This window comes from Calliphora vicina, chromosome 1 (genome assembly GCF_958450345.1).
Source record: "Calliphora vicina chromosome 1, idCalVici1.1, whole genome shotgun sequence".
Taxonomy (NCBI): domain Eukaryota; kingdom Metazoa; phylum Arthropoda; class Insecta; order Diptera; family Calliphoridae; genus Calliphora; species Calliphora vicina.
Genome location: NC_088780.1, coordinates 32475358 through 32619536, shown reverse-complemented (window position 1 = coordinate 32619536; position 144179 = coordinate 32475358). Strand labels below are relative to the sequence as shown.

Below are 144179 nucleotides of genomic sequence, written 5' to 3'. Positions count from 1 at the left end.
TTTTTTTTTAGATTTCAAAGAGTGCCGGGTGGAATATTGTGACACTAGGCCTAAATGTTAAGTGCTGAAAATTTGAGCCAAATCGGGCAACGATTTCTGGACGCGCATCGAGGTCAAAGTTCAGATATATGCAAAATTTTACTGTTAATATGGAATAAATAGGTGAAACTCGTTAACTTTCTGCATTGTTTTCTAGAAATATGTAGATTTATTTATATTAATGAATATTACATTAAAAAAAAATTTTGGAAATTAACCCTGTATCTCCTTTGGTTCAAAATGACCCAAAAACTGTATTATCGCCAAAATTAGAGAAAAATGCAAATTTTTCAGTTTTTGAAAAAATTTTGCTACTAAATAAATACTTTTGCAATTGAATGCAAAAGAATCGAAATATGTACGTAATTATCGTTGTAATCAGATATAAATGACAAAATTTGATTAAAAAATTTTAAAGTTATTACAAATTCGCCAGACCATTAACGTGTTTCAGGCCACTTGAACAAAAAATTTAGGAAAAAAATTAAGATATTTCGAGAAAAATTAAAATAAAAGCCCATTTTTACTTAAAATATGTCCTATTTACTTGTATATGAGTTTTTGTCTTCGTAGGATACCGTTAACCTATTCGCAGGTATGGCCAAAAAAAATAATTTTTTTTAACGGCTGTTTCAAAACTCCATTTTCAAATTTTTAAAAATTTTGTTAAACAAATTTCAGATTTTTTCGATCATCACATTGGGGTTTATTGAGATCAAAATAGGGAATAAAAATATGAAAAAATTATGTCAATACCTCTTACAGTTTTTCCGTACCTGCGATTTAAATTTTGCGATTTTCAAGAAAAACTAATTTTTTGTCCATATTTAGGCGAATGAGCCCAATTTCCTTACTGTTATAAATTTTAAGTAAAACTTATTCATAGTATTATAATCCTGGCAATTCTAAATATGGTCTGAAAGCTTTACTAAAATCGGAAAACGTTAACCTTTAAATCGTGAAGGTCAAAGGTCAAATTTTTCAATATTTTGAATTTCTAATGAAAAGATAGCGAAATGTTACATATTTTTGGGACGATTTTATTGCAACTTAAGGAAAATATAACATAAAGTCCAGAATTTAAAAGAACAGCACAAAAATGGAAATTAACCCTTAGCAGCACTTGGGGTCCAAATTACCCTCAACTTTTAAAATCACGAAAAACACAACCATTTGGCCCCAAGTCCTCTTAAAGGTTAAAATCCATTTTTTCACTGTTGTTGTAAATGCTAGACCCCAATATATATTTTCCTCTAGTTTCATGAAAATCGGCACAAAAATATATAACATTTCGCTATCTTTTCATTAGAAATTCCAAATATTGAAAAATTTGACCTTTGACCTTCACGATTCAAAGGTTATCGTTTTCCGATTTTAGTAAAACTTTCAGAACATATTTAGAATTACAAGGACTATAATATTATGAATAGGTTTTATTTAAAATTTATAACAGTAAGGAAATTGGACTCATTCGCCTAAATATGGACAAAAATTTAGTTTTTCTTGAAAATCGCAAAATTTAAATCGCAGGTACGGAAAAACTGTAAGAGGTATTGACATAATTTTTTCATATTTTTATTCCCTATTTTGATCTCAATAAACCCCAATGTGATGATCGCAAAAATCTGAAATTTGTTTAACAAAATTTTTAAAAATTTGAAAATGGAGTTTTGAAACAGCCGTTAAAAAAAATTATTTTTTTTGGCCATACCTGCGAATAGGTTAACGGTATCCTACGAAGACAAAAACTCATATACAAGTAAATAGGACATATTTTAAGTAAAAATGGGCTTTTATTTTAATTTTTCTCGAAATATCTTAATTTTTTTCCTAAATTTTTTGTTCAAGTGGCCTGAAACACGTTAATGGTCTGGCGAATTTGTAATAACTTTAAAATTTTTTAATCAAATTTTGTCATTTATATCTGATTACAACGATAATTACGTACATATTTCGATTCTTTTGCATTCAATTGCAAAAGTATTTATTTAGTAGCAAAATTTTTTCAAAAACTGAAAAATTTGCATTTTTCTCTAATTTTGGCGATAATACAGTTTTTGGGTCATTTTGAACCAAAGGAGATACAGGGTTAATTTCCAAAATTTTTTTTTAATGTAATATTCATTAATATAAATAAATCTACATATTTCTAGAAAACAATGCAGAAAGTTAACGAGTTTCACCTATTTATTCCATATTAACAGTAAAATTTTGCATATATCTGAACTTTGACCTCGATGCGCGTCCAGAAATCGTTGCCCGATTTGGCTCAAATTTTCAGCACTTAACATTTAGGCCTAGTGTCACAATATTCCACCCGGCACTCTTCAAAATTTTAACAAAAAATTTTTTCCATACAACTGATTGTCACTCTAATGTATATGTACAAAATTGTACTTTCCGTACAAATGAAATATGTCCATAATGAGTGAATATGGGCATTATGAAAATATCACAAATTAAAAATTCAATAACTCAAAAATAGTAGCAAAAAATAATGCGATCACACAATCTCCCATGAGGTATTGGTGAGTTCTAAGTATGTGAACAACAAAACAATTGTATTTTGATAAACGTGACGTATCCTGTAAGCAAGAACTACGTGTACTATATGTAGTACAGTAGGCATATCTGGGTTAAAATCGAGGTATAAGGAAAAAACCAGGACATCTTCGAGTTATATAATAGGTCCGACTTATTATATAACTCGAAGATGTCCTGGTTTTTTTGCAATGGATAAAAATCGGGGAAAAAATTTTTAACCTGAATTTTTTTCAACCAAAAAAAAATTGTTTTTCATAAAATTTTTTTCATAAATTAAAAAAAAATTTGTTAAAAAAAATTAGTTGAAAAAAAATGTTGGTGTATAAAAAATTTAATGACAAAATTTTTTGCTAAAAATATGTTGATAAAAAATATTTGACACCATGGAGCCAGAACAATGCGATCACTTTCATTTTAATAGTAATTTCCCACTCGCTACAATTTAGAAATATTTTTTGGAATTATTAGATAACAGAAGAGACATACATAAATAATCTAAATGAATGTATTTATAATTTATTTTTTTTGGTTAATAAAGCTCAGGTTATAACTTTTATTTGTGAACATGAAGAATAAATCGCAATAATTTATTTGATGTAAATCTTTTTAGGTAAAATTTTAGTTTTTTAATTTATTAATGAATAAAATTTTATGGCAAATTTTTTTTTTCAAATTGTCGATACATTAAAATTAGCACCATTCATATTGACTCTAATTTTTCGTGATTTTAAAAGTTGAGTGTCATTTTAACCCCATGTGCCATTAAGTTTTAATTTCCATTTTTGTGCTGTTATTATAAATAATAGACTTCATGATATATTTTTCTTCAATTTCACCAAAATCGGCCCAAAAATATATAACATTTCGCTATCTTTCCATTAGAAATTCCAAATATTGAAAAATTTAACCTTTGACTTTCACGATTTAAGGTTTAACGTTTTCCAATTTTAGTAAAACTTTCAGAGTATATTTAGAATTATCTGGACTATAATATTCTGAATAGGTTCCACTTTAAAATTCATAACAGTAAGGAAATTGAGCTCAATCGACAAAAAATTATTTTTTCTCGAAAATTTCAAAATTGAAATCGCAGGTTTTGTCATACCTTTTTCATATTTTTATTCCCTATTTTATTCTCAATAAATTCCAATGTGATAATAAAAAAATTCTGAAATTTGCTTAACAAAATTTATAAAAATTTAAAAATGGAGTTTTAAATCTTCCGTTAAAAAAAATATTTTTTTTTGGATTATCCCTGCGAATAGGTTAACGGTATCTTACGAAGACAAAAACTCATATACAAGTAAATATGGATATATTTCAAGTAGAAATGAGCTTTTATTTTAACATTTCTTAAAATATGTTAATTTTCTTCCTACATTTGTTATTCTAGTGGCCTGAAACACGTTAATGGCCTGTGGAATTTTTAATAACTTTAACATTTTTTTAAACAATTTTTGTCTTTTATATCTCATTAAAACAACAATTGCGTACACATTTCTATTATTTTAAATTAAATTGTAAAAGTAATTTTTTACTGGGAAATTTTTTGTTAAAACTGAAAAAATTTCATTTTTTTCCCTGTAAATGCATCTCAAAACTTCAGAGGGCTTGCCCAACCGATTTACCTAAAATTTGTTCAGGATGATGTTCACCAAACTGGTGGACCACCATAATATATCATATATGAAAGTTACTTGGTGGCATCTGAGAGTTTATTTCAACATACAGACGGACAAGGCTATATCGACTCTACTATCTATAACGATCCAGAATGTATATTTTTTATGGTCTCAAAAATGTAAATTGTAGAAATTGCCCTTCACCAAACATAGTTGACAGTACTTTTCTTTAGTTGGGGAGCAACCTGGCCTTCAACTGCAGTATATCAGCCATTTTCCAACCGATTTATACAAATTGTTTGAAAGTTAAAACTCATATCCTTCAAAGAAAATAAACAATTTAAAACTATGGCGTTTTCTTTCCTGACTCAAAATATTGCCAACATATTTTATACCATTTATTAACGATCACGATAGAACAAAAACAACAAGTTATACGCTTACCAAACTACATTTTGTTCAGAAAAGAACACCAAAAAGGGTAAAGGGCAGAATAAAAGCATCATTTATACCAGAAAAGAAAACGCCATTAGTGTTTAAAGAACATATTTATGATGTTTTGAAATTGTAACTTTAAGAATACCGTTATTTCACTAAAACGCAGTGATCGTTAACCTATATTGAGATCACCCACTTATTTTTTCCACTTACTTTTGTATTACTGTCTTATTTTCTGAGTTTCTATTTCTTAGACTGAATAAAGTTTTTCGTGCTGAAAAAAAACATCTTAATTTGAAGAAAGAAATCATGTCTTTCCAAAAAAATTAACCAATTTTTACTTATAACACAGCACTTAAGAATATAAATGAAAATGAAATGTTTTTGAAAAATTTGCGCAGCAAAAACAATATTTTGTTGAAAAATTATTTTTTTGCTAAAAATTGTTTTGGTGAAAACAGAATTCCCAAAAAACTACAACATTATTTTTATCATATACTAATGAAACAGCTTAAGAAGTTTTTATAATATTAAGAAAATTAGTCTCCCAATCTTAAGGATTCAGCAGAAGACAACTACAGAAAACTTTTTCAAACTTTTGTCATAAATGTACCATTGAACTGCCCTTAAAAAATAGATATGGTGTGGAGCAAATCTTTTCTTCAAGAACCGGTCTAATGCACTATGGAGTACATGTTTTAGAAATAAACAAAAAGCTACATAAAAATGGACATTTAGTCATTAACTAAAATGAAAGTTGTGAATACGATTTTATGGCTTGTTAAAACACTTGCCCGGTACTCTAAATACTAAAAGCCAAAGGTCATTAATTCGTTCACAGAAATTACAAACTTTTAATATTTCAACTTGTTGTTATATTTTAGCTAATAAAAACAAAATATTCCACACATTTTGTCTGAAGACTTTTTATTGCTACTTGATGTTAAGAAAAAAAAACTTGTTCGAAATATAAAACAAACAAATTTACACATATATTAATATATTAATGACCTTTAATATTTCGAGTAACGGGCAAGTGTTTTAGCCTGCCATAACATCCCATTCACAACTTTAATTTTAGGCAGTGAACAGCAAAGATTTTTAAAAAATATAAAATAAATTAATTCTTGAAATAACCATTATACTATATAATTCTAGTTTTTGTTTTTAATTGCTTATATGTAATTTTGAAGGGTACATATCTATCATTTATTCTCACTTGGTTATTGACATTATAGTATAAACAACAAAGTTTTTTCTTTTTGGTTCGTAAAGGTAGAATTTTTTGCCAACAATGCGTCATATGTGGGAAGTTTTGCTTTACTTCCACAGTGCAACACCATAAAAAATAACCATATACGGACACCACTACGTGATGTAAGACCCAAAAAAAAGACCCGTGTCTCCCAATTTTGTCCAAGGTCATGCACTTTTTTTATGGGCCCCAAAGATTTGGGGCCTCGGTGTCATTTTTTGCAAAAAAGTGACTATTTTCTCAGGCTCATATCTTGCAAAACAGTCCTGAATTTTAATTTACTCTCTGAAGCAATGTTGTAGCCCTTGTCATAAAGAACTAAAATTGTGAACATTTAATATCAAAACAACTTCATCTTCAAGATCAAAATCACAAGAAATTTTAAAAAAAATTAGATTTTATTACCTTTTTTCCCCTGTTTGGGTCCATAGGTAGCTCAATAAACAACTTTCTAGAACATATGAACTTCCTAGGAATGATTCTTAACACCGTATAGGTAGATGAATATAAGTTAGTAAGAAAAAAACTAAATGAATTAAGTGTTTTGGGCCATAAACTATTAAATTATTATAAAGTGAAGCATACTTTTAGGCAGCCTAAAGAAAATTTATTTCGATTTTTTTTAAAGTTTTTTGCGATTTTGATCTTGAATATGAAGTTTTTTTGTTTTTATATGTTAGCAATTTTTGTTCTTAATGATAAGGGCTACAACTTTGCCTCAGAGAGTAAATTCCGAACTGTTTGCAAGATATGAACCTGAGAAAGACAACTATCACCCAGGCCAGCCAAAAAAGTTGGAAGACCAAGAATTTCAGGTATTACTCAATGAATATTGTTGTGAAACTCAACAGAAGCTTGTAAATTCATTTGGAGCCATGCAAGCAGCAATTTAAAAATGTTTTCGAGCAGTAGGATTCATCCAATAGCAAGAAAATTGGGTTTCATACGAATTGAATTAAAAGAAGATTTTGTATGTCTGAAATTCAGTTTGAACGCTGTAACGTTCGCTAAAATAATTCCCTATTTTTTGTGGGAGCAAAGAATTCTATATATTATGAGCTGTCTTCTGTTATGAATTGAAATAAATGGAATAAAATCATAGTATTTGTGTTGAAACTTTTTTCTACAGTAACTCAATCGGAAAATCGGACAAGAATTTGGTTGCTATAAATGTGCTCTAAACATAAAAGGATGTACCAAAGAAATTGGGGTTTTCTCTTGCATTTACACTCCACATTCCTATATCTCTAAAAAATAACAAAAACTAAAATTTGAATAATTGAAACTTTTACGTAAAACCAAAATAACTCAATTTCTTTCACCAAAAAAAAATCGGACAAATTAAATTAGGTATTCAAATGTGTGATAAATATTTAGTTGCATATTCTTTGTTGTCTCGAATGACCTGTAATCGCTTTTGGATCGATTTTACAAAGTTTTGGCATACTTCCCGCAATTTTGAGGTCCATGCTTCCAATAAGGACTCTTTTATCTGGACTAACATGTTAAATTTTATTTGATGTACTCTCCTAGCTAATTCCTCCCAAAGATGCTCAATTGCATTAGAGTCTAGGCTCTGTGCAGAAGTTCCTATAAGTTTGGGACTGTTATGGATCAACCAAAGATTTGCAATACCTGATGTTAGCTTGGGATCGTAGTCTTGATAAAAAGAAAATATGTTTTCTATACCCACTTTTTCGCACCTTGCCATCGATCAAATGCAAATTGCATACTTCGTCACTCAATATGCAGCCCCAACCAATAACAAAAGCTTACTCCAAGCTTAAAAGTGAATTTTCTGTTTTTTATAATAGAATTCGTCAACAGCTTGCAGTCTAATTTTACTTCGGTCAGTGACTAAATGCTTAAATAATGGCAACTATCAATAAAAATGCGCTTTACAGTGGTTTACCAACAAATTTACTAATTTTTCCCAAAAATCTTCTATTTTGTTTATGGTTTGGGGCTGCATATTGAGTGCCGTGGTATGCAATTAGCATTTTATCGATAAGTTGACGAACATCACTGAAAACAATTTTTTTGGAATAACTTCTGAATTTGAGGGTGTTTCTGAAATTTTTAGACACAATTTGTAAAGTAATCAGCGATTCCTATAACCCACGCTAGGTCGTTTTCAAAGTTTTTTCCATCGTAGCATCGTGTTATTTTTGATATATATTTCTCATGGCCATACAGAGTTTAAAGTCCTCCAGAATTTCGAAATCAGCTTTAGTTTGGTTTTTATATAGGTTCAAAGTTCATGTTTATACCATTGTGAGGATGCTCCGTAAATTTATTAAAAAAAATTTAAAACATTTATAAACATTACCTCACTTTTGCACCTCAGTGTCAAATGACATCATCAGGTTTAAATAAAATGCTTAAGCACAAAAGGTTAACACTTAAAGTAATTTTCTTTTGTAAAACTTGTTAAAACAACATAATGTGTCATTAATTTATAGCTACTTAACACATGAACAAATTAATTTAAATGTCTTTATAAAAATAACTTTATATTCTCTTACCATATTTCCACTTCAATTATTTACGACTCTCCAAAGCATAATTAGTGCAAATAGCACAAAGTTTAATGAAAACTAAAACGGACTCTAGACAACTCAGTAGCCTTATTATGAATAAAAAGTATAATGAGGTATGAATATTAAATGCGCTAAAATATATGACAATGACCCCCGGCAGTTCTTGGTGGCTGTCCCGAACTTGTAAATTCTTAGGCATGGCGACAATTTAGGCCATTTTCAACACCAAACATTTCTGATCAACAAAGAACATTTCTGAAAAATTTTCCCTATCGTATCTTCACCAGAAAGATGGACAGGCAGACGGACATCCTAGAATGTCTTACAGTTTTATATGGAGAGTGGGTATACAAGTTATTTTGTTTTGATATAGTTAAAGGGATCAAAATAACCCTCAATTTGACTGTGTTTTTCGTAATTTTATAAGTTTAGGGTCATTTGGACCCAAAGTGTTTTTAAGGGTCCATTTTTGCACTGTTATTGTAATTCTATGACGTTAGGACGTAAGTATATTTTTTCGCAACTTTCATTAAAATCGCCAAAAAAAAAATTATAATATTTCGCTATCATTCATTTAAAAATTCCAAATATTGCAATATTTTACCATTGACCATCACGATTTAAGAGTTAACGTTGTCCGCTTTTAGTAAACCTTTCAGAGTAGATTTAGAATTATCTAGACTATAATATTCTGTATAGGTTTTACTTAAAATTAAGAACAGTAAGGAAATTGCTATCATTCGCCAAAATATGGCCAACAAATTAGTTTTTCCCGAAAATGGAAAAAATTAAATTGCAGGCACAGAAAAAATGTAAGGGGTATTGACATCTTTTTTCCATATTTTTATTCGCTATTATATTCTCAATAAATTTCAATGTGATGATTAACAAATTCTGAAATTTGTTTAACAAAATTTTGAAGAACTTGAAAATGGAGTTTTAAAACTGCAGTTACGAAAATTTTTTTGTCATACCTGCGAATAGGTTAACGATATCCAACGAAGACAAAAACTCATATACAAGTAACTATAGATATATTTTAAGTAAAAATTTGCTTTTATTTTAACTTTTCTCAAAAAATGTTGATTTTGTTCCTACATTTCTTGTCCTAGTGGCCTGAGACACGGGACATTTTTAATAACTTTAATATTAATATTATAAATGTTTTCACGAATTGGCCGCACGCCAATTTTTAACCGATCGAACTCTAACTTTTGTCAATTTTTTTGTATCCTAACCTCACACAAAACTGCCCTTCGTTTTTGAAAAACTTGAGTTTTAAATTTGTCCATACCTTTCGGAATTTGATTTATTTTTTTATAAAAATTTCAAATTTGGGCAACATGCTCTAAAATCCCAAAATTGGTATCAGACAACTGAAAGCAGCTTTGGAAACCTTGATGTGTTTCCTATTTATCGCCCGCAATTCCAAAGTATTTAGGAATTGCTGGATTTTCTTTGACCTTTTGGCAAAGGTTACTTACACTTTGTTATTTAGAATGATAAATTTAAAAAAACTTTGAAAATTTCATTGAGTTTTGGTAATAAATAAAGATTTTTTAATGTGCTGTTTTTCTATAGCGAACGAGTACTTTGAGTGGAAATTTAACGTGTGTTTTGTTATTGTAACAAAAACAAAATACATGTAAAACGTCCACTCAAAACGCTCATTCGCTATAGAAAAACAACACATAAATTTGTATGAACATTTTAATAGGATTGGAAATAAATATTAGGAACAATTTGATCCACATTTATTCCGAACTAATTTAATGGTTAAGTCAATGTCCCAATTAGCTTCAAAAATATGCCACTTAAAAACTCCATACTTCAATATTTTCTTCAAGACGAGCGCTTTGCAAAAATATAAAAATCTTTGAAATCAGATTGAAAAAAAAATGGCACGTGTTTAAAAATATTACATGTCGAAGGTACCCTATTTTGAACTTAAACTCGAATGCTCCTTGGCTACGCCCATTTTAAATTTTATCCTGATCGGAGAAGCCGTTTATATGTTATATAGATTTATTTCCAAAAAAATTTGATTCTGCCCCACTGTGGCATGGAAGGCAACCATTTAATATGTTAAGATTAAAGAAAACAGAAAAGTTAACTTGCAACTTGCTCTTTGAAAATTTAATAAGAACTAATGTTATCATTAATGTAATACCAGTATAGGCTGACACCTATACTTCTATTTAAATAATAAAGTAAATAATTTTTGTGAATACTACAAAGAAACATAATAATTTTACCAAATGTTTGTTTTAAATCTTTGACAAACCTATATTTTGCACAAAATTTAGTAAAAATTAAATTTTATTTCTTACCCAAAAATAAATAAATTTTTTACTACAGTTTTTTACAATCTAAACTAAAGCATTCATAGATAAAATTATATTTTACTAAGAAAAATCTCTGCATAAATTCATTTTTTATGCTAATCAGATAAACAAACCTTGATGAATGGAAATAAAAACAAACAAAAAAAAACCTAAAATGAAGTTGATGTGATGATCTAACAACTTTTGGAAGTTTTCCCAACTGCTGACAGCAAATTTGTAACACATCGTTGATTATTCACTGGTTAATTTTTACGAGTCTCTGCTGCTAGGTTTTCTTTTAGCAGCAAATATACAATTTACTTAACTCTTAGTTAGTAAAAGTTGTAAATCTTTGCTGTTTTATTTTTTATGTGAAAAAAAATGATTTTCTAGTTTTGGTGGCAGGGTTTGGCACTGCTGCCATTAATAACTTTTAAAGTTGGCAATAAATTGAATTTGTATTTATACCCTACATCACCATAGTGTGTTTGTGAGTTTGTGCTGATGTTTGCAATGCCCAAAAATACTAGTCCAACACCATAGTGCTCTTAAGGGTTAATTTCCATGTTTGTGCTGTTATTGTAAATACTAGACTTTGTGTTATATTTTTCTTAAGTTTGATCAAAATCGGCCCAAATATATATAAATATTTCGCTATCTTTCCATTAGAAATTCCAAATATTAAAATATTTGACCTTTGACCTTCACGATTTAATGGTTAACGTTTTCCGATTTTAGGAAAACCTTCAGACTATATTTAAAATAACCTGGACTATAATATTCTGCACAGATTTTATTTAAAATTAATAACAGTAAGGAAATTGGGCTCATTCGCCAAAATATGGCCAAAAAATTAGTTTTTCTCGAAAATCGCAAAATTTATATCGCAGGTACGGACAAACTATTCTCTATTATGTTGTCAATAAATCCACATGTGATGATCAAAAAATTCTGAAATTAGTTTATCAAAATTTTTAAAAATTTGAAATTGGGGTTTATAAACTGCCTTTAAAAAATATATTTTTTTTGGTTGTACCTGTGAATAGGTTAACTCTATCCTATGAAGATAAAAACTCATATACAAGTAAATATGGATATATTTTAAGTAAGAATAAACATTTGTTTTAATATTTCTCAAAATATGTTAATTTTGTTCCTACATTTCTTGTTCTAGTGGCCAGAGACACATTAACGGCCTAGGGAATTTTTAATAACTTTAACATTTTTTAACTAATTTTTGTCTTTTATATCTCATTAAAACGACATTTTCGTACGCATTTCAATTCTTTTATTTTAAATTGCAAAAGTAATTAGTTAATGGCAAAATTTTTACAAAAACTGAAAAAATTACATCTTTTCCCCTTGTAGATGCTCCTCAAAAATAAATCGAAAGTCGGCACGGGTTGCCCTTCTTAGAACAAGCTACAAATTTTGTTGATGGTATTTTAGGTCATTACGAAAGTTTTCAGGGGGTACCTTTTCAACATTTCAAAAAATTTAATTCTAAGGGACACTCAGCTATTCATGAACAGCTACCAATAATAAACAAACATCGCTCATGGGAAGATATCACAGCAACGTATAACCGAGTCGCAGAAGAAACATTGTGTATAGCGCATCCACAAAGCACAGCTTGGATATCAGACAACAATTGGAACCTGGTTTCTCAAAGAAGTAGACTCATTTCCTTAGTGTAGGATATTATATTGTCGGGATTAAACGACTATACATTCTTACTTGTTTTTATACGTCTTTTGTATTGTATAGCTGATTTTAGGGTTATTTTACTTCAAACGTATTGAAATATATTCCAATTTTATACTCCTTTTGATGCTATCAAAAGAATTAAATTTAAATGCGTCTTTGTATTGGATTACAAAATACATACATATATCTACAAAAAATTGTGTTGTAAATTTTCAAAGGATGCGTGAGTATTTTGTTACATTTATACATATGTGTATGTATGTTTTTTAAAGACTTTTTTGTATAAATACGCAGTTACATTTAATGTTGTTAATAAATAATTTTCATAAATCTAAATTCAACATAAACTAACAATACCATATGTAGCAAAAACTTCCATTACGTAGTAATGCTTAAAAATGATAATCTAATGTTTTTTCGATAGTCAATCAATTAACTCAAAACCATAATGTCGTTGTATGCAAGTTCTTACAACAAATGATTACAATTTTATCAATATTAGGGTTGTCATTCGAATAAAAATTATTCGAATAATCATGGAAAATTAATAACATTTATCAATTTAGATTAAAACAAGTAAGAAAGTATGGTCGGTCAAGCCCCACCATATAATACCATACACCAAGTAAATGAGTAAAAATATTTTTCTTTTAAAATATCAATAATTTATATTCGTGAGTGATTTTCTGAAGTGGGACTTATATGGGAGCTATGACCAATTATGGACCGATCACCATAAAATTAGGTCGTGTGATTTATGTCTATATGAAAGTTATTTATATTGAATTTTGTGTATATACCAACATTTTTAAGTGATTTAAGCACGTTAAAGTGATTTTCGGAAGCGGGTCTATATGGGAGCTATGACTAATTATAGACCGATCGTAACAAAATTTGGTGACATGAATTTTGTATATATAAAACTTATTTGGAGCGAAATGACCGATGACCGATAAAGTCCAATTTCGAGAGGACATTTGTATGGGGGCTAGGTGAAATAATGGACCGATTTCAGCCAGTTTCAACAGGCTTCGTCCTTGGGCCGAAAAAATTATATGTACCAAATTTTATCGCAATACCTTCAAAATTGCGACCTGTACTCTGCGCAGGTTTACATGGACAGCCAGCCAGCCAACCAACCAGCCAGCCAGCCAGCCAGCCAGCCAGCCAGCCATCCATCCAGACGGACATCGTTTAATCGACTCAGAAAGTGATTCTTAGTCGATCGGTATACTTTAAGGTGGGTGTTAGACCAATATTTTTGGGCGTTACACACATCTGCACAAACGCATAATAAACAATTATGGAGAGGGAAAGAATTAAGCTTTCATACGATGTACGCAGAAAATGTATATTCCAAGAAATTAAGGACTGAGATCGAAAAAATCTTAACATATATAAATGTAAATAAAACAAGTAAGAGTGCTATATTCGGCTGTGCCGAATCTTATATACCCTTCACCAAATTATACTTCAAAATTTTAAATATTTTTAGGTAAACAAAATTTAATTTTTTTTCCAGTTGTTTTTGGAATTTTTTGAAAAAAAAAATTTTTCGATTGTTATTTTAAATTTAATTATTTTTATTTTTTAAATTTAAAATTTTTTTTTTTTAAATTTAAAAAAAATTTTTTTTTTTAAATATAAAAAAATTTTTTTTTTTTAAATTTTAAAATTTTTTTTTTTGTTTTTTAAATTTTTTTTTTTTTTTTAAAAAAATTCGGGTTCAAAATTTTTTTCCCGATTTTGACCCATTGTAGGTCCAACTTACTATGGTCTTATATACGTCGTTGCAAATGTCTTTGAAATATCTATCATTAGATATCCATATTGTCTATATTAATGTCTTAGTAATCCAGATATAGGTAAAAAATAGGTCAAAAATAGAGGTTGTCTTGGTTTTTTCCTCATATCTCAGCCATTTGTGGACCGATTTTGCTGATTTTAAATAGCAAAATTCTCGAAAGCATGTCTGACCGAATTATTGAAGATTTGGATCCCGAAGATATCTGGGGTCTTCAGAAAACTGATTTCAACAGACAGACAGACAGACGGACAGACAGACAGACAGACAGACAGACAGACAGACAGACAGACAGACAGACAGACAGACAGACAGACAGACAGACAGACAGACAGACAGACAGACAGACAGACAGACAGACAGACAGACAGACAGACAGACAGACAGACAGACAGACGGACATGGCTTAATCGACTCCGCTATCTATAAGGATCCAGAATATATATACTTTATAGGGTCGGAAATGAAAAATGTAGAAATTACAAACGGAATGACAAACTTATATATACCCTTCTCACGAAGCTGAAGGGTATAAAAAACTCTAAACTTACAGTTTTGATTTTTATTTTATTTGATTGAAATTATTATTACAATTTATAAAAAATATTATTTTTATAGTTTTAATCAATAGCGATGAATTTATGAACCTTTTCCGAAAAAACATTAAGGTTTTTATTGAGCTTTTGTCACTTTGTTCGAACAGGTTGTCCATCTCCGTATAAAATCAACCACACTTTTGGACACATTTTTAGTGCTTTTCAATTCTCTTTTAACAAGAGCCCAATATCTCTCCACTGGCCTCAGCTCCAGGCAGTTTGGAGGAATTGCCTCTCTTGATATAAATACCACATTATTGTTCTTGTACCACTAAAGACCTTTCTTATTATTTTTGCCAAATCAGGCCAAAAATAAGTGGACACATTAAGAAGTCTTATGAATTGAAGCAAACATTCCTTGATGTAAATTTCGGTATTTATAGAGCCCTTTGAAATAAATGTTTGGCTTTTTTGCCGCAACTGCATATTGCTTGCCATACCAAGAACTTTTTAGGAAATTTTGTCTGCTTTTGGGTCCTAAACTTTTCTTCAACATTCCCTCGAGCATCTGTAACATAAAAAATTTACCCAGAAGCTGCGAAAAATTTTCCATACGTACATTTCGTCATCGATTATGCAGCAGGTATATTTTTTGTATACGATTTTACTTCAAGTTCCGAGCTCTGTCTTTAAATTGTTACCAGAGTTCCTGTCAGGAACTTTTTGAGCCTTGTATGCTTTTAAACCTGCATTGCCTTTAACTTTTCGTACCAAATAGTCCGAGTACTGACCTAACCGGACTGCTTGTCTACCGGAGGTGTTGAGAATTTTTGAAAATGCTTTCTATTTGTTTGGCTTTAGAAACATCATGTGGACCATTCTCTCTACCTGAACCAGGTTTTATATCAACGGACAAGTTCTCCCGGTGCTGTTTAATAACATTAGAAACAGTTTCATAGCAGACCTTTGATTGTTTGGCCAACTTTTTGTAGGACCATGTTTGGTTTTGTTGAAAATATTTAAAAATTTTAGTACGCACTTTTTTCTGGTCACTCATTTTAAGCTACGTTTCCGTATACACCGTAATCGGAAAGTAGGTTGTTTTCGGTTTCGAAATTATTTTAATTATTTTTTTATTTCAAATTTAAAGCAAATCAAAATGAATAAAAACATAAATTTTCTTTATTGGAAGAGGAAAAAATAATAGATTTTGTCGAAAATAATGAAATTCTATTTAATTTACAATTGACAACTTAAAAAATAATTTCGTTTCTGTTTTATGCCGCAACGCACCCAACTGAAACGACAACGATTTTCAGTTTCAGGTTTCGTTATCGGCGCCGATTACGGTGTATGCGGAAACCCAGCTTTAATCAGGTTAACAACAAATGAACATAATTGAAATTAAACATAATAACTGATATGCTTTACAAAGGTAATCAAAACAAAAATCAAATAATACTTGGGTTAAAAGTTTTAACAAAAAACGTGTGTTAAGAATTTTACGATCTCAGTCCTTATACCACACCTTTTGTTTAATAAAATCATCTATTGTATAGATAAAATTTAATTGTATAACTACAAAATCCTTAAACACTCATCGTTACGTAAGAGTGTTTTAATATTTAATTACATATCACGTTTATGTCGCACATAACATTTTTATAAACACCATCAAAACAGGTAACCTCCACATTTTTTTCCACTCCTCTCTATGATAAAAATTGTCTCAATAAAATGTAATTTGATTTTGTCATTCCGTTTGTTACATATCGAAGTAATCATCTCCGAACCACAAAAGACTTAAAATTTCGGATTTTTTTTTAAATTTTTAGCTTTTTTTTTGTAACCTTTATACAAATATAAATTTACTCAAAATATTGGCCATTCTTAGCTTTTAGCTTTTCCCATCTTTCTGGCAACATATGCATTCCGAGCTTAAAGAACTACTCATCTTTTGAGGCTAATAACGAATCAAGCCAATATTTAATACTGTGTTTCAAAGTGAAGCGTATCCCAGAGAGAGCGTTCTGCATCTATCGAAATAAATAGTAGTTTGGCGGGACCGTATATTCTGGTAGTTTTTCAGCCAATGCTCTCTTCAAACGAATAAGTTGCGCTTGGCACAGGTACCCCGTGACAGTCTGGTCAGATTTATGCAGCTAATAACACAGTGCAACAGTGAAAAAAACACACGATCATGACTATATAGGTTCGACTCTACTACCAAAGGGTAGTAAAACCCTATACTTAGTTTGTCCATTTTGGTGACAGAATTTTTTTTGTTGGGCCCCCAAAGTTTCTGAAAATCAGTTGGGCCTCTAAAAAAGGTGTCATCAGTTTTCGGTTAACAGCTAATTTAGACTTTGTGATACGGCTTAATTTTATATGGCAATAATATAGCTAAGATTCCGCCAAATAAATTTTGTTACAATTTTTTTCCAAAACATACTTCTTTTTTTTACTTTTTTTAGAATAACTTCCAGGGTCTCTTAATTTTTCACTAACAATATTAAGCAAAGTTGTAGCTACGGTAAAGTTGAACAACTCTTGAGAACATATCAATGCATTCTGAACGTGTCTAGTCACTCTAAATAGCACATAAAGATCACTTTGTACCTTAACAATTTTCGTTTTTACTATTTTTTTACGCTAAAACAAAGATTTTTTGTTAAAATAGTATGATCAAGTCCACACTTCTATGTTGTGCTGTATTAGGAGTGGATCCTCAATGTCACACATTTAAAAAAAAACCATTTATGATCCGAATGAGCTGAAATTTAAAATGTAGATAGTCCTTGAGAAGGTGTACAAAAATATGCTTTTATCTCTTTTAGTTCCAGAGATATTTAAGTTTAATTTTTTTTAAATTTTGCTGGATCTTTTTTTTGTATTTTATATGTGATTGACCTACGAAAGGTCGAAATTTGGTTTTTATATACGACGTATATTTGCGATAAAATTCTAAAGAAAACAAAATAAACCTAATAACAATTATTTCGTCTCTATAAAAAGTTACACGCATCCAAAGTTGAAGCATCTTTTTATATATCTCAACTTTGTATGCGAATGTTTTTTAAGTTTTTTCCCAAAAAAGTCCCCATATTTTTTCTTTTATAAAAAACTAATTTTCTTCGTGGCTATATACATTTTTTTATGATCTGGAAAGAGAACTTACCCCCCCAGCCCTATCCAAACTTGGCCAATTTTGAAACAAAATTTTAGGTTGGAGTAAAAAATTCTAAAAACCCAAAGCACTGAGGATCGGAAAGCTCGTCATATTTGTATAGCCCTATATGTTGTTCATATACATACAAAACGTTTTTACTATCATACTGTAAATAACGTCAAAGTGGGCTATTTTATAAAAAAAAAATAACTTTTTGGAACACATTTTTCCCGTTTTAGGAATTTCGATGTTTGAAAACAAAGAATGGCAACGTTAGTGATGCCATTGCCTTAAGAACATTTAGATCTATATTACTTCCAAATTTTATTGTGATGTCTGTAAGTGTTCTAATTTTACATTAATTCAAAGTTTTTATTTTTCTTGATGGAAAATCACCATTTTATAATAACGTTAGTTTTTAAGGTAAATACGTCCGAAAAAACACAAATATTATTAATTTCACTAAAATGTCAATCTCAAAGTCATAAGGTTTCCATCGATATAAAAAACTTATATTTCCGCTTCAGAAGCTCCACAAACCTTGCCGACCTTCAAAAAGTTTGATGTTTTTTCATATCTTGCATCAAGTCGGTCTAGCGTGATCAAGATTCGATAAAGTGATGCGCCCGTATCATACCGATAATGATTTGCCCATTCTTTGTTATTCCAGCACAGTAGAGAAGTATACACTCGAGCATACATTTTTAACAAAAAAATTTTGTTTTGGAGTCAAAAAATAGTAAAAAACTAAAATTTTTAAGCTACAAAGTGATTTTTGACAGCTATTTAGAATGCCTAGATATGTTCGGATTGCATTGATATGTTCACAAGAGTTATTCAGATTTACCGTAGCTACAACTTTGCAAAATATTGTTATTGAAAAATTAGGAGTCCCTGGAAGTTATTCTAAAAAAAGTAAAAAAAAAATGTTTCTTCCTATATTTTTTCAACAAAAGTGCACGAAAAAGCTATTTTTTTGAAAACAAATTTTAACAAAATTTATTTGGCGGACTCTTAGCTATATTATTGCCATATAAAGTTAAGCCGTATCACAAAGTCTGAATTAGCTGTTAACCAAAAACTGATGACACCTTTTTTAGAGGCCCAATTGATTTTTAGAAACTTTGGGGGCCCATAAAAAAAAATCGATCACCAAAATGGACAAACTGAGTATAGGGTTTTACTACCCTTTGGTAGTAGATTCGAACCTATACTGTCATGATCTTGTGTTTTTCCAAAAGTCTTCATTTGTTGCATAGTGTATGGGATAGGAATATTTCTCTCCCATCAAACACAGAGCATTACATTAACTCCATAGATGTTTGGTTTTTGTATCGATTCAGCTGGTTGGCCGGGCTAAACACACGATCTTTTATGCTTCGGGTTATCGTAATGGATACAGTTTTCATTGCCAGTAGTGATTCGTTGCAAAATGATTTTATTTTATAGCGTTCAAGCATCATTTCGGACATACAAGATCGTCTTTCAAGGTCTCTCGGCATCAATTCGAATGGTACTAAATTTATCTGCATTTGTATGAATTCTGCTGCTCACAACCGTTTTGAAATTGTACTTGAGTTGCTCCCATTGATTTTTTAAAATCTTGTTAAGTTTGACATTGGGTCAAAGTTTTAATTTGTTGATCGAAGGGAGCATTATTATACTAAATGAAAAAGGAATTATAGTTACGTGTTAGATATTTGCTTTTATTTCCTAAAATATCGTTACAACAACTCTTATTTATTTAATTTTTGCAAAATTTCTATATTATTCTTTCAACAATTTTAATCAAATAATTCACATGCTTATTTTACAGTCATAAAATGTGTAAAGAAGAAAAAAAAACAATTCCATTTAACTTTACATCCTTGTCACATTTATATGCAACACAAGGATACACAATTTGTCATACTTACTATAAAATTGTTTAGTAAAATGGAAATTATTATCCACAAAAAAACAAACATTATTTCACAAGCGCCTATTAAAGTTAAAATGTTTTATAATTTGTTTTAATGTTTATTATTTAACAAATAAAAAGCTGGAATGTATTTAACTATCAAACAATGAGTCATTTTTCGAAAACGGATATGTATGACGGATATTAAATGTAATCAAAAGAGATATTTAATTTGACATATTAAAAATAAAATAATAAAATAAATTAAATTTAAGTTGTGCTTAAATTTAATTTGGTGTCAGCCGTCAACATCATATATTTAACTTATTCCTGCTTGACTAACATTTCCTAATCTCATAAAAACTTTTAATTTGTGCATTTGATTATTTGCTGATGTGATTTATATAATTTTTGTCTCATCTGCCTTTAGTCTAAGGCTGCTCCCATTGTAAATAAATTGTATTCCAATTTCTTTAAACTTCCACCTAAAGACCATTCATTATTCTATTCACTCGAATTTCCACATTTTCTCTACTCCTCTTTCTACAACATGCTAAAAACTTTTATCAATAAAAACTAATGACTTTGTCTTGAAACCAAATATTTATTCTAATTTTCTTGCTACAACTTTTACTTTTGACTTAAAGCCATTAAATAAAATTTTATTGTTGTACATTGTTTTTCAACTTTAACACATTTTTCCAAAAAAATATTACCATCATACCACTTAACGAGTCTACTCCCACTTACAAATACCTTGCAAAACCAAAAGACAAGAACAGCTTCTTTATCGTGTTGTTAAACCAAAATACATTTTTATTTCCTTTTATTAAGTCAACGTTATTTGCCAATGGCTTACAATTATTTTTATGGCGAAACATTGCCAAATAAACTGTGTACAAATTACTCGTGCAGTTGTTTAAATATATGAAAAAGAACACAGCAACCTCATTTTTTGCAGTAAAATTTTGTTAAATGCTAATGACTTGTTGTCTTTAATAAACATCAAGGTGAATAGCTAGTTAAATAATTTGGCTAAATATTTTGCTTATTAAAGTAGAACATTGTATAAAAGTTTGTTTATACGTGAAAGTAACAAAATAGTTCATAAAATTGAGATGACTAGAAATATAGTTGAGTATGGGAAAGTTTTGGAAATGTTAAGGAATATTTTAAGACAAATCCTTAAAAACTTAACATAAATTAATACACCAGCCAAAAAATCAAGCACTTTTTGTGAATACCAGTTTCATCATATCAAACGGGGCAGGAAAAAGTTTTCTGAGTATAAGACGGTAGTCTGAGTATAAGACGGTAGTCTGAGTATAAGACGGTAGTTTGAATTTAAGACGATAGTCTGAGTATAAGACGATAGTCCCAATATAAGACGATAGTCCGAGTATAAGTCGGTAGACTGAGTATAAGACGGTAATCTGAGTATAAGACGATAGTCTGAGTATAAGATGGTAGTCTGAGTATAAGACGGTAGTCTGTGTATAAGATGGTAGTCGGTGTATAAGATGGTAGTCTGTGTATAAGACAATAGTCTGAGTATAAGACGGTAGCTTGAGTAGAAGACGGTAGTCTGTGTGTATAAGACATTAGTCTGTGTATAAGACGGTAGTCTGTGTATAATATTGTAGTCTGTGTATAAAATGGTAGTCTGTGTATAAGACAATAGTCTGAGTATAAGACGGTAGCTTGAGTAGAAGACGGTAGTCTGTGTATAAGATGGTAGTCTGTGTATAAGACGATAGTCTGAGTATAAGACGATAGTCTCACTATAAGACGGTAGTCTGAGTATAAGACGGTAGTCTGTGTGTAAGACTTTAGTCTGTGTATAAGACGGTAAACTGAGTATAAGATGGTAGTATGTGTATAAGACGGTAGCCTGTGTATAAGTCGATAGTCTGAGTATAAGTCGGTAGACTGAGTATAAGACGGTAATCTGAGTATAAGACGATAGTCTGTGTATAAGATGGTTGTCTGTGTATAAAATGGTAGTCTGTCTATAAGACGATAGTCCGAGTATAAGTCGGTAGACTGAGTATAAGACGGTAATCTGAGTATAAGACGATAGTCTGAGTATAAGTCGGTAGACTGAGTAAAAGACGGTAATCTGAGTATAAGACGATAGTCTGAGTATAAGATGGTAGTCTGAGTATAACACGGTAGTCTGTGTATAAGATGGTAGTCTGTGTATAAAATGGTAGTCTGTGTATAATACGATAGTCTGAGTATAAGACGGTAGCCTATGTATAAGACGGTAGTCTGTGTATAAGACGGTAGTCTGTGTATAAGATGGTAGTCTGTGTATAAGACTGTAGTCTGAGTATAAGACGGTAGTCTGAGTATAAGACGATAGTCTGAGTATAAGACGGTAGTCTGAGTATAAGACGGTAGTCTGTGTGTATGACTGTAGTCTGTGTATAAGACAGTAGTCTGTGTATAAGATGGTAGTATGTGTATAAGACGATAGTCTGTGTATAAGACGATAGTCTGTGTATAAGACGATAGTCTTAAGACTGTAGTCTGAGTATAAGACGGTAGTCTGAGTATAAGACGATAGTCTGAGTATAAGACGGTAACCTGAGTATAAGACGGTAGCCTGTGTATAAGACGTTAACCTGAGTATAAGACGGTAAACTGAGTATAAGATGGTAGTTTGTGTATAAGATGGTAGTCTGAGTATAAGACGATAGTCTGAGTATAAGACGGTAGTCTGAGTATAAGATGGTAGTCTGAGTATAAGACGGTAGTCTGAGTATAAGACGGTAGTCTGAGTATAAGACTGTAGTCTGAGTATAAGATGGTAGTCTGAGTATAAGACGGTAGCCTGAGTATAAGACGGTAGTCTGAGTATAAGATGGTAGTCTGAGTATAAGATGGTAGTCTGAGTATAAGAAGGTTGTCTGAGCATAAGACGGTAATCTCAGTATAAGACGGTAGTCTGAGTATTAGACGGTAATCTGTATATAAGATGGTAGTCTGTGTATAAGACGGTAGTCTGTGTATAAGACGATAGTCTGTGTATAAGACTATAGTATGAGTATAAGACGATAGTCTGTGTATAAGACGATAGTCTGTGTATAAGAAATTTCTGTCAGTCCCAAAACCAACGACGCAAAGTGGCGCCCGTAGAACAAGTGAGGTTTCAAAAATCAAAAGTTCCATGTGCCCCTAAAAAATATTGAATAAACCTATTTTATAGGACACTGTCCAATGATTTCAGATTTTTAGTTCAGATGATATGTTGACTGATTTTCAGTGTTCAAAAAAACATACCAATTTTAAGTTATTTAGTCCGCTTTCAGATACAGTATCTCAAAAAATAGATATATTTATTAAGAAAAGAATAGAAAAATTTATACTGGTTGCTTTTTGGTTGTCTAGGTAAATCGATAATCAGTTTTTACGATATTTCTCAACTTTGATGGAAGATAAAAAAAGCAATAAATTTCTATATTTTCCATTATATTTATAATATGTTGTTTGATTACTCCTTTACTTAATGTAAAAATTTCTAGCTGGTCGTCATTGTTCTATTCTTTATCTAGAGGTAAACTTTTGAAAAAAATTTAATCTTTTACAGAAAATTTAAAAAAAAAAATTTTTTAAAAAAATGAAAAATTTAAAATAAAATATTTTTTTTAATCTTTTCTTAAAAAATATGGAAAAGCCCGACCATATAATACCCTGAACTAAGTAAAAGAGCAAAAACATTTTTCTTTTAAAATTTCAATAATTTATAGTTTTGAGTGATTTTCGAAAGTAGGCCTTATATGGGGGATATGACCAATTATGGACTGATCACCATGAAGCGATTTATGCACGTTAAAGTGATTTTCGGTAGCGGGTCTATATGGGAGCTATGACTAATTATGGACCGATCGCAACAAAATTTGGGGACATGAATTTTTTATAACTTATTTGGAGCGCAATTTGTGGAGATATATTTATAAATTAAACATTTATGAATGATAAAGTCCAATTTCGGAAGGACATTTGTATGGGGGCCAGGTGATATAATGGACCGATTTCAGTCAGTTTCAATAGGCTTGGTCCTTGAGCCGAAAAAATAATATGTACCAAATTTGATCGAAATATCTTCAAAATTGCGACCTGTACTCTGCGCACAAGGTTTACGTGGCCAGCCAGCCAGCCGACCAGACGGACGGACGGACATCGTTTAATCAACTCAGAAAGTGATTCTAAATCAGCGAGCTGCAGTGAGCTCTCAAATGAGCTCTCTTGTTTTTATTTTCACATGTACGCAAGCACACACATTGTATAAAAACAGTCAGTCTCGTATGAGCATTGATTGAAGCAGGTTGTGTTACGCTTTTGTGTTTGTTTATTTCATTATTTCAGCTATTTGTTTTTGCCAGAGAATAATTCTCATACACTACAATATCTAAAAACTGTAGTGGTGTGAGTTTGCATTTCGCTGTTCTAAATCGATCGGTATACTTTAAGGTGGGTGTTAGACTAAGATTTTTGGGAGTTACAAACATCTGCACAAACGCATAATACCCTCCCCACTATGGTGGTGTAGGGTATAAAAATTCTAAAATATCTCTATTGTTTCAAAAGTTTCAGAGTTTTGGCCAATGAAAAAAGATCCTGAACCACTGTGCGACGTCACAATTATGTTGTTTAAAACAACTTTCTTCTCTTTTAATAGATTAACTTTTTACGTAAAACGCACAATTAAAATAATATATTCCCCATATTTTTTTGTTTATAAAATTTGTCCATAAATAAAACTTAATTGCATAACTACAAAAGCCATACGCATGCACCATTACGTATGAGTGTTTTTAATATTTAATTAAATATCACGTATACGTCCCACTCGACATTTTTAATATTGGATTAATTTATAAATTTAAAACTAAAATAAAATTAAACTTAAGAGGAATTATAGTTATTGTTTAAATATATAAATATTAGAAAATTTAATACATTTATAATGAAATCATTATTCATGATTTAATTTGTATTTAAAGAGATGTGTATGGATAACATTTAAGTAATTATTTAACTGGGGTTTACTCCAATGGTATTTTTCTTTATTCAATATTTAATGCTTAATTTTAATGTATAAAAATACTAAATATTTGTGTGTATTTCTATTTGCTTCAGAGGATGCAAGAGAAAATCTATTTAATTTCATTTACCCCAGTATCATTCATTAAGCTCAATCCCTGTTGAACAAAGTTAATTAGTATTTATACTAATATAAACACAGAATTTAGTATATACTTAGTTGGGTATGTGTATTAGAAAAATGCCTTAATAAAATATTAAGATATTAGAATAATCAATTTGAACTTCACACTCAACTAAATAGAAATGTTATGTATTTTAAGCCAAAGTTTATAGGAAATTTATATTTCTTAAACTATTTTGTAATATTTAAGCAAATGAAAATCACACAAAATATTAAAGAGCCTAATGTACAGCATTTAAAATTATTTGTTTATATTTCTAATGAAAAATAGCTTATAAAAATTCGTTCTTAAATAAAACACTAACTGACTCATTGTTCAATTTTCATTACACAAGTTTTAAGTACTTTTAAACACAAATCTGCAAAGAATTAAGTGTGCTACGAAAACAAATATTTAAGTGAAAATTTAACACTTTTCATTAATTGCTTTTAGTTTATTGCTCTTTTACATGCTTCATTGTGCAAAAGTTTTTTTTCTTTTTTTGCCAAATCTTGATAAAATATTTTCAAAGCACAACGTTTTCCAAGGAGTGGAAAATCTAAGTAATATGCTTTAACTTTTTAACTTAATTAGAATGGCCTTGAAAGCAATTATTTGCAACAAAAATTATTTTCAAATAAACTTTTAAAAACTTTCTTATGTTTGCTTCTTATAGCTTAAAAAAAGCAAATAAAATATTTACAATTTAGTTCTGTGTTTCTTTAAGCCATGCAGACTTATTGGCGCTCTCAAAATATTCTCAAAAAACATAATGAATTATCTTGCTACTGGAAATTGTCTAAGAAATTTAGTTTGAACATAAATTAAGTTTTAATTTTTGGCCATAACACAAATTAAAGCTTAAACAAGTAAGAAAGTATGGTCGGTCAAGCCCGACCATATAATACCCTACTCTAAGTAAAAGAGCAAAAAAAATGTTTCTTTTAAAATTTCAATAATTTATATTTTTGAGTGATTTTCGGAAGTGGGGTTATATGGGGGCTATGACCAATTATGGACCGATCACCATGAATTTAGTTCGAGTGATTTGTGTCTATATTAAAGTTAACTATATTGAACTTTGTGTGTTTACCAACATTTTTAAGCGATTTATGCACGTTAAAGTGATTTTCGGAAGCGGGTCTATATGGGAGCTATGACTAATTATGGACGGATCGTAACAAAATTTGGTGACATGAATTTTGTATATATAAAACTTATTTGGAGCGAAATTTGTGTAGATACATAGATAAATTAGACATTTATGACCGATAAAGTCCAATTTCGAGGGAACTTTGTATGGGGGCTAGGTGAAATAATGGACCGATTTCAGCCAGTTTCAATAGGCTTGGTCCTTGGGCCGAAAAAGTAATATGTACCAAATTTTATCGAAATATCTTCAAAATTGCGACCTGTACTCTGCGCACAAGGTTTACATGGACAGCCATCGACTCAGAAAGTGATCGAGTCAGAAAGTGATTCTAAGTCGATCGGTATACTTTAAGGTGGGTATAAAAAGGCATGGCCAAGGAAGTATTATTAGCAAAGTTCGTCCTTACATGTACATTTATTAATTTTAGATAGAAAATTAAGGCTGTGAAAAAGGGAAAAAATCTAAATATTCAGCTGCTTTAAAGATAAAGAAAATAAGCATTATTACTAACGACCTGTAATTAGAATAATGTTCTAGAAACATAAAAATAGCAAATAAAATCTTACTAAATTATATATGAAAACAAGGCAGCTAAATAATTGGATAATTAAAGGTGTTTACTTTGTTTCATAAAAAAGGCAAAGTTTTGCTTTATTCTAAGTATAAAGGAAAAACTGTGAGAAAAACTTTATTTAAATATTATGAAAATTATATGGCTGAGATATTTTTATAAAGTATTTGCTCAAGGTAGAAAAATAGCATAGAGAAATGAGATGAAATTTAATTTATACATAGTACTACTACTGTTTAGTAGTATTTCTTTTAATATGTTAAGAAACCAGAGACTGGTAATAATTCCTCTACTCAAACAAGTGTTACATATTAAAACGTAGTTGTAGTTATAGAAATTAAATTTCTTATAAACAATATAAAAATATAAATAAATCTAAATATTTGTCGAAGACCCACAGCCTCAGAATTGAGTGAATTCTTTGTTTTTTTTTTTGAGATCATAAAAATCATTATATTCCGAATTAAATCTTCTTTTTCCGAAACTTCAAACCGAAACTTTTAAATTTTAATCGATGGATAGATTTTAGGATTTTCATAAAAAAAATTAAATAATTGTTGGTGTTTACTCACTTTTTAATCTTAATGTATGTATATTTTGGGTCCTCATAGGATTCTAAGACGATCTAGCTATGCTCGTCCATCTGTTTGTCTGTTTAAAACTCGATATGGCCCAAACGAGAAGAGCTTTTGATAAATAAAAATGGACAATTCTGGCCCACAATTTCACCTAGCAACATACAAATTTCCCCCTCGAAATACTGTTTTAGTTAGCATAAATATGTTGATTATTCGGCAATGGTGATACCGCTTAACAATGTATGGCAAAAATATAGCTAAGAGTTCACCAAACAAATTTTGTTTAGATTTTCTAAAAAATTTCTTTTTCGTGTCCTTTTGTTTGAAAAAAAAAACAAAGATTTTTTTGTTAAAAAAATATGATGTACTGCAATAGCAAAGAATGGGGAAATCTGTATCAGTATGATCGGGGCCCATCACGTTACCCAATATTGATCACGCAAGACCGTATTGATGCAATATATGAAAAAACGTAAATTTTTTTAAAGGTGGCAAAGTTTTTAGAGCTTCAGAAGAGTTAATATTACCTTTTTATATAAATATTTTCCATTGTTGAAAATCTTAAGACTTGAAGATTAATATTTTAGTAAAATAACACTGTGTGTAGTTTTGTAAATCATGGAAATATAAACATATATGGAAAAAAAAGACCAGTGGCTCCCACTTTTGCGGAAAGTCATGCACTTTTTTATGGGCCTACAAAGATTTGAGGCCTCGCACAGTGTGAGATTTTGACATTCTAACTTATCAAAATTCATAACTCAATAATAAATAAAGGTACAGTCACGCATTTTGGTACAAGTAATATATGACTAACTTCACAACTTCTGTAGAAAAATGGGCAGAATTGGACAACTGCCACTCCCACTGCCCATATAAAAAAATTGTACATTATAATCATAAAAATCAAGAAAGAAAGTATAGTCTGGCAAGCCCGAATGATTATAAACAGCTTTATTTTGATATGAAACTTATTTGTATTGAATCTTATTTTCTTATTTTCGAGAATGGTGCTTATATGGGAGCTATGACTAATTGTGGACCGATCGTCACAAAATTTGGTGGGATCATCTGCGAATATATAAAACTTAATATATTTATGAGACTGTAACTATTTTCAGATAGGGCATTTGTATGGGGGCTAGGAGAAATAATGAACCGATTCTATCCAAATTCAATAGGCTTAGTTCTTGGGGCAATATACAAATTCTTGCCTAATTTTGTCGAATTATCTTTAAAATTGCGACCTGTAGTCAAAAATTTGTTGTCGCGAAATACCTGAACCCATGATCAGTTTTTGGATCGGCAATTGTGGAGAGGCAAGTCTGTTCAGACTTTTTTGATTGATTCTGTAAGAAGACAGATAAGGTTATCTAATGTAAATAATGTAACTACTTTTCCTTACTTTCCTTTATTATTTTATGTCCAATTAAAAAATACAAAATTTCAAAATAAGTTCAAAAAAGAGATATATTTTAAAACCTTCAAACTTTTTTTCTGCTCACGTGTTTTACGATTTATTATTTTTTTAATAAATAATATATGAAACTACAAACTAGCAAAAATTTCATAAAGATATTGCATTTTAAAAAAAAGTTACAAACATTTATAGTTGAGCTACGCGCCTTGACTTGTTTATGTCTTACAAAAGTCTCCAATTACAACGAAGTTTAATGTGCTGTTACTTTATAAAACTGCACATTTTTTATCTTCAAATGCAATTCTTTGTAGTTTGGAATGTTATCTATCAATTCTAGTTAAAATTCTTTTAAAAAAAAGCAAACAAAAAATTGTATTTAGATAAGCTAAATTGTTAAAACCTCACACTGTGCCTCGGTGTCATTTTTGCAAAAAAAAACCTTAGGAATTGAAGATATAACCATATACGGACACCACAATGTGACAACAGACCAAAAAAGAAGACCCGTGTCTCCCAGTTTTGCCCAAAGTCATGCACCTCTTTTTATGGGCCCCCAATGAATTGGGCCTCGGTGTAATTTTTGCAAAAAAAATTATAATTTTCTCAGGCTCATATCTTGCAAGTCGTACGGAGGTTAGATTTGCTCTCTTTGGCAAAGTTGTAGCTCTTCTCATAAAATCAAAAAAACTCCATCTTCAAGAAAAATCGATTTTTTACCTTTTTTTCTTTGTTCAGGTCCATAGCTATCAAACCGTTAAAAATTCAAGAAAACAATAAACTACAAAAATGTACCTAAGATCTCAATAAACAACCTTCTAGAAAATATGAACTTCTAAGGCATGATTCTTAACACCATTTAAGTGAAAAATTTTCCGAAAATTTGTTTAATTTCATTTGCTTTTTTCTTTACTTCAACATTGATATTAGAGATTTCAATCGGACTGAATTTTGAAAATCCCGGGGTTCGGGGTTTGATAAAGAACCCCGAAATCCGGGGACATTAAGTTCTCTTTCCAGATCATATAAAAGTTTAAAATATTTTTCTATAAATGAAATAATATATGGACTTTTTTGGTAAAAAACTTAAATTTAAAACATGTAAAAAGATATTTGAACTGTGGCACGTTAAAAAATGCTCTAGGAGATAAAAAATGATCATAGTAAGGTCCCTTGCCTCAAATGCCATTCATAATTTCAGTTTGAATGAGGCCTTCACACGAATGGCACTTAGGAAATATCGACTAGAAGTAGTTTCCATTAAACAGGTGTCAAAGTTTTTGTAATCAAGCAAATCTAACGAAACAAAATTGATTCTACAGCTGAAGGTAAGTGTAATACGTAAAATCAAAATCTGAATGTAAATTTCTAAATAGTAAATTGTTAGAAAGTGATATATAAGGATTATTTTTTATTTTTAATTTGTTAGACAAAATTGATGCGATTGAGTGGAATTTTGTTTTCCTGCTTTTTCCTGCTCTCTAACCTATTGGAGGTAATAAGTCTAAGTATTATTCAACAAATAAAATAAAATTTAGCTGCAAGTATAAAATTAAATTTTTTGGTAGCTACTTTGCAAAAATACTTACTAGAGGGTTTACGGCGCATTCTTTTTGCTTGTAAGGTGGTACGCTTTAATGTACATGAAATAACATAAAATACAACATCACATTTATTTATAGAAAAATACAGTAAACTCTCGAAAGCGTGAACTAAGGTAGAGCTAACCAAATATGTATGCATGTATTTGTTGAATGCACTCTAACATCGCCATATTTCACTTCACCATTGTAAATTTGTTAATTTTTAATAAATTTTCAATTATATACCCTAATAATATCAAAACAAAAACTTTTAATCAATTAGAAAAGTTAAAAAAAATTTTCTTCCTATATTTTTTCAAAAAAAAGAACACGAAAAAAAACAATTTTTTCGAAAAAAAAAACTGTAAACAAAATTTGTTTGGTGGAATCTTAGCTATATTGTATTAGCTGTTGGCCAAAAACAGGTGACATCTATTTTTGAGGGCCCACTGATTTTTACAATCTTTGAAGGCCCATACAAAAAAATTGGTCACCAAATTGGACAAACTAAGGGTTTTACTACCCTTTGGTAGTACAGTCGAGCCTTAACTGTCATGACCGTGTGTTTTTTGTACTGTATTATTAGTCATAGCTCCAATATGAGGCCCTCTTCCGAAAACCATTCACGAAAATAAATTATTGAAATTTTGTAAGAAAAAGTCCGCTATACTTTCTTAATTGTTACAAATCGTTTTGTGTTACTAGGGTGAATCTCATTTCTGACAAACATTTAAAAAAAAAATAGTTTCTGCAGAACATATTTATAATGTTTGTAATTTTAACTTTAAGAATATGATAATTTCATTAAAATGAAAAGCTTTAAGTATTTTCGTAGTCAAGAACTCTAACTAAACAGAATTGCTACATGAAAATCCCTGCATCATTTTATTGTTAACTTTTGTATCACTGTGAAATTTAAATAATTTTCAGAACTTTGTTTTTAGCCAGTAAACCAATTTGTTTTTTTTTTTTTTAATTTTTGCTATTGCAAAATATTAAATTGATACCACTGAATTCTTTTTTCTATTACTATATATTTTAAAAATTACTAACCTATCAGCTGTCATATAGTCTTGTTAGTATTCAAGTTAATTATTATACCTTCTATGAACAAAATAAATTTTTTTAAAAATAACGATGTGCCACATGCTTCGGTTTTTATATAAACGTCTATCAGAAAATTTCAAGTTTACTACATCAAGGTTTGACCTTTATCTTGAAATACTTAACCGCAAATAAAGAGAATTTTAAAATTACAAAAAAATCAAACAAACTCATATGTCAAAAACAATATTACTTTTCATATGAAATAAATAATAACAAACCCTCATCCATCTATAGATGACAACTACTTAGTTAGGTAACAGAGTCTTTTGTCAAAAATCTAATTCATGCAAGTGTATTGCCTGCCATGTACTTTATATGTTGTGAAAGGAGCGAATTTTTTTTAATTGTTTTCATTGACATTTTTCTCTCCTTCCCTTCTATGTATTTATTCTATACCCTTATCTTGTTTAAAGTGGAAAAAAACAAACATACATATGACGCATGGACTAATAATGTTCGGGAAACGTTCCTTAGCAAAATGTGTATAAACATTTAAGTTGTATAAAATTGTTTGAAAAACAAACCGCTTCAACGTCAACAGCAGAAGTTTGAATATCGGGGCCTGATTTAGCTGGAAGTGTTGCATCGTCAAAATAAGAGGCTTCCGCCATTGATCCTGATTTCACGGTATAATATGAAAGCAAATACCTTGGCAGATTATTTGCCGCAATACTGGCACAATAAATGCCTACGTATACTGCGAAAAGTTCTTAAAGATATTACTAATACCATTCATTAAAAAATATACATTTTCCACAATATTATTGGTAGCAGCACATTTTGATATCGTGCGACTGTACTTATTGGCCTTGAACTAGATCATATACACCTGATACTAGAGACCGTATTAAGTAGAACTGCATTTTAAATTTTAGTTGTCTAATATTTTCTAATTCTAAAAACACTTCAAAGTTTTAAGGACATAAATATTTCTAAAAATATATTCAAATATTTCTACACATCAGTTTTTATCAATATCTATGGGTATCAAATGAAAGAGGACAATCTCTGGCAGGAAGAATATTTTGTTTTAATTTTTTAGGATGAACAATTTTAAATAATGTCCTTTCTCCTGTTCTTTCATATCCCTGAGAATTTGCAATATATTTGTTTATATATTGGATGTATGACTTCAAAATGCGGGCTTTACAATAGAAGACGTATCTTTTGAACGCGGTTTTAGTTTTTAATAATTTATATGTAATTTTTAAGGGTACATATCTGACATTTCTTCCCACCTAGTTATTCAACATTATAGTGAAAACAACAAAATTGTTTTTTGCTTCAAAAATGTAGAATTTTGTGCCAACAAAGCGTCATATGTGGGAAGTTTTGCTTTACTTATTTAACTTAAAAAAAGTGCCGCTGAAGCACTCCGATTGCTCACGGAAGCTTATAGAGAATTTGTTCCATCTGTTTCAATGTGCGTGAGATGGTTTGTGCGGTTCAAAAGTGATGATTTTGACACGGAAGACAAAAAACACCCATGCAAGCCAACAAGGTTCGAAGGCTTAGTATTGGGGGCATTACTCCCTGAATATTTCTGTTTGCAAAATCATTGGAAACTACTTAAGCAGCAATTTCAAAATGTTTGCAGCAGCAGGATTCATCCAAAAAAAACGAAATTGAGTACCATACGAATTAAAGCCGAGAGACCTTGAAAGACGATTTTGCATGTCCGAAATGATGTGTGAACGCTGTAAAAAAAAAAAACATTTTTGCACCGAATCATTATTTGCGATGAAAAATGGATCCATTATGTTATTAACATTCATAAAAATGTTGTTAGGTAGGCAAACATACTTTCTTATGAATTTCTATGTTAGGAAAATTATCTGCGAGTTGTTAAGTTTTCCCTAATTAATTTGCCAAGTAAAAAACATAAGGTAGACATGTTATATATCAATGGATAGGGGATTTCGTCTATTTGTCAAGAATATATATAGAATTTGACAACTAAAAAAAATACTTTTTGGAAAAATATGACAAAAAATTATTTTTATTGAGTTTTTCAAATTAAAATTAAATTTTTATTTATGAATATTTTTTAATGAAATTTTACAGTTATATACATATGTATGCATATTTTTCTACTAAAAATGATGTTTCGGAATGGAATTTCGGAACGCATACCCTCTAATTTTTTTATATATATAAAACTATAGTTAAATATGAAAGTTTTTGTTTAACAAAATTTTTAAAAATTTGAAATTGGAGTTTTGAAACTGCCGTTAAAAAAAATAATTCTGTTTGGTCATACCTGGGAATAGGTTAACGGTATTCTACGAAGACAAAAACTCAGGTACAAGTAAATATGTATATATTTTAAGTAAAAATAAGCTCTTATTTTAATATTTCTCAAAATATGTTAATTTTGTTCCTACGTTTCTTGTTCTAGTGGCCTGAGACACGTTAATGGCCTGGCGATTTTTTAATAACTTTAAAATTTTTTAACCAATTTTTGTATTTTATGTCTTATTAGAACGAAAATTACGTACACATATCGATTCTTTTAAATTAAATTGCAAAAGTAATTATTTAATGGCAAAATTTTTACAAAAACTGAAAAAATTGCATTTTTCCCCTTGTAAATGCATCACAAAACTAAATCGCAAGTCGGCACGGGTTACAATCATGATAGAAAGACAAAATTTCATATTTAACTATAGTTTTATATATTTCGGGTATGCGTTCCGAAATTCAAAAAAAAAAGTTTATGACACTCTAAAGAACATATTTAGGGGGCTACAAATTTGTTTATTAAATTAGTTAAGACTTCAATTAAAATATTGTTTACAAAATAAGCATTCATTTGTACTTTATTTATTTTTTTTTTTAAATTAATTTTCGAGAATTGCAGCCATGTTTAAGGGTATTTTCCTATAAACGCACTTTAATTTATGGGCCACTGTAGCATTATTAATAATGTGAGGATGAACCTTTGTTATCGATTGTTTCAAAAATGCGGTCTGGCATTGATTCCACTAATTTTTTAAGCAGATCGGAATCAATTTCCTCCCAGACTTGTTTAATTTTTAGTTTCAGCTCTGTCACAGTCATTATGCATAAGCTTTACGGGCCATGTATCCCCACAAGTTTTTCATTGGGTTTAAGTCCGGACTACAAGCCGGCCAGTCCAACATAGGAATGCTATGTTCATTAAATCAAGATTTCAATTGCTTAGAAACATGGCTTGCAGCATCATCTTGTTGGAATTTGCAATCTTCATTTATTTTTTCCTTATAAATCGCACTATTCATTTTTGTCGGAACAAAACATATTTTCGACTTGCCAACTGCAGAATACGCTGCCCAAAACCATAACACTGCCACCACCGAAATTACGTTTTGACATCCGAACATCGTTTGATCTCAAATCGTGCAAATAGCATGAGTATGAGTCAGGACAGTCTAAATTAAATTTTTGTTCATCATAGACGATTTTCTTTATGGTGCCTTTTTAGCATTGGTTTGGCTTTTTCCATTTTATGTTTTCATCACTTAGTAAAATGTGTACAAAGTGTTTGGTCACTGGAAGATTAAATTTATTTTTTATTTGTGTGGAATTCAATTTGTTGCGGGTTGCTTCTTGTTTTATTAGATTAAGTTGCCTTCTTTTTAGTTTTGTATTTCCGTTTGTAGGTTTGCGAACTCCATAATTTTGACCTTTCTTCAAGAAATTTCTCACTACACTTTCCGATCGAACGATCGATTTTACGTCCAATTTCTCTATTGGAACATCCTTGGTCGTGAACAAATTTAATTTAAATCTTTTCTTGATCGGACAAAAAAGTTCCCTTGGGCATCTTTAAAGTGATGAAATTTAGTGATTCAAATAGAAAAAGTTGCAGTAAATTGAGATGTTATTATTAGAAACTTACCTTTGCACTATAGGTTAAACGGTTACCAAAACTGTGCTAAAGTCCAATTTTTCAAATGCAAATATTGCACTTTTTTAATGCCATTTTGTAACCAATACTCCAAGTTAACTAAATCAGCTTTTTGTTTTTGCTAAATATTAAATTCCATTTGACAGCACGCAGTCAAAGTCATTGCATCGTAATACTTAATAAATTTTGTTGAAAAGCCTGTATGCTTTCAAATTTTCAATTGCATGTTTAAATAATTTCGAGAGTTATAAACAAGAAAGTGAAAATGGAGAACAATAAACTAAGTAAGTAAGTAATGTTTTTTGTTAAAAAATGTGATAAAATTGTTTAATTTGCTTGAAATAAATCTACTTTTTTAACATAACCTTAAAAGTGCTGCGATTGTTTTCAAAATGTAACTTCATGGAAGCTTTTAAAATTTCGGCAAAGTTCGGCAGATTAAATGAAATCAGAAATGAATATATTGAAATGTTATAAACCAATTTTAATTTACATATGGTAGCCATTTTTAGCAGTTTTCGAATAATACTATCTTTTTTAGGTTATTGTTTGAAATTTGGCTTAACGAAAATTCAAAAAAAGAACAATTTTATGCTGTTTTCAAACATGTAGTAGACAAAATTGAAGTAAACATATTTTCAGATGAAGAGGAGAAGCATATAACGAAAACAATAAATTTGTTATACCCTACACCACCATAGTGGGAGGGTATAATGCGTTTGTATAAGATGTTTGTATGTCCAAGAATATTAGTCTAACACCCACCTTAATATGGTACATACAATTTTTTTTCGGCCCAAGGACGAAGCCTATTTAATTTGGGTGAAATCGGTCCATTATACCACCTAGCCCCATACAAATTTCATCCCGTAATTGGACTTTATCGGTCATTAATGTTTAATTTATATAGGTATCTACACAAATTTTGCTCCAAATAAGTTTTATATATAAGAATTCATGTCAGCTAATTTTATGATGATCGGTCCTTAATTAGTCATAGCTCCAATATAATACCCGCTTCCGAAAATAACTTTAACGTGCATAAATCTCTTAAAAATTTTGGTATACACATAAAATTCAATAGAAAATTCAATTCTCATAAAGAAAATAATCACACGACCTAATTCATGACGATCGGTCCATAATTGGTATAGCTCCCATATAACCCACTTCCGAAAATCACTCACGAATATAAATTATTAAAATTTTAAAAGCAAATGAGACCGTTACTAAAGTTTCTTTGCAATTTATTTTACTTCATATTGCTGAAAAATTTTTGAGATGCAAAAAGACGCTGTAATGGAAGCAGAGAAGACATATTTTTTAAGCTCCGAATTAATATTAAGCTGTACCTCAGATCCATTAATTTCCACATCATTTTTAGATAGGCGCTTAGAAAACCGGAAACGTTCCACACTTCTACCAGAAGTAAGTAATTCAACTGTTATGTTGCAGTGAACCCATGGAAGAATTTCACTTTAGCCACCAAGACAATGAAATTAATGAAAGCGAAGAGAACCTTTTTGATTTAAATTTACAAAATGAATTAGATTTATGCAATTACTAAAAGTTTTAGTATAATTAAAATAAATTAATGTATTAAGTTTGCATTAATAATTGTAAATGTGTTAATTTTTGGTCGTTAGTGGGTTAAATTCCATTTTTTTAATAGAATTATTCTTACTTATGAAATTCTTTAAGGTTTTGGTTTGAATACCATGATTTTGTAGACGTTATTAATTTAGCACAGAAAAAGTAGTCATTTAACCTATAATGCTTTGGTTGAAAAAAAACAAAAATTGATATTTTATTTTTGGTAACTTTTTTAAAAACAAATTTCACGTCTGCGTTTATACGAATCTTCCACTTGAACATAAGAACATTTGATCGCATAATTTCGGCTGTGCCGAATCTTATATACCCTTCACCAAATTATACTTTAAAATAATTTTTTTTAAATATTTTTAGGTGAACAAAATTTATTTTTTTTTTTTAATGTTTTTAAACATTTTTTTTTTCGAAATTGTTTTTTAATTTGTTTAAACAAATTTTTTTTTTTAAATTTTTTTTTAAATTTTTTTTAAAATTTTTTTTTTTGGAAAAAAAAGTTTATGACAAAAAAAATTGTTTGATGAAAAAAAAATTCGGGTCAAAAAATATTTTTCCCGATTTTGACCCATTGTAAGTCCAACTGACTATAGCCTTATCTAGATCGTTGCAATGGACTTTGAAATATCTATCATTAGATATCCATATTGTCTATATTAATGACTTAGTAATCCAGATATAGATCAAAAATAGGTAAAAAATCGAGGTTGTCCCGGTTTTTTGCTCATATCTCCGTTATTTATGGACCGATTTTGCTGATTTTAAATAGCAAACTTCTCGAAATCATGTCTGACAGAATTATTGAAGATTTGGATCCCGAAGATATCTGGGGTCTTCAGAAAATTGGTTTCAGCAGACAGACAGACGGACATGGCTTAATCGACTCCGCTATCTATAAGGATCCAGAATATATATACTTTATAGGGTCGGCAATGAAAAATGTAGAAATTACAAACGGAATGACAAACTTATATGTACCCTTCTCACGAAGGTGAAGGGTATAAAAACTTAATTACTTTCAAAAAGTACCGTTAAGTTGTATCTCATTAAAAAAGTTAAATTTTGCTTTTGGATGAGAACAACAAAGATATAACAAAAATACAGTAAAAAATTAAGTGCGTTTATAGGAATATGCACCAGTGTATTTTGATATCGACAATGCGATTTGAGAATTTTTGCCCTAAAGTTGAATTTTACATAAAAATAGGCATTATTTGGATATAACTGGTCCCCTCGGAATCAAACCTTTTAAATTTTTTTCATTGAAAATATTTCACGTGATGTTAGATAGTTAGAAATTTTTTAGATAACTTAAAATGAAAAAAGTATTTTTTTCCAAAAACTAGCGAACAATCGCCTTTTTTTAATTTTTTAAATTAAAATGCATGTTACTTTGAAGTCAGTCATGATTTTTAAACAATTATTTTTTTGTTTGATATACACATTTGTCGTTAGTTTAATAAAATAAAAATGGAGAAAATCAGGAAATAGTTGGACCTCGCTATTATCAAAAAACTGGAGTAGGGTCGGTAAAAGTGTTGAAAATTTATATTTAAAATTCTAATATCTCCTAAGTTATTAGAGATAGTTGATAGCTAGATTTTTTATAGTGCGAAGAAATAGGATTGTTTAAAAAATGTAACATTCCCGAGGTGTCTTGCTTTGGGGACCCCAGGCCGCGCCCCTGGTGGACCCACGAAATCCAAAATCAAAACATAAACTCGACAGCACTTATTCGTACAAGAGAAAAATCTAATAATTTGAATACCCTAGTAATATGTTACAAGGATGAGAAAATATATCTGTTTGGTCAAAATGTCAAATTTTTACCCCCTCCAACTCACGGACTTCTTGACTGATCTTGTGGAAAAGATGGTGCAAATATTTATTCATTTGTTTCCCACTCGACATTCCAACTAAAGTATCATTAGTTGGACAAAATTATTTCCAAAAACATTATTTTATATCTAACTAGTTGACCGCCCGGCTTCACCCGGTAGCTATTTACTAATGTTAGTTCTTCAAGTTTCTCCAACCTACTTACACCTGCCTGTTTTTATTTATTTGCAAATAAAATATTTAAATTTGTACTGCATACTTTAGGGAGCTTTTTAATTACTGTTGACTGGACTCAAAAAAAAATTCCGTATTTTACCCGGAATTTTTGAATTTTTTTTCTTTACAAACCATCTCCTGAAAATTTCGAATCGAATAAAAAAAAATCAGCCAAATCGCTCCATCCGTTCTCACGTGATGGCTATATTTGACTATATTTGAAAATAAAATTAGTATTTTGAACATGAAAATGGTGGGAAAAGAATTTTATTGAAACAAAATCAAATAAAAGTACTTCAGAGAGAATAGCAGAAATGAATTTATTACTTGGGTTTCAAACAGAATCTTGTGGGTTCTCTTTTGTGTGGTTGGAAGGATATATTATTTATTTTCGAGATATATAGGGTATATAAAAATCTAGTGGATCTATATGATTTTATATAAAATATTACTTACTACGATACCTTAAAACTTTTAAATACAAAAAATTAAAATCCAATATATAAAAATTAAAAACCAATTTTTCTGTTAAATTAAACTTGCTGACATTCAGCTCATTACCATTTCTCTTAAATCAAACAAACAAATATTTATTAACCCACCACATAACTAGTTATAGCATTACTTTCACTGCTATAAAATGGTATTGTATTAAAACCAAGAGAAAAAGAGCACAAAAGAACTAACAGCATTCACAACAGGTTGTAAAAGAGAGTTGTGAAGCAAGAGAGTAATAGTAAAGAATTGTTTAGGTAGCAGTGTAACAAATCGAATGATTTTTGTTCAGCATTCAGTTATTGAAAGAATGTTGTGGCAGTCGGTACGAATATACTTTCGCAACGGTTGAAATAAATATTAAAAAATAAAAAAAATAAATTTAAACTGAAAGTGAAATTTTAGTAAAATACTAAGGATTAAAGTTAAATGCAACAATTTAAAGAGAAAATTAAAAGAGTTTAAAGGAAAAATATTTAAATTTATGGAATTTAAACCCAAAGTGAAAAAAGAAGTAAGAGAAATTTAAAACTAAATATCTAATGAAGGCAAAACAAAGTGCTAAGGTACAAAATGTGGTAATATAAAAATTAAAAAAAAAAATATTAAAATTCAAAAAATAGAAAATATTGAAAGAATGAGTGACAAACCTGTGAGTTTAATAATATATTACATTTATCTATTTATAATATAATATATTGTAATTTATATGATAAATATTACTGAAATTATCCAAAAATTTTATGAAAAATAATAATAATCAAAAATAGTATAAAAAACAATAAATAAATAGTGATAACTACAATTTCATTTACTAAAATATTTAAGTAAAAATAACAAACAGTTTAAAAAAATTCACAAATTCATATTTATCATGAAGTGGCTCAATTTAGTTATGACCATAACAGCTCAAATTTCCAAAAACAAATAATAATTTACTTAGTTTATGCAAAAATTCCAAATATTAATAATTATTATGCAACATAAAAACTTGACAAAATAAAATTATACAGTGTTAAGAGGAAAATTATAAATTAAACTGCTGAAATAACTAAATCTAGGCAGTATGGCTGATTGTGTATAACTCTATTTTTGAACTTTTTAAAATACCAAAAAACTGCAAATAAAAATATTCACTTTTAGAGAATCCAAATATAATTATTTTTAAAAACAAAACAAATATAAATAATTTCAAAAATACATGAAAACAAGCTAGAAAGGATAGTCGGTCAAACCCGATCATATAACTCACTACACACAGTAAAACATTTGAGTGATTTTCGGAAGTCGGCCTTATATGGAAGCTATGACCAACTATGGAAAGATCGTCTTCAAATTATTAGGTGTATGGCTTAAAAATGCTGGATATTTTCAAATGTTTAGCTTTTATTTTGAAGCATTTATATAATAAAAGTTTATTCAAAGTATTGGCCATTGTTAGCTTTGACCATTTCCCATCTTTCCGACCCAAAAAAACTGCTCATCTTTTGAGGCCAAGAACGAATAAAGCCAAGTTCGAGTACTCTATTCCAAAGTAAAGCGCATCCCAGAGAAAGCGTTCTGCTTCCATCAAAACAAATAGTAGTCGGACGTGGCTCGGCCTGGAAAATAAGGCGGGTGAGGCAAAATTTTCCAACCACTTCATTCTAAATACTTTTTAACAGGTAATGCAACATGTGGCCGAGCGCTGTCATTATGGAATATTACGGTTTCATGCCTGGCCGCATTTTCTTGGAGTTTTTCTGTCAATACTCCCTTCAAACGAATCAGTTGCATTCGGTACAGTTTCCCAGTGATGCACAGTGGTTTAAAAACTTTTTTTTGGAAATAATTCAGTATCTTGGGAACTATTGGAGATATTGTTACAAAATTTCACATGGTTTGAGCTGAGGTGTTTTTGAGTTAATTTACGTTTGTTCAGCTTCCTAGCGCTAATGGGGGCCAGTATGTAGCCCCTCAAAGTTGGTCACCTCGGGTCTCAAATTTTTAAAAAAAATCGCCAAAAATCCATTTATGATCCGAATGAGCTGAAATTTTAAATACAAATAGTCCTTGAGAATACGCTTACAAGTGTAGGTTATCTCTGTTAGTTGAAGAGATATTCAGGTTTATTGATTTATTTTTTTAAGTTTGCTCGAACTTTTTATGGTTTTTTAGATATGGCGGGCCTACGGAGGGTCGACATTTATTTTTAAAATATCAGCTATACTGGTGCTAAAATTGTAAAAAAATAAAAGCAAGTTGCTAGCAGTTATCTCTTCTCGATAAAAAGTTATACGCACTTAAATTTGGAACTTGTAAAAAGGGCAATATTTTTTAAGTTTTTTCCCAAAAAAGCACATATATTTTTTCGTTTGTATAAAAAAAATTTCTTCGGGACTATATAGAATTTTTATATGATCCGGAAAGATAACTCAATGCAAAAGCGTGCAAAGAAAAATTTGGCTCAATTAAGCGGACATATCACCCCACAGTCCTATCCAAAATTGACCAATTTAAAAAAAAAAAATTCGGTATGAGTAAAAAATTCTAAAAAGGCAAAGCAATGTTCCACTAAAAAGCTCCATATTTGTATAAACCCATATGTTTCTTAAAAACGTACTAAGTATTTTTACTATCACACGGTAAATAACGTCTTAGTAGGCACTTTTCTAAAAAAAAACAGTTTTCGGAACACATTTTGCCCGTTTTAGGAATTTCCGTATTTGAAAATAAAAACTTTCAAAAATTCTAATGCCATTGATTTCAGAACATTTGAGCCTATATTGGTTCCAAATTTTGTTATGATATCTTTAATTGTTAAAATTTTACATTAATTAAAATTTTACAATTTTATTAGTGGAAAATCATCATATGAAATTTTTTTTAGTTTTTAATGTAAATGAAGTCCCAAAATTATATAAAATTATTTAATTTTACTAAAATATCAATCCTCAAGTCATAGTGTTTTCAACAATATTAAACACTTATATTAAAAGCCTTTATTTACTCCTCAGAAGTTCCACAAACCTTGCCCCATTTGACAAGTTTGTACGTATTTTCAAAGATTCGATCTTTTACGCTTTGGGTTATTGTGATGGATCCACTTTTCTTCTAAAGTAATGCTTCGGTGCAAACCAATTTCCCTGCTTTTGTATATTTCCCAATTTCCCTGCTTTTGTATAAATCCTGCTGGTAGCAAATGTTTTAGAATCGCTACTTGAATAGTTCTCAATGATTTTGCAAGCTTTTGTTGAGCTTTACAACAATCTTCATGTACAAGGTGGCGTAAAAGTAATCCTCCAACAATTTTTGAAGTCCAAGAATTGGAGACATTAATACAAGGTGGCGCAAAAGTAATTTTCCTATGAGAAAATGCTATAAATTTTGCGAGGCCCCTAATGTCAGTTCTGTTTTGATATTTGTGTATTAAACACATGCGAAATACACGTTAATAAACAATGTTACGCTACACTGCTCCACTACACAAATTTCAAAACAGAACTGACATTAGGGGCCTCGCAAAATTTATAGCATTTTCTGATAGGAAAATTACTTTTGCGCCGCCTTGTATTAATGTCTCCAATTCTTGGACTTCAAAAATTGTTGGTTGGCCTAGGCGATCTCTATCTTCCGTGTCAAAATCACCACTTCTAAACGGCACAAACCAACCCTGGTACATTGAAACAGATGAGACATATAATCCATAAGCTTTTTTCCAAATTAATGAAATAAAGCAAAACTTGCCGCATATGACGCTTTATTGGCACAAAACTCTACATTTTCGCAGCAAAAAAAACTCTGGTGTTGACACTATAATGTACAATAACTAATTGAGAATAATTTCAAAAGATATGCCTTCTATTGTAAATCCCGTATTTGTAATTCATACACCCAATAGAATTCTTCATTGGGCCGAAAATAATACATGTGCCAATTATATACAGAGATTTCGTTGCATAAAATCAAAATTTTCTGGCGGTATTTTCATCAAAATCAAAATTTTAATGAAACTGTTTCTATATTTTTCAAACTTTGACAGTCCTGTAAGTCGATATACATCATCAGTCAGCCCTAGCACCTACACTCAGTTCAATAGCGTGCAAATCGTTTCCTGTAGCACCGTGTAATTTTATAGCCCATTTTCTCAATCTCTGTTTATCGTTTTTGTATATGTTAAAACGATAAGAAAAATAACCAGTGAGTGAGAAAATGGAGATTTGAATATCTTTTTTTAATCCCAAGTGACACACAAATGTGCTTTAAAATTGAGAATTTAAATCAAGCTGATTAAAATAAAAATTAATACAAAAAAAATATCAAATTTAATAACTAAATAAAACATGGTGAAAAAAAAGCTAAAATAATATTTTCAAAACCCATTAATACAAAAATATCCAAATGTTAACAAACATAACAAAAAATAATTAAAATATTAAAAAACACCAAAACACAAAAAAAAAATTTTAAATTTTTTCAAATAAATACAAAAAGAAATTATTTTGATTTCATATTTAATTCTCACTTGTCACTATTTAATTGTGTATGAGTGTTTTGTATGTGTCTGTGTCAGCGAGTACAATTGAAACATCATTTTATTATTGTGCAACAATTAAAAACTATAAAAATAAACGCAAGAAATTGACCAAGACGTTGCCTGCGCAAACATGTCTGAAAATGTCGACACGGAATTACTGGTGAATTGCACCATTTTGGCGGTGAAACGTTTTGAGCTGACATCGATTGTGAACACAAGTCAATTGAATAATTTAAATCGTTCGGATATAATTGGTCTGCTGTCGGGCATTATTGAGAACAAGGAAAATTTGGAGAACATTAATGATGCAAAGTAAGTAGAAGAAGAATTAACAATTTTTAATTTTAAAAGTGATAATTTAAACGATAATCATGTTGTTGCAGCAATATTCAATAGTTATAAAGGATAAATACATAGACCACAACTAAGTAGGTAACTGAGAGCCAAAATCCCAAGTCTGTTGACAAAAACCTAATTCATGAGAATGTATTGCATGTATTTTGTTTTTGTATTACCCGTATGTATGAAAAGAGTGTAATTTTTAACTCTCTCCTTCCGTTCTATGCGTTTATTGTATGGAAAAATATATGAGGGTGAGAAAAAAACACATAAATATTTTTAATGACACAAAGTAGAGTTCACAAAGTAGAGTTCTATAGAACGTGTATGTTAATAAGAAATGTACCAACAAATATAATTTTTCATAATAGAAATTTTCAAAAAGTACCAAAGAAAACTCCAATACTTTTTAAGAGCAAACATACATTATTGAAGAAAGAACTTAATAAACCTCTGCTTTAACTAAATATATGGTAAAGTTACGATTCACATGATTGTAGCAATCATATATATGATTACAGTAAATAAGTACCTATATGTTTGTGACAACCATTTTTATGATGAAGTATTTTCCATATTATTTTGTTCTCGGCTAATGGATAACATAATCTGAGAACATCATATTATGATTTAATGATTCATCATGAACATTATTGCCATCATCATATATTTATGTACTACAACCATATATATGATAATGATAATCATGTGAATGATAAATTTACCATATTATGGTTACCGCAATCATATTAATGATAATTACAGTGACCATAATATTGTTAAATAACTTATAAAAATTTTGAAAAGATTATGGTAGACATGTACAACTATATTTTGTCCATGTGTACAGACATTTGTATAGCTTAGAAATAATTATTACGGAAATTTACCAAAATTTACCGATTTTTTTTAAATTTTGCTGTTTTTTAATAGATCGCATGCGCGCCAGACAGCACTTTTTCATACTTTCAAAGAAATGGCTTAAATTATTCGCAAATGTATGGTTTTTTTTGATTTGGGTATTATTTCGCATAAAGACAGTTTCGTTAGAAATGACAGCTCAGAGTCGGAAGGGCCGTACAAAATTTAATTTCTTCAATAAAAGTTGTGATTAGAAAACGTCGTAAAATAACAGTAAATCTATTTCCATTATTTCACAAAAATTTTAATTTTTTTTTTTATTAAAAAAAAAAATTTTATGGCAAAATTTTTTTAAATTATTTTTCCTATTTATTAGTGAAAAAAATTGTATGACAATAAAAATTTTTTTGGATGAAAAAAAAAATCGGGCTTAAAAATATTGTTCTCGATTTTGATCCATTGTAGGTCCTAATTTCATGGTGATCGGTCCACTTCCGAAAATCACTCACGAATATAAATTATTGAAATTTTAAAAGGAAAATGTTTTTGCACATTTACTTGGTGTAGGGTATTGACCGACCATACTTTCTTAATTATTTTTATTATCATTCCGTTTGTAATTTCTACATTTTTCATTTGCGACCTTACAAAGTATTTATATTCGGGATCGCTATAGATATCGGAATCGATTTAGCGATATTAATTTTCAAATCTGAATATCTCGTTAACTATAAGGGATTAATTATATTAAAATAAATGTTTTTTGTAGCTCTCTTTTTAGGAGGACATTTTTACGGAGGTTAGGTAAAATCATGAACCGATTATAACCAAAATTAAGAAAGTTTGTTCTGTTGGGTCCAAAAATTGATATGGATCAAATTACACTGGAACATGTCTAAAATAGCGACCTGTACCTTGATTAACAATTTTACATGGACAGACAGACAGATATATGGTGAGGGACACACTGGCGGATGGACAAAGCTTTTTCAACCCAAAAAATTATTTAGTAAATACAAATAAACATACCAAGTTTCTTAACAATCATATCATTTTTGCATAAGTTATAGAATTTTTACAATTAAGGATATATGGCAGAACAAATAGTCCTTGCTGCTATCACAATAAAAATTAACAGCAAAATTTTAAGATTAGTGCGTATTCTATATAATTATGTAGCAGTATTAAAAATTATATTTTTGGCATTTGCGCCGTGTCCCTATGTCTGCATAATAAGTTCTTTAGGAAGCCTGTTTGTGGCATATTTTTCTCGGTGAATTTTTGTCTTAACATATATGGGAAAAAAGTAGATAAAATTTGTAATTTGTAACTGTTATGTCGTAGTTTGATTGATGAGTCTTTAACAACTTTTTTTGGAAATGTGTAAATACTTTTGAGGGACAAACAATTTGTCTAAGTTATTATGAAGGCTGATGTATAGACTTCTTTTGTGATTTTCAACAATAACCCACAAAATATATTTATAAAAATACAATTAACTAACTTAATCTATACTCTTTAAGGATTGAAATATTTATTTATAAATAAAAAAAAAATTATAAATTGTTTTATTTTGAGGCTTAGACATGTTAATTTGTTTTAATACATATAATTATGTGCGTAAATATTTTCCACCAATTGTTTGATTTATTTTTAATGAGAATCAACCCTAGTTTGAAAACTAGATTGTCCTTATAAAGACGATTTTTCATTATTGTTAACTGCATTAAATATCAAGTAATCGAAAATTGCCCCCCACAGGACGTATGATTATTATGAGTCAATTAAATATCAAGTATACGCACAATAGGTCAACATTATTTCAAGCGCTTTTTATATTAATCATTATTAGCATAATTGTACAAATTAAACAAGTAAGAAAGTATGGTCGGTCATGCCCGACCATATAATACCCTACACTAAGTAAAAGAGCAAAAACATTTTTCTTTTAAAAATACAATAATTTATATTTTTGAGTGATTTTCTGAAGTGGGCCTTATATGGGGGCTATGACTAATTATGGACCGATCACCATGAAATTAGGTTGTGTGATTTACGTCTATATGAAAGTTTACTATGTTGAATTTTGTGAGTATACCAACATTTTTAAGCGATTTATGCACGTTAAAGTGATTTTCGGAAGTGGGTCTATATGGGATCTATGACTAATTATGGACCCATCGTAACAAAATTTGGTGAAATGAATTTTGTATATACAAAACTTATTTGGAGCGCAATTTGTGGAGATCCATTTATAAATTAAACATTTATGACCGATAAAGTTCAATTTCGGGAGGACATTTGTATGGGGGCTAGGTGAAATAATGGACCGATTTCAGCCATTTTCAATAGGTTTCGTCCCTGAGCCGAAAAAGTAATATGTACCAAATTTCATTGAAATATCTTCAAAATTGCGACCTGTACTCTGCGCACAAGGTTTACATGGACAGCCAGCCAGCCAGCCGACCAGACGGACGGACGGAGGGACGGAGGGACGGACATCGTTTAATCGACTCAGAAAGTGATTCTAAGTCGATCGGTATACTAATATTTTTGGGCGTTACAAACATCTGCACAAACGCATTATACCCTCCCCACTATGGTGGTGTAGGGTATAACAAACCCAATAACAGCAAAATATTTTGAAAAGATTGGTAAAATTCTATTTTTGCAATTTAAAACTTTATATTCGCTGTTTCAAAATGCAATAAACATATGGTAAAACTTATGAATTTGAGTAGAAAATTGTCCAGCTTTATTTGCCAAATTTTTGATCAATACATTTTAGTTTATACAAAAAACACATGTAATTCCGTAAGTACTAAATGGAATATATTATTTGTGTTTATTTGCCTCTTTTATTATTCTATACAATTTATAGATCAAAATAAAGTCTATACGATTTTTGGAACATTAATTGCATCAATAGGACATTCAATAATACAATTGTGGTGATAAAAATCAATCATAGGAATCTGCTTGGATTTGCGTAATATAAATACGAATAAGTAAGAAAGCATAGTTGGTCAAGCCCTACCATATAACCCACATCTTCCATTAAAATTTCAATAATTTTTTTTTCTTAATTGATTTGCGAAAGTGCTCCTTATATAGGAGCTATGACCAAGCCAGACGGTGAGTCTGATTGGTCATAGTTCCTATATACTTTAGGGTGGATGTTGGATTAATATTCTTGGACGTCACAAAAGCAATGTACACTTCCCAGCCTGGTGTAGGGTATAATAAATTAAATATTCCTTTTATTATCATGTTTGGTTTTTCTAATGGTTATTTGACATACAAATTACATATGTATACTTAAGATAATATTTGATAATTGTTGCCAATTGTTGCCAATTTACGACAATAATCAATATGTATAGGCTGTAAAATGTTTTTTCTTATGTAAATAAATAAAAATTGTTATTATTGTTGATTAGATCTGACTAATAAATAGATAGATATTAAAACATAACTAAAAATGTTTTTCCAATAAGGACTATGGAGAATTTGGTTGAAAATATTTTCAAAAATTTGTTTATTATGACACGAACACCATTTTGCTATTGTATATACTGATAAAACAGTGATACAAACATGACAATAAAAGAAATATTTACATTATTCGTATTTATATTAAGCAAATGCAAATAGATTCCTATGATTGGCTTTTATCGCCACAATTGTATTATTTGTATGTCGTATTGATACAATAAATATTCCAAGAATCGTCTAGACAGTGTTTTCATTTACCTTTATATCATCTATATAATTGTATAGAATATCAAATGAGATAAACACGAATAATATATTCCATTTAATAGGCACGTATGTATGTAAGTATATGTTTTTTATAATAATTTTTTGAAATAAACTAAAATGAATTGATCAAAAGCTACTTATAGTATAACTTTTATATCTAAAATTATTATTAAATGAAAAATAAATACTTAATTTAATAGTTTATTTACTTTAAAACCTTAAAAACCAAATGTTTACTTCATTATAGAACAGTGAACTCAAAATTTAAAATTTATAATATGGAACCTTACTAATATCGATGAGTATAAAACGAGCTTGAAGTTATAAAAAAGAAAGTCTTTAAATGATGGCCAATTCTACGTATACTTAATATTTAATATGACACATAATAATCATATGCTGGGGGGTACTTTTGGTTACTGGTTACTAATATTTTATTGTTAAAGAAAAACAAAAAATAACGTTAAAGTTAAAGTTAACAATTCAAGTACTGATAATGTTAAAAAACATTCTAAAACAAAGTCCATTATTAAATTTTCATCAGAATTCAAGTACATTATAAAAAAAGATGTTAGACAAAGACGTCCAACGATGTATAACAAAACGCAAGTTTTCAATATTTTGTGTTTATCATTAGATGTATTAAATATTTTGCAACACTCACGTACACGGTTAGATATTCTAAGATCATGACCTTCGTCTATTTCAACGTAATCTTTATAAATCTCATCCTCAATATCACTTTTGGCCACCGTTTCAAAATCACATTCGCCATCACTTTCAACATCACTTTCATCTAAGTTAATATTTTGATTATTAATTGTCATGTTTAGACCCTAAAATTTCTGTTTCGAAATCAATTCTAAAATTATTCAGCCTTTTTTTACTAAAAAAACAAATATTTTATTCCGTACTTTTTATTTTCATTGGTTCAAGTCCTAAATTAAATATTTTGAAAGACTTGTTTTTAGAATTGTGACTTCTTGCAGTAATATTTATAGAAGCAGCAATCGGACCACTCATCTACAGTGCTCAAAAGACTGCCTTGAACTTTAGTTATTTGTCGAATTTCAGAAACAATACAATTTTTGTAAGTCATTATTACTTATTTAAATTTGGAATTATGAAAAATTTTAAGCAATTTAATAAATTTAATTATATGTACATGTACATTTATTTCTTTTTTTCGATTATTCTACATAAAATTGATTAAATTATTCGTTATTCGCAAATGGTAATTTTTAAATTGTTCGAATAATTATTCGTAAGAAATTATTCAATTAATCGAACGATCATTACTCGAATGAATACCCTACTAGATATTCAGTGCAGATAACAATAATGAAAAATTTTCTTTGTAAGGACAATGTGGTTTCCAAAGAAATCAAACGATTGGTTGAAAATATTTACACTCACAAACATATAAAGGGTATTTTTTAAGTTCGATAGAAGTTACGAAAAGGTTAATTATCGAACAAACTTTCATACTGCGCTCAGTATAATCTGTAAAAGCATTAGCTCGTAATCCTTATTTTTGAAGACATAATGTCCGATGAAGCCATCATGATCACTGGTCCACGAGAAATGTGGTTTCAACAAGATGACGTTACATACCATACGTTGACCCAACCATCATTTTATTGACATCATATAACTGATTTCAAGAAATGCAAGATCGCGAGATTTGACACCACTCGATTGTTTCCTGTGAGGCCACGTAAAGTCACTGGTTGATGCTGTTACACCAGAAACAATTGAAGACTTAGGCAAATATTGTACGTGACATATGTCCATTACTGCTTGCAAAATTGATCAAAATGGAACACCAACAATGCGCTTTGTCAAGACTAAAAACGATGTAATGGTCTTTCGAATAAAACAATTTATTGTATAAAATTTACATTTTACCAATTTCAAGTTCTATCTGGCTTAAAAAAACAAGCATTCTAATAACTCAAGCTAAAAATTTATTCATTCTACTTTATAACTAAATTATTCAATGGTGAAAATGTATAGATTATGTTGTTTAAATAAATTTTTATAAATAGATTTTACCAGTTATTTATTAAAATAACAAAACAAATATATATTTCAGCCTTCAGTATAATTTACACAAATAGATTGTCTCTCAAAATTATTTACAAATTTCCAAAAAGTCGTTAAAGACTCATCAATCAAAAAACATCATAAACGTTACTAATTACATATTTTATATCCTTTTTTCGCATCTGTGTTGAGAAATTATCCCTGTGCAAAAATGCTGTTCAAAATACTAGTCAGAACTTGCCAAAATTGGTAGTTGAAATAAGATTTAGGATAATTATCAGCTTATGCATATTTAATTTCGAAAATAATTTTTTCTGTTAAAATCCCAAACGAATTTAATAACATTATATTGGGTGTAAAACTTAAACATGCGGTATTTTTAGAATAGAATATTACGATTTCATTTCTGTCCTCATATTATGGGCGTTTTTCGGCCAATGCTTCGTAATATAATGTGAAATATTTAAGAATATTTTTGGAAGTCATAAAAGTATAATTTGGTTAATAAAATTTCAAATTCTTAAAATATTTCAATGCCCACAGTATGCAATGTATTTGCATAAATAAAATTTACAAATTTAAATTTATATATTGTAATATATGTACATTATAAAAAGATACAAGTGACCTTTAAAAGTACACATACATTTTTTTAATATAAAAAAAACTTTTGAATGTATTAAAACATCAATCAAAAATAAAATAAAAAAAAATTCTACGAAAAAGGAAATTAAATGGAAAATTCTAATCACCAGATAAAATCATATACAAACATAATCAATAAATTTGCCATATTTATTTTATAAAATAATTTAGAAACTCATTTCTCAACAATATGAATGAAAATATTAGCACACACATATGTATACACATTAGGGTGGCCTTTATGTTGTGCTTTTTCAAGGTCTAAAATGGTTCTCTCTCATCTAAAAAGCAAGTGTAGAAAATGTTTGTTGAATCGGAAATATTTTCCAAAAAATAGTATGTGAATTCCAGGGGTCTTGAATTCACATACTAAAGAATTAACTTCAAGACTGTTACTTTAAAATTACAATTCTAACGCACTATTTTACAAACACAAAACCGAAACATGTATATTTTGCACAAACGAATAATATTGTTACATTTTTAGCTTCTAAAAACAGTGATTTCCTTTAAATAAACCGGATACTCTTGATTAAAAATAACAGCAGTTTAATAGTTTAAAATTTGTAACAACTCTTTATTTATTTAAATTTATACAACAACAGTTTAAATAGTCACTGAGTGTTACACACTTAAATTACACACTTTATAATGTAGTGCTTAATTGATAATGCAGTTGATGTTTACTCTAACAGCATTATGATAAAGTTACTAGCGACTGCAACCTCTGTCACTATTTATAGACAGTGACATCTTTCATATAGCTTCTACATTTATCTTAACGGACAAATCTAGTATATTCGAATTCTAGAGCTTTCGATGTTAATGTTAGCAGCTTAAGCCATATTTACAAACAATGCTAATAACTGCATGCTATCAGCTTTATTGATTAGTAAAGCTTCTACTGATGAACATGTTTACAAACTTGATGAATGTTGCAGCCAGTCGTTACAGTCCGTTAAATGCGAATCGCTAATGCAAATTCGTAACAATATATTTTTTTAAGTTTTTCTACATTTAATTTTTGGTGGTCGAAATTAAAACTGAAGAAAAGATATTTGAAAAATTCGGTATTGAATCTAATAAATCTTATTTTTGCAGAAATTATGGAATACAATGGATTCCACTGTGCAACAAATGAAGACTTTTGGAAAAACTCACGGTCATGACAGTATAGGTTCGACTCTACTACTAAAGGATAGTAAAACCCTATACCCATATTTTTTTAAAATAGTATGATCAATTCCACACTTCAATGTTGCGCTGTATTATTTACTCGGCTGAGGTGTTATCGAGTTTATTTACAGTGGGGAGAAGCGTCTCGTTACTTACAAAACCACATACACTCAGGTCTCGTTTTATGCGGATTTTTTTTATGCGGATTCAAATTTATGCGGTTAATAAATTAATGATTTTTTTTTTTAATTTTAACTGATTTTAAAATTTTAGATGTTTTTTTTTTAAATTCTAGTGATGAAAATGATATTTTACAATATGATGATATGATTATATCATCTAGTAATGAAAGTGACGTTGAACCAATTCCTAAACTATGCCGACAATTATTCAGTCATTCAGATTGATCATACATATTTAAAGAATTTCCTTAAAAAATATTTTAGCTTATTTTTTTGGTCATTTTCTGTTTTTTCTGTTATTAATGAATTGATATTATATTTTTGTTTATTTTTTTTAAAGGGTTTTTGTTTTTACTGTTTAAGTAAATGAAATAAATATATTTTTGTTGATTTTTTTATGCGACTTTGCTTTGGATTTGTAATTAAAATTTGAATTTATGCGGTTTTTCAGAATTTTGGAACGAATCATTAGTTTTTATATGAAGCTAGAGTATCGTTTTATGCGAATTCAATTTATGCGATTTTTTTTGGAACGCATCTATCGCATAAAACGAGACCTGAGTGTATTTGAATTAGAAAAATGGTTAAAACAATGGAAAATTAAAGTCAACGAGCAAAAATGTACACACATTACATTTACATTGCGTAGAGAATCATGCCCCCCTATTCATATCAATAACTAAACAATAATTCAACAATCGGAAGTGAAATACCTCGGAATACATCTCGATCGTCGCCTTACATGGAAAAGTCATATAGATGCAAAGTTGACTCAAATGAAATTGAAATCAATTCAAATTAATTGGCTTATTGGAAGAAACTCCACGCTTAGTTTAGATTGTAAACTTCTACTTTATAACATGATCATAAAACCGATATGGTGTTATGGCATACAGTTATGGAGCACGGCCTCAGCGTCAAATGTAGAAAAGATCCAAAGACGCCAAAACAAGTTTCTAAGAATGATCACAGTTGCCACCTGGTATATCAAAAACGCGAATATACACAAAGATCTAAACGTGCCCATTGTAAAAACTCAAATCTCGAAAAACGTACAAAAATATTTAAAAAAAACTTGAAGTTCACCCAAACTCGCTGGCCCACAACATATTAGATAACCGTGGCCACACTCGATTAAGAAGGAGGGACACAGCAGACCTAATCTAGAAGGAAGAATGCCAATTTAACCAAAACAACCATGAACACAAAATTTTTTCGTCCGGCACTGGCTGGACTAATTAAATAATAATATTAGATATAAGATTTGAACCACTTATTGTTAGTTCATTAAATAATGAAGATACAATAAATAAATGATGAAAAAAAAAAAAAAAAGATTTACAGTGGGGGCCCTTAAAGTCTCACATTTTTAAAAAAATCCGCAAAAATACATTTATGATCCGAATAAATTAAAATGTAGATAGCCCTTGAGAAGATCTACAATAAATATGCTTATCTTTGTAGATTATCTCTTTTAGTTCAAGAGATATTTTGGTTTAAATTTGTTTTTAAATTTGCTCGATCTTTTTTTCGTTGTTTAGATATGACGGACCTACGGAGGGTCGAACAATTTTTTTCAAATATCACGTATATTTGCTATAAACTTCCGAAGAAAATAATGAAATTTTGATAGCAGTTACCTCGTTCCTAACAGTTACATGCATCCAAAGTTGAAGTATCTTTTTACATGTTTCAATTTTGGATGCGTATATTTTTTAAGTTTTTTTTTTCTTCGGGACTATATACAATTATTATATGATCTGAAAAGAGAACATAATGCAAAAGCGTGGAAAGTAAAATTTGGCTCACTTAAGTGGACATAGTGAACCCAGGACCTATTCAAACTTGGATAATTTTGAAACAAAATATAAGTTTTGAGTAAAAAATTCTAAAAACGCAAAGCACCACGTTTTTACTATCACACTGTAAATAAAGTCAAGGTGGGCATTTTTTTTAAAAAAAAACTCAGGTTTTGGATTACTTTTCCCCGTTTTAGGAATTTCGGTATTTGGAAACAGAAAATGGCAACAATTGTTATGCCATTGACTTAAGGATATTTAAGCCCATATTAGTTCCAAATTTTGTTACGATATCTTTAACAGTTAAAATTTTACATCAATTCAATTTTTTTTATTTTTCTTTTGGTAAATTACCATATTATATTTTTTTTTAGTTTTTAAGTAAGGTAAATAAATGACTTCCAAAAAAATTATAAAATTTTTTCATTTCACTAAAATATTAATCTTCAAGTGCTACGGTTTTCACAAATACCAAACTCTTATATAAAAAGCTTATATTTACTATTCAGTAGTCCCACAAACCATGCCCCCTTTCAAAAATGTTAAAGTTTTCTCATCTATTGCATCAAGACGGCCTTGCGTGATCATGATTGGGTAATGTTAAGTTCTCGGATCATACTGATAATGATTTTACCATTCTTCGCTATTGCTTCACAATAGAGAAGTGTACACTTGATCATACTTATTTAACAAAAAAAATCATTGTTTTCGTGTCAAAAAATAGTAAAAAAAAACTAAAATTGTTAAGGTACAAAGTGAACTTTATGAGTTATTTAGAGTGTCTAAACAAGTTCAGATTACACTGATATGTTCACAAGAGTTGTTCAGCTTTACCGTAGCTACAACTTTGCAAAATATAGTTAGTGAAAAAATAGGAGTCCACGTTAGTTATTCTAAAAAAAGTAATTGAAAAAAATGTCCTTCCTATATTATTTTCAAAAAAGGACACGAAATATATATTTATTTGACTTAGCTATATTATTGCCATATATAGGCAGTAGGGCGATCGAATCTTCGACATTTTTTAGAAACCGGTTTTCGCTTTCTTCGAAAAATTGCAAATTAATATAAACAGGTTTCGGTTTCGGGTTTTTATAATAACCGTTTAACCGGTATTTTTGGCAAAATATTTCGAAAAAATTGTTTATTTATTAAAATAATAGTGATTAAAACAATTTTGATTACTTCTTTTAACATTCGCAAGGTCTTCGGTTCAAATTTGACCCATTTTGAAATTAATATTTAATTTTTTTCTTAAAGTGAGTGGTTGATATTTGTGATATTTTATGAATTTTATTTAATTTCAAATGTCAACAACTACAATAGGTTTTTAGAAAAACAAATTGGCAAAAAAAATATCTATAAACTTGTTTGGACTTAAGGTCTTTAGGTCATATTTGACGTGGAGCAAAAATCTTGAATTTATGTTACGCACAATTAAGCTAAATATTTTCAGAGCTTTGGTAGCACTGCAATATATCTTTGGTAGCTCTAATATGTATCTGTCTCTTTTCATTATACTTGCTGAACATTATACTCTAATGAAAACTGGGATTCTGCTATGTTTTTCTTATCCTTCATAAAGACTTCGGGTAAAATTTTTTTTTTTATATTTTATAATTAAAATTTTATTTTTTCTAAAAGTGAGTGGTTGATATTTTTGATATGTTATGACCAGGGAAACCAAAATATGCAAATGCATGTTTTTTCTGGTGAGTCTAATGGGCACATGGATAAGATATTTACACGTTTCAGAAATATTTAAGAATTTTGGCATCGATTTGTTAGTGCATATTTTTGCATATTTTACCCTTAAATGCATATTTTTGAATATATTTGTTTTAAGAGCATATTTATGTCATATTTTTGCGTTTTTAGAGCATATTTTACTGTTTAATAGCATATTTTGACGAAAAACTTATTTTTCGTTGTGTTACAGGTTTTTACTTTCTTTGTTTAAAATTCAAAATTGAAAAATAGATGGTTTTTTTTTTGTAATATAAAATAAGCACTATTTTAATAATAGCGCCATCTAAACATCAAATTTTAGTTCTAATTCAAACTTATCCGTTCTTTAATATTAAGAGAATTACAATAATTTGCATGGTTTTCATCGTTCGTGTGAACGTATAAGGGACTCCTACAAAGACTTAAACAAGATTATTTTAAATGTGAAAAGGTATTTTTCAAAGCCCCAAATAGGATTGATACATTAAAAGAAATGTATCCTGCTCTAGAATTGCCACTAGAACCTGTTGTAACTCGGGAACATGGCTTTCAGCTGTTAATTATTATGCCAACAATTTTGAAAAAATTTGTGAAGTTATCAATGCTTTAAATGCTGAGGAGTCTCAGTTTATTAACATTGCTAAAGATGCTTTAGATACACCTACAATAAAAAATAACTTAATTTTTATAACGTCAAATTTTATGTTTAACACATGTTTAACAATAATCACAATTCATTGAATGATTAGAAGTTTCATTAAAACATTTATAATTCTTTTACAGCTCTGTTATGTATGTATTTGCAAAATATTTTATATATTAAAAAAAAAACATAAAAATAAACGAAACCAAGTATTTTTAGATTTATTGAAATATTGGCAAAACAAAATAAATAAATGAAAGGAAACATGTTTGGTTTCTATCATGATCTCTAGTTTGCATATCAAGTAACGTCAAACGAAGGAAAATAATTAAAATCAAAATTAAATGTCTAAAAAAAACAAATTTCTATTATTTATAAGAACATAAAATATTATTATAATGTACTTAAATGCTTTTTCTCCTAAATAAACTTTATTTCTTAAATTAAACAGCACCTTTAAATGACCACTAAAACTTTTATTAAATATTTTTAATATTTTTAACTTTATTTATGTCCACCCACTGTTCCATAAACTGTCTAGTTTTATGAGAAAAAAAATAAAAACATTGAATAAAACATGACCATCCAGCTGTGCCACTGTTTTATGATGTTCATCATCACTTGACATGAACTTTTGCACGTTACCTTTCCCATTCTTTTAAATTTTTATTTATGGACTTTTTCCATCCAAACTATGTCTATGAAAAATCTTTTTTTTTTGTTTGGTCAACACCTCTAGCAAATATTTTATGTTACAACATGTGGCATATTGAATTTATAATGGCCCCAGAGTATGTTAAATCTTCATCACTATAAATAATGTTATGGCAAAAGTTTTCTATGTGGTATTTTAAATATTTTTCTGCCTGTACTTGGGTAAATAAGGGGATGAATTGTGCAAATATTTTTTATAAAAATATTAGAGTAGAAAAACATAAACACTGGAGAAAGCATACAAATATGTTAAGCAGTAGTACAAAGATAAATTTTTAGAAATCATTTACTAGGACCTTAAACATATGAGTACTTCTGCACTCGTAGCTTGTTACAAGTATTTTTACATTAAATTTTGAAAAACAATTGAGTTAATTGCAGTTTTTGTATTTAAATTAAATAATGGGGGTTTTCAACTTTTGAAACCGATGTCTTTCGATCGGTATGAAATTTGCACCTGTTTGGCCAAAATGTGTAACTCAGAGAGTTCTTGACCGATCTTGTTGAAAAACTATATGTAAACTTCTATCTAAAAGGACTAACCTTCGTGCAAATTTCATCCTGATCGGAATACATCGGTTTCAAAAGTTTTGTCATGATGAAAAAAATATATAAAAATTAATGTATGTCTGTTTGTTCCGATCATCTCCACCGATCATCTTGAAATTTGTACTATATGTTCCTCTATATGTGGAAACAATAATAAGCTAGTGTTTGTTTTGAAACCTCAAGTGGCTGTGGCACTTCCCATACAAAGTAAGTAGTTATTTTCGAATATCTGCAGAACTATAATTGAGACAAATGTGTTCTAGATTTGCGTGCGTACCTGCCTCGAGGGCCTAATTGCACGGTGCTCCCAACACCAGATATAAGTCAATGCGTCTATCATCGTCATTGCATGACTTAATATACACTCAATTTGCAACATTGAATGCACGCATCAATAAACAAGCACCTTGCTCGGACTATCTAATACCTGCCATCTCATAGCTCAGCTAGTCAATAATATAAGAGACAATTGCCAGATTTAAACGATGCACGCTCTGGTTAATACCAGCGACCATCAAACTTTAACTCCAAGCCGCTATTGTGCAGACGCGCCACTAACAACGACCTGAATCCAAGCTACAGCCCATGTACCACGTACGCACAATCCAACACAATTCCCAAATCAAGCCAACCAAGATGACCATATTGTTCTCAGCAACATCACCTAGTAGGTTGATTGTCCGAAATTTGACATACAGTCAAACATCAACCAATAGTCAACCTATACCCGCTAACCGAACCAATGATCCTACAAGACCGGAGTCCTGGGACCATAGGACCCCCATGGCACTAGAAAAGACTTTAGTCAGCTGCGAATTTAAAAGAATTAAATTCTTGCCTGCAATGAGGTACGTGCACCTCGGAGTCCCGGTATTTACCCTTGAAACACAAAATCAAGCAGATGAGTATCACCGAGATGTCCAAACATGTCCCAAGGGGGGCAATAATTGAGACAGTCTTCAAACTTTATACACTTTATCACTGCATGAAGTTTAACCAAAAATGGGTCGGATGAGAACAGGGCGAGTGGCGCCTCCAACACAAAGTTAACAGTTGTTTCACAATATCTGGAGAACTATTGGGTGTCTGACTACAAAACGCGAGATTTTTTAAAATTTTTAGGTTTTATTTTTAAACATTTGTACAATGTAAATTAACTCAAAGTATTGGCCATTGTTAGCTATGACATTTTTCCATATCTTTCTGGCAACATTGACATTTAGAGGCAAAATAACTGCTCATCTTTTGAAGCTTGTAATGAATTCAAGACCATATCAGTTACTCTCTTCCAAAGTGAAGCGTATCTTAGGGATAGTGTTCTGCATGGTCTGGACTATAAAGTGGGTGAGGCAAAACTTCCCAACCTATTCATTCTAAATACATTTTAACAGCTATTGCAAAATGAGACCTCATATCTTAATTTCATCGGCCAAAAGCCCAACTTTTTGTTAACTCTGATTTAAAATTTTTTAATGCCATTCAATAGTAAACACCTTTAAACTAAGGTAACCAAAAAAATTGATAAAAACATTGTCAATTGTGTGCGTGGCATGTTGCTAAAGTCAAATATTTTATGTCATTTTATAAAAAATGTGATTTTTGTAAATTTGATCAGAAGTAAATTATCATTACTCGCAAACTATTATCGATAATTGGACGATTTTTTCTTCGTTATGTTGGTAGGATAATAGTCTTTAGGAATTGATATTATCTGTCACTGTACCGTTTGCACCTGCTGTGTTATTACATTTTTTCTCAGATACTATTATTTAGTCAAATTTGAATTTCAGTGGAATAAAAGTGCTTAGGGTCAAAAGGGGTTAAACAAATTTTACTACCAGGAGCCCATATATACTTGTTGGCCTGCATTGAAAATGACTCAAATCGGTCCATTATTTCACCTAGCACCCATACAAATGTTCTCCTGAAATTATACTTTGTCGGTCGTAAATGGTTAATTTATATAGGTATCTACCAGGGTATTCAATCAATTAACCGTTAATCGGTTAACCGATTAATTTTGGTCGGTTAACTGTTCGAATAATTTAAAATTGACGATTTTCAAATAACAAATAATCCGATTAATTTGTGTCGATTAACCGAAATTCCTTTATTTTATGCGTTTTATATATAAATATAGTTTTAAACACACAAATTGTATTTCTTAACTCGTGAACATTACCTTCTAGCAATAGTTTTTTGAAGTAGATTACGAAAACCAAAACTAAGGAATTTGGAAATGACCTTTGTTCTAGAATGTTCTATGATGAACTTCGTCCTAATGAGTCGGAGAACGACATGATAAGAGACGAAAATGGAGACATTACTGAATAGAGTATTTTATAAAAACTTATCGAAATTATTAAAAGAATTCAAAATCTAAAACGGAATCAAATGGTGTAATGGAGGATTTTATATCCTTAGAGATATTGGATATTCTTTATAATTTTTATTTTTTTAAAAAAAAAAAAAAAAGAAGAGTAACACTCAGGCAATTATCATGCCTTACTTTCGATTTCTCCAACATCTACAATCAGCGAGAGAGTTTTTTCCAAGTCGAATTTTATTAAAACTAAAGAAAAATATTTATTTTTTGGTTGAATTGTTTATTTTGTATGTTTTTGTTCTTTTTATTAATAAAATACTTAAATAAAAACAAAATTCGTTGTATTCTTTTCAGTTTAAAATTAAAATATAAATTATTCGGTTAATCGAACAATTTAAAATTAACCGATTAAATATAAACCCCGATTAATTATTTGCTCAATTAACCGATTAAACCAGAAACCCGATTAATTGAATACCCTAGTAACTACACAAATTTAGCTCCAAATAAGTTTTATATAAACCGAATTAATGTCACCTAATTTAATGATGATAGGTCCATAATTAATCATAGTTCCCATATAAGGCCCGCTTCCAAAAATCACTTTAACGAGCATAAATCTCTTAAAAATGTTTGTATAAACACAAAATTCAACACAAGTAATTTCCACATAGACATAAAACACACACAGAGAAAACAGATTCGTGATAGCAACCGAATTTGTTGCCAATCGAATGATTCGGTTGCACACATAGAATTTTTCAATTCTATCAACTGAAAGTCAGTTGATAAAGAAGAATTTCGGTTGAAGCTACCAAACTTTTGTTATGCCTTCTAAAATATTGTAGCCACAACTGTAAAATTCGGTTACTAAGGTAGAATCATTCGATTGGTAACAAATTCGGTTGCTATTACGAATCTGTTTTCTCTGTGCACGACCTAATTTCATGGCGATAAGTCCATAATTAGTCATTGCTCCAATAAATCATTCCGAAAATCATTCATGAAAATAAATTATAGTGTAGGGTATTGTATGGTCGAGCTTGGCCGAACATACTTACTTACTTACTTGTTTTTATCCTCTCACAATTTTTTTATAAGTAAAGTGGATGCAAAAAATAAAAAAATCCGCATTTTCATACTAAATGCTATAAAAATTCAAGAAGTTATCTGTCCATCAAAACAAAAATTTCTAAAATATCTTTATCGGTTCAAAAGCTACAGAGTTTTGGCCGATGAAAAACGATAATGAGCCACTGTACGCCGAAGCTCTCGTTATGGTCAATAGAGATCATTACCGTACCATGATCAATAATTTTTTTTACTTAAACATTTTAATAACATTTTTTGGCCTCCTACGTCATTCGATTTGACACCTCTCGATTACTTGCTGTATGCCCACGTAAATTCACTAGTTCATGCTGATAAATCTGCAACATTTGAAGCCTTAGAGTCCTACATTGTTTGTGTCAATGCTCAAAAAAGTTTCCAAAATTGGACGTCCAGAATGCACTTTGATCTTTCGAAATTTTTTTTATTTTTTTAATAAAATTTACTTTTTTGAGTTATTTTTTACAATTTCTAGTTCTAGTTTAGCCCATTCGGCCTATGAAATTCGAAGTAAGATATTTTGACGGATATAAATTAAAACAAAGTCGAGCAATAAGAAAACAATTTTTGTCAAATTGAAATTGGAAAATAAATTAGAATACATTGTTTAAGCGTTATGTTTTCCTGAGCTATTCATGACCCCCGCCCCCTTAAATCTTTATATGAACCCCTAGATGGCCGCGAACCCCCATTTAAGAATCATTGCTCTAAAAGTTATATGATATTGCTAAAATCAGCATTTGGTTTTTAGAATACGGAGACAAATTTTATAATTTGTTAGCATCGAAAATTGCCAAATTCAAAATAAGGGCCTAATGTACATACATTTTCAGTATCATATCAATAATCATTTATATAAACATTATGAAAACCTTACAAAATCGTAAATTAAATACTTCACTTCAAATCTAGAAATCAATATCTAACAGGACGTATAATTATTAAAACAAAATATAAATCATACGCCACATACAAACATGCTGTATTCTATTTCTCTAGTTTTTTTTTATTTTTTCCTTTCCAAGTAAAATTATAATTTTCCATAGAAATGTAGACCAGATATTAACATATTGAAAAACAATTTTGCATACTTATCATTAAAAATGATTTGTTGGAGATTGCTAAGAAATGTCATAATTTTAAATGAAATAGAATTATAAATGCAACTGAAATTGAGAACAAAACCAAAGCAAATGATAAGAAAAACTGCACATGACTTGGTCACAACAAAATGCTTGTCTAAACATGTCATTCATTTAGAAGAACTGTTTTCAACACCCAGGGTATTCAACCACAAATTGTGTATAACCATAATTGAATTTGTTAGCTAAGGCAAACTAGCAGTTTAAAATTGTGTGAGATACAAATTATGCTGGTTGGGCAAAAGTGAACAACATGATAAATGTTGCTGAAGACAAATTGACGAAAATTAAATTAAAATGTTTGAACTGTAAATCAAAGAGAAAAATGAATCATGTTTCTTTCATTTTACTCTTTTAATGATTCGAACATCTATTTTAATTAATGCCATCCCATCCTTTACATTTTACAAATTATGTACCAGAGATTGAATTTTAATTTAGTCTACAAAAGGTTTTTTCAAATTTACCCTTTTTCCAAAATGATTAATATCCCAGCAACTTTATATTGGAGTTAATGACCGTTTGTAATTAGTTTTTTTTTTTTTTTTAATTTACATTACATTTTACTTAACAAATAATTGACATCTTTGTTGAATGTTTTCTAAAATTCTAAATCTTGAATTAATAATGATGTGAATGTAGAATAAGAACAAGATAAAATGTTTTATGTATAATCGACTGTGATTAAAACCCTACACCTAAAACTAAAATTACGCTTATATTTAAATTGAAATGTAGATTCAGCTGAGTATTACATTGATAAAAATAGGCTTTCTAAAAAGCTTTAGTTAGCAGACAAAAGGCTCCAAGTTCCAGCACATACTTACACACTACTAAAGGGTGTTTTTTCAAGCCTGAAAAAAAAAATAACATAAAAAATTAAATTTTAATCCAAAAAAATTTTGATTTGAAACAGCAATTCATGTAATTAACATTTGAAAATTATTTTAGACATATGGCCACCACAGCCGCTTTTGATAAAGCGCATTCCTGACGTCCAATTTTGAACCAATTTTTCGCGCACTGATGGTCGTATGTTAAGAATAACACTAACAATGTTGGCTTCCAAGGCATCAATTGTTGCTAGTTTATCAGCATAAACAGTGACATCGTTGCCCCACATGAAATAATCGAGAAATATCAAATCGCACGACCTTGGTGTCTAATTCACATGTGCATTTTTCGAAATCAAGTTATGACCTAATTTTGATTTAAATAAATCGATGGTTGCGTTCGCCGTATTGCACGTAGCAACATCGTGTCCTGTTCCATCTCACCGGCTCAATATCATCCATATTGTGATGCAGTTTTTGTTTCCAGTCGGGGTATGCTTAGTCTGTCCAGGTTCTTCAAAGGTCTGCTTCCTTAGAAATCTTTACCACAGAGCTGTCTTGGATCTTTGGAATAACTATGTTTGTTAATGAGCGAAGCTTCTAATAGAGAATTCGACGAGATAAAAGCTTCGGCTCTCGATCGGCTAACGACTAATTATTCGTAAATACAGCTTATAGATGCAATCCGAGGAGATAAATTCTTCAGCTCTCGTCGGCTAACCACAACTTATTGGCTAAGACTAGCTAATGAGTATAATCCGACGAGATAATTGCTTCGGGTCTCGGTCGGCTAACTACGGTATTAGTACGAACTAAGAATTTAGATCTCGTTGTTACCCGGGCGCAAATTATAAGTCGATCAGGACTTCGATTCTAGCCTCCCTCTTCATGTTTTTCTTAGATGTCTTATTTTAGAATTCATATAAACTGTTTGGGAATTATTGACAACAATATACTAATATATCGAGGGACTATATTCAAAACCCACTATCTTTCGTTTTCACGAAAATGATTTTTTGATCGTAAAATATTCATTAAAACAGCCCTCATCTATGGTGTGAATTTCATAACAAAAATATTATTTTTTAACCTTTTTAATTGCATTTTTGTTATATCTCTATCTTATACAATTAATTTTTTCCAAATGCAAAACCCTTTATCTTTTCAAATAATAAATTTTCCAAAAAATTTTTGGAATAGTTTTTCAATTATTTTTTTCTTACTATTTTTTTTATGCTGAACATGAATTTTACATTTTTCAATAATTTATCAAAATAGCGAATGCCGATTTTGAATTGAATTACCATGAAAATATTTTACCTTTTTGTTTTTAGAAATAATGGCATAATAAACATAAAAAAGGAAAAAAAAATATTTTTTGTATAACCTTTTTTTTAATATTGTTTAGTGTTAATTTTTTATCTTATGTTGTATTATTAGCCGTTATCTTAAATAAATCACGTTAAAAACTGACAGATTGCATAAATGAAATCAAAATATTGTAGAATACCAAATTTTAACCCTCCGTTACTCGCAACTGATCTGGTTGATACAGGCAAAAATTTTTGTATTGTCAATTTTTTTAATCACCGTAAATTTTGAGCTATTTTTGTATAAAATAATATTTTACTGCAATTTTTTTTGTATTACTCTTTTAAATACATTGCATTTAATATTGTTTTTATGTTTTCGAGATAAGAGGTGGAGAGATTATTTTCAAACGCGTCTTTTTTATTGATATCAATTTGATACATTGCGACTAGTCTCGATTGAAAATGATTGCGACTAACGGAGGGTTAATAACTCAAGTAATAGACCAAAAAAACGTTTTTTTTTTGGCTCTCCTGAAAACTTGTGTTTTTTTGTAGGATATATTGTGGATATGCCGCAATTTTGTTTGAAAATGAGCCTCAATGCTAAACATAATTTTGCGATAAAACAGTTGTCTATAAGTTAAGCGAATTGATGATGGATTTTTAAAGTAAATTTTGATAATTGGTAGCGTTATTCAAGCGTCCATCTAGTCATAATGATTTACCAGAGTTTACTGATCATAAATGTCAAAAACTGAGCGCAGTATGACATTTCGTTTTACATTTAACCCTTTCGTAAGTTCTATGGGGCTTAAAAAACATCCTTTATAAGGCCTACCTTGGAAAGATAAAAGGATAGTTGGTGTAGTGTATCTGATATATATAGAGTTCAGGGACCTTCTGAAACGGCAAATTGGAATGTGAATTGTATTGTTTTTTTGAGTTTCAAATTTTGGACATGAGTGTAATTCCTACAGACAGAAAGACAGTCATAGCTAAAGCTACCTAGAATTTTATTAGGACTCAGATCATAGATAGCTTAATAAAATTGTATACAGTTAATGCAGGGATGTTTCTAAGTTTATTGGCATTTACAAAATTGATAAAATAAATGTTTATATGAATTTACATACATATGTATATGAAAAAACGTACTTATAATAACGCTTTTATTTATAACTCCTGAACTAATCGAGTCGCCATTAAAATTATTTTGCACGAATATAATAGAGAGTTTAGGTGTCCTCATACCATATTCTTTTTGAATTTTTAACACTGCGATTATTGACATTTTTTACATTGAAATATATACTCCCGAAATTGACCTTTAACCTTTTGGAAGTAAACAGTTTTATTCACACCATTTTAAGGACAATATCTTTGCCCTTAAAATGGAATCGAACTTTAAGCAGTTTCAATGTTATTATGTGTATATAATTTTAAACAATTTTAAAAAATTTTTCAATTTTCAAATCGCAATATTTTTGAAAAGTCATTGATTTGAGAACCCCTTTGGAACCGGAATATGTGTGGTAAATTTCATTAAAATCGAAGATGTCAAATCCGAAAATAGCAATTTTCTGTCCGTTTTGATATGGATTCTCCCTTTAGCTATTGAATAAATAGTCTAAACAACAAAGTTTTTTTTGCTTCGAAAATGTCGAATTCTATGCCGGCAAAGCGTCATATGCGGGAAGTTTTGCTTCACTTTTCAACTTGAAAAAAAGTGCCGCTGAAACACACCAATTTCTCACCGAAGCTTTTGTTAAAAGGTATCAATGGTTTAAATGTGAGAGAGATCGTTTGTGCGGTTCAGAAGTCGTGATTTTGACACCGAGATCGACCAGGCCAACCAAAACAGTTTGGAGACCTAGAATTGGAGGATTACTCCATGAAGATTTTTTTAAAATTCAACAAGAGCTTGCTAAATCATTGGGAGTTACTCAACCAGTTATTTCAAAACATATGCAAGCAGCAGGATTCATCTAAAAGCACGGAACCTGGGTACCATACGAATTGAAGCCGAGAGACCTTGAAAGATGATTTTGTATGTTCGAAATGAGGTTTGATCAATCATTACTTGCGATGAAAAATGAATAGATTATGATAACCCGAATTATAGGAGATCGTACGTGAAGCCCAACCAACCGAATTGACACCAAAGCCATGACTCTAAGTTAATGCTCTGTATTTGGTGGGACCAAAAAAGGGTCCTATCTATTATGATATGCTGAAATTTTACCAGATCCGAAATTGGTTTTATTCGTTCTTGGATACTTAGAATAAATTTATATTGTACAAATGTTTCAAAATAAAAGCTAAAAATTTATGTTTAAGTAAATGAAATAAATATATTTTTGATGATTTTTTTATGCGATTTTGTTTTGGTTTTTTAATTCAAATTTGAATTTATGCGGTTTTTCAGAATTTTGGAACGAATCATTAGTTTTTATATGAAGCTAGAGTATTGTTTTATGCGAATTCAATTTATGCGATTTTTTTTGGAATGCATCTATCGCATAAAACGAGACCTGAGTGTATATTATTCTCTTATGGAGAAAAAATATATTCGGGCTTGTATATATTCGGTATATATTTCTGAAAGAAAACCTAATTTACAATATCTTAAATGTGTTTAAAATAAAAATTGTCCCATTCTAGGAGCTTACCTCGGCTCTATACAAACATGTAAAAATTTTAAGAAAAATTTCAGATAAAAAATGTTAACTAAAGTTTATTTTTCTAGGAAGAAACGAGTTAATCTATTTAAAAAAAATAAAAAAAAGTTGAACTGTTGGGCTTGATCGCCTATACTTCCTTACTTACCTTTAATACCCTACACTGAGTATATGTATGGGAGACTTGATGTCAAGTGACAAAACTTTTAAAACCGATGTCTTCCGATTCAGACACAGTTTTTCAACAAGATTTGTCAAGAACGGTCTGAGTTAGAGGGGGTCAAAATTTTACAGGTGTTTTTCTCATCCATGTAACGTCTCACCTATAGTTTTCAGCAAAGTTTTTCCCAAATAGTATAGATAGTTACTTCTTCAATCTCTCGAAAAAAATTTCCATTTTTGACTTGTTTTTTCACAAATGAAACTTAGGTATTTTCCCTTAAGAGCTTTTTGGTCGTTTGGTGAGATTTCTATCCAAATATTTTGTTATAATTCAAGAAATAAAATTTTTAACTTTTATTTGCAAAATTAAAAACTTTTTTAAAAAAAGGACCTACAGGCCGGTATAACGAATCTCACTTTAACGAAAATCCGATTTAACGCACGGTCAAAATTAGTAACATTGACTACCTTATATAATGAACGTTTCAAAAATTTTATGCTCGATATAACGAATGATGAGAAAAAACAAACAAAAAACGACCACATTTTTAAAATTGACAACCTTATATAGAGAATATTTCGAAAATTAAACGCTCAATATAATGAACAGAAAGTATAAATAACAAAAGTAATAAAGAATGTGAAAATAAGAAAATAAGTCGTTACAGTGCCGTTTTCAATGGTTACTCTCTTTATTAATTGATGCTGCCATTTTTTCTATAGTTGTTTTAATTGCTTGTTTTCACAATATCGAATGAAAGATTTCGTTCGAATTCTAAGCGAAAGACAACTGATTCACATAAACATGAAGTTAGGGAATCCAAAATCAGCTTTCTTTCGCTTAGAATGGGAATGAAATCTTTCATTCGATATTGTGAAACAGGCTATAATTCACGTGAATTAAGTATGGGAAACCGTAGAAGAATTTCATTGAAAGAAAAACTAAAAATTTGGATGAATGAATGAAATATGGAATAACAAAATTATCAACATGTATTTTGAAGAAAATAAAAACAAACATTTTATCGTGACTAAGTGTTGCCTGTAAATTATCTTTACATAAATTAAGTGGAATCTGGAATCTTCAAAATCTGTAATTTTAAATGTTTGTCCCTGAGTTTAATTTTCTGCAGGTTGAATCATTTTCAGAATCGAAATCCTTTACAATGAAGGCTTTATTAATCATGGATAATACACCAAGCCATCCTCCAGAAGAACAATTAGTAAAAACTACTAAAAATATACAAATTTGGACGATATTCATACCTCCTAATGTCACACCGCTCATCCAACCTAGGGATCAAAACGACATACGTTTAGTTAAATTCCAATATAGAAAAGGTTGTCCAAAATTAATAAAAAAACATCTCTATATAACGAATTCTTCAATTTAACGAATGGGCCTGATAACATATCGTTCGTTATACCGGGATTTGCCTGTATTTTTATTTTTTCTCAAAAGAAAGCTTAGGTATTTTCCTTTAAAAGTTTTTTGGTTGCTTAGTGGGATGCGAGTGGGATATCCATCAAAATAAATGTTTTGTAACTAAATATTTTTTTTTTTGATATTTTTATAGCTTCCGTATAAGGCTCACTACCGAAAATCAATTTAACAAGCATTGAATTTTTATCCAATTCTAATGATATTTTTAGTATTTTCTTTCCTAGTAAATATCACAAGTTAAGAAACCCATATAGGTTTCACATCATTACCAAAAATCTTGAAAACTAGCATTATTTTTGAAACTGTGTAAATAGTGTAACTGGAATTGACATTCGTTAGAACATTTGCTTTTCTTTTTCCAAGTATTTTTTCACATTAAAAGATATTAAATTGTATATTGTATAATATTTCTCATTTGGGGATATTAGAAAGATGTTAACGTAAATGAATACTATGTAAAGACATTAAAAACTAAACTGTAAATAAAATATATTTGGCAGAGCAGACTTTCAAGTGAGCTACATAATGTTGATATGGGAATATATTTTAATATTAAGCAAATAACAGTGGCTCATGAAGGTATTATTTAGTAGTGTGAATATTTACAATTTCTCAGTGGTCCAGTTTTAAATTTGATATCTTTCCAAAAATATGCTGAAACTTTCAAATTTATTCATGAATGCTGAACATTTTTTTATGCTTCATCTTTTTAGTTATAACAAACAAAGTAACCAACTTAAATTAACCCCCACATATCTACCCAATCATGTTGGTGGATGGTTGGTCACTATTATCAGCGCGTGATCTTTGTACAAAGGTCACATTTCAAAAAACAACAAGAACAACTAAAACAACCAAAAAGACTAACAACCAAAATATAAGCAAAAAAAAGTCTTGATTTATTTGATGACATTTCAAACACATTCCTTTGAAATTCATACTCTAGGGACCCAACGACAACACACGTTGTCGTGGTACTATTTGACATTTTATGTCAAATCTTGTTAATCAATGTCATTTATTTTTTCTTTATAAAACCTCCCTGGATACCAATGGCACAACAAAAAAAAAGTTATCAACATAAATGTTTTTCTTTCGAGATACACGTAAAACAAAATAGCATTCATTGCCAACACTTGCAAACAATTTGCCACCCATTGTGTTGTTTACTGATTTAGAACAAGACAACAAAAAAAACCAACAACGTGAAACATAAGTAGCATTTTTGGGGACTTTTTTGTGTATTTTTTTCTTTAAACTTACACATTTAACATATTTGAGGCCTGTATTTTAACTAAAAACATTCAATTGCTGCTGTTCTTTTAAGGGCCTATTAAAATAGATGAGAAAGATGAAACGATTTTGTGCAGATAGTGGCAAGAAACAAATTTATGTAATCAGTTGAGAAATCAAGCAGAAAATGTAATTCTACAGAATTTGGCGAAAATTTATGTTGTCATTAAACTAAATCTTTAAGTCTTCAAGGAAAGTGAAAAAATGTTTTTATTCAAAAGCTGAAATTTTGGTTTTTTACATAAAAGTTGTAGTTTACTATCTATATGAGTAGTAAGGAGTGCCCACGAAATAAATCAGAATAAAATTGAAACTAATAAATAAATTGTTTTATATTTATTATATTAATAAATCCCTAAAATTTTATTTGCTAAAAGATACCACCATAGTGAGTAGGGTATAATGCGTTTAAGCTGGTGTCTATAAAACGCAAAAATATTAGTCTATTGGGAGTGTTACTTAAAAAATGCGGGACGTTTAGTTTTTATTTTGAAACATTTCTAAAATATAAATTTTTTCAAAGTATTGGCCATTGTTAGCTATGAACTTTTCTCATATTTCTGTCAACATATGGATTACGCAACAAATCAATCCAACTTCGAATACTCCATGAAGTGAAGTGAATCTATGAGGGATCGTCCTGCATCGATCGGACTATAAGGCTTTTAACATGTATTGCAACATGTGGCCTAGTTTTGTCGTGATGGAATATTATGGTTTCATATCTGACGGCTTATTCTTGGCATTTTTCGGCCAATGCTCTCTTCAAATAAATCAGTTGCGTTCGGTACAGGTTTCTGAGATTGTCTGGCCAGCTTTCAGCAGGTCATAATATATAGGATCCTTTTGGTTCCACCAAATACATAGCATTACCTTAGCGCTATGGATATTTGGCTTTGGTGTCGATTCGGTTGGTTTGCCGGGCTTCACAAACGACCTCTTGCACTTTGAGTTATCGTAAAGGATCCAGTTTTCATTACAAGTAATGATTCAGTGCAAAACTAATTTTCTTTTATAGCGTTCAAGCATAATTTCGGACATGCAAATCGTCTTTCAATGTATCTCGGCTTCAATTCGTGTGATACCCAATCTCCCTGCTTTTGGATGAATCCTGCTACTTGCAAACATTTTGAAATTGCTAACTGAGTAGCTCCCATTCATGATTTTGCAAACCTTGGTTGAGTGTGACAATAATCCTCATGGACTAGTGCCTCCAATTCTTTATATTCAAACTTTTTTGACTGGCCTGGACGATCTTTGTCTACCGTATCAAAATCATCACTTCTGAACCGCACAAACCATCTCTGGAAAGTGAGCAATTTCTTTCTGTAAGCATTTTTTTTATATTAAAGAAGTAAAGTATAACTTCCCGCATATGACACTTTGTTGGCACAAAATTCGACATTTTAGAAGCAAAACAAAACTATGTTGTTTGCACTATAATGTTCAATAACTAAGTGAAAATAAATAACAGATATGCACAATTCAAAATTACATATAATTTATTAAACACGACTCAGAATCACTTTCTAAGTCGATTAATTACTCAATTTAAAGATTTGGTAGCATCTTCAGTAAATTGTTTAATTAAAGATACAGAATTGAAGCACAGAATACAATTTTGAGCTAAGACATTTAAAATTCTACAAATTTTATCTATAGGTCTCTTGCTAAGTTATTTGGAAAGTTTCTGGAAGTTATATTACCAGATCATAGAGATCTATGAAATTGTTTAAAAAATATCAGCAATTTTTCAGTTTTTGTTTATGTTTAATTTCATCACAATTTTTATTATTATAGGACAATTATGAATGGTCTTGTTATTGTCTAAGGGGGACCTTGTATGGATGTTTTGGATAAATGTTGACAGATTTTTGCCATAATTTACAGTATATTTTCAGAGTACTTAAAACAAATTTGTGCAAAATTTTATGATAACTGCCGCATAATCAACATGTTTATGATTAATCACACTGTATTCCGGGGGACATTTGTATTGGTGCTATATGAAATCATGGACCGATTTTTCAATACTAAACAAACCTTATCAACAGAGATTATTTTTGAAAATTTTCATCCAGGTAACACCTTATGTTTGGGTAGTATCGTGTTTTAAACAGTTTATATTTTCCACTATATAGTTGTTTAAGTAATCATAACACAGCAGGACATCGTTGCGTATACTTTATATTTTTTGTATGATTTAAATAAAAAATAATCATACGCACTGTTGGTTTCATAAACATTAACATAAATGGGAATGTGCCATTATAACACTGCACTGTGGTTCAAAATTGAAATATAGCTAAATTATTTGTTAGATTTTTGTATACATTTGTTTCTCTGAATCCAAAAATTATGTTAGAAAAGCTTTGTATTACGGATTTTTCAAGTTTCAATGGAGGAAAGATACACCAAATTAAAAAAAAAATTTGCCACCAAAATCTTGGAATAGAAGAATTTTGTCAAAAACTAATTTAAAATATAGTAATATCATGAAGTTCATTTAAATTTTCCACCAAGTCTTTTCCATTAAAATTGGAAATAAAATTGGAGATTTTTGTCACGGCACATTGCATAGAAATTGCGTTAAAAGATAAGCATAGTAATTAGTCGGATCTAGACGGTCTTTATTTTAGGCAAGCTATAAAGAAAATATCATTTTAAATAATGTTTATATTTTCCACCATTTAGTTGCTTAAGTAACCATAACATACCAGGACATCGATGCGTATACATTATATTTTATGTATTATTTAAATAAAAAAATAATCATACGTACTGTTGGCTGCATAGACAGGAACATAAATGTTGGAAAAAACACTAAAGGAAAAGGGAAACACAAACAGACAACAGACAACAGACGATCAATACAACCGATCCCATGCCACTACAACACTCTCAGTAAAATACACAGTGCAACATGAAAAAATAACCATATAAGGACACCACTACGTGAAAAAAAAAAACAAAAAATAAGACCCGTGTCAACCAGTTTTGCCCAAAGTCATGCACTTTTTTATGGACCCCCAGAAAATTTATAATTTTCTCCGGCTCATATCTTGCAAACAGTTCGGAATTTTGATTAACTCTCTGGGGCAAAGTTGTAGCCCTTGTCATAAAGAACAAAAGTTGTGAACATATAAAATCAAAAAAACTTCATCCTCAAGATCAAAATCAAAATCGCAAATAACCTCAAAATAATCAAAATAAATTTTTTAAAGCTGCCTAAAAGTATGCTTTAGTTTATAATAATTTAATAGTTTATAGCCAAAAACCATAGAGAACATAGAGCGGAAACTCGAAAAAAAACTCAAACAAAAAAATTACTCAAAACAGTTACACATACGAGTGTTGTTTTTGTTTTCACATAGTTTTTTTTGCTAATACATTCTCAACACTTAGGTTTTTGACAAGTGAGTTAGGTCTTTGACAGGAGAGTTTCCGCTCTATGTGTTTTCTCTATGCCCAAAATACTTAATTCCTTTAGTTTTTTCTTACTAACTAATATTGACTTAACTAAACTGTGTTAATAATCATTCCTAGGAAGTTCATATGTTCTAGAAAGATGTTTATTAAGATCTTAGGCACATTTTTGGTTGATTGTTTCCATGAATTTTGAACGGTTTGGTACCTATTTACCTGAGCAGGGGAAAAGGTAAAAAAATAAATTTTTTTATATTTTCTTGAAGATTAAGTTTTTTTCAAAATTTTTGTTCTTTATAACAAGACCTACAACTTTTCCTCAGAGAGTAAAACAAAATTCCGAACTGTTTCCAAGATATGAGGCTGAGAAAATTATCACTTTTTTTGCAAAAATTACACCGAGGCCCCAAATCTTTGGAGGCCCATAAAAAGTGCATGATTTTAGAAAAAACTGGGAGCAACGGGTTTTTTTATTGGTCTTTTATCACATAGTGGTGTCCGTATATGGTGATATTTCCATAACTTAAAAAATTACACACAGTGATACAAAAAAATTATTCACTTAGTAAATAAATACAAGAGCTATTTCAAGTTCAATCAGAAGTTAGTCGGTATTATCAACGCCCTTATTTGTTAAAAAATATTTTTATTATTTACTATACTTTTCATATGATACTAAACTGCAATACCGTTTCTTTGTAATACATATAAATAACATTAATAAATAGGATTTGATGATCCTTTGATGCAGATCATCTACTTTACATTTATTTGGCAACATCGACAACTGTTTTGAGTCTCATCCATTTGGATCCATCCAATTGTTTTTCAGAATTTTTTAATTGTATTTCCGAAATTTCTACTTTTATTTCTGAATTTTCTATTTGTATTTTAGTTTAGTTTTAATTTATACTTAAAAATTTTCTAATAGTATTTCAGAATTTTTCAATTTGAAATGGAAAATTCTGAAATACATTTGGAAATGATGTACATAGTTATAAAAATAAATGTAACTGTTTGGGTTGTCAACTTTTTTTCTCAAGTTTCTTAAACTTTTCTACACATTCTTAAATTTTTGTAAATTTCATTGTTAGCTGCTGCCATGAACACGTACTGCCACAAACATTCTTTTTTGTGGGATTTACTAAAAAAATTTACAAACTGTAACGTTACATGTTTATTAATTAGAAAAAAGTATTTGATTAGATTTGTTTTGGTATTTTCAACATTTTTTGATGTGCTGAAAACACAACCAAACAATTTGTATTTATTTGTCAACCACATTAACAATAAGGGACTTTTTAACAAATAAACAAGAACTTTTAAGTAAAACCCCAGAATTTTTAAACAAATGTGATAAAAAAACCACAAATGGTAGACATTTTTCAATGTTGTGTTATTTTTAAGCAAATAGCTAACACAGGTCATTAATTCAAATTAAAAATTTGTGTTTTTTTTTGTGGGTGCTGCCAGCTATTTGCCTGCAAATGTTTTAAAAGTTTTGTGATAATCCTAGTAACTATAGAAAACGTTTCTTCAATTTAAATGTAATGACAACATGACAAGGAATTTTAAGTTAACTCAACTATAATCATTTTTCTATTTCGCTTTAAATAAACATTGAAGGCATACAAATCCAATGATAATTATATTGTGATAACTTAAAACAATAATTTTGAAAACACCGTACGACAAATAGAGAAAAAATTCGTTAGACACGAACCGGATGATATACGTCTGAAACTATAAATTTAATGGAGAAAAACTTTGTTTTTAGTTTTTCATTTCGTGATCCTGTGTCCATTCTTAAGGACTTCAAAGTTTCAAAGAAGTACATTTTTCAAAAAATATTTAAAAATACTCCTGCTAATCCAATAATGACAAATTGTATGTCAAAAGAACAAGAAGAGTAGAAAAATATTTTGTGTTATCTTTATTTTATCCTGTAAGGATCAAAAGATGTCAAAAATGTCCTTTAAAATGTTTATCCTTTTATATCCTTTAAGATCGCCAATAAATTCCTTTTAAAAAAATAGTGCGTTATAGACCCAAATATTCTATACTAAATGTCAAAATTTCATCCTTTATACATATAAAGGTCAAATTAAAATATAAAAAAAAAATCTACTAGTATACAAAAAAGTTTTATTTAGAAAAGTGCTTGTTTAAAAATTACACCACCATAGTGGGGGAGGTATAATAGGTTAGGGCTGGTGTTTGCAAAATACAAAAATAATGTCCCAACACCCACCTTAGAGTATACCAATCTGCTCAGGATCACTTTCTGAGTCGACTAAGCGATGTCCGTTCGTCTGTCCGTCCATCAATTTAAACCTTGTACTCAAACTACAGGTCTCAGGTTTAAAGAAAATTCAACAAAATTTTGCACAAACTTTTATATTGCCCCAAGGACAAACGCTATTGAATTTGGTTAGAATCAACCCATTATTTATCCTAGCCCCCATACAATTGGTCTATTTGAAAATAGTTAAGCTCTCATAAATATCTTAATTATAAACATATTCCAACCAAATTCAGCACAATTAAGTTTTACGTAAGCCGAACTCTCACGATCAAATTTCGTGACGATGGTCAACAATATTTCATAGCTCCCATATAAGCAACATTCTCGAAAATGTCATTAATATACATAAATCTCTGAAATATGTCAGTATCCAAACAAAATTCATCACAAATATGTTTCATACATTCGCAATTCATCCCACCAAATTTTGTGACGATTGGTCCATAATTAGTCATAACTGCCATATAAGGCCCACTAACGAAAATGTTGGTATTCAAATAAGATTCAACAGAAATAAGTTTCATATCAAAAGAAAACTCTTTATTATCATATACCCGGTGTAGGGTATCATAAGGTCGGGCTTGCCCTACTATAAAATTTTACTTGTTTATTAAAAAGTCTTCTACGTTGCTTTTCACAACGGATTTTGTTATATTTTTTTCGAATGAAATATTAAAATAAAATATAAAAATTCAAATTTAAAATATTTTGTAACACTTAAGTAGTTAAGATAGAAGGATGAAATTTTGGCATGTGGTATTCAATATTTGGATCTTTAACACACTATTTTTTTTTTTAAAAATTATTGCAAATCTAAAAAAATATTCAAGGATAAAAATTTGAAAGGATATTTTTGACCATCTTTTGATCCTTACAGGATAAAACCAAAATAATACGAAATATTCTACAACTCTTCTTGATCATTTGCCACTTAATTTGACATAGTAGGATGATCAGAAGTATTTTAAAACATTTTTTTAAAAATGTACTCCTCTGTACTAAAAGGAAACAGGATCACGAAATGAAAAACTGAAAAAGCAGTTTTTCTCCATTTAATTTATTGTTTCATTGTTTCAGGCGGTTCTTATCTAATATTGAGTGTCGTACATTCTAATAATAACAAATAATATCACTACGATCTATAAATACAAGGGAGTGTCAATAAGTCCGTGACTTTTTGAATGAAACACAGGTTTTTGGATAAAAAATCATTTTATTTTACAACATTGTCTCCTTTGAGCTCTACACACTATGACCAATGTTTATCCAATTTTTTTATACCTTCCAAAAATTAAGATTTGTCGAGGTCCTCAAAATAGGTATTTGTTTGTTAGATGATTTCATCTTTGGAAATTTCTTTCTGCCTAAACTAGAAATAGTCACTCGGAGCTAAATCCGGTCAAGGTTCACACCGAAAAATCTTCTTTTATGATTGCTGTTTGGTCTCTGGTGTGTTGTGATATATCTGCGGACAGTTTTCTCATACCGAAGTGATCATTCAAAATTTAAACGAGATGCCTATGGCTTCCGCAATTTTTAGCATTTTCAATTTCCGATCGGCCAACACCATATCGAGATTTTTTCAATTGTTTTGGGTGTAAAGACCTCAATTGGGCGTCCAGAACGTTCGACAACTTCCGTTCTTGAAAGCAATTGTTTACCAAACCAATTGTTTACCATTGAAATTGATGGCGTAGAGTTCACATACACTGGTGCATATTCCTATAAACGCACTTAATTTTTTTCAGTATTTTTGTTATATCTTTGTTGTTCTCATCCAAAAGCAAAATTTAAGTTTTTTAATGAGAGACAACTTAACGGTACTTTTTGAAATTGAACAAGTTTTATTTCTTATTCTTGTTGTTTGCCTTAATTATGCGATCAAGTGTTCTTGGTGCTTTTTTAAGTGGAAGATTCGTATAAACGCAGACGTGAAATTTGTTTTTAAAAAAGTTACCAAAAATAAAATATTATCAATTTTAGTTTTTTTTTTCAACCAAAGCACAGTGGACGGTGCTGTATGGAGTCTGCGGCCAAAAATACTTCCAGTGTAGGTATCAACTTGTAATTTCGGTCACGCCTTATAAATATGTCAGAACTATTTAATGATAAAATGGGAGTGGTTGATGACTCATACCCTCCCCCTACCATACCTTAGCATCCAAATTCACCCCAACGCGCAGTGCGAGGTTATGACATTCTAGTTAATCAAAATTCCATATCTCGGTAATAAATAATAGTAGATTTATAATTTTTGGTACAATATATAATAAGGATATTACACACATTTTTTTCAAAAATGGGCGTAATTGGACAACTGCCACACCCACTCCCCATATAAGTGAAACTATAAACTTTTTAAAATTGATAAAAAATTAAAAATCAATAAGAAATCTTACTAAAAAAATTGCAAACTAAATCTGGGCGTGGTCCGCTCGCTCATGTGAGTTTAATAAAATCGACTCCTTTTAGGCAAGCCAATCAGAATATGTATTTTGAACTTTTGTTTTTATACGATTGCATTTTTGCCAAAATTTTGAAATTTTTTTGCAATTATAATTTAAGCGTGTTTGTAAATTACTTTCTTTAAATATGTAGCCCTCATTTTTAATATAGTTTTTCACGACATCCTTCACTTTTCGAGCTTTTTCAGCATTCTAAGCACCAAATATCAAAAATATGTGAGCGCGAAAGTTTGCAATTATAAGATGTAAAGTAAAAATATTAAAAGTCCGAGGAAAAGAAAAAAACAAACACAATTCTTTACATACATAACAATAACAAAGCAACGCGAACATAAACTAATAAAACACCTCACAAAAATTCAAAGTTGGACATCAAAAACAACGAGGCCGCTTTGGTGTATGGGAGATAAATCAAAGAGATGCAAAAGGATGCTCCTGAAATTTCCAATTTTAGAATCTTGGAATATTAACTAATAAACCAGAAAAAATCCCATTGGAGACTTCAGGGGGAAACACAACTAAAACTCTAGTTTAAATTGAAATATATGGACGAACGAACACTAAAATTGACACTGGGCAAATACTAATTTTATAAAAAATACACAAGAAGCTAAACACATTGAAATTATATTAAAATTAAGTTAATATCTTCCAATTCAATATTCATTTTGATTTAAAAAAAAAAAAAAACATTTTTTTATATGGTTTTTATTAATTTATTTTGCAAAAACCAACTGTCAACATGCTCTCACTTTTGAAGCTATTCTTGAAGAGTATAGTTGGAATAAAACAAAAACAACTATAAATATTAAAACCTTCTTTTTATAAGAAATAGTGATGACACATTTGGTGACAAACTTTTCACTTTGTTTTTTATTTTTGGCCTATGGGATCGACCAGTGTGCGAAGGTACGTTTCTAATAGTAACATCTCAATTTACTGCAACTTTTTCTATTTGAATCAATAAATTTCATCACTTTTAAAAATGACCAAAGGGAACTTTTTTGTCCGATCAAGAAAAGATTCAAATTAAATTTTTTCACGACCAAGGATGTTCCAATAAAGAAATTGGACGTAAAATCGATCGTTCGGAAAGTGTCTTGCGAAAGGTCAAAATTATGGAGTTCGCAAACCTACAAAGGGAAATTCAAAACTAACAAGAAGACAACTTAATCTAATAAAACAAGAAGCAACCCGCAACAAATTGAATTCAACACAAATAAATAATAAATTGAATCTTCCAGTGACTTTCAAACACGTTGCACACATTTTACGAAACGATGAAAACATAAAATGGAAAAAGCCGAAATGTAAATCAATGCTAAAAAAGCACCATAAAGAAAATCGTCTAAAATTCGCAAGAAAATATATGAAATGGACAGATGTGTGGAAAAAAGTAATTTTCTCTGACGACAAAAAAATTTAATTTAGACGGTCCTAACTCATACTTATGCTATTGGCACGATTTGAGATCAAACGGTGTTCGGATGTCAAAATGTAATTTCGGTGGTGGCAGTGTTATGGTTTGGGCAGCGTTTTTCTTTAATTTGTTCCAATTTATAACGAACTGTTGGAAGATGCTCTTTTCTCATTTATGAATGAAACAATTGATGAAGATTGCATATTCCAACAAGATAATGCTGCAAACAATGTTTCTAATCAATCGAAATCTTAGTTTAATGAACATAGCATTCCTCTGTTGGATTGGCCGGCTTAAACCCAATGGAGAACTTGTGGGGATATATGGCCCGTAAAGTTTATGCAAATAATGCCCAGAATGAAAGCATAATTACTGTGACAGAGCTGAAACTAAGAATTAAACAAGTCTGGGAGGACATTGATTCCAATCTGCTTAAAAAATTAGTGTAATCAATGCCAGATCGTATTTCTGAAACAATCCATAACAAAGGATCATCCACACATTATTATTAATAATGCTACAGTGGCCCATAAATTAAAGTGAGTTACTAGGAAAATACCCTTAAAAATGGCTGTTAATCTCGAAAATTAAGGAAAAAAAATAAATAAAGTACAAATGAGTTTTTTTTTGTAAACAATATTTTAAGTGAAGTCTTAGCTAATTTAATAAACAAATTTGTAGCCCCCGAAATATGTTCATGTTTAATTTTAACAATCTTTTTAAAAAAAAGTAGTGTGCGTATATAGGAATATGCACCAGTGTAGTATTTATCAGGCTTCAAAAAATAATGCTTAATGAGAACAGAAAATTCAGTATTTTTTTATTTTCTCCTCAAGTCGCGCCGTAGTCAGCTATAAATGCACAGTTGGTGAACTGAAAAAAAAACGTGGAAATAAATCTGTAACTTCTAAACGAATAGCCCGATTTTAATAGAATTTCTCATGGATATAGAGGAAGTGTTTTAAGTTTATGTATTGAATTTGGACTTATAACACCAAGGGGATGCCGAGCCACAATGCCCCAAAATGGGGCACCTCGGGTATATCAAAATTTAAAAATGATGCCAAATTTTTGTACCTTTATCTGCTTTTTTTGCTAATAACGGATCCAATTCTTTCCTGATTTTCTGGAAACATTTTTTTTGATAGAATCCACATATATAACAAATTTTCAAATCAGATAGCAAACAAAAATTTGGTATCATCATTTTGATATACCCCATATGGCCCAATTTGGGACATTGTGGCTCGGCATCCCCTTGATGTTATTAGCCCAAATTCAAAATTTAAACTTATCAATACCTTCTCTATAGCAATGGGAAATTTTATTAAAATCGTTAAATTCGTTTAGAAGTTAAAGATTGATTTCCACTTTTTTTTCATTTCCCCCACTGTGTAATGGCTGTTAAGTATAATTTAAATGACACAGCTTTTTTGACTGGAGTCAACTGACAGATGAAGTAATTGACCCGCCCTCGTAGTTTGGCATCAATTATCTGTTGTTAAAAAATAGTTTTAGTTACTTATAACCAGTGCAATATATACAACACATATTAATATAAAGGAATTCTGAAAATAAAAGATATTTTAATAAGTTGTAGATAATATGATACTAAGAATATCGTTTTAAAATAGTATCTGTTTTAATATATTTCAAAGAAAAATTAAAACTTTTTAGTTATTATTACATTAAGCAAAAAATCATTATTAAAGTAGTTTCTTTACAACGTTTTTTAAGTATTTACATCATTATAGTTTTATTCTTAAGAGCAAAACTGAAAAGTTAGTTACAGCTTAACTATTTTCTACACAGCATTAAAAAAATACACTAAGTATGTTGTAAAAAGTTGTCCTGGCAAACTTATAACACTGTCAAGATAAATACAATAGACCATAAATTATTTAACTTTATTTTTATCCTGTTTATTTTTAGAGAAGGCAGACATCAGTTGTTGGCTTATTTCAGTCAAGTAATTGATCAAATTGTAAGTAAAGGAAATGATGATAGAAAATGTTGCAATCCACTTAAGTTTAAATGATGGAATTATAGCACATTTTTCTTATTAAAGCAGAACAGAGGATATGCCCGTTCATGGTTCTTAGTAGTTCAGTAACATGTGTTAGGAAAAACTGAATTTGTTCATTGTTTACTCACTTCTATGCAAAAGTGTAAACAATTATTATCTACACAGATGATAATAATTGCGTAAATTATCAGTTTTTGTTTAACGTAGGCATAGTATATGAATGCTTAAAATTGCAATATTATCAGCAAATGTTGCTGTATGAGTTCAATTGCTGGTTGGAATATCCGAAGTTTATATCAACTAGTTATAAAAAGGATCCCAGGATGCTATCTAAACATAAAAGTTCCCTTCTTTAATCTCAATTTATTCACCCTGAACCAATGTTTTATCAAATGCTTGGAAAACATATATGACAAAGTTATCATGGTAACCTTCCATTCTAGAGGATAATATTCAAATAGCTAAAACAAAGTAGAAATAAATCTGTAACATCTAAAAAGATATTAGAATTTTATATGGCTATAGATAAGGTGTAGTTGAATTTAAGATTTTTATTTACATTTTAAGACAAGTGTTAAATGGAAAATTAAATATTTAGAATGCTTGTTCTTGATCCGATTTGGCTACCGCGCTGGCTAGAATTTCGAATAATAAAAATTTAAACAATTTCTAGCATATTCAAAAATACTTCACCGTACAAGAAACCACTATGGTTAAGGAGCATGAAAATGTTAACCCGCTAGCTCTTAACTGTATATCGTTACATATACATAATCTCATCATAGGACACTGCTACACGTAAAATATATATTGACAGCAATCTAGTCTTGCGATATTAATTGAATATTTTGAAATCCAGATCGTGATCCAAATATCACAATATACAGTGGTTGACAAAACAATGGAAACTTTTACAAATATTCCATATTCCATTTAAAATATTTTTAAAAAAAAAAATATTTTTTTTTAGTATTTTACTTGTATAGTTTTATTTATATAAATTAACTGAAAAACAAACAACATAATTAATTATATTCTGAAAAAAGGGAAAAAAAATTAAAAATATTCACTATTTCGCTACTGACAAAACAATGGAAACTTTTAAACTTCTGCAAGAAAGAAGTGTAGAATGAAAATAATATTTAAAAGAACGATGTAAAAAGCATCCTGTTTACAGTTATTTTATTTTATTTTATTTTATTTTATTTTTAAAGTCTGGTAATTTTTCACAATTTATTTTTCTAAGTTTTTCGCATAATTATTTTTTCAAAGTTAACAAGATAATTTAACAACGAGAGAGTTCAAGAAATTCCCAAAAATAACTCCTCGAGAGGTTGTTAATAGCCTAAAATTAGAAATAAGTACATTAGTCGCAGGGCAAATGAGGCTGATCTTGGTTGCTATCGTTCTGTGAAAAAAACACTCATTTCTAAAAAGAACCGTTCTGCTCGTCTACACGCAGAAAAAAAATATAATTGGGCATGGTTACTATAACCATTTAAATAGTGTTACAAGATTTTTAACAATATTATAGTCACAGTAACCATTTACATGATTGTGGTTCATTTACGATTCACATGATTGTATCTACCATATATATGGTTACAGTAAACAAATATATGTTTGTGGCAACCTCTCGATCGGGACATTCGGCAGCGATTGGATTCTAGTCTTTCGATATGCTGTTGGGGTGTCTCTGCAGCTCTCTATGAAGATGCACTCTTAAAGGAATGGACCAAGCTTTATTTTGAGCAACAAAAAAAAGAGACGATTTTGAAAAAAATTTAGATTTTGCCAAAAAAAAAAACAAACAAAAATTTTATGTCTTGAGTTACAAAATATTTATCTTGATAGACACCTGACTCGCATCCAACTAATCGACCAAAAACCTTTCTTTTGAGCAAAAAAAAAAATAAAAAAAAGTCAACAAAAATTTCATGTTTTGAGTTACAAAACATTTATTTTGATAAATTTCCAACTCGTATCCCATTAAGCGACCTAAAAGGTATTCAAGGAAAAGCTTTCTTTTGAGCAAAAAATAAATAAAGAAGGGTCCTTTTTGAAAAAAAATAAGAAAAATTGTATGTCTTGAGCTACAAAATATTTATTTTAATAGATATCCCACTCACATACCACTAAGCCACCAAGAGATTCTTCAAGATTCTTTTTTGAGAAAAAAAAATGAAAAAAGGGCCCATTTTGGAAAAAAAAATTAAATTTTTAAAAAAAAAGTAAAAAAACCGATTTTTCTTCGAAATCTCGGTTTTTTGCGAACCGGTTAATTTAAAATGTTGATTTTCGGTTAACCGGTTTATTCGGTTTTTACCACTCGGTTAACCGGTTTATCCGGTTTTTATCACTCGGTTAACCGGTTTTTAAATTATTGGTCTGCTTTGAAACCTAAACTGCTAATTAATAATATTAATTATACTGCTAATTAAGATTAATATTTTTAAGAATTACAATGATTCTAAATAGTAGATGACGATGAGTTTACTTAAAAACTTTTTCAGAATAAATTGCACATAATGAAACTATTAAAAATTAAATTCCGCATAATTATAGAAGTTAAGCTAAATCTTAGTAATGATTCATTATAAACTTAGTGATGATTTTAAGTTGAATTTGATGTACATACCTTCTTTCTATAAATTTGTTTTGTTCATAAAATTTTATTTTATTAATCATTTCGTTAGCTTAGTGTACAAAGACATTTTCAGAAATATTATGAAAGACAAAAAATGTTCTAAAATCCATGATTTAAAATATTTTTGAAATCTGATATTGGAGTTTTATTACTTACATATTTGGTATGATTTATAATGACAAATAATCACAGTTAAGAAGAAGTGCGTTTGCATCTTATATTTCCTTTTTGGGACTTGTAACTTTTTTTGTTTCATATCAGAAAGTCGAGATGATAATAAATTTCAAAATTATCAAATATTTAATTAATAAATTGATTTACATTTTTTGGTTGAAATTTAATGAATAAACCAGTAATCAAAACAAGTATTATATAGTTAGTAACAAATTTATACTCAATTCCATTTGACTGAGCTAAATATTTTGAAATGTTTACAAAATAAAATGGACTTAGTACTTTTGTATATTTATAGTTATTTAATGTTAACCATTCCTGAGTACTAAAAACTACAAATTTTAAAGCTGTGTATACTTTATAGGACATTTTATGTTTTCTACGCATATATGACGGTAACAGGTTTAACCGGTTTTTTCGATGTCGATTAACCGAAAAACCAGTTTTCTAAAAAAGGCCAATTTTCGGTTAACCGACAAACCGGTTTTTTAAAAAGTTGTTTTTTTATAAACACTCTTGGTTAGTTAAGCAACTAATTCCTAAATTATGGATCCAAAAATAAACGATTTTCAATATAAAATTCAAAAAATAATAACTTTTTACAGTTTTTTGGGCGAAAAGGTGTCTTAATTCTTTTTTATTAAAAACAAAAAAATTCTTTAAGCACATATACCAATTTTGTGGTTTTCTGTAAGTTATCTTTACGAAAAAGATTTTGATATAAAAACCATGTCCTGTTTTTCGAATATGTCGCTCCTACACCCTTCAGAATATGACCTATTTTTTATCAAAATATCAATTTTGGGACACATGCTCTAAAATCCTAAAGCTGGTATCAGAAAACGGAATGCAGCTTTGGAAATCTTTATGTATTTTCTATTCATTTCCAAAGTATTTTCCCAGCCCCAAGAAAATGTGGACCCTATGGGCAAAATTGTTAAAAATACCATTTTTGGAATTTTCTCTCCAATTTTTAGGAATTGCGGAATTCTCTTTGACCTTTTGACTAGGTTTTTTACACTTTGTTATTTGATAAATGCCAAATTTAAAAAACATTGAAAATTTCATTGAGTTTTGTTAATAAAGATTTTATTATAAATTTATTGAGTTTCTAAAACTAAAATTTGTATCAACATTTGAATAGGATTGCAAATATTAAGAGGAATTTGATCCACATTTATTCCGAACTAATTATGTTTCTTTAGACAAGTTAATTTTTGTTCCTATAAAAAAAAATTATCTCAATTAGATTCAAAAATATGCCACTTTAAAAATCAGTCCTTCACCAATATTCCACTTTTTCATATTTTTATACCCTTCACCATGAGTGGCAAGGGTATATATAAGTTTGCCATTCCGTTTGTAATTCCTACATTTTTCATTTGCTATCCCACAAAGTATATATATTCTGGATCGTTATAGAAAGCAAAGTCGATATAGCCATATCTGTCTGTCCGTCTGTTTGTTGAAATCAACTTTCCGTAGCCCCCAAATCACTTACATACATGATTCATAAAACAATATGTCGGGAATTCTTTCGGCTCGGTTGCTATTTAAAATCGACCCACAAATGGCTGAGATATAAGGAAAAAACCGGACAACCCGATTTTTGCCATATTTTTTATCTAGATCTGGATTACTAAGTCATTAATATAAACAACGACCTATAATGAGTCAAAATCGGGAAAAATATTTTTTAACCCGAATTTTTTTTTCATTAACAAAATTTTTTTTTGTCTTTATCCAAAAATTTTTTTTTTTAAAAACTAAAGAGAAAAATTTTTTAAAAAAATTTAAAAATCATTTTGGAAAAAAAAATTAAAAACAATTTACAAAAAAAAAAAATTAAAAATAATTAATTTTGTTTAAATAAAAATATTTAGAAAAAATGTTTTTAAGTATAATTTGGTGATATATAAGATATAGCTCTCTTACTTGTTGTTTTTCTTTTAATAAATGTTTTTAATATTTTTTTCAACAACAAGTCAATGATTCTGACTTAGTCACATTACAAAAAAAAGATTACCTATGGCCCATTTGGTTTTTTAGACTTCACTAAATTATACTTCAAAATACAAATTTAAAATATTTTTAGGTAAACAAAATTTATTGTTTTCCAAAGTTGTTTTTTTAATTTTTTTTTAATTTTTTTTTTCGAATTATTTTAATTTTTTAAATTTAAAATTTTTTTTTTAAAAAATTTAAAAAAATTTTTTTAAAAATTTAAAATTTTTTTTTTAAAAATTTAAAAAAAATGTTAGTTTTTTAAAAATTTGTTTAGTGAAAAAAAGCCATTGTAGGTCCAACTTACTGTGGTATTATATACATACGTCGTTGCAAAGGTCTTTGAAATATCTATCATTATATATCCATATTGTATATATTAATGATTTAGTAATCCAGATATATGTGGGTCAAAAATAGGTCAAAAATCGAGGTTGTCCTGGATTTTTCCTCATATCTTAGCCATTTGTGGACCGATTTTGCTGATTTTAAATAGGATTTGGATCCTGAAGATATCTGGGGTCTTCAGAAAATTGATTCCAACAGACATGGCTTAATCGACTCCGCTATCTATAAGGATCCAGAATGTATATACTTTATAGGATCGGAAAATTATATTGTGGAAATTACAAACGGAATGACAAACTTAAATATACCCTTCTCACGAAGGCGAAGGGTATAAAAACAAAAAAGGGGCAAAGTGGTATATGGAAAAATAAAATTATTTGATGTCGATCCGAATTCAATACTCTTTTTTATATATATGGAATCTAGTAGAAGAAATATACAGAAACACTTCCTTAAACCTATATTTTATCTCTTAAAGATTATGAAATATTCGCCTTTAAAAATTAAAATAAAATTGGTATACCCTTCACCATTCATGGCAAGTTTGTCATTCAAACACATACGAAAATAAATACGATGCTTTAGATTTCAATCAACTTCAAAATCTATCTTGGATATTTGTTATTATTCGTTTATATAACATGTTTTTTAGTATCTGCCACCGCGTGGTTTTCATGCTGAGCTCCAGCACGTCTTTAAATTTTGTTAGAATTTTTGATTTTCTTCTGGTTAAATTCCTTTTTGATAGTATTAACATGTAAATATTTATAAAACACTCAGATTTTGGTATGTAAATATATGTTGTATTCATTTCAATATGAAACGTGTGTGTTTATTTAAGAAAACCTTTAAGCTTATTATAATATGTATTAAATTTAGAAATGTATCTTTGATATGTTATCATAGTCAAGCTTAAAGGTTTTACGCAGTAAGTTATCAAATATTTTTGTCTTGTTTAAATTTTATTTCTAAAATAGAAATATATACATCCCTATACTTATACAAGTGTATTTGTCATTTAACTTTCAGTTAAAAAAAAAACTCTTTTGCATTATATTTTCCAAAAAAAGAAAAGTTTATCCCTTTTTTGTTAAAACTCTTAAAGACTGACAAGAAAGAAACCAGCATGTGTATTTTTCATTATTCCATTTAAAATCAATAAGTTTTCTGTATTTATAAATATAAATGGCTTAGACAATTTCCAGAAATTAGAAAAAATAAAACATTATTTATTTTAAAAGTCATAAGTACATTGCTTCAAGTGGTTCGTTTTTGAATAAAACTATTGCTAAGAAAACTCAAACAAATTGTAAAAACATTATTTTGTTTCCAATTGTTCAAGATGTTAGTAACTTTGTTTCTATGTTTAGTATAATTGTTAATTTGTATACTGATACGTATGATTAATATACATTTATTTATATGAATTAATTAATACTCATACGTAACCATATGTTTGATTGGTTTCCATAACAATAACTTAAGGACATCTAATTAGGTAATTAATTCATTAATAAAATTTATTTATGGAAAGTCTTATTGTCATATACTAAGTATGGAGCTTAAGAAAGTCAAAACTTCTTTAAGCTTATTAAAGAAACTTTTCTTAATATTTTCAATAAACTCACGAAAAACTTATACAATATAAAACCTTGCAAGCGGTTACATTTTGTTGCAAGCATACACATGTTTCTATATAAACTCACACATGTCTGTCACTACTTAAAAGATTTATTTTTAGGAAAAAAAAACAAACAAACTTTTCAAAAGCCATTATTAGAAAAGTTTTTTCAACATCAACAGACAGCAGATATTTTTATTGAGTTAATTTATGATTTATGTTCATTCAACTGTACCACACTACACTTGACTACACCACAGTAACCAGAACCCTAGAAGTAGCGACATACATATTCACTCCTACTTTCATGTGGTTTTAATGTTAGGTTTTCATTAATAAAAATTTTGTTTTGATTTCTATTTTATTTTAGGAATTTACTCGTTCAGTTCTCATACTAAATAACAAAACAAAAATCTCTTAACAATAGAAAATTTTCGGTTTCTTTTTTTCTTTTAGAAAAAAAAAAAAAATGTTTCTAACAAATAATAACAATAACCATAATACAATACTATATTGATTTACGCACATATAAGAACATATGTATATATACATTAGAATTGCCCTTACAATTCATATATTGTATATATTTAATCATTTTTAATGTATAGGTCTAACATTATTGAAAATGTTAACCCCAGATAAGAAAAATGTAAATTTAAGACGTCAACAAATAAAGACAAAAAGTTGGTACCGCATCTTTATTACTTAATGAAATAACAATGAGTATTTCAAATCAATCTAGTGCCCGACAAAAATTTTGTATCTATTGTTGTTCTGATTAAATTGGCATTCTTCCTTTTAATACCCTTCACCATGAGTTGATCGTTTTAGATAGCGGAGTCGATATAACCGTGTCCTCCTGTCCGTCTGTATGTATGGCATTTTTTGAATGGATTTTTGAAATTTATTTTCATTTGGAATATTTAGTGTAAAGTTAGCTTTTCAAAAAGTATAAATTCCTAATACATCTTATTAGAAATTTTTTATATAACTTAAAAATTAAAAAGTACTTTTTATCCAAAAACTAGTGAAAAATCGGATTTTTTAAAATTTATAAATTCAAATGCATATAACTTTGGGGTCAGTCACGATTTTTAAACAATTATTTTTTTTGTTTGACATACGTCAAGTGAACCAACTTTTAAAATCGATGTCTTCCGATCGGGATGAAATTTGCACCAAGGTTAGATCTATTGGATAGTAATTCAGATACAATTTTTCAACAAGATCGAAATTTTGGCCATACATGTGATTTTTCTCATCCATGTAACTTATTACCTATTGTTCTTAGCAAAATGTGTCCCAAATAGTTTAGATAGCTATTTCTTCATTCTTTCGAAAAAAAATATTTAAAAGAAAAAAATTTTAATATTTTTTTCGGAAATCAAAAACTTTTCTGACTTTTTTTCCAAATGGGCCTTTTTTTCTTAAAATAAAGCTTAGATATTTTCCTTGTGGACCTATTTAGTCGCTTAGTGGGATGCAAGTTCGATATCTATCAAAAAAAAAGTTTTGTAACTCAAAAATGCAATTTTTTACTTTTTTGACAAAATCAAAAACTTTGTTGACTTTTTTTTCGAATTTAATTTTTTAATTTTTTTTTTTCTTAAAATAAAGCTTAGATATTTTCCTTGAAGACCTATTTAGTCGCTTAGTGGGATGCGATTGGGATATATAGCAAAATAAATGTTTTGTAACTCAAGATATACAATTTTTGATTTTTTTTTGCAAAATCGAATTTTTCAATTCGATGTCTTGAGTTACAAAATATTTATTTTGATAGATATCGAACTCGCATCCCACTAAGAGACCAAAAAGCTCTTAAAGGAATGGACCTAAGCTTTCATTTGAGCAAAACAAAAAATTTTACATTGAATTACTATCCAATAGATCTAACCTTGGTGCAAATTTCATCCCGATCGAAGACATCGATTTTAAAATCACTTGACGTGAAATCCCCCATATACATTTGTTGTTAGTTCAATAAAAGAAAATTTGAGAATATCGGGAATTATTGTTATCAAATAATTAGAGAAGGATAGATCAAAATGTTGAATACTTTAGAGATAAAAAATTTAAAAGATAATTGATAGCTACGATGAGATTTTTTATAGTCATCGAGAAGATTCAGCATATGTAATTTTTTTGACATCTGAAGCCAAACTAAGAAATAGGATCGTTTTAAAAATTGAACATACCCGAGGTGTTTTCTAGTGGGCCCATGCGGCCAAAATTCAAAACTCGACAACACTTCTTCTTTTCGCATGTCAAATTTCACTCAAATCAGGGTTCAGAAGTTACAGATTTATTTCCCTAACTTCTTCGAAAAAGAACTTCTTCCATTTTTTTTAGCTCAGAAAAGTAAGCAGCATTTTATAATGACATTATTGGCTTTTTAACGAAAATGGGACTCTGAAGCTACAAGGCTAATTAGTGGAGATTGTTTATGGACAGCTCAAAGCCATGTTTAAAATGTGTATTTACAAGATATTGATAACAAGCTGTTTCTATTGGTCATTCTACGAAATTAAAGGAGCAGCATCAAAACTCCGATCACTAATGAATTATATGTGTTGAAAATGGGTTATTTTTTTGTTAGGTCAACAAAGTGGGTGCACTCAAAATATTTGCGTTTCATCTGCTTTTGGGAATGGAATGAATCATTGGACCATGAAATACTGGCCTCTGAGCGAAACCTTGACGGTTGGAAAACATTTTATAAACCTGTCTACAGTTTTCATAGATACGATCATTTTGCCTCCATTACACATTAAATTGGGACTTATGAAGCAGTAAATATATGAAGGGATTAGATAAAACTGGTATATGTTTTGCCTTTTTTTAAGAAAGTTTCCATGTTTGAGTACCAAAAAACTTGTAAGACTTTTAATGCAAGACAACGACTTCAATACATTAACTGCTTTAGAAGCAGCGGCTTGTTGCCATTGTGAAAAATTCTTAGAAAGCTGAAAATTACCACAAATTAGATATAAACCCTTGGCTTTAAAAATCTTGGATGTAATATCAGCATAAAAGTACATGTAATATCCGCATAAAAGTACGGGATTTTCCTAAGGACCTCTGCTATTTCTGGATCATTCTGCATTTGGTTTTTAGATGATAACGTTTAATGTAATTTACATTTCTTATGAGCCATCCTAATCCACATTTGTTTATGTTGGTCTTTGCTGGCAATGAACCAATAAAATTAATAATGCTAATATAATAATAAAATCAACTAGAACAAAAAATTACTTTTTTTTTTTTTGTTTATGTTTGTGTAAAAAAGTAATAAATATACAATATTGTTGAAAATACATACTAAACTGAAATTGAAAATGAAACAAAAACAAAAACAATCACAATTTATCCCAAAATAACAAGAATATATTCCATACATGAGAATAAATGCAAAAACACATAATGACTTTTAAACGAAATTTAAATGAATTTTATACTAAAATAATATATGTAAAGATAGTCGTCCTTGTTAAGATGTTGATATATGTAAAACATTATGCAAAATCGTTAAAGATAAGACATACATATGTATATGCCTCAAGCATATACTTGATTACTAATAAACATCTTTATGATTGCAGAAGTCAAATTAATGGTAACAATAAAATAATACATCGGCGACAGTCATATTAATGAAAAAATGCATGTGATCTCATTCATATTTTCTTTATGGTTCCCCCCACATTCAGTTAGAACAGTCGTTAATTGAAAAGAATGAATGCAAACCATGATGACAATCATTACAAGAAACGAAGCTCACTATGTTGGGAAAATATATATTTTTTTAAAGGTTTTTCTCATTTTTATAACAGGTATTTCTACCGATTTGACTGTTTTTCAATAGCAATGATAAATTTGTTGTGTATTTTAAACGTGAGCGTATTTTACACAAACAGATAGGTGGTAAGATGTGCAAAGAGATGAACATAGCTAAATAGTCTTAAAGTTGCTTACAGATCATGCAGCTCATGAGAATAAAATCGCATACAGTAAACATAATATATTAAAAAAGATATGAAAGAGTATAGGATGAAAAAGAAGTATAAATCAAAGAGATGAAAGTAAAAGAGAAGTAAACGTATTTAAGAATCTGGGCCCAGCCTGAGACATTTCGGTAGATCTATAAACGCGTTCAGCCGCTCCAGGGCAATCATTTAATGATCCAAAAGATCATTGAAGAACGAGCAACCTAAAGTTCGCACTCGCTTTATCTCCAGTGCAGAGAGATGAACACGTTCATAAACGATTAGTTATAGTTTGTTCCACCTTATTATGGCAACTTCTACGAAAATCATCGTAAGGTCAACACATGTCAACACTAAGTCACTGAGCTGTATACAATGTATTCGTAAACTATATGTAGTTCACACTGAATCAAATGAAAGGCAATAGTACCCTTGTAATAGCGCATGCAAATTTGATCAAGCGCATTAGTAAGTGCTTGATAGCATCTATTATAATAATAATTATAAGAAGTGTTATTGGTCACAAGACCCTTTCGAATGGTGAGCGAATTATGACACTGTTGAGTGCATTGGACCTGAAGTGGCGCACTTCACGCTTTTGGCTCTACTACAAACATATGTAAAGTGCATTCATGACCTTCCATGTCCACGACTATATATTGAAGATCCAGCATAATCTCCAGTCCAGAATGATACCTAGGTATCTAGAGTTCTCTGATACCCATTGAAGAGTGGTAAATGACATTTTGGAAACCTTTTACTTCCTCGAAAACAATAAAATTTCCGTACTTTCACGATGAATAATGGAACCTCTCTTTACGCTGTTTGATTAAATGACTCTGGGACATAGTGTCAAAATATACGCCAGACATTTATACAGCTACATCGTCAAAAAGGGTATATGTATTCATATTAATACTCAAACATGAAAAGGTTTCTCTTTTTAGCTGTCGCAAAAACTGTTGAGGCTCTTCTCCTCATCCAGCTGACCCATCTCATTCCTGCATGGATTCAGTAAAATTTCCAGCACCATTACAGCATTAAACACCATTGCTACTTTAACCTCATGGGGCTTAAACTTTGACATGATGGTAATAGAGCTGTCAAAGAACTGATACACTTTCTTCCACGTCCTACTCTTCCAGAATATCCTACAGTTCACAATGCCTGTCGTCTGTCATTCGCATAGTTTAGAGACGAACACTCATAATTCAAGGAGTTCCTCAGGAAGAGGTAATATAGTATGCGAATGCGAATATTATGGAGACGGGCCAAAACATTGATGATTAATGCTGTCTGGTGAATGGTTATCTCGCAGAAATACACAACTTCTTCGTTATGGTGTCGTAGTCGATACAGCTCAAATTCTGTATGTGAACCACCGCTTTTCCTCCTTAACTATTGTCATTACAATCATGCTGAAATTGTAAATTTGACATAAGGTTTGCAAAGCGCTAGCTGGCAGCACTTGGGGATGTATAAAGAAATCTTGTTGGCTACCTTAAAGATGATTTGTTGGTTAGTGGCAAAATACACTGCACCAGTAGGCTCACCTTCATTGAGTCATACCCTGTGGAAAAATATTCAAAACTGCCAAAATGCTTCCTTAAGGACTATCTCGGGATATATCCAAATAACAGGAATTTCTTTTAGATACATACAACTTGATTATTACAAAGTTTCATTCATTGAAATCTGTCATCATTTGTAAAACTTTGTACGAATTTGAAAGCCAATGTCACACCTTATATTCAAGCAGGGTGTTCACAAAATTAGCTTAAAGCCTATGTTCTCCCCTACGATTCGTTCATACATCATTTTACAATCGATCCAGTAGCTTAGAAGATTTTTGATCGACCCCAATGTGTGTTCATTTCATAACTAAACTCTAAACGTCTAAACTATAGAGAATAAACATAAAGCGGAAACTCTCCTGTCAAAAACCTAACTCAGTTGTCAGAAACCTAAGTGGTGAGAATGTATTAAGAGAAAAAACTATGTGAAAGCAAAAACAACACTCGTATGTGTGATTATTTTGAGTAATTTTCTTGTTTGAGTTTTTTTCTAGTTTCCGCTCTATGTTTTTCTATTAAATTAAGTTCGTCCCTTTTTTAAATTGGTGTGAAATTAGCTGCATAGCAGAGCTTTTGTGAAGCTTTTGTTTGACAAATTATATTGATATATCGAGTTTTTCATTCTCTGTAAGATTTTTCAAAATAAAATATAACCACGCAGCCTACAGTGCACTCTAATAATACCCTACCATCCTAATAAACCATTGAACAAGAATGATTATTTTATATTAACATACAAAGACTTTGTTGTTGCCCAAACTAATACTTAAATACATCTAAAAGGGTGTTTTTTAAGACAGATTGAACTTGAAATTGTAAAAAATAACAACAAAAAAGCCAATTCTGATCAAACAATTTTTATTATTCGATAGATTAATACATGGCATGAACATTTGGAAATTATTTCGGGCATATGGCCACCGGACGGTTAATGTTGGGCCAATTTTTCAAGAATCGCTGGTCGTATTTCACTAATAACACCTGACTTCCAAGACGTCAACTGTCGCTGGTTTATCAGCATAAACCAGTTACATCCCATGGCCCCTCAGGCAATAATCGAGAGGTGTCAAATCGCACGACCTTGGAGGCTAATTCAAACGTCCATTTCTCAAAATCAAGTTATTGCCAAATTTTTATTTCAATAAGTCTAAGGTTGAGGCCGCCATATGACATGTAGCGCCATCCTGTTGAAACTACATCTCGTCCGAATCAATGTCATCAATATTTTTAAACAAAAGATCATTGATCATGGAGCGTTAACGATCTCCATTGACCGTAACGAAAGCGCTGGCTTTATTTTTGAAGAAATAGATCCGATGGTGCCACCAGCATGTAAACCGCATCAAACGGTGCATTTTTCTGGATATAATTGAGACTATAGTGTGTGTTCTGTTTTGGTCTCTCATATGAGGCAATTCTATTAATTAACAAACCCGTTAAGCTAAAAATGAACCTCATCGACGAACCAATATCGTCTATAAGTTGCGCGAAACCATGACTGATTTTCAAAGTAAATTTGGATAATTTGGTCGTTCTTCAAGCCTTAATATATTCATGATGCTTTCCCAGATTATACTGATCATAACTTGTCAAAAAGTGAGCTCCGTATTACAGTTCGTTTGACAGTTTACTTTTGCATTAGTTCTATGGGGCTTAAAATAACACCCTAAACAAACCATATGAGTACAAAGGGAAATTAATCTGTTAAGAACATTGTCTTCCTTTGTCCATTTATTATAATATAAAATAAAAACAACTACAACTACAACAACTACATAAATAAAGGATTTTTTGCCATTGTCCAAAGTATTATCTCCCCCATCCCCCATCATACTCAACATAAAAAAGCACATTCTGGGCAATGAAATGGAAATAATATAAACAGAATATATAACAGAAAAAAAACTAAAAAAACAAAATCTACCCAAACTTTAATCTGCTTTAGTTAGGTTGCTATGGCGTTAAAAAGAAACTTGTAGTAAATAGTACATGTTTTAAATTTAAAACGAAAAATTGGAAAACGGAAACAAAAGCAAAAACCAATAACCATTATGGTATTAATGGCATTATTTGCCATAAAAGATGGCCTAGATAAATGTATGTTAATAAAAGTTTGTTTATTTTTGTATTTTTATTATTTTGAAACCCAACAATACACGCTTTAAAATCATGACTGCCTTTTTACCAAAATTTACATAGTTATATAGATATTATTGTTTTCTTTACATTTAATACAAGTGCTTTAAAATACAATTCTTAGATTCCTTTTGGTATTAAAAAAAAAATCAAGCGATTGACTATAAATATTACAGCCAATAAAATGATGTTAAACGTGCCATTCAATAAAATAATAAAAAAAGAACGTTAAAGTTTAAACAAAATCAAAGAATATTTTCAACACGTTTCAATTAGGATATTCAAGGCTGATAAAAATAATGAAAAACTAAACATACACTGTGTGTAATTTTTTGTGTCATGAAAATATTACCATATACGGACACCACTACGTGATAAAAGACCAAAAAAAAGACCCTTGTCTCACAGTTTTTCCCAAAGTCATGCACTTTTTTCTATGGGCCCCCAAAGATTTGGGGCATCGATGTCATTTTTGGAAAAAAGTGATGATTTTCTCAGGCTCATATCTAACAAACAGTTCGGAATTTTGATTTACTCTCTCAAGCAAAGTTGTAGCCCTTGTCATAAAGAACAAAAGCTGTGAACATATAAAATCAAAAAAACTTTATCTTCAAGATCAAAATCGCAATAAACTTTAATAAATTCGAAATAATTTTTTTTTAAGCTGCCTAAAACTATGCTTTAGTTTATAATAATTTAATAGTTTATGGCCCAAAACACTTAATTCCTTTAGTTTTTTCTTACTAACGGTCTTAAGAATCATTCCTAGGAAGTGCATATGTTCTAGAAAGTTGTTTATTGAGATCTTAGGTACATTTTTGTAGTTGATTGTTTCCTTGAATTTTGAACGGTTTGCCACCTATGGATAGGGGAAAAAAGGTAAAAGAAATCTAATATTTAAAGTTTTTTGCGATTTTGATTTTATATGTTCACAGTTTTTGTTCTTTATGACAAGTGCTACAACTTTACCTCAGAGAGTAAATCAAAATTCCGAACTATTTGCAAGATATGAGCCTGAGAAAATGATCACTTGTTTGCAAAAATGACACCGAGGGCCCAAAACTTTGGCGTCCCATAAAAAAGTGAATGACTTTGAGCAAAACTGGGAGACTTTTTTTTGGTCTTTTATCACGTAGTGCTGTCCGTATATGGTTATTTTTTCGTATTGCACTGTTATATTAAGAATGTTTAATTTGAAAGTCTCAACTAAAATTTACTTTTAAGGTTTAACCATTTTATATCTTACCACACTTAATGGCTTTTTGCTGCTTACAGTTAACACCCCTACACACTAAATTGCCACTTGCACCCAAAATAAAATATTTTACTGTAAACGCATACCATATAAATGGTTGGCTTCTAGCTCACGTAAAACACCAACTAATGGTTGTAATTGTACACATTAGGACTTCTAACGAATATTAACGCCTCGCTAATGTTTTTGCTTTTTTTTTGTTCACTCAACATTCAACGCGCATTTAAAGAACAATCAAAGTTACCAAAATTTCCTTTAAACACAATTTGAATGGTAATTACAGTGGCTCTAGCTACCTATATAAGTTTCTCCCATCCAGAACAAAAATTGAAAGAAAACAATATACGAAATCCCAGCAACTGGAGTGTTGTAGAGTATTTGATAGTGTTAGGTTAAAGTTGCCAGGAGTTGAAATAGGAATTTTTCTTTGTGGTATTTATATTGAAGGGGAATTATTTTGTTAATGTTGAACTAAATCCTGTATAAATATTGTGAATGGTGTTTAGGCAGAAAATTCTTCAACAAATGAATTTAAATCGATTGTCGAGAGATTTACAAAAAATACTCTAATTCACCATAAATATAGTGAGAATTACAGAAACTATATTGGTGTAAAAAGTAGAATATTAATATCTCAGGTCAACAGAAAACAAATGCTTCACTAACCACTATATAGATTTGATACATCATGGCAAAAATGGTTTGTACTAAAATTAAGAATTTTTTTAGATGTTTCTCCGCATAATTTATGATAACTTAAAAAGGGATAGTCCAATATTATTGAAGTAAACTCAGAAAAGTTCAAATTTACACAACCTTCAATCTGTTTATATATTGCGTTATTGTAACAAAAATTTTAACAGTAAATGTACACTGAAAGTACACGCTTGTACACACATACAATTTTCTGAAAATAAGCGAATTCACTTAATTGTGAATAACTTCTAAAACAATCCATCGATTTTTATGATCAATATCTCATTTTGTTCCTATTACATGTGGCTTTACGATAAAGTAATAAATCTAAATAATTTCTGTCGTTTTCGATTTTTCATGATTTTTTTAAAACAAAATAATTGGATATTTTTGTATAAAAAATATATTTTTTGCTTAAATTTGTTATTATAACTCCGATACTACTGAGCCGATTAAAACTCAATATATATGTGAAAATTTGTATATAGCAGGGGGAAAAATATTTCAACATTCAATTAATCGAAAGAAGAACATTAACTACTCAATTTTATGTATATCAAACAAAAAAGTAAAATTTTGGTTAAATGAGCGAATTCACTTAATTGTGAATAAATTCGATAAATATCAATCGATTTTTATCTTCGATATCTCATTTTGTTTCTATTAAATGCGGCTTTTCGACAAAGTAATAAACTTGAACAAGTTCTGCCGTTTTCGATTTTTCATGAGTTTTTAAAACACAAACATTTGCTATTTCCACGTAAAAAATATAATTGTTGCTTAAATTTGTTATTATAACTACGAAACTACTGAGCCGATTAAAACGCAATATATAAACCGATTAAAGGCTATATAAATTTTAACTTTTCTGAGTTTACTTGAATAATATCGGACTAACTCTTTTTGAGTTATCATAAATTATGTGGAGAAACATCATAAAAAATTCACAATTTTAGATAAAAAAAAAATCAAAAAAACTTCTCCATAGAATTTAAAATGTGTACCATATTTGTACTACTGGAACCACAGTACATCAAAATTGTGTAGTGGTTTAAAAGCCATTCATTTTTTTACGATTTTGTTGCCCGTTATACGTTTTAAATTAGTTTATTTTATTCAATATTAGTATTGTTACGTTTTTTACCTTTTAAAAACGGTGGTTTATTTCCTTTAAATAAATTACATACTTTTGATTGCAAATAAAAGCAGTTTAGTAGTTTAAAATTCTGACAACTCTTTATTTATTAAAATTTACACAACAACAGTTTACATAGTCACTATGTATTTTTATACAAATACACATTTATAATTCACAATAATACATACACTTAAATTACACACTTTATAATGTACAAGAATGCAGTTGATGTTAACTCTAAAAGTGCCTATGATGAAGTAATCCCCGACTGCAACTGCTGCCACTATTTATACACAGCACCATCTTCCTTCCAGTAGCTTCATGAATTATCTTAACGGACAAAACTAGAATACTTTATTTCTGGAGTATTCAGCAGTTTCATTGCTATCAACATTGTTGATAAGTGAAAGCTTCTAGTGATGTTTGCAAGCAGTCGTTACAGACCGTTAAATTCAAATTGAAAGTGCAATTTCGTAACACTGTCCCTCACTTAAGTCTCTTCGTCCCGAATAGGTACAGATTCACCTTTCCCCTAGGCAGCTAATCGTTCTAGCAGTACGACCTTCATTTTAGATTACGAATGAAGCGGAGTTGTTCTGGTTTTTCCTTGAATACGTTGGCTTCAATATTTCTACCCCGATCAGAGTGCAGCTCCAGTGGAATACCATAGCGAAACTCCCAGTTGTTCACAAATACGCTTATAACAGTTTTAGCTTCCTAATTGGATATGGCATATACCTCTGGCCACTTGCTAAAATAATCCATCACAGCTAGTACGTAACGGTATTCGGTATCACTGAAAGGGAAAGGATCTGCTATATCCATTGCAATCCTTTCGACTGATGCACCAGAGTTGTACTGCTGAAGTTCTACACCACTTCTTTTTATTGGGCCCTTGGCTACTATGCATTGTAGACAATTGGCTACCCAATCGGCTACTACTGGCTGACAATCCACCCAATAAAAACGTAGTTTTAACTTTTCTAGGGTTTTGGTTATACCAACATGATCACCACTGAGAATATCATAGAACTCTTTCATTACTTCGTTTATTTTAGAGGACGATACCACAATTATATTTCCCATATGATGTCCATTTTTTTTTCTTCATTTCTTTGTACTACAGACCAATCTTCACTTGACTCTAGGTTTGTAACACGGCATCCGCATTGCCGTGTTACAAACCCTTCTGCTACTCGATGCTAAAGTCATAGCCCTGAAGCCAATCCATCCAACGAGCCAGTTGTCCTTCAGCTTGTTTAAATTTTATCAACCACCTGCGAGCAGAATGATCAGTTCTCAGTTGGAAGTGTTGACCATACAGATACTTGTGGTAATGCTTCACACAATCTAATACTACCAAAATTTCTCGTCGCATTACGCAGAAGTTTCTTTCAGGCTTCGAAAGTATTTTGTTTTTTGTATTGTCCAGCTAGAGAATAAGTTTATTGTAGAGAAATATTGGGAGTTGCACATATATTTTACATCCCTAGGGGTGACTCCTGAGTAGTTACGAGACTCAAACTTTTGTCACATTTTTACACCCTACACCACCATAGTGGGGAGGGTATATTGGGTTATTGTGCTGATGTTTGTAACGTGCCAAAATATATTCCCAATACCTTAAAGTATACCAATCTGCTCAGGATCACTTTCTGAGTAGATAATTAAATATGATTAGAATCGGTCTATTATTTCTCCTAGCCCCATACGATTGCCCTATTTGAAAATAGTTAAGATCTCTTAAATATCTTAGTTATAGAGATATCCAACCCAAATTCAGCAAGAATAAGTTTTATATAAGCCGAACTTGCCTCATCAAATCGGTCATCAATTAGTCATAGCTGCCATATAGACCCGCTTCCGATAATCACTTTAACTAGCATAAATCACTTAAAAGTCTTGGTACTCCAATAAAATTCAACACAAATAATTTGTATATATACAAAACTTATGACACTAAATTTTATAACGATCGGTTCATAATTAGTCATAGCTCCCATATAATGTCCACTTCCGAAAATAATTTTAATGAGTTTAGATTTCTTAAAAATGTTGGTATTCAAATAAAATTCAACACGAATAGGTTTCATATATACAGAAGTCATGGCACCTAATTTTATTGCGATTAGTCCGTAATTAGATTGATGTAGGGTATCATATGGTCGGGCTTGACCGACTATACTTTCTTACTTGTTTTTATCTTAACTTCACATGAAATTGAAAAAATAGATGTTGTATTAGAATTTCATAATCATTTTCAATATTTTTGAAGGTTGTCTTACATTTAGATCCTTAACTCTGGTGCTACTGATTCGATTTTGATGATTTTCAATTCCCAAAAACTATAAACATTTTGATATAAATTTTATTAATTTCGCTTATTTGTTTTGGACGAGAGAGTATTTTACACAGACAGAAGGACATAGCTCAATCGACATAGAATTTCATAATCATTCGCAGCTTTTGGCGGTGGAGGGTATACAAAAATTGAAAATAAAAATTTTCGAATTGAGATATGTCAAGCCATGATAAGTTGACGATGTTAGAAAATGTTTCTATTTTTTTAACCTTTACTCATAAAATACAAAAACTTCTTTTAATTGGGTTTTTTCAACATCTATTTTTTGTAACTTTGCCTCAAAACTAGAAAATTCAACAAAAAAAAAGCAACCTATAAATGACTGAGAAAATTTTCAGATATTTGAAGTATCGAAAATCGACAAAGTCCAATCGACCGCTGATAGCAATTTTCATAATAAATCTACAATTCGAAGGTGTTCCTGAGTGGGAGACACATAATTATTTCAATAACTTATTTAAAATTCTGATGGCAACCTTTAAATGCCCAACACTAACTCTGTCATACCCACACACTTTAGTATTAATGAGTCCTTTTGTAATTTCATTCAACGAAATACAAGCGATTGCCATTTGTAAACAGCAAAATAACAGTGATTGTTGTTTACGATTATTTCCTAGTGAAAGTGGACAACAATAGCAATTGAAACAACAGCAGCAACAGCAATAACAACAACGAGAGAACATTAAAATAAGCCAAAGCAACAAAACAATAGAAATAAAAATACAGCAACAAAAAAAACAAAGAGGCCACTAATCAGAAATTATTTCTCTGCCACTAAACGGAAGTGTTATTTTTATTGTTGTAAGGCAAAAGAGAAAACAAACAAAAAATAATATACATAGATTCCATTAAACAACATGCAATAAAAATACAGAAAACACAGAAAACTAAAACGGAATCAAAGTAAAATGCAAATGGCATGAAACACAATAGCACAATTCACCATGGTTGAAAAATTCAAATTTTAAGGGACAAATTTAAGGATTCAGAAATCATGTTTACAGTATTATAACTACAAAATTTCATAGTTTTGTCCGGCTATATTTGAAATTGATACCACAGTGCAATACCATGATATTTTATGAAACAATGCTTTTCATGTATAGAAAAGTAGAGAATTTATACAAAGATACATACATACATACATAGATACGTTATTTAATGTAATTAATGTAAATTTATTTTAATTGCATTTGATTGTAATAACACAAGTTGGTTATTTAAAATTAGAGAATTTTTAAACAAAAATTTAATTCAAGTATGGCATGCAATGACATGCATTAACAATTTTTTAATTAGCGAAAAACATGAAAATTATTTGTAAGATAACGTTTTATTTGAAGTTTTAATCCAATTAGCAATGTTTAAAAACTAATTTTATGTACTATATTCGGTTATGCCGAATCTAATATTCCCATCACCAATGTATACCTTAAGATAAATATTAAAACCTGATTTTGGATAAAAAAAATTGGTGAAAAAATTTGTCGTGGAAAAAAATTCTTATGAATAAAACAATTTTAAGTCAAAATTTATTTTTAATTTTTTTTTTTTTTGAAAACGAGATATCCGCTTTTTTTTTGCTTTCTGCCATTACTTTTAAAATTGCAATAATTTATTTTCGTAAATGATTTTCAGAAGAGGGCCTTGTATGGGAACAACCGATCGACATGAAATCAGAACGCGTGATTTACGTCTATATGAAAGTTAATTCTGTTGAATTTTATGTATATACCAACATTTTTAAGAGATTTATGCTCGATAAAGGGATTTTCGGAATCGGGCTTTATATGGGAACTATGACTAATTATGGACCGATCATCATAAAATTACTTGATATGAATTCTGTATAAATAAAACTTTTTTGGAGCAAAATTTATGTAGATACCTATATGAGGAGCCGCAGAACAAAAGGTACTATTTCGCTTTTTTCAGAAATTGGTTTTTTAGTATTTTTATAATATTTGTGTTGAAATCTTCTAGAAACAATCAAGTTAGCAACATTTTTTAAATTTAAAAATGTTTGCTTAACAAAACGTACAACACTAGTATAAAACGAAAAATAAAATTATTTAATTTCAATATGGCAAATCCTGCGTGACGAACGTATCATTCGTAATTGATCGCAAAGTTTTGTGACGCACGTTACAAAAAATGGAAGTAACATTAAAAGTTGAAGGGTTATTTCGAAATCTTAGCGAATTTTGCATAATAAAGCATACAAAATCTTATTCCTAAAACAAAGATGAATGAAAGAGAATTCTAATATAACTTATTTGCATGAACAAACATTTGCCGTTTTCATAAAAAGCCGAGAACATTTTGGGGTGCACGCTCGTTACAAATTACCCAGCTGCTTGAAAATTATATCCTTTTCCGTGAGAAGTTGTGAAAAATTCCATTCAAAATTAAATTACCCAAAATTCATTTGTATTTAAATTGAATGGTCAAAAATATAGCTGTCAATCGAACCATCTTGTTAACACTTAAATAATGATAAAAACACATTAAAAAATTAAATTTTTGGTCAGAAATATGAGTGATCACATATCGAGCTCCTTTTCTTGATTAAAAGCTTATTGGCTAAGTTATCAGCAAATTTAGATATTTTTAGTTTTTATATAAAAAAAATAGATTTTTGTTCAGAAATATGAGTGATCTCAGATCGAGCTCCTTTTCTTGATTAAACGCTTATTGGCCAAGTTATTAGCGAATTTAGAGTTTATATATAAAAAATCGATTTTTTGACAGAAATATGACTGATCACAGATCGAGCTCCCTTTCTTGATTAACCGCTTATTGGCCAAGTTATTAGCGAATTTAGATATTTTGAGTTTTTATATAAAAAATCGATTTTTGTCAAAAATATGAGTGATCACAGATCGAGCTCCTGTTCTTGATTAAAAGCTTATTGTTATTAGCGAATTTAGATATTTTGAGCTTTTATATAAAAAATCGATTTTTGTTCAGAAATATGAGTGATCACAGATCGAGCTCCTTATTTTAAGTTTTTATATAAAAAATAGGTTTTATTCATGCATTTATCACGAGTTTGGGGAATACTAACGTTGGCTGCTGATCTAATGCATTTGATCAAAACAGCAGATTGTTGATTGAGGTTTAGGGTAATTTTGGCTTTTAACCACCATAGTGGGGAGGGTATAATGCGTTTGTGCAGATATTAGTATAGCACCCACCTTAAAGTACACCGTTCGACTTATAATCACTTTCTGAGTCGATTAAAGGATGTCTGTTCATATAAACCTTGTGCGCAAAGTACAGGTCACAATTTTGAAGATATTTCGATCAAATTTGGTACATATTATTCGGCCCAAGGACCAAGCCTATTGAAACTGGCTGAAATCGGTACATTATTTCAATTAGCCCCCATACAAATGTCCTTCCGAAATTGGACTTTATCGGTCATAAATGTTTAATTTATATATGTATCTCCACAAATTCCTGTTCAAATATGTTTTATATATACAAAATTCATGTCACCAATTTTTGTTACGATCGGTCCATAATTAGTCATAGCTCCCATATAGACCCGCTTCCGAAAATCACTTTAACGTGCATAAATCGCATAAAAATTTTGGTATACACACAAAATTCAACATAAATAACTTTCATATAGACATAAATCGCACGACCTAATTTCATGGTGATGGGTTCATAATTGATCATAGCTCCCATATAAGCCCCACTTCCGAAAATCACTCAAAAATATAAATTATTGAAATTTTTAAAGAAAAATGTTTTTGCTATTTTAGTGCTGGGTATTTTATTCGATTTGACATTTTCAGGAGATGGTTTGTAAAGAAAAAAAATTCAAAAATTCTGAGATTTTAATTTTTAATATATTGCCTTCTTGTCACTTCTTACTTTTCATAATAAGAGACATTTTTTGGAGAAACTTGAAGAACTAACATTTGTAAATAACTACCGGGCGAAGCCGGGACGGTCATCTAGTAAAATATAAAAACAAGTAAGTATACCCTACACCGAGATGATGATTACAAACAATTTTCATATAAAATTTATATGGGAGCTATCTAATTATGGAACAATTGTCACAAAATTTGATAGTGAAAGCTCGGCTTATATCAAACTTTTGTGCTGAATTTGGTTTGGATATCTATATAACTTAGACATTCTCATAAATGTATAAGTTTAACTATTTTCAGATAAGGCAATTGTATGGGGGCTAGGAGAAATAATTTACCGATTCCAACCAAATTCAATAGGCTTTGTTCTTTTGTCGAATTATCTTTCAAATTGCGACCTTTAGAACATATCTTAATCGACTCAGAAAGTGATACTGAGCAGATTGGGACTATATATTTGCACGTTACAGACATCAGAACTAATCCAAAATACCCTCCCCACTGTGATGGTGTAGTGTTTAACAAGACATATACAGCCCAATTATAAATAAAAATTCCCCGGGAGTTTTTTCCCTTTTCTCATTTTTCCTAATCAAATTCAATGGGAAAATACTCCCGGGGAACAAACTCCCGTGGAATTTTTTATTCATAATTGGGCTGGTAAAGTATTTGTTTGCGACGAATTCATTCTGTACTCAGCTTAACTTATACTTATTGTAGGATAACCCCCATTAACACGAAGCCTGGTTAAGCGTTAACAAGCAGTTATACTGTCGGTTAAAATTATTTTTGTATGAAAACTGTCAGTATAACTATTAGTTAACACATAACCAGACTTCGTGTTACTGGGGGTAAGTAATTAAAACTACAGAGATTTGGCAATTCCTTAAAATGAAATCTCTTTAAATCTGGCGCGGATCCAGAGGGGGTGAATTGGAAATTTTCCCCCCCAAAACCGAAAAGTTTTCATATAAAAAAAGGAATATAAAGAAAAATGTAGAACAAATTTTAATTTTTTTCGCACTTGCTTTAAATGGAAGTTATTTAAAAAAAAAACACACACACATTTTCTAAAATGGTTGTTGATGATGTGAATTTTAAACAGCCGTAAGGTATGCTTTATTATTCGTATTTAACTTTTCCTTTATTCTCCAGCTAAGCGGAAATGTAGATTAAATAATAAATAGTCGTATTATTACTTCTAAATTTACGTATATTATGAGAATAATACCCAACAGAAATTGTAGATAAGTAAATTTAGTTGAGAATTGTTCAACAAAAATTTAAAATCCTTAGCTAATTTAGTATGTATTAGAAAATCTGGAATTTAGATTTATATTGGTTTCAAAATTTCACTAATATTAGTATTTCTTACTTAACGAAATCATCAAAGTATAAAAATAGTTTTCAATTTTAAATAAAACTAACTTAAGTACATTTTGCATTCCAAATGTCATGTCATAAATATAATTGTAAAAAAAAATGCTGAAAAAAAAACTTTTTCATTTTACATTTCATATCATAAAATGCAAAAAAAATAGCGTTTATTTACGGCAAGCTAAAGAAAAACTCACAACTATTTACAGGAATAATAGTTGGTTGGTATTTATATTCAGAACTCACTACCGCTAGAACTTGTACATAAATAAACAAAAGTTATTCCTTCCACCATGCACCAGCATGCTATGTGGTTTACATTAACATCCAAAAAAAACAAAAAAAACCAACAACATTAAACGATACGGATCACTGGAATATAAATTACACACATACATAAGTTTTCTCCCAGGATACGAAAAATTTTGCTGGAAAACTTTCTCATTTTCTTTACAAAACAGTTACGAGGGCATAAAATAACTAGTAAAAGTTTTATATTCAGCTATGCCGAATCTTGGATACTCACCATCAATAGAGGAGTATAAAATATAGGGGTTACATTACAAACCGATCCTCGCAAAAGTTGGTAGAAAGGTTTAGGTTCATATGAAACATGTTTATGTCCAATGTTCATCACGATATTAATTACACTGTCCAACAGCATTTTTGGAACAGACTAGCGACCCTATAATTCTGAAAGGGCATGTTGAGTCCAGCTGGTCTGAATTTTTTTTTTACAGTGGGTCAAAGTTTTAATTTTTTGATCGAAGGTAGCATTATACTAACTGAAAAAAATGTTGTATGTTAATATCTGAGAGAATTCTTATTGTCAGAGTTATATTGTGGAATTTTATGGGGATCATTTTTGTGGAAGATCTTAACCCCCTATCTCCTCTCTTTAAGGGTCAATTTGACCCCATTTTTGAGAAAATCGAAAAAAGTCCTTTCAAAAAGGACATTTAAGGATTAAAATATTCTACAAAATTTTTTGCCGTAAAATTTCATTGGGGGTCACCAAAGACACAAAAGTTGTAAATAGAGTCCTTTACGCTTAATTATCAAAATTACACGCCATATCGGGTCTCACATTTTTTATAAATATCTCCAAAAATCCAAGTATGATCCAAATGAGCTGAAATTTAAAATGTAAATAGTCCATAAGGAGATCTACAAAATATATTTAAGTTATCTCTTTTAGTTCAAACAGCTAGCTGCTTTTGTTTGGGCCCTATCGTGTTTTCAACATTCAGACAGAAGGCCGGACATAGCTAGATCAACTTAAAATCTTATAAGGACCCATAATATATATACTTATGTGGGTTTGCGATAAATATATTGATGTGTTACAAACGGAATGACAAAATCATTATACCCCCATCTTTTCTGATGGTGGGTATAAAAACTACACAGTGTACGAACGTTTGTATATGAGAAAGTTTCTGTACATGCAAATTGTCCGCTAAAAATTTACATAAATTTTAACAGAAAAACTATTCAGGCAAATTGTTTTCCATCCTTTCCACATATTTGCTATTAAACTAAATTATTGCAACACATGTTGAAGAACTCGTAAAAAACTCACAACATTGCGGAGATGTTTCCATACAAGGAGCAAGGACCAGACAAAATAAAATGCAAAAGTTTGGCTTAACTGACAATAGACAGCAAAGGTTTTGGTAAAATATGAAAAATAAATGCAAAAACTAAAGCAAATAATAATAAAGCTAGTCCATACCATATACTCCATCAGATTTTAATATAGTACAAGATATGTGGATGCAAAATAACAAAAATGTTACACCAAAAATATGCAAGGGTTCTCATAGTTCGGAAATACTTTTTATACCCTACACCACCATAGTGGGGAGGGTATTATGCGTTTGTGCAAATGTTTGTAACGCCCAAAAATATTAGTATACCGATCGACTTAGAATCACTTTCTGAGTTGAATAAACGATGTCTGTCCGTCCGTCTGGTTGGCTGGCTGTCCATGTAAACCTTGTGCGCAGAATACAGGTCGCAATTTTGAAGATATTTCGATCAAATTTGGTACATATTATTTTTTCGGCCCAAGGACCAATCCTATTGAAACTGGCTGAAATCAGTCCATTATTTCACCTAGCCCCCATACAAATGTCCTTCCGAATTGGACATTTATTTATAGCGGTCATAAATGTTTAATTGTAAATGTATCTCCACAAATTTTGCTCCAAATGAGTTTTATATTGAAATGAAATTCATGTCACCAAATTTTGTTACGATCGGTCCATAATTAGTCATAGCTGCCATATAGATCCGCTTCCAAAAATCACTTTAACGTACATAAATCTCTTAAAAATGTTGGTATTCACACAAAATTCACCACAACTAAATTTCATAAAGACATAGATCACACGACCTAATTTCATGGTGATCGGTCCATAATTGGTCATAGCTCCCATATAAGGCCCACTTCCGAAAATCACTGAAAAATATATGTTATTGAAATTTTAAAAGAAAAATGTTTTTGCTCATTTACTTGGTGTAGGGTATTATATGGTCGAGCTTGACCGACCATAATTTCTTACTTGTTTTTGCTTCGAAAATGTCAAATTTTATATTAACAAAGCGTCATATGCGGGATGTTTTGCTTTACTTCTTTAATTTGAAAAGAAAGTGTCACTGAAGTACCCCGATTGCTCGCCGTAGCTTATGGTGAATGAGTTCCATCGGTTTCAACATGCTAAAGATGGTTTGTGCGGTTCAGAAATGCTGATTTTAATACAGAAGACAAAGATCGTCCAGATTAGTCAAAAAAAGATTAAATGTCACGAATTGGAGACATTACTCCATGAAGATCGTTTTAAAACTCAAAAAGAGCTTGCAGTATTCATCCAAAAGCAGGGAAATTGGGTACCATACGAATTCATGCCGAGATACCTTGAAAGACGATTTTGTATGTTTGAAATGCAACTGAATGCTATAAAAGAAAATCATATTAGCTTCCAATCATTACTTGCAATTAAAAATGGATCAATTACAATAACCCGAAGCGTAAGCGATCGTATGTGAAGCACGGCCAACCAGCCGAATCAACACCAAGGCTAAATATGGCACTATGGTATTTGGTGGGAGCAAAAGGGTCCTATCTATTATGAGCTGCTGAAATCTTTCCAGATCATCAGAGGGAACCTTTACCAAAGGCAATTGATTTGTTTGAAGCGAGCATTGGCCGAAAAACTTCCAGAAAATGCGGCCAGACATAAAACCCTAATATTCCATCATGACAATGCTCGGCCACATGTTGCAATACCCGTTAAAATGTATTTAGTATGAAGTGGTTGGGAAGTTTTGCTTCATCCGCTTTATAGTTTAGATCGTTCCCCGTCTAACTACTGTTTGTTTCGATCGATGCAGAACGCTCTCTCTCTCTCTGGGATACACTTCAATTTGAAATAGAGTATTCGATATTGGTTTGATTCGTTCTTGGCCTCAAAAGATGAGCTGTTCATTTGTCTCGGAATCCATAGGTTGACAGAAATATGGAAAAAGTTCATCATAGCTAACAATGACCAATATCTTATCTATATAAATAAAAATCAAATCGTTCGTTGGTAATTGCATCAGTTGAGAACGGCATTTTTTTTTTTAAATGTTGGTCATAGTCCAACTTTGGATAATTTTTTGTTTAAATGTTCATAGTAATCCAATTTAAATTTTTACAGAATTAAAATTTGTCCACGTGATCTGTGATCACTCATATTTCAGACCAAAATTCGATTACTTATATAAAAACTCACAATATCTAAAATCGTTAGTATCTTGGCCAATAAGCATTTAATCAAGAAAAGGAGCTCGATATGTGATCACTCATATTTCTGAACAGAAATCGATTTTTTATATTAAAACTCACAATATCAAAAATCGTTAGTAAGATGGCCAATAAGCGTTTAATCAAGAAAAGGAGCTCAATCTGTGATCGATTTTTTATATAAAAACTCAAGATATCTAAATTCGTTAATAACTTGGCCAATAAGCGTTTAATCAAGAAAAGGAGGTCGATCAGTGATCACTCATATCTGTTGTTGCAAGACTTAAGGTAGGGTCACAGATGACAAATATTTGACGAAAAATACGTAACCACTAAATAAAATACATTTGAATGCTTTTATTTATTTCAAAAACTCATTTTACTTAGGATGATTCAAAACAAAAAATTTAGTTTTATTTTATTTGATGCTGTTTGATCTTACAAGACACTTGTAAGAGTAAACACGTCAAACAAATTTGTACTAAAAAAGTGGTTACGCCTTTTTGAGCAAATATTTGCCATGATGCGATGATCACTTTATCGAAATAATTCAGTTAAACAAGTTAAAATTTAAGACGAGTCTATAGATGACTCTATAGTTCAATCTTTTGTGGATTTTATAGAACTCTATGGTCAGCTATATAGATAATTCTTAATAATCGAATAAATAGACGACTCTATAGGCAACTCCATATTCGACTCTATAATCAACTCTATAGTCGAATAGTCGAATCTATATTATACTCTATAGTCGACTCTATAGTTTAATCTATAGACTCCATAATCGAATCTAGACGATAGATGACTCTATATTCGACTCTATAATCTAATTTATAGACTCAATTATCCAATCTATAGTTGACTCTATAGTCAGCTCTATATCACCTAAATTGACGACTCTCTAGACAACTCCATAGTAGACTCTATTATCTATACTCGAGTCTATAATTAACTTCAGAGTCCGCTATATAAACGATCCTATAGGCTAGTCTAGAGAATAGATTACTCTTTATTCGACTCCATAATCGCCTCTATATTCGACTCTGTAGTTGACCCGATAGTCGAATCTATAATTGACTCTATAGTTTTCTGTAGAACCGACTCAATAGTCGAATATTCTGGATCATTATAGATAGCCGAGTCGATATAGCCATGACTATGTGTCCGTTTGTCCGTCAGTATATTGAAATTACCTTTCGAAGTCCTCAAATAACTTACATACTTGATTAATAGTCTAAATTAGGTTGCTATTTAATATCGTGAAAATCGGTCCATAAATGGCAGCGATATAGACATTAAATCCCGACTACCTCTATTTTTTCACAATTTATTGTTTTTTTTGCAAAATTATGTTCACCTAAATTCTTACACTTTAAATTGTTTTTAATATCACTGTGCACGAAATTGACATTTTTTTCTGTCAAGAAGGGCACCAGTGGCTTTAACTAATTCGGATACGCTGAATTCAGTACCGCTATTTCGAAAATTTTGTTGGCCAAAATAAATAATTTTTTAGAAATTTTTGGTTTTGGAAACGGTATTAATAAATGCATATACGCTATTAGTTCTTTTTGTACATATAGAAAATGAAGTTCCAAATAAAACAAGCCCTAAATGATTAAAATCTGTCCACAACTTTAAATTTTATTCACAAAAAATAAATGCAGTGTTCTTTTATGTTTAGTACTGCAAAACGACAATGCAAAACGGCAAGATTCTGTAAATTTTTAGTTTGTTGTTGATTTTGAATTAATAAATTTGACTAGTGGTAATGATCAAATATATATATTATATATCAACGTATAGGAAATTGTTTCTTCTTTTCAAAACTGTGTACAATTTTTAAGAATTAAAAAATTTATAGAAGACTTTTTGCAAAAATATGGGAAAAAAATGTTAAAATTTTATTAGGGGATATTTGTTTTATCTTTTGTTTATAAAATCAAAAGTTTTGGACAGATTAATCACAAACAGCGTAGATTTATTTTTCAATTTTTCATGCCGTTTTAAAAAACAAAAGTTTCGCAATTTTGCTAAAAATTCGAAGTAACCGAATTAGTTTAACCCACCGAGTGCCCCGCTTGACAGTTTTTTCAACTGGCTTTGATATAATATTCCGAAATTCTTCTCCCTAATTGACAAGGTAATTCAATACTATGTCATCCAATTGGAATTCTATCAGCACTCTTCAAAAAACAGAAAGTAAAAAAGAGTAACTACAATCCCACACAGAGAAAACAGATTCGTAATAGCAATCGAATTTGTTGCCAATCGAATGATTCGGTTGCACACATAGAATTTTTCGATTCTATCAACAGAAAATCAGTGGATAAAGAAGAATTTCGATTGAAGCAACCAAACTTTTGTTACCACTTTTAAAATTTTGTAGCCACAACTGTAAAATTCGGTCACTAAGGCAGAACCATTCGATTGGCAACAAATGAAATGTTCAACTTTTCTTAAGACAAAGAAAACAGGCAGTAGAATTTCACATCCAGATGTCTCTAATGTGTTTAAAAATAATTTGAACATGATACAAATGAATTTGACAACAATTCTAATTCTCTAGACAAAATATTTTTGCAAAATTTATTAAGACATTACCAAGCTGTGATGATGCAATATCCATCAGAGAAGTAAACTATTTTATAAAGAAAAAAACAAAAGAAAAGTGTAAGAATAATTAAACTGTTGGACATAAGAATGCTTCATAAAGAAACAGAAATAACTCAAACAAAAAATTCAAATTGAAGAAGAATGTAAAATTAACGAGCTTAAAAAGAAATCTTGAAACAATAAATTATTCAGGATAAGAAATGGCAAAGAAGAAAATAAAATGAATGAAAGGAGTTATTATGTATTCAAGTGCTCTTAACATCACTGGCCTTTTCAAAACTTTATAAAAGTATAAATGCATAATAGCATAAAACTTTAACACTTACTACAAAATTATATCTTTAATCCATTTGTCTTATATTCATTTTAAAGAAAAATAAGTTTTCTTTGAAATAGCACAAAATTAAAGGCCCATATATCTCAAATGCAGAACTTTTAGACAATTTTGGGAGCATCGAAAACTATTGCTCCGATTTCAAAACGAGCGAACTAATGGAACTAATAGTAGAGGAGGGTAAAGGTTTAAAGAAAATTAAATTTGTGACCACCTCGTTAGAATGGGAGGTAAGATACAAGGTCTCAAAGTTAGGAAAACTTTTTAAAGCTTGTAACATGTAAAAATATGGACAGAAATTCCTGTTTATTTCACCAAGTTATATCTTCCATCGGTTTCAACATGCGAGATATGGTTTTTACGGTTCAGAATAGGTTATTTTGACAATAAAGACATTACTCCATAAAAACTGTTGTAAAACTCAACAAGAGCTTGCAAAATTATTGAGATCTGCTCAAGCAGCTATTTCAAAATGTTTCCGAGTAGCTGGATTCATCCAAAAGCAGGAAAATTGGGTACCATATGAATTGAAGTCGAAAGACCTTTAAAGACGATTTTGCATGTCCGAAATTATGCTTGAACACTATAAAAGAAAATCATTTTTGCACCGAATCATTACTTGATATGAAAAATGGTTCCAGTATGAAATCCCGAAGCGTAATCAGCAGAATAGACGCCAAAGCCAAATATCCAACACGCAAAGGTAATGCTCTGGTGGAACCAAATTTGGGTGTATGACTTAAAAATGCGGGATTTTTCATATTTTTAGCTTCTATTTTGAAACATTTGTACAATATAAATTTATTCAAAGTATTGGCAATTTTTAGATATGAAATTTTCCCATCTTTCAGCCAACATATGGATTCCAATCCAAAATAACTGCTCATCTTTTGAGACAAAGAACGAATCAAGCTAATATCGTATACTCCATTTCAAAGTGAAGCGTATCCCAGAGAAAGCATTCTGCATTGATCGAAACAAATAATAGTCGGACGGGGCACGGCCAGGACTATAAAGCGGGTAAGGCAAAACTTGCCAATCACTTCATTCTAATTAGTTTTTAACAGGTATTGCAACATGTGACCGAGTCACTGTGGTTCCAAATCAAAATCTAGGTGGACAAAATTATGAAAATCGGTATTTTCAGAATTTGGAAAAACTAAGTTTTTTCGGAAGCTGACAATTTGCTCTCCTCCAATACAAATGGGTTTTTCAATTGAACATTTCGTTTTCTCGACAGAAGCGCCAGAAGTTCAACAAATTTTGAACCATATTTTCGTTAATTTTTTTTAATATTTTACTGCTTTACTGAATTAGATATATCTCAATGGTTTTGCCATATAGAAATTCAGACTTAAAAACATAGATAAACATTAATATAGGCTTTTATTAAATGTATATCTTATATTTATGGGCCTCTCCATTTTCCTGTTATAGTCCTTTAAACTTGGTTCTCAAATATACTTAAATTTTTTTTTTCTAAGAATGTTATATAGCTTGCCAAAAAAAGACCGTAGAAGCCCGTCCAATGACTATATACATCATTTAAAGAAACATCTGGGGAATGTCTTTGTAATAAAATTGTAGCCGCCAGCACCCGCCGAAATACTTTTTTTTAATTTTTACGGATTGGAATTTTTAGAAATATTTCTTTATTTATTATTGATTTTTATATATCTAGACCCTACTGTAACTTGAAATATAGTAAATACAGATCTTTTTAAAAATTTAGTTTCAGAAAGACATGAAAACGTATTTTTTTAATTTTTTATTAATGTTTTTTATATGTATATCTAGACCCTACTGTAACTTGAAAAAAAGTTTATATTGATCTTTTAAAGTTTTTTTTTGGAATCGGAGATACCAATTCTATATAAAAAGAGCGCCAAATAATTTTGTCCACCTAGATTTTGAACCACAGTGCGAGTGTTGCCATAATGGAATATTACGTTTTCATGTCTGGCCGCATATTCCGGGCGTTTTTCGGCAAATGTTTGCTTCAAACGAATCAGTTGCATTCGGTACAAGTTCCCTGATCAGATTTCAACAGCTCATACAGATCATTACCTTATGGTCATGGATATTTGGCTTTGTTGTCGATTCGGCGGATTGGCCGGGCTTCACATACGATCTCTTACGCTTCGGGCTATCATAATGGATACATTTTTTATCGCAAGTAATGATACGGTGCAAAAGTGGTTCACATACAAAATTGACCTTCAAATCCTCTCGGCTTCAATTCGTATGATACTCAATGTCCCTGATTTTGGTCGAATCTTGCTGCTTAAAAACATTTTGAAATTGCTGATTGAGTAGCTCCCAATAATTTTTCAAGCTCTTGTTGAGGTTTACAACAACCTTCATTTAGTAATGCCTCCCATTCTTGGCCTTCACAATTTTTTGGCTGGCCTGAGCGATTTTTGTCTTCCATATCAAAATCACCACTTCTTTTTTTTCTAGTTCAAGAAATAAAGCAAAACTTCCCGCATATGACGATTCGTTGGTACAAAATTCGTTTACACTATAATGTTCAATAACTAAGTGAGAATAAATGACAGATATGTAACCTTCAAAGTGACATATACGATACGATATCTGTTGTAAATCCTTCATTTTTATATTGAAGGACTGTTCTGCACTCTTCATCGACATCTCTCAAGCGTTTGATAAGGTATGGCATGCTGTTTTAATATACAAATTGAGTCAAAATTTACCGGCAAACACACATAAGCTGTTGGAAAGCTATTTAACTGGTCGAACATTTAACCATTAACCATTAGAAAAATGGTTAAAACAATGGAAAATTAAAGTCAACGAGCAAAAATGTACACACATTACATTTACATTGCGTAGAGAATCATGCCCCCCTATTCATATCAATAACCAAACAATAATTCAACAATCGGAAGTGAAATACCTCGGAATACATCTCGATCGTCGCCTTACATGGAAAAGTCATATAGATGCAAAGTTGACTCAAACGAAATTGAAATCAATTCAAATTAATTGGCTTATTGGCAGAAACTCCACGCTTAATTTAGATTGTAAACTTCTACTTTATAACATGATCATAAAACCGATATCTCAGCGTCAAATGTAGAAAAGATCCAAAGACGCCAAAACAAGTTTCTAAGAATGATCACAGTTGCCCCCTGGTATATCAAAAACGCGAATATACACAAAGATCTAAACGTGCCCATTGTAAAAACTGAAATCTCGAAAAACGTACATAAATATTTAAAAAAACTTGAAGTTCACCCAAACCCGCTGGCCCGCAACATATTAGATAACCGTGGCCACATTCGATTAAGAAGGAGGGATACAGCAGACCTAATCTAGAAGGAAGAATGCCAATTTAACCAAAACAACCATGAACACAAAATTTTTTCGTCCGGCACTGGCTGGACTAATTAAATAATAATATTAGATATAAGATTTGAACCACTTATTGTTAGTTCATTAAATAATGAAGATACAATAAATAAATGATGAAAAAAAAAATATTGAAGGACTTGACCGACTATACATTGTTATTTGTTTTTGTATACCCACCATAAAAAATGATGAGGGGTACAATGATTTTGTCATTCCGTTTGTAATACATCAAAATATTTGTCACATACCCACATTAGTATAAACATTCTGGGTCCTCATAAGATTCTAAGACGATCTAGCTATATCCCTCTGTCTGTCTGTTGAAATTATGATATTGCCCAAATTAAAGGAGCTAGCTATCTGAAATTTCCCATAAATACTATCATTTTATTAGATATGGAAAATGGGCAATATCGGTCCATGATTTCACCTAGCTCCCATACAAATGTCCCCCGAAATATGGTTTGATCAGTCATAAATATGTTGATTATGCGGCAATAATTTTATATAATCCGAAATTATATTGTAAAGTAGTATGGCGAATATCGGGCAACATTTGTTCCTAGGCCACCCTCAGAAAATGACTTGAACATTCATAATGGAATAGGTTATTTACAAAACCAGACAAGCAACAAATTACTGATTTTGATTAAATCAAAGAAAACTTCTAGCAACTTAAAAATTACTTTTACAAAATGTATATTTTTTCCTAGGAAAGTTATCCATTTGTTTACTGATTGATTGACTGGTTTTTTAAATAAACGATTCAATCGTCTTATAATTATAATAAACTAGTTGATCGCCCCGGCTTCGCCCGGTAGCATTTACTAATGTTAGTTCTTCACGTTTCTCCTACCCACGCACACCAGCCTGTTTTTATTTATTTGCAAATAAAATATCTAAATTTGTACTGCATACTTTAGGGAGCTTTTTTATTACAGTTGACTGGACTCACAAAAAAAAGAATTTGCGAGTTTTACCCGGAATTTTTGAATTTTTTTCTTTACAAACCATCTTCTGAAAATTTCGAATCGAATAAAAAAAAAATCAGCCAAATCGCTCCAGCCGTTCTCACGTGATGACATTACATACATGGACCATTTCATTTTTATATATATAGATATCATGATAAAACTGGACATAAACAAGTTTTATAAGAACCTAAATCTTTCTATCAACATTTGTAGGTATCGGTCTATAATTAACTCTACTCCCCATAGAACCCCTATATCAGACAAATATTTTATTGACAATAAATTAATTATATTAACATAAATTTAATGTTTTAAGAAATGAATCACTCTATCAAATTCTTTACAGTTCGGACCATAACTGATTCAAGTCCCTATAGAAAGCCAAAACTACATATTTGAAATATCGTTCTTGTCATAAGAAACTCATTTTTAAAAATGATGGTGAAACAACAAGAAACTTAACTATGCATTGCATAGTTAAGTTCTTCAAAATTAATATTCACTAGTACTATGGATTTCTTCAACTTAAGCTGCCGATACAATTTTTCTATGTAAAACTTCTGTATAATTTATAATATTTCCTTGTATTTTCTTAAAATTAAACCAAAGTAAAACATTTATTTAATTAAAAATTTGTGTTTTTCATTTCGTTTGAAACCAACATAAAGGAAGGGTTTACTATTACTCCTAAAAGTAAACGAATAATTAACATTACCTCAAGATAAACAAAGGCAGCCTTGGTTTGTTTAAAATAATATGAAATAATTTAACAAAAAAGTTATTATGTACTCAAACAGACAATTTATCAAGACTGCTATACTGTAAGAATTCTTCTTATTATAATCTTTTTAAGAATTTTTTTGTTTTCTTTTCTTTTTGCAGAGACTTTCTTACCGAATGCCTTTTTCCCTCGCCCACACGCCCCTATGAATTGCCTTGGGAACAGAAGACTATTTGGGCCATCATATTTGGTGTTATGCTGTTTGTGGCAATAGCGGGAAATTCCATTGTTCTGTGGATTGTGACAGGTAAGAATGTTAAAAATGAAAAGATATCAGCAACAATATTAATGAAATTAACAATAGCATTGTGTAGGTAAATTAATTTAAATTAAAGTATCAAGGCATGAGATAAATGTTGAAGAGAAAGTCAGAGAAATAAGCTGAAATATAAAAGAGAACAAACAACCCAGCAAAAACATTCATTACTAAGTAATGAGTTAAAACATTAGCTTTTTAAATAATTATTTAAACACCGCTTCTAAGACTGGATACAAGTAACAGCTTAAATAACTCATTGATCATAAGTACATAGAAAAGCCATTGCGCAGTGGGGAAGAATCACAATTTTTTGGAAATAAATCTGGCATCTAAACGGCTGGTCCGATCGGGATAAAATTTGATGTAAGCCTAGCCAAGGAGCATTCGAGTTTAAGTTATTAAAATGGGCCTCACAAATTCTTCTGGGACGGCGCTATGGGGTTCAAAGTAGGGTACCTTCGACATGTAAAATTTTTAAACACGTGCCACTATTTTTGTGCGATTTCAAAGATTTTATATTTTTGGAAGCGGCTAGATTTTGAAACATGCTTGCGTGTGCTATAATTTCCGAGTTATAGACATTTCAAAATTGAAATTTAAAAATTTTTCCATACCTTGGTCCACTTTTTTGAATATATAGGGCGTACTTTTGGACCGAATGGACTCGATTGGTTTTTTAGTTAGTTTAACAACTAAAAAACCATTAATATACAAAAGATTTCAAAGCAATGTCAATTATGGATCCAAAAATAAACGATTTTCAATATAAATATTCCAAAAAATTGACTTAACCCTTTTTTATTAAAAAAATAACTTTCTGTAAGAACATATAACAATTTTAAGTTTTTCTGTAAGTTATCTTTATGGAAAAAATTTTGGTATAAAAACTATGAGCTATTTTTTGAATATGTCGCCCCTACGCCCTTCTTAATTTGACCTATTTGTTATCAAATTTTAAATTTTGGGCCAAATGTTCTAAAATTTTAAAATCTGGGATCAGAAAACGGAAAGCAGCTCTGGAAACCATGATGTATTCCCTATTTATCCACAAAATATTTTCCCAGCCCCGAAGAAAATGTGGACTCTATGGGCAAAATTGTAAAAAATACCATTATTGGAATTTTCGCTCCAATTTTTTGGAATTATGGGATTCCATTTGAACTTTTGCCAAGTTTTTTTCTACTTTGTTATTAAGAATGACAAATTTAAAAAACGTTGAAAATTTCACTGAGTTTTGTTAATAAATAAAAATTTTATAACATATTTCAATTTATTGAGTTTCAAAAACTAAAATTTGTATCAAAATTTTAATAGGATTGCAAATCTAAGGAATAATTTGATCCACATTTATTGCGAACTATTTTTTATACCCTACACCACCATAGTGGGAGGGTATTATGCGTTTGTGCAGATGTTTGTAACGCCCAAAAATATTAGTCGAACACCCACCTTAAAGTATACCGATCGACTTAGAATCACTTTTTGAGTCGATTAAACGATGTCCGTCCGTCTGGTTGGCTGGCTGTCCATGTAAACCTTGTGCGCAGAGTGCAGTTTGTAATTTTGATGATATTTCGATCAAATTTGGACCAAGCCTATTGAAACTGGTTGAAATCGGTCCATTATTACACCTAGCCCCCATACAAATGTCCCTTTGAAATTGGAATTTATCGGTCATAAATGTTTAATTTATTAATGTATCTCCACAAAATGCGCTCCAAATAAGTTTTATATATACAAAATTCATGTCACCAAATTTTGTTAGGATCGGTCCATAATTAGCCATCGCTCCCATATAGACCGGCTTCCGAAAACCACTTTAACGTGCCTAAATCGCTTCAAAATGTTGGTATACTCACAAAATTCAACATATTAAACATTCATATAGTCATGAATCACATTTCATGGTGATCGGTCCATAATTGGTCATAGCCCCCATAAAGGCCCACTTCAGAAAATCACTCAAAAATATAAATTATTGAAGTTTTAAAAGAAAAATGTCGGGCTTGACCGACCATACTTTCTTACATGTTTTGTTTTAGATAAGTTAATTTTTCTCAATTAGATTAAAAAATATGCCACTTTAAAACTCAGTCCTTCAAAAATATTTATCCCGATCGAACCAGCCCACGTGGTTCCAAATCAAAATCTAGTTGGACAAAATTATTTGGCGATCTTTTTATATAGAATTGGTATCTCCGATTCCAAAAAAAATCTTTAAAAGATCAATATAAACTTTTTTTCAAGTTACAGTAGGGTCTAGATATACATATAAAAAACATTAATAAAAAATAAAAAAAAATACGTTTTCATGTCTTTCTGAAACTAAATTTTTAAAAAGATATGTATTTACTACATTTCAAGTTACAGTAGGGTCTAGATATATAAAAATCAATAATAAATAAATAAATAAAGAAATATTTCTAAAAATTCCAATCCGTAAAAATTTAAAAAAATTATTTCGGCGGGCTACAATTTTTTTACAAAGACATTCCCCAGAAGTTTCTTTAAATGATATATATAGTCATTGGACGGGCTTCGGCGGTCTTTTTTTTGGCAAAAATATCAGTATATTTGAGAACCAAGTTTAAAGGACTATAACATGAAAATGGAGAGGCCCATAAATATAAGATATACATTTAATAAAAGCCTATATCAATGTTTATTTATATTTTGAAGTATGAATTTCTATATGGTAAAACCATTGAGATATATCTAATTTAGTAAAGTAGTAAAATATTAGAAAAAATTAACGAAAATATGATTCAAAATTTGTTGAACTTCTGGCGCTTCTGTCGAGAAAACGAAATGTCCAATTGAAAAACCCGTTTGTATTGGAGGAGAGCAGATTGTCAGCTTCCGAAAAAACTTAGTTTTTTCGAATTCTGAAGATACCGATTTTCATAATTTTGTCCACCTAGATTTTGATTTGGAACCACAGTGCAGCCGTTTAGAAATGCCAGATTTATCGACCTATAGAACTCGCCATTGACGGTGATGACCTGGCCAAAGTAGTTCTCAAATAAATATGTACCGATGATGCCGCTAGCCCAAAATCCACACCAAACAGTGACTTTTTAGTTATGCATTGGATGCTTTTCGATGTCATTTGGATTGGTATAGTCCCAAAGTCGACAATTTTGTTTGTAATCGTACCCATTCATCCAGAAATGGTCCTCATCGCTGTAGATTATTGTTTGATGAAAATTAGGGTCAGTTTCCAACTGATCCAGGGCCCATCCACATAACACAAGTCCTTGTCTATGTTCGTTTACCTTCAGCTCCTGGCTCAGTAGAATTTTGTAGGCCAAAGTCATGACGCAAAATTCGTCAAGTTATGATCGGCGGAAGTACGAGTTCTTGTGATGCGAAATACACAGCCTCGGATTCTCCTGCTAACTCTCACGGACAGCGGCGATGTTTTCTGAAAATCTTGCGTTTCCTCGTCGTACGAATGTTGGTTCAATGTTTACTGAACCTGAGGTCTCAAATTTATCCACCACACTGCGAATAGTCCTCTCAGTATAACGATTATTATATAACGAAATATTGCCGGAGCAGAACACCCATTTTGATAGAACAATTTTAAAATTTGCACATGTTGTTGAGCTCTATATCCATCCAGGGAGATTTGACAAAAAAAAAACTTAATAAATGACAGCCAACTCGACAGATGTAACTACAACAATATATCCGCTATCAACTGTCAAAACTCGGAAGTCCCTATCCTTTAGATCAGATAATAAATACATCATTACTTGACTACTTCTTAGTAACCGTATATTATTCAGTGATTGAATTCTTTACCAAGTTTTTGCTAGGATGTTCCAAGAATAGGATGTGAAGTTTACAATTTAAAGTTTAATTTAAATAACAGAATCGTAAACTAAATATTTATATATTATAATACATAATAGCCTCAATATTTTCCTTAATTAAAAATAAACCAAAAATATTAATACATTAGTACCCATTAGTAGTATATTTACACAAACTCATAATCATTTTGAAAACTTTTCTAACCACAATTTCCATTTACAAAACTTATTCAATAAATGTTTGCAACATTTGCATAATAATAAACTTTTCGATTTATGTATTTTAGTGGCAAAACCAATTCAAACGAAATTTCTACACAAATACATATGAATTTTCTCTCAAACATGAATTTTGTTATAAATTTTGAAATATTGATTTTAATGCATGTCACTGGCACATGCCACATGCACATTACACGTGAAGACTTACATTAATATTAAATTATTGAATTTATTTTGTTGTTTCTTTTTGCAAACTATTGAAAACATTATGCAAGAGTTCTCCGAAAAGCTGTTTAAAGCACTTTGTTACTTCTCATCATAGAACAATTGCTGTGTAACTGAGGTTTTTGAAACATTATTGATGATTAAAAAAATATATATTTAAATAAAAGCAGGTTTTACATAGAATTCAAATTTATAAGAAAACAATTTCTCTTTCAGAGACAAAGTTCAATAATTTGAATACATCTTTTAAAGCATTTCTAGCTATTGTAACATTTTTAAATGTTGTGCAAACCATAAAAATTGTGGAAATTTTTTTTAAAATTCCATTAAACATAAATACTACATGTGCACTTGAAATCAGTTCTGTTCTTATTGCTTCATGTTTCAGAACTGACATACATATTATAGATGACATCAATTACTCTGTGTGTAATTTTTTGAGTCATGGAAATATAACCATATACGGACTCCTCTACGTAATAAAAGACCAAAAAAAAGACCCGTGTCTCCCAGCTTTTCCCAAAGTCATGCACTTTTTTGTATGGACCCCCAAAGATTTGGGGCCTCGGTGTTATTTTTGCAAAAAAAAGTGATCATTTTCTCAGGCTCATATCTTGCAAACAGTTTGGAATTTTAATTTACTCTCTGAAGCAAATTTGTAGCCCTTGTCATAAAGAAAAAAAATTGTGAACATATAAAACCAAAAAAGTCATCTTCAAAATCGCAAATAACTTTAAAAAATTCTAAATAAATTAAGGAATAAATTTTTTTTAAAAGCTGCATAAAAGTATGCTTTAGTTTATAATAATTTAATAGTTTATGGACCAAAACACTTACCCTAGGGGAAAAGGAACTAACACCAAACTTATCACGTGACAGTTCCAAAGTGGTAGGGACCGGTTCCAGTTCTAACACTTTATATGAAGTGGACCTATCACTTTAACATGGGGATGTCCTAGGAAGGGGTTAATTGACACCTTTTTGACACTTTGTGACAGGTCTCTGAACTTACCTAAATGAACGTATTTAATTTCGGTTAATACAAGACCTGTCTCATATATTGTCCCAGGTGAACAAGTCGCTGAACTAAGCTAAGCGCACTTATTCAATGTCGGTTCGACGTATTTTAATAATATTTGGTAAAAAAGTTCAAACTATTTTAATCCTATTTGGTGACCAGTTTCATAATAAACTGAACCAGTTCATTTGCGCTCATTATGTGACCTCACAATGGGCCGAAAAGATGTGATTTCACCACTTTCTAGACCAACATCATGCCATATAAAGAGATTGAACATAACACCCACAAAACCCAATCACAGGACTAATTTTGTGTCAGTTACCTTTCCTCAGTGGTATACTTCAAACTTCAAACTCTTTAACACTAGTTAAGTGATATGTCTTGTTTTCAGCTATCATAATTCGTTCCTTTTTGTAATAATTTTGTATTCACTGGTCACAGGACATGTGCTTTTAGAACAATTGGCACAAATTTCCCGCAGGGTAATTCCTTTAATTCTTATTAACTTGTATTGACCTACCTAAACGGTATTAAGAATCATTCCTAGGAAGTTCATATGTTCTAGAAAGTTGTTTATTGAGATCTTAGGTAAATTTTTGTAGTTGATTGTTGCCTTGAATTTTGAAGGGTTTGCTACCTATGGATCTGAACAGGGGAAAAAAGGTAAAAAAAATCAATTTTTTTATTATATATTTTCACAATTTTTATTCTTTATGATAAGGGCTAGAACTTTGTCTCAGAGAGTAAATCAAAATTCCAAACTGTTTGCAGGATATGAGCCTGAGAAAATTATAATATTTTGGCAAAAATTACACCGAGAACCCAAATCTTTGGGGGCCCATAAAACAAAGTGCATGACTTTGGGCAAAACTAGGAGACACTGGTATTTTTGGGTCTTTTAACACGTAGTGGTATCCTTATATGGTTATTTTTTTCGTGTTGCACTGTGTTATTGTACCAGCTGTAAAGATAAATTTTTATTTTGTACCACACAAGCAAATTGATTGACGTAATAGATTATTTTTGAGCAATATGTATTTTAAATTATATAAAAATCTGTAACATCAATACGAATACATCGTTGTCTTTTATGCTTCTCTGCTAGACCTGTGTTCCTAAAATTTAAATCATAACAAATATCTCTACAAATGCTTGGATATATGGTGATATTTTTTGAGGGGACTCATAAGCAAGTTTATTTCACCAGACAGACGGATGGATGGACTTCGTTAAATTAATTCACCTATCAAATATACACTTATAAATTACAAAGGGAGTACAAAATATACCCCTGGTGGTAATAAAGACGTGTGTTAAGTGTTACACATATAAACAGAATAAAACTTCTTATTACTTTTCCCAATGTTTTTCAGTTTTCCACAACCCACAACCCACTGTAAATAATAATAAAAGTGTGCTGAATATGAATTCATTAAAATTTAATGGACCAGATAAGCAAACACTTTCATGCTCAGCTCACACTTACACTAAAGTGTATTTATAACCATTAAGGTTGTCCCTTTTCTATGGGGGAAAACAATTTGTATGTCTAAGTTGTCAATTAATATTAAAGTTTGTATTACATATTACTATAACATAGGTCATAATGTTGTAGAGGATCGAAGTTTTCTTTAATTTATTCCATGGGTAATATACATACATACTCTTCAATACATATACAGTGCTCTTACCGATTATCACTAATTTTTGGGATAATGAAATTCTGCCGAATGATCTTGCTGGACAGGTGATTGTTAAAATCCTTCCTACTCTGCGGAGAGAACAGTCAGGCTTCTGAGCTGGTAAATCACTTGAGAGCAAAGGCGGTCCCTCAAAACTTATACACCTAATCAAAAGCCTTGATAGTAACGCCACTTACCGAATCCTGCATGATAAATAACTGTGCAACAAAATCGCGGTAAAAACCGGAGTACGTCAATGCTGTGTACTATCACCATTGCTATTCATTTGCGTTCTCGACTTAGTGATGAAAAAGACTATTAACGCGAAAAGAGGTACAATATGATATTTGCAGGATAAACTAGAATATCTCGATTATGCTAAGAATATTTGGCTTTTAAGTCACTCATATTCAGATAAAGAATCAAAATTGACATTGGTTAGGAAATGGCATACTCTGTGGGACTTAAGATAAACATCTCTAAAACCAAAACAATGAGAACTAATTGAGGAACTCAATAAATATGTAATATGTAATAAATTTTTTATTTATTAACAAAACTCAATGAAATTGTTAACGTTTTTTTAAAATCGTTATTCTAAATAACAAGGTGTAAAAAAACTTGTCAAAGGGAATCCCTCAATTCCTAAAAATTGGAGCGAAAATCCCAAAAATGGTATTTTTAAATTTTTAACTAAATCTTTAACTCCACATTTTCTTCGTTTCTGGGAAAATACTTTGGGGATAAATAGGGAACACACCAAGGTTTCCAAAACTACTTCCCGTTTTCCGATCCCAGCCTTGGGATTTTAGAACATGTGGCACAAATTTGAAATTTTTATAAAAAAAATAGGTCAAATTCCGAAGTCTGTAGCTCGGGCGATTTTTATATGTTCTCCGTAAAGATAATTATTCACCTTTTCGCCCAAAATACCACAAAAATATAAAATTTTTTGGAATTTTTAAGACCCATATTAGATATTGCTCTGAAATATTTTGTACATTATTGGTACATTTAGTTGTCTAACTACCAAAAAAAAATAAAGTCCATTCTGTCCAAAAGTACGACCTACATTTAACTGTTTTTTAAATGTATGGCAATATTCTAAAAATTTCAATTTTGAAATGTTTATAACTAGGAAATTATAAGAGATAAATAGCAGACGCAGGCATGTTTTTCCAAGACCTAGCGATTTCCAAATATATATAAATCTTTGAAATCGTAAGGGAAACAAAAATGGCACATATTTAAAAATTTTACATGTCCAAGGTACCCAACTTTGAGCCCCCATAGCGCCTTCCCTGGAGAATTTGTAGGATATAACTTAAAATCGAATACTCCTTGTCCACGCCCACTTCAAACATCGGATCCCCATCGGGCTAGCTGTTTTGAAATGCCCGATTTATTACCAAAAAATATTGATTCTGCTTCACTGTGAGGCTGTTACTTCTACTTATCAACAATGTTAATAACACGCTGTTACATTAACTGTTAACATATACATTAAAGCTGTAAAAGCTCTAGAAATACAACATTCTAGTTTTGTGCGTTAGATAATTCATGAAACAACTATAAGATAGCACTGTTTATATAAATAGTACAGCTAGTTGCAGTTAGTTAGTATATCAAAGGCACTGTTATACTTAATATCAACTGTATTACCAGTGTGTTTTTAAAGAGTGTAATATAAGTGTGTGTATTAAAAGAGAGTGGTTGTGTAAATTTAAATAAATAAAGAGTTGTTAACACACCAGTGATCGCTTTTATTTGCAATAAAGAGAATACGGTTTATTTAAAGGAAATAAACCACCGTTTTTAAAAGGTAAAAACGTAACAATAAGCTGAGATACAACATTTTGGTGTCATATCCACAAAATGAATCTGTAAACAATTTGCATAAATTTTAAAATACATCATAGTCGTTTGATATAAAATTAACAAATCTGAAAAGACAACAGCGGCTAAATATAAATCAGAATGTTATCTTAATATGAACCAAACTTTCATTAGTAGATAACAAAGACAACTTATTTACAGTGTCCACCCTAATGTACATACAAATTTAATGCTGGCCCTTGGTTGAATGATGATGGTGATGATGCTCAAGTATATTCATATTTCTTGGCATTATATGTTGTAATACATATCGGGTGAATTTTTCGAGGAGGTTTTTTTTTCAATGTCGTAATAAACATCTAACTATAACTCACATAAACTCCTAAGTAAATAGCTATTTAAATAATGAGTGAATTAACAAATTGTTTACCACTTAAATAAATTTAGTTTTAAATTTATATATCTTCCAAAAAAATCACCCGCTCTTTTAACTACTCATGCATCATTATTATGCGAATATTTATTTAATTTGTATTTTCATATGCTTGCTTTATTTTTTCAACAATAAGTTCATTTTTTCATTAATAAGTTCATTAATTGTTGTAATAACCTTTATTTGTGTTTGCATTTTATTCACAACCGATACATTGTTAAAGAATATCCAATTGTTTGGCTGTAAAAACTTTTTCTGCCTTTTTTATGTTTTTTACCCACCACCAAAACGATGGGGGTATATTGATTTTATCATTTCGTTTGTAACACATTGACATATTAGTCGTAGAACCAAAAATTATATATATTAGAAACATGATAGCTCCCAAACCAAAGGAACTAGCTGGCACAAATACTCTCTGTTGATAAGGTATTAAAATGGGCAATATCGGTAAATTTCATCTAGTTTATTATGCGGCAATCCTGATAAAATTTTGCACAAATTAGTTCTAAGTATTCTTAAATTATAATCGGGCAACATTTTTCCCTAGTCCTCACACTAGATCCGACTGACTTAAATGTCCTTTTTGAAAGGATTTTTTTTTAATTTTCTCGAAACATATTCAAGGTACTGACCATGAAATTTCCCATCTTTCCGGCAAAATATGGTTGCCGCACCAAAACATACATATTCTAACGCTTTTCATTAAAATCTAAATATTCATAAAAAGTGGACTTAGCAGTTTTGCTTACTAAAGCAGCATCTTTAAAATACTATTATTGTTTTTTTAATACCTTAATTAAATATTTAATTTTTTTTATTTCATAGTAGTAAATTGAATTCCTTATAATAATGCAAGCAATTTGCATTAATAAAAAAAATAGTTCTTCACTAACAGAGAAAGCAAATATTTCTTTATAATCCAAATACTCATTGCAATGGCATCATTTTAATTGGAAAATCTACATTATTTTTGGTGCTCTTTTCTCTGCAGTCACATAAAGTTATGTCAAGTTAAAGATATGAAATACGAAGCTTCATAAATAAAACAGAAGATATTGAAAAATGTCCATGAACATTAGTAAATAGGGACAGAAGTTAAGGATGGATAAGAACATTTCAGCACAACATTCACTACAATACTACTTTAAAAGGACATGAAAGAATGTTGGTTTGCTAAAGAAAAAAAAAACAATAATAATTTACAAACACTACAGTTTTTGTCGTTCTTTTATTCTTTCTTGTTTATTTCTTTAAACCAAATTAAATTTTCTTTTATTTTATTTTCAAATCATGCTAAAATTTAATTTATTTTTCAATTTTCTTTGTTTCTTTTAAGGTCATCGTAGTATGCGAACGGCCACAAATTATTTTCTGCTAAATCTGAGTATTGCTGATTTGCTAATGTCTTCATTGAATTGCATGTTCAATTTTATATTCATGCTGAATTCGGACTGGCCATTTGGTACGATTTATTGTACCATTAATAATTTTATGGCAAATGTAACGGTATCAACATCCGTTTTCACCTTGGTGGCCATATCGTTTGATAGGTAAGTTCTAACACACGCACCCACGCCACACTCTCTCATTTAAACAAAAATATCCTTACAGGAAGTGGAAACGGATGTAAAGAACGTTTGGTCGAATATTTATTCTATATTATACTCTAAATTATGTTCATTTGCACTTGTATTACCAGCCTTAATGTATTATTTATGAAGTTACACATTTAAATTTATGTATTTTTGGTGTTAATTTAACATACATAAATAATATTTCCTTGCAGATACATTGCCATTGTTCATCCTTTAAAGCGTAGAACATCCAGGCGTAAGGTTCGCATTATTTTGGCTTTAATTTGGCTGTTGAGTTGTATTTTATCGGCACCCTGTCTGCTGTATTCGAATACCATGACAAAAAGGTAATTTTAAAGCTCAAATTTCATTATTAAAATAGAATTATTTGTTTTTATTATTATTGAAGCCCAAGAAAACAAGCCAGCAGAAATAGATGTTTTATTTATGGTTTGAATAGATATAATGTAATTTTTATTATACATACTTAAGTATATTTAAAACGCATTAGAATGTACATATATGGAGTAATATTAGTATAAAAATAATCACTTGTATATCTAAATCCTGTATTTAGAGTTGAGGCCATAAAAACAGCATTAAAATAAAATATTTGAATGCTGTTATGTTTATTAAGGTTCGTATAATAAATTTAACGGCTGTACTAAAACAAAGGGCATACTTTTAGGCATCATTGAAATTTATGTTGCCTAAGATTTAGATTTCGAATGGCTAAAAAGGATTTTCAACAATTAAAAACAAGAAAGTATGGTCGGTCAAGCCCGAAGATATAATACCCTAGACTGAGTAAATGAAAAAAAAAACTGGTTTCTTTTAAAATTTCAATAATTTATTTTCGTGAGTAATTTTTGGAAGTGAGCCTTATATGGAAGCTATGAACAATTATAGACCCATTGCCATGAATTTAGGTCATGTGATTTTTGACTACATATATGAAACTTATTTGTGTTGAATTATATGTGGAAACCAACATTTTTAAGAGATTTTTGCTGATTAAAGTGATTTTCTAAACTGAGGCTTACTGGGAGATTTGACTAATTACACAGTGCAACAGTGCAGAAAATATACGGTCATGACATTATAAGTTCGACTCTACTACCAAAGGGTAGTAAAACTCTATACTCAGTTTGGACATTTTGGTGACCAATTTTTTTTAATGGGCCTCCAAAGACTCTGAATATAAATGAGCCCTCAAAAAAAGGTGTTATTAGTTTTTGGCCAACAGCTAATTCAGACTTGGAGATACCGCTTAACTATATATGGCAATAATATAGCTAAGAGTCCACCAAATGACTTTTGTTTAAATTTTTTGCCAAAAATATAGCTTTTTCGTGTACTTTTTTTGGGAAAAAAATATAGGGAGAACAATTTTTTTTAGAATAACTTTTAGGGACTACTAATCTTTCATTAACAATATTTAGGAAAGTTGTAAGTACGATAAAGCTGAACAACTCTTGTGAACATATCAATGCAATCAGAACGTCTCTAGGCGCTCTAAATACCTCACAAAGATCACTCCTCACTCCACCTCCCTTTAAAGATTTTATAGTTGCTTCCATTACCTTTTTGGACGGCTTGGTCCACTTACACTTAAAATCGGGCATGTCCTGGCATACCTTTCCTGTGTTCTTTAATTCTTTTTGTACCATAGCTCAAAACTTTTCCACAGGCCGATGTTCTGGCCGTGTTACAAAATTGACATTATTGTTTGAATACCACTCAATGGCCTTTTTTCTATATTGGCATGATGACAAATCGGGCCAAAAATATGAAGGCACTCTGTGCTGTTTTAAGAAAGTTAAAAGCCGTTTTTCTAGACACTCCGTAATATATATTTCTGTGTTTATTGTGCCTGATGTTATAAATGATTGGCTTCATTTGCCACAACTGCAAATGGCTTGCCACACAAGAAACTTCTTGTGAATTTTGTTTGTACCTCGTCCATCAGTCGCATACAAATCTTGACCCGGATGTTCTGAAAAATCTGCCAGTACATAAGTTTCATCATCCATCACACAACAGGTGTATTTTTTTATAAAATTTGACTTAAATTTTTTCGATCGTTCTTTTGCTTTTAAATTCTTTAACGCATTGCGATCTGGAACTTTATGAACTTTATACGACTTCAACCCAGCACTACTTTCGGCTCTGCGCACAAAACAATCAGAGCATTTAACTTTACGAGCTGCATTTCTGATAGAAGTGTTCGGCGCTCTGAGAAAGAGTTGTTCGACTTTTTTTGCCTTACCAATTAGGCCTTAGTTAGACCAGGTTTTCTATCAATGTTCAAGTCTTCCTTATACTGTTTAATGGCCTTGGAAATGATGTGACGATGAACCTTCAGATCTTATGATACTTCTGAGGCCAAGAACGAATCAAGCAAATATCTGAAGGAAGCATATCCCAGAAAGAGATTTCTGCATCGATAAAAACTAATAATGGTCAAACGTTACACGATCTGGACTATATAGCAAATGAGAAAGAACTTCCCGAACACTTCATTTTAAATAGTGTTTAACATACATACATTTCAACCAGTGGCCGAGCGTTGTCATGATTTAATATTACGGTATCAGTTGATTTCTGTACAGGTTTCATGTGATGGTCTGGCCAAATTTCAGCAACACATATTAGATAGGACCCTTTTGCTCCCACCAAATTCAGAGCATTACCTTAGCGCCATAGAAATTTGTCTTTGGTGTCGATTCGGCTGGTTGCCCGGGCTTCACGTACGATATCTTATGCTTCGGGTTATTGTAATGGATTAATTTTTCATCGCAATTAATGATTCGGTGCAAAACTTATTTTCTTTTATAGCTTTCAAGCAGCTTTTCGGACATGCAATGTCCACCTTCAAGGTCTCTCGTCTTCAATTCCTATGGTACCCAATTGTTCAGCTTTTGGATGAATCCTGTTGCTCTCAAATCTTTTGAAATTACTGCTTGAGTAGCTCCCAATGATTTTGCAAAACTTTTGTTGAGTTTGACAATAATCTTCATGGAGTATACCTCCAATTCTTGATCCTCAAACATTTTTGACTGGGCGATATTTGTCTTCCATGTCAAAATCACCACTTCTGAACCGCACAAACCATTCCTCGCACATTGAAACCGATGAAACACATTCACAATAAGCTTTGGTGAGTACTCGGTTGGCTTCAGCGGTACTTTTTTTTAATTAAAGAAGTAAAGCAAAACTTCCTGCATATGACGTTTTGTTGGCACAAAATACGACATTTCGAAACAAAAAAAAAACATTTTTGTTAACACTGAAATGAAAAATGAAAGATATGTACGCTTCAAAATGACATACATATAAGTTATTAAAAACAAAAACCGTGTTTAAAAGATACGACATCTATTGTAAATCACATGTTTAAGTCATACTCCAAATACAAGTTACGAGCTCTACAAGGCTTTGCAAACTAAAGGCGATCACTTTCGATAGGATGGTAATGTTTTTCATTTTCTGAAAGTTTATGTAATCCTGTACCATTTGTTTGTTTTTCTTTCAGTAGTTTAGAATAGACAGATTTATTACCACTTATCTTCCGATCGACCCACTGTGTTCAACTCTTAAAAACGTTTGTATCCACACAAAAAAGTTTCCTATAGAAAGAAATCACTCCACATAATTTCATGGCGATAGGTCCATATTTAGTCATAGCTTCCGTATGAGACCCACTTCCGAAAATCACTTTAACGAGCATAAATTTCTTAAAAATATTGATATGCAAAGATATGAAGTGGGTTGAATAATTTGATATGTTAACTCTTAACATATTGTTACTTTTTAACCTTTTCAAAACGTTGATTTATTTCCTTTAAATTTTGATTGCAAATAAAAGCCGTTTACTAGTTTGAAAATTGTAACAACTCTTTATTTATTTAAAATGTACAACAACAGAATTAAATACCCTGCAGTTCATTGCACTAGTTTCGCTACGTCGAATTAGTTAGCCACTGAGAACTACACTAGTGAATTTTCAACCCACTCGCAAGGATATTGACTGGTGAATTTAACACGGGGATGTCATTGCAAGTGGCCGATTGGCACACTCTGCATAACACTTCACTATTAAATTCAATAGTACAAATACTCCAGCATTTGAAAAAAAAAAGAAAAAATAATTTTTTCTGAGAGCGGGGTTGAACACATAACCTCTCGTTTTCAAGTCAAATGCTCTAACCACTAAACCACAGAGCTCTTATTTGTACTGCTCTCTAATTTATATTAAGAATTACATGTGAGTCTACTCTCAAGTTTTTGCATTTTCTACATCATCAGTGAGAACGAAAACTCAAACGGCCACATTCAGCATTACATGTGGCCATCGAAGTGGTATATTTAAGAGGATTTTATTTTTATTGAATTTATTTTCAAAAACTAAAGACAAATATCTGACTATTGTTAGTTACTGAATATGCTGGTGAAATGTAGTGCAAATGATCAGCATTTAACTACCACTTTAGCAGCCACATCGAACTAGTTAGTTGTACAAGTAGTAAAATAGCTAGTGAAAGGTTTCCAATTGGCACTTTTCAAACTGCTGGGTAGTCACTCAGTATTTTTTTTATACACGTTTATAAATTCGCAGAAATACAGACACACTTTATAATGTACACGAATTCACTTGAAAAATACAGCACTCAGTTGATGTTTATTCGAAAAGCGTCTCTGATAAACTCACTAACAACTGCAACCTCTGCCACTATTTATAACACTGCCACCTGCGCTCTAGATTGCTCTTTAACTGTCTAAAGCTTTCTAATACATACGCCATCTGTGGTGTACTTTCTACAATGTTCTTTAACTGAATATTCGAATTCGAATATACGGTCGCAGCAAACTGCGTTGCCATACTTACGATCAATGGTCAACTGAAAGCTTTTATTGAATGTTAATAATACCCACAGATATATTAAAGTTTGGGCACTGCTATTTGAAAGCATTATGCAACTTTAAATCAGCCATTAAAATCGTTATATTTGAATTCAAGTACATTTTCGTAACAATATGTAAATTTAAATTTGAATGAAATTGCCTATGAGTGTTAGCAGAAATTTCTTTATCTTCCAACTTGCTTTATTACAAAATTTCATTCTTTAAAGTATGTCCACATTTGTACAAGTTACAAGCTGTACAAAGTTTTCCTAACCAGAGGTGGTCGACTTTGAACCATGTATCTCACCTTGTATTCTAAAGAAGTGGTCACACATTTCATTTTCTTAAAAGCCTTCGTTTCGTTACATTTCGTTTATTTATTTCCCTTTTTCCGATGAACAAGCAAACATTTGGCAGCTTTATAAATATTGAATAATTTTTTTTTTTTAAATATTCCACAATTAAGTTTATCTACAATATAAAGTTCTCTATCTTTACTAGTTTACTATCCACAACTGTATTTTAAAAATAAGCTCCTACACTTCAACTAAATCGTTTTTCAATTGGTTTTAAAACTCTTCTAACAATTTCTATTTGCAGCCATCATACACACACAAATACTAAATATCGTTACGAGTATTATTTGTGTTTGTTTTTACTTAGATGTGTATTTAGTAAGGTGGCCCCAAATAAAAGGTAGTCAATGTCAATCACAATAAAAGTTTAAATATTTTCAGGATTTCTCATCAATTCTATTCCTGAACTAGCACTTGATGAATTAAATCAAAGCATGCACATGTTCTTTTTATGTTTTTTTTTTTTTTAATTTGTCTAATATTTTTTCCAAACAATTGTTAAGATGAAATGCTTTTGAAAGAAATTTCAACCAAATTCAAATTTTTTATATAAATTTAATATTTTTTAATTGCTTGTACAGACTTAATTAGATTAATTATCTTAAATGCTCACAAAATAATTTTAAAGTGCCCTTATGTATACATTATTCTCACTAAGTGTTTTTCCATAACCAATGGAATAGATGAAAGGCTTTCGATATATAGGCCTTTGATTTCATTTACAAAATATATCATCGACATTCTAAATTATATTCTTAAAAATTGCAAAAGATCACATAAATATTTATACTTATATATTCTATATGTTTGAATAAGTTCTAATAGTCCTGAGAATAGACTCAGGATAACGTTAGTTTAAAGTCCCTAAGACAATCCATGTAAAATATAAATGTTTTATGAATGTAGGCCCTCGCAAAGGCCTGCACAATCCTTCTTTTCACATCTAGCTAATCTTGAGCAGACACATTTTTACACAAGTAACCAGCGGGAAAAATATGCAGTAATGAAGCCTTCTTAAAGGCCTTATTTTGCAGACACAAGAACACCCAGTCGCATTTCAAAATCGTTTAAATTTTACACAAAGTGTCATTGGGAGCCAAGGCCTTGCATACTCACTTCTGTTACAGTACTGATAGAATACCTACATAAGAAGGCCTGTAAGAAAATCTTCCGCATAATGCCTCACAGAATATCTATATGGGAGCTTCTATACAAAAAAAAAATACTTCACGCGAACTTCACAACATCAAATGTTATAAAAGACTAATTGGAAGATTCTGTACCTTCTTCTGGTTTCATGTAATGGTTTGTAATAAAGACAGCAAAAATAATTTTATTATAGAGAGACACCATATATAGGAATAATAGCAAAACTCAGCATTTCTGAATTTTAAATAAATGTTTGTTAGACCTAATTTTGCAATGCTATTTTGAATGTGTAATAAGGCCGAGTGGAATCTTACAGAATATTTAAACAGATCTTTTAGAAGGCCTACAAAGTGAAGCCCAAGCTATTTTTCCCGCAGGGTACATATATACATTTCATGTTTTATTTTCATTTATCATACCCTACACCACCATAGTGGAGAGGCTAGATTGTGGTTGTGCTGATTGTAAAGCCCAAAAAGCTTAGTCCTATATTCACTTTAAAATATACCGCATTAAATCTATTAAACAATGTCCGTCCCTCAGGCTGGCAATTTTGAAAATATTTAAATCAATTTTCGGCCTATTGATTTCACCTAGCCCCATACAAATGTTCTCTCGAAATAAGACTTTTTAGTCATAAATGCTTGTAAGTTCTAAAGGAAATCATATTTAAAATTTTTTTAGGCCAATTTCTGAAAATCACTTTAACGAGCATAAATCTTTTAAAAATGTAGGTATCCACATAAAGTTCAACAGAAATACGTTTCATATAGACGTACATCACGCAACCTAATTTCGTGGCGATCGTCCATAATTTCTGATAGCTTCCATATAAGGAATACTTCAAAAATCACTTTAAAAAAAATATATTGAAATTTTACTAAAATAAAATGCTCCGTGTATAGTATTATATGATCGGGCTTGACCGACCATACTATTTTAACCTGTTTCTAAATGAGGATAAAATACCAGTGCATACTTTTAGGTGCTTTATTTATTGTCATCACAACACATTCAATTGTGTTATTATTGCATTCTGAGTACTTCAGCCATAGAGAAGAGCGGAAACTAGAAAAAACTCAAACAAAACAATTAATAAAGTATGGTCGGTCAAGCCCGACCATATAATACCCTACACTAAGTAAAAGAGCAAAATCATTTTTCTATTAAAATTTCCATAATTTATATTTTTGTGTGATTTTCGGAAGTGGGGTTATATGGGAGCTATGACTAATTATGGACCGATTGTAACAAAATTTGGTGACATGAATTTTGTATATATAAAACTTATTTGGAGCGCAACTTGTGGAGATACATTTATAAATTAAACATTTATGACCGATAAAGTCCAATTTCGGAAGGACATTTGTATGGGGGTTAGGTGAAATAATGGACCGATTTCAGCCAGTTTCAATAGGCTTGGTCCTTGGGCTGAAAAAATAATATGTACTAAATTTGTTCGAAATAACTTCAAAATTGCGACCTGCACTCTGCACACAAGGTTTACATGGGCAGCCAGCCAGCCAGCCAACCAGACGGACGGACGGACATCGTTTAATCGAAAGTGATTCTAAGTCGATCGGTATACTTTAAGGTGGGTGTTAGACTAATATTTTTGGGCGTTACAAACATCTGCACAAATGCATTATACCCTCCCCACTATGGTGGTGTAGGGTATAAAAATGACACCTACGAGTGTTTTTTTTTTGTTATCACATTTTTTGTTTTACTAATACAATCTCACCACATAGGTTTTTGACAACTGAGTTAGGTCTTTGTCAGAAGAGTTTCCCGATATAAGTATTTATGAGCCACACATCGTTTTGTCAAACTTAAATACAACAAAAATGGTATTTTTCAAATTTGTATCTTTTATTTTGAAACATTTGTACAATATAAATTTATTCAAAGTATTGGCAACATATGGATTCCGATTCAAAATAACTGCTCATTTTTTGAGGCCAAGATCGAATCATTCCAATATCGGATACTGTGTTCCAAAGTGATGCGTATCCCAGGAAGAGCGTGTTGCATCGATCGTAGTATTCGGACGGGGCAAGGTCTGGACTATAAACCGGATGAGGCAAAACTTCCTAACTACTTCATTCTAAACAGTTTTTACCAGTTATTTTATAATGTGGCCGAGCGTTCACATGATGGAATATTACAGTTTCATGTCTGGCCGCATATTCTGGGCGTTTTGCGGCCAATTCTCGCTTCAAATGAATCAATTGCATTCGACGATCTGGTCAAATTTCAGCAGCTCATAACACGAAGAACCCTTTTGGTCCTATCAAATACAAATCATTTTCTTAGCGCAAGGGATATATGACTTTGATATCGATTCGGCTGGTTGGTCGGGCTTCTCATACGATTTCTTACGCTTCGGGGTTTCTTAATGAATCCTGTTTCATCGCACGTGATTCAGTATATGAAAAAACGTTTTTCAAAGTCTCTCAGCTTTAAATCGTACCCAATTTCCCTGCTTTTGGATGAATTCTGCTCTTCTTATTAAATTGCTGATTGAGTAGCTCCCAATGATTTTACAAGCTCTTGTTGAGTTTTACAACAATCTTTATGTAATTTTGGCTGATTTTGACGATCTTTGTCTTCCACTTTGCTGTGTTGGCACTGTTTTTCCAAACGAACTATAAATGAAGCCAATAATCATTAGCTAATATTTCAAATAACTTTGTAATGTAATGAAATAAAAAAAATATTCCTTAGCTAACCAGAACTAGCTCCAAGTAAGATTAATTTCGAACCAGAACTAGTTCTAGAACCGTTGTTATGTAGGGGAGTTAGTTATATATCGCTTCCATATAATCATTGATTAAATAATTGGTTCCAAAACCGTTCCAGGGAAGGGGTTCAAGCAATGAAATGATTCCATAGGACATGTTAAAGGGTGAAAATTTCAAACAAAAGTCACCGCAACGTCATGCTAGACTAGTACTTGATATAGAAAGGTACCCTAGATCTAGTTGGGGAACTAGTACAGTTTTTTCCTGGGTTTCTATTTGTAAACATTTTGAAACATAAATTAAAACCGGGTTCCCTAATCAGGAAGCTTCCCCAACTATTTCATCTAAATAAACTGACAATTATACCACATTCACAACCATCAATTAATTATTAATTTCTTATAAAAAAAACATGACAACTTAAAATGAAATAAATGCTATTTTATCACATAATAAAAACTAAATAAAATTTAACAGCTACCACTACCTGACTATCCTATTGTTATTTTGCCATAAAACTTATTTTTTTTTTAATTTGTCAATTCTTAATGTTTAACAACAACTGTTGATGTGTCATACTCTAACTGTCACTGTGGTTGCTAGCGTTAATAAAATCCTTTGAAGTCGCATTTTATGTCAGGTTTTCCCTTCAGGGCGTTTTCTTATTAGACGTTTTAAAACCCAATTACGACAATTTCAATTTACACATAAAAGTATCAACTCATACAAGGAGACACCAACAAGTATTTATGTATATGTACGTTGACACTTGAATAAATAAGTGTTATTTATTAAATATGTATGTGGCAGGCACATTTGCTCTTGCAAGTATTTAACACAATGACATATGAGAAGACAGAAAGACAGACAGACACATTAGGTTTTTAAGAAGGCATTTGCAAACGATTTATTTAAAAATTCCAAAGAAATGAGCAATTTAAAGAGAGCTATAGAAGACATACCCCTTTGTGTGTACAAGTAACGTAGGTATGTTTTACAGAAGTAAAATATATTAAATTCAATTATAACTGTAATATAATTTATTAAGAATTACAATTAATTGCTTTCAAATTAATTCAGCTGTGATACCTAAAAGAGTTTCATGCTGAAATTCAATTTAATTCAATTATGCTTTTTACTTTTGTTCGAACAATTAAAGCAAAAACGTTTAATTAATTAAATCTGATAAAGAATTTTTATTTTTGTATTTCTGTGAAAAAAAAGAACATTTTAAAAAACACATTAATTTTAAAACCCTTCAACAATATTTTATTTACAAAATATTATTTACCGTATATTAATTATATTGTCCGCAATTGTCACCAACAATTCACAAAACTATCGATGTGATAAATTTAATCTTGACATATTTGAAATTTATTATTTTGTTATTTATCATTATAATTACACATTAAGTATACGTCACATATGATAATGTAAAACACACTAGCCTACCGTTTAATTAAATATTAATCATACGTCACATATGTTCGTTTATGATAAATAATTAATATTAATCATACGCATAATTTAACCAAAAATGAATCAGATTCATAAATAAATGCTATATTTATAAGTACTGCTCACAAAAATATATTGTACAAATTTTCGCCATGAATAGTTTCCAGGGTTTATGAATAACCAATCATTATAAATTTTTGGCACAATGTGTTTATTCTTCAATAAAACACTCAAGAAAATATTGTTTACAATGAAATATTGTAGCAGTCTAATATGCATATTTGTGCTTACAGTGACAAACAATTTTTATTTAATGGAAATAAAAATCATTAAATTAAAGAAACCACAAACGCTATAAAAGACCTTGCTCATAAAGCCAATATATACTTAGCTAGAACCCGATTTGCTATAGATATCAATGTATAGCTAGCCCAAGCTTTCCAATATAACTCAATATATCGCTAGCTCAAGCTTTCCTATAGGAGTCAATCTATCGCTAGCTCAAGCTTGCCTATAGAAGTCAATCTATCGCTAGCTCCAGATTTCCTATAAAAGTCAATCTATCGCTAGCTCCAGATTTCCTATAGAAGTCAATCTATCGCTAGCTCCAGGTTTCCTATAGAAGTCAATCTATCGCTAGCTCCAGATTTCCTATAGAAGTCAATCTATCGCTAGCTCCAGATTTCCTATAGAAGTCAATCTATCGCTAGCTCCAGATTTCCCATAGAAGTCAATCTATCGCTAGCTCCAGATTTCCCATAGAAGTCAATCTATCGCTAGCTCCAGATGTGCTATAGATGTCAATCTATCGCTAGCTCCAGATTTCCTATAGAAGTCAATCTATCGCTAGCTCCAGATTTCCTATAGAAGTCAATTTATCGCTAGCTCCAGATTTCCTATAGAAGTCAATCTATCGCTAGCTCAAGCTTACCTATAGAAGTCAATCTATCGCTAGCTCCAGATTTCCTATAGAAGTCAATCTATCGCTAGCTCCGGATTTCCTATAGAAGTCAATCTATCGCTAGCTCCGGATTTCCTATAGAAGTCAATCTATCGCTAGCTCCAGATTTCCTATAGAAGTCAATCTATTGCTAGCTCGAGCTTTCCTATAGAAGTCAATTTATCGCTAGCCCAAAATTTTCTATAGAAGTCAATCCATCACTAGCTCCAGATCTCCTATAGAATCCAATCTATCGCTAGCTCCACATTTCCTATAAAAGTCAATTTGTATCTTGCTATCTGTAGCTCTTCTTATTTAACACCTACTGTATATTAATCCCCCATTTCAATTTTCTTCTCTTTACATTTCAGATACTATAATGGAAAACAACGTACTGTTTGTTATATGCTGTGGCCAGATGGTCGTTATCCCACATCCATATTAGACTATTGGTAAATATTTACATGAAAAAATTCCATAACTAATATATAAAATCCATACGCCTACAAACATATGTGAACACTTAATGTTTAATCACAAACTAACACTTCCGTTTAATCTGTAATTCTCCTTAAAGCTATAACATCGTAATACTGGTCATAACATATGGCATACCAATGGTTGTAATGTTAATCTGTTATTCCCTTATGGGACGTGTGCTATGGGGCAGCCGTTCGATTGGTGAAACCACTGAACGACAAATGGAATCAATGAAATCGAAACGGAAAGTTGTTCGCATGTTTATAGCGATTGTATCGATATTTGCGATATGCTGGTTACCCTATCATTTGTTCTTTATCTATGCATATCACAATAATCAGGTGACATCGGCGAAATATGTTCAACACATGTATTTGGGTTTCTACTGGCTGGCCATGTCAAATGCCATGGTGAATCCCATTATCTATTATTGGATGAACAAGAGGTGAGGATTTGTGAAATTCTAATGTGTACTTTTTTGGAGTTAATGTTAATTTTCTATACTTTTGCAGATTTCGTATGTATTTCCAAAAAATCATATGCTGTTGGTGTTGGCAAAAGTCCTCAAGTAAACTAAATTCTCCACGCAGTCGTTTGACGTTAAATAAGAATTCGTCGAATAATTTAACAAGAGGTAAGTTAAAAATTTTAATATACAAATTGATTTTATACAGGAATTAATCTAAATTCATACAAAAATGCCAGAGCTAGCGATAGATTGACTTCTATAGGAAAGCTTGAGCTAGCGATAGATTGACTTCTATAGGAAATCTGGAACTAGCGATAGACTGACTTCTATAGGAAATCTGGAGCTAGCGATAGATTGACTTCTATAGGAAAGCTTGAGCTAGCGATAGATTGACTTCTATAGGAAAGCATGAGCTAGCGATAGATTGACTTCTATAGGAAATCTGGAGCTAGCGATAGATTGACTTCTATAGGAAATCTGGAGCTAGCGATAGATTGACTTCTATAGGAAATCTGGAGCTAGCGATAGATTGACTTCTATAGGAAAGCTTGAGCTAGCGATAGATTGACTTCTATAGGAAAGCATGAGCTAGCGATAGATTGACTTCTATAAGAAATCTGGAGCTAGCGATAGATTGACTTCTATAGGAAAGCTTGAGTTATCGATAGTTTGACTTCTATAGGAAAGCTTGAGCTAGCGATAGATTGACTTCTATAGGAAATCTGGAGCTAGCAATAGATTGACTTCTATAGGAAATCTGGAGCTAGCGATAGATTGACTTCTATAGGAAATCTGGAGCTAGCGATAGATTGACTTCTATAGGAAATCTGGAGCTAGCGATAGATTGACTTCTATAGGAAATCTGGAGCTAGCGATAGATTGACTTCTATAGGAAAGCTTGAGCTAGCGATAGATTGACTTCTATAGGAAAGCATGAGCTAGCGATAGATTGACTTCTATAAGAAATCTGGAGCTAGCGATAGATTGACTTCTATAGGAAAGCTTGAGTTATCGATAGTTTGACTTCTATAGGAAAGCTTGAGCTAGCGATAGATTGACTTCTATAGGAAATCT

The 144179-nt window shown here is 30.4% G+C and overlaps 1 protein-coding gene across 1 annotated transcript; it reads left to right on the top strand.

Moving 5' to 3' along the window:
- Window positions 1-44193: 44193 nt before the first annotated feature.
- Window positions 44194-143085, top strand: TkR86C (Tachykinin-like receptor at 86C). The gene is made up of 6 exons (XM_065515165.1): window positions 44194-44375; window positions 119630-119775; window positions 130364-130577; window positions 130814-130948; window positions 142528-142608; window positions 142734-143085. Exons 1-6 carry the CDS (start codon window positions 44194-44196, stop codon window positions 143083-143085), a joined length of 1110 nt encoding a protein of 369 aa, XP_065371237.1.
- Window positions 143086-144179: the final 1094 nt, after the last annotated feature.

What these genes read in the sequence shown, in the direction of transcription:
- TkR86C (XM_065515165.1), top strand. Translation starts at nt 44,194, where the DNA reads ATGTCTGAAAATGTCGACACGGAATTACTGGTGAATTGCACCATTTTG. An exon ending in GAGAACATTAATGATGCAAA is followed by an intron (nt 44,376 to 119,629) that starts GTAAGTAGAAGA and finishes TTCTTTTTGCAG; the next exon opens with AGACTTTCTTACCGAATGCC. An exon ending in GTGGCCATATCGTTTGATAG is followed by an intron (nt 130,578 to 130,813) that starts GTAAGTTCTAAC and finishes ATTTCCTTGCAG; the next exon opens with ATACATTGCCATTGTTCATC.